This window comes from Polyodon spathula, chromosome 5, assembly GCF_017654505.1.
Source record: "Polyodon spathula isolate WHYD16114869_AA chromosome 5, ASM1765450v1, whole genome shotgun sequence".
Taxonomy (NCBI): domain Eukaryota; kingdom Metazoa; phylum Chordata; class Actinopteri; order Acipenseriformes; family Polyodontidae; genus Polyodon; species Polyodon spathula.
The window spans coordinates 40,201,134-40,345,312 of NC_054538.1; the positions used below are offsets into that span (position 1 = coordinate 40,201,134).

Here is a 144,179-nt window from a genome sequence, read left to right on the forward strand (position 1 = left end):
TTTGTTTTTCTTATTTCCGTGAGAGTGTCCATGACCACCACCGTGGGAATGCCCGTGTCCGCCCCCCGAGTGTCCATGAAACATACAGAGACCAAACAGGTTGACCAGGAGACCCCCAGCGCCTACCCAGATAACCATCAGCGGGTTCTCAATTTCTTGCGGCTCAGTGAAACGCTCGATAGCTTCCAGTATGATGGTGAAACAGAGAGCAGTCAGGAACACAGCGTTCACCAGGGCACCCATCACTTCGGCACGAATCCACCCGAAGGTGTTTTTGCTGGTAGACTGTGTTTTCTCAGCAAAACGAACAGCCACAAAAGCCACTACTAAAGCAATTACATCTGATAGCATATGAAAAGAGTCCGAAAGCATAGCCAAAGAAGAGGTTATACGACTGACCACAACCTCTACAATGAAAAACCCAAATGTCAATGACATCATACACAGCAGCCGTACCCGGTCAGGCTCAAAAGCCATTTTACCTGAATGTATATAAAGTATGCTATAAAAAAATACTATAGATCAGCAAATCAAACCTAGACGAGGACACATTACCAAGACAAACGAACTATAAATAAATGAGTACTACAGCCCCCCAACCGTATCAATCTTTTGTTTTGCATGTGTGAATAATAATAACAATAGCAAAAAAGATTCACTCAGGCGACTGTAATTCCAGTTTAAAATACGTATATTGTTACAGTAACAATAACGCGATATAATAATAACAGCAAATATACTCACAGACCAACAGAATCATTCAGAATCAAGCAAAATGCGGTGACTATCAATTGCCTGGGGCTACTTGGACTTATTGTACTCTATCTGTGTGGCTGCCTGCTCCTTTGAAATATTACAATGTGTCGCTGTAAATGTATAATGAGTTCTTCGGGAAAAAAACACTCCTTAGGTTGCCTTACTTCCGAATCCGCGATTTAAAGCACGGAAACAAAGGAGCTGAAAAAACAGGAAATTGAAACACGGGACCGCTTAGTCTTGAGCTCCGTTGTTTGCAGACGGTTTGAAACTTTGCACCCGAAACCGGTAAAGTTTTCACACGGAACAAGGAGATTTACAAAGGACCGCCTCGTCGCTTCGTTGGAGGACGTTCTTGAAGGCTTTTGTCTCTTTTTGGGCTCCAGGGTTATCAATCTTTGTATCATATAACCAACTGAAACAGTTTACCTTTTCTAACAGGGAGTCGCTTCTTGTCAAATTGTGTTTGGCCCAGCCCCACAGTTGTTCCGTTTGTAATACGCCGCGTTGAGCCGAAAGCTGACGCCACTAGTCTTGAGATTGAGATTGGATGTTTGAAACGTCAGTCAGTAACATACAATTGTCAGTAAAGAACGCCCCGTATTTCTTTTGTCATTCAGCACCACTGAGGGTTTGTTTTAGTTTTTCACACTGCACATATGTTGTTTTGAGAAGAGTCACGCTGACTCATCAGAAAAGGTGTACAGAGTTAGTGTGTGTGTGTGTGTGTAGGCAGTTTATTCATTTTTAAAATTATAGTATTATTTTTAAGAACGTCTTTTTGAGATATTGAAGTAAATCGCAATGCATCTATGCTCTTTTTAACCCCAGTCTTATGGTTGCAACTACATGTTTTCTTTATTTTTTGTTAACGAGTCTTATATTCTTTTTGCACTTATGGTATCAATATATTTATATTTTCTTGTTTAAAAATTAATTTAAAGTCCAACATTATTAGACAATAAATCCACAAGGTTAGTCTAAGACAGTTCTAGACAGTTTGGTTCCCTTTCAACTGGAACACGACCACCACAGCATTAGGTATGGGATATTCCTGCCCTTTGGGTAGGTATTGCTGAGCTCTCTATACCAGAGCTGCCAGCTCGAATGCAGCTGACATCTGTAAAATCAAGTTTTATTGAATTTACCTGATTCTTGTATATTTATTTGCCACTTGGTTAACATTGTCTGCCCCTTTTGAGTCCATATATTATTTGTTAAGCAGATGCCTTTATCCAATGCAACTTACAGAGATAAGGGTCTGTGAACTATGCATCAGCTGAACAGTCACTTACAACATCTTACCCAAAAGTCAGGGCACAAGGAGGTTAAGTGACTTGTTCAAGGTCACACAGTGATCAAGCCAGTATTTGAACTGGGGGCCTCATAGGTACAAGTTGTTTTCTTTAATCACCACACCACACAGCCACGTTAGTGAGATTATATATAATTCAACATTTATTCACATTTTTACTTTTTGTGTGTGGTATGGTTTCAAGGCTATATTGAGAAGAAAGACTCTAGGTATCAGTTCAACATTCAACACAGTAAGTCCTCTTTTATCATTTGTTGATATGGAGTCAAATGCACAGAACAACACAGGATTAATAGCTGCATTAATACACCACCAAATATATGTTACTTGTAACCTTTTAAATAACGTCCATTTGTTCCAACAGGATATAATTTTACAAAATGATCCCAAATAATATTACATTAATTATTAGACTGGCAATTGTATAATCCAGTTTATTTTGTATTTATTTTGGCAGTCAAGGTAAACTAAACATTTTGTAATTGAGAAATGTGTTGTTGACATACACGTTTTCCCATTTTATTTCAGTGTTAAAGTGATTATTGCTAACAAAATAATTCCATAAATCTTTTCTGTTGAGCAATTGTGTTCCTTTTATGTGTCCAGTTTTGAAAGAAACGTGTTATTGTAACACAACATTTTTATTTTAAAACATAATAACAAGGTTAGAGAAATCTTTGTTTGGTATCAGTGCTTTCAGATAGTGGTGTACTTTCTTGGTAATTTCACCAGGAGGATGAAATTGGCCCTACCCTCTTCAACTACTTCTTTCCTTTCATTAACTAACAAGCTGCTTCCCCTATTGACTTATTGCTTTCACCCAGTAACATGGTATGGCCCAGAAGACACTGCTGGGTTTAAATGACCCAGGAATTACAAGTGTAACAGATTTCTGGTGAAAAAGTTAATAACTTTTTTTAAACCTCAAGTAATAACAGATATTATGTTAAAAAAAAAAAGAAAAACTTCAAATTTGAAATGTACTTATGGAAATGCAAAATATGTAAGATTTATGGAATTATTTAGTTAGTGCCTTTGTTATGAGTTTAGGAGTTGCTCTTTAGTTCTAGTTTCTTGTCATAGACGATTTAAATCCTGGGTGCATGAAAGGCTAGCTCAGCAGAAGTGTTTTTATATTGGTAAAGCCCAGCACTATTTAATGCACAACAGGGTATTGCCAGCAAAACAGAAGGAAAAGGAAAAATGAGTGAGGTGCTTTAAAAGTGAGACAAACCTAATGGATATCCCTAAATAACAACCTCATTCAGTCCTTTAAAAAACAGGACAGATTTGAGGTTAATGAGGTTGGATTGAGGCACAGAAAATAAATAAGACTTGAATTAATGAAATGTTGAGTATGGTAATGCCTTAAAGCTGCTCTGTATTGGGGGAAAAACTCAGTGACCCCACTGCCTTGTGTACTTTACAACATATGGTTCTGTAACACTGTAGATCTGTTCTGCTGGAAGATGAGTCACTTCTGTTTTTATTTTTTATCATATAAGTGGTTCTAAAATAATAAAATAATTGTTTGAATAATTTACACAGACTAAATGTAATAAATGATCCATTGTTTTAAGAGTAAGTCCTGAAGGGGTTACTTAAGAATTTATGTAAAACTGTGATTAGAAATCTGTTTAAAAAAAAAAACAAAATCACATCCATACATCACAATACAACATCAACCATCACAATGATATTCTTCTCCTGACATTTACAGTCTTTGATGGTTTTATACAAGGTGCATTACACTGGGCGAGGCAATCCACACACAGACGGGGGACGGGTGCAAACCCAGGACGTCTCGCACTAAAGCATAGCGCCGATAGCACTGTATAAAAGAGCCTTATGTCTTTGTGTGTGATTACGTCAAATACCAGCCCTGCTACTGCCTACCCCCATGCATGCTACACTATATATATATATATATATATATATATATATATATATATATATATATATATATATATATATGCTGAGCATCAAAAGAAACTTATCACTATTATAACACATTTATTTTCGAAAAAAATAAGGTATATAAATGATGGACATTGACAGAATGTTTTTGGTTTCTTTTTAATCACTCGATCATTCCTCCTTGACCATGACACGCTTGAGTGACTATGACTGAAGCATATGCACTTAATCACCTAATTAGTGAGACAGTTGATTGGACATTGAGTATTGAGTAATTTCAGCTGTTGAGTTGCAAGCTTGAATAAACGCAATAAAGAAAAGAACAGAAAAAAAAAAAAAAAACAATATGCCACATCTGTCAAGAGAGCAACGCCTTCGTGGAATCAGCATGTTGGAGGCTGGACTAGGGCAGCGTACTGTAGCTTGCCGTCTTGGGTGCTCACAGCCAGCAATTTCAAACCTGACGAGACGGTATAACCAGACACACTTTGTCTAAGATAAGCCACGAACTGGGAGACCATGAGTCACAATATCGGCCCAAGATCAACAGATCATTTTGCAGCATCTTTGTGATGTCAGTTGTTAATGAGCACAGTAAAAAGTCACTGCACCTGCTGTAAAACAGTTCTGTCATTTATCAATCACATCTGGTGAATTTTATATATATATAAATCAGCTGGTGAATCAGAATGTGTTTTAAATTATGTGAATAAAATTGTGTAATACTATATGTATATACCGTATATATATATATATATATATATATATATATATATAATATATATATATATATATTACGCACACACACACACACACACACACACACACACACACACACACATATATATTATATATATATATATATATATATTCTATGTTACCATGGCAACAGATCCCTAAACTGGGAAAAAATAAAGCCTGGTATCAGTCATGTTCATACGTATGTACATGGCTGTTTTTATCAGACTTTTACCTACATCTTTACTGCCTGCAACGCTCGGGTTACTGTCAACAACAACCGCCATATTTATCACTAACAACAAGCACTGTAAAGAGCACAATGTCGTATTTTGGGTTCAGCGGGAGAAACAAGATTATTTCACTAGCTCTAAACTAACTGCAGACATATTATTGTGTGGTAATATATTCTGACCCATATATTATTCTCCATATATAAATTATTTAGTCTTAGAATATACACAATATTACAATATCACAATATTTATGTACCATTACCATAGTCATGCTCAAACAAGAAGTATATCAGTAGACAGAGGTTTCAATTTCAGAAAGCTACCAACATGTTGCTGTCAGTTTTCATTACACGGTAGTTTGCTGGGGATCTCGTTACATAGTTTGTATGCAGTGCAAATTTGTGTCACATAACAAGCACACATATTGTGTATTCTAATATATAAAAAAGACACAGCACATCAAACATGCTAAATTTAATTTATCCCCATACACATCACAAGCCTTTAACACAACTTTCAAACAAAAAATAAAGTTAAGTGAGTTTAAGTCAGAATTTATATATGTCCCTTTTGAAACTCTAAACAATGTGCTTGGAACAGTTTTTGACTAGTCACTTTCCAGTTATGTTTTTTTTAGCGGTGTGGCAGGACAGATACCATGCACATGTAAATATTTTAGTTGTGTTTTATTTGGCAGGGAGAGGGTTACAATTGAGCAAAAACCCTGTGAGAATGTGGTCAGGCTAAATTGGATAATTGATCTAGCCTGACCATATGTATACAGGAGAAGCTGGAAAACAATACCTAAGTTCAGCTTAGGGCTCAAGAGAGTTGGTTCATGCATGCTGTATTGGTCACAGTGACAGCTATATGCTTGAATGAAAATTGTAGACTCCCCGACGCTGTTTTTTTTGCTTTGTTTTTTTTGCTTTGTTTTTTTTGCTTTGTTTTTTTTTTTTTTTTTATTGAAAGAGCACTTCCTAGTACTTGAACCAAGTATCCTAAGTTTGCAATTTATGAATAATGGCACTGTTTGTTTTAATCCTGACCTGTTCAGGACACCCTCTGCCATTGGATCCTGGGCCTCTAACAAGAAGTGTTTCAACTGTGGCAAACTGTGGCCTAATAGTGAGATTTAATGGTTCTTGGATGACCGACAACCTCATTGGACAAGAGTTGGATTCAAACCCAAGCCCTCAGACAACAGTAGCTTAAGAATATTGTCTTAATGGTTTGAAACCCCAAAAAATTGAACAGGTAAAAATGTTCAACACCAAATTTAAAAAGTCTCCCATAGTAAAAGTGTAGTAAAGCATCGGTAAGCATGTAAAGCTCAGTGAGGTATGATAAAGCATATTGATAAACATGGCAAACCACAATAAACTATTGTAAATGCATAGTACAACCAAACAAAAAGCATGGGAAAACTGTAAAATTACCGTGCAAATTTACTGTGGTAAACTTATATCAGATTAGCTTTGAATCCCTGACAAAACTCAATGATCATTTAGCAATTTAATTTGTAAGTTTAAGCCTTGCACTTCAATTCCTGCTTTTTATATTACCAAAAACAAAGGCATTCAAGTATGCATAACCTTCTGCTATTTTCTTTTCAAAAGCATCATGCTTCACCTGACCACAATTAAGTTTTTAATCAGCCTTTCACGTCTTTATGACAGAATCTAAGTTGTTTATGAAATCTATACCATGCCCCTTGCATGTAAATACAGCTTTATCACACTCATCCATATATCTGTGGGTCACAAGAGGCACTGGACTGTTTCAATATGCAACTTTCTACTGGTTTCACTGATAGCCTTCACCCAGTGATGCCATTACATGCCATTGTTTGGAAATTGAGAGCAAATTTAAGGAGCTTCACTTTTTTTTTTTTTAACCTGTCCCTTGCATTTTATGATGTTTGCTTTTATGTTGAGTAATTCTGGATTCAATGTTGAGTTATTATCAATTTTCTCTGTATCTGACCTGTCAGTAAGATTGTTTAGAAAATTCTAACTGCCTAGGACTGAACAGCCTTCCTCATGTAACAACATGGTTTTCTAGTTTGACTGGTCCCACCTACTCACCCTATCTATATTTGTTTATATAGGAGAGTTGAACAGCAATGTCAGCATTGTTAAATGAAATAGGGGAAGTGTATTCAGTGTTAGATTTCTCTAGACAAGGTCAAAGCTAGGTGAAGACAGAGAACATTATAATAACCAAATCAGAGTATCCCACAACCGCTCTCAACAACAGCAAAAATGATAAAAACCCAAGGAAAAGGTGAAACAAATAAATCAAATAACATTGGAAGCTATTTCTCTTTAAGAGTATGATACATGTTAAAGGTGCAGTGTCCTAAGTTAAAAACATTATTTAAGGTTGTGTCCTAAAATATAATCTTGAAAGTGTTCCGCCTGGTATTGACTGTTGATCTACTAAAAAACGTTTTAAAAAATAGGAAGATATTGCATAGTTGGCAACCAGTTTGGGGTCATACAAGTACTAATATATTTGTGCACAGTTTTTGCAAAGGCTTTGTTGGGCACACAAACTGGTATTCTGAATAAGTTGTCTAGAAAGGCTAGTATTCCGATAGTATCCTAATACTAAGTGGGTATTCAGTATTATGTTTTTGGAGTACTGGTATCCAGAATACGGACAGATTCATTCGGAATACCCTGTTTACATGGCATGGAATAGCTATTCAAATTTCCCACTATTCCGAATACAACTGGAATCCTGATAGAGCAGGACAACTGGAACAGGTGCCTAGATAGCAATATGGGTGCAGTCAATTGCACCTGCCGGCAGGTGTGCAACCTCATAAAAGCCTTGCATTATTTCCTACTGTTTGCTGTAGTACTGGGGAATTTAATATGTTCCTCAGTACGTTGTAGCAACATGGTTACGAACCGGTCGAGGTGGCGGGACATGGCTGACTGGGTGATTGTATCACCTGCTATCTTCTGGTAGGTCCGTAGCCAGGATACACATACAGACAGACACTACCAATTGCTCAGATAAGGCATGACTGCGCAGGTTTGCTCTGGCCAGGTCATCATGCAGCATGTGACATAGATGAGTCGAGACGATACCTGGACACGATTTGCTCATTGCTGAGCTCCTCATATGTGTTCCGAAGCCAGTACATGCTACCCTTGCTCCGTGCTACCCACGTTTCCCATTGTTGCCTGTTTGTAGTCAGTGTTGGAATGGTAGTGTGCGCAGAGTTAACACAGTCCTTTTACAATCCTTATTCTGCGTGTCACAAACTTGGTTTTGTGTTTGGCGCATACCTTCGAATATACCAGGATCAAGCATATTCTCGGCCACTCCCCCCATATTGCGCGATGCATGCATTTTATTTCTGCACAGCGAAGAATAGATTGCCACGCGCAAAATGACGTTTCGAATATGGTAACTTAGCACAATTTCAGCACAACAGCCATTTGCGACGTGCATACCCCTCTGCGCGATGCGCAAACCTTTCGAAGATTGGGCCCCATGTCTTGGTTGAAACTAATGATGACCACAACATCTAGGATGTATTCTGGAGTTAAAGTCTGATTAAAATTTTGGGGATATGTCATTGAAAAATATATACTTTTGTAGTTACAGTGTTTCTCAATTTATATATACAGTATGTCATTTGAAATAAGTATATATACCTTTTGTAGTTACCGTGTTTCTCCTCCATATCACAATATAAGGATATATATATATATATATATACATATATATATATATATATATAGTTATAATATATATATATATATATATATATATATATATATATATATACATACACACACACACACACACACACACACACACACACACACATATATATATATATATATATATATATATATATATATATATATATATATATATATATTTACTGGTTGATTTATTGTATAAAATGGGACGCTACTGAATACATATTCAAATTGTAATCTTAAGTGAGAGTGTTTTTTATACCTAGGAGGCAAGACATTCTTTTTAAACCCTTGGGTTATTAAAGAAGATAGAGAGGGCCCTTTAAGAACAGTTCTACTGATGTATTCGCTGTGCTTGAAACTTCATAAACATCCATATTACCCCCTGGAGACTAAAACAGACATTCAGAATTCAAGTCACAATCTGTTAGGAGCCAATTGTTGGTTGCTATGAACAATTCCTACCCATGCCTTTTTGTGAAGGTAATTTGTGAGAAAAATCAGATGTTACACTTATAGTACAACCTATGGCTGATTGCACCTTGAAATAACGCAGAGCTCTTTTATTTAGGTGCAGATGAAATGTGGATGTTTAGTGACACCTTGAGTTACATGTGTGTTATTGTAGGCATAAACAAAACATAAAAGAGCTAGAACTTTTTAAAAATATCTTTGTTAAAGCTGACACGTGGTTGTTTCTTGGAATAACTTCTACAGTAAAGCAAATTTGTCTCCTCTTAGTTTTGCTGTAACCTTCTAAATTACAATTACCTTTAATTATTTTAAAATGCATTATAAAATTATTGCATTTCATTATATGATGTGGTTTTAATATATTTTTGTTTGATGTGTCAAGGAATGCACAACTAGAAATTAATGGTATTAAGCATACATGAATGCTGTAGATTTGCTTAATAAAAATACACAAATTGTACACAAGAGGATTAAAGGGATACTTTATATAATCTCCATTTTCTTATTATTTTCATGTTAAACTTTATTGTTTAATATCACATTTTGTGTTTTGATTAATTCTGTTTTTGCAGATAGATAATACACAACATGGGATATTAAAGTTAACAAACAAATATTAATATAGATAAGGAATCCCTTGCCTGCTTTGTGAAATACAGTAGGTTGAAAAAGGGTTTTCAACTTACTGTTTTGTTTTTAAATTAACAACTGCCATAAAATGTGTGTGTTTCCAAATTCCATGTAAACTACTAAAGCAATGTGACAGGAAACGGATTCTACCCCCTGCCACATGTATTTATCATTCCAAACATTCACACAAATAAAGTATATTAGTCAAGTTCAGTGTGCTATAATGATTTATAACTAAAATAATAAAACAAAAACAAAACAAAAAACACTTTTGGACATTGCTAAATCCTAGCACTTAAATGTAAAAACTGTTAAATCCAGCTTATCCAATTTAGTCATAATTCTGACCATAGAACAGTTTAATCAGAACTTACGACCTACCACATTACGCACGTGCGTATATATATATATATATTATATATATATAATATATATATATATATATATATAGATATATATATACACACACACACACACACACATATATATATATATATATATATATATATATATATATATATATATATATATATATATATATATATATACAATATCTATGTTACCATGGCAACAGATCCCTAAACTGGGAAAAAATAAAGCCTGGTATCAGTCATGTTCATACGTACGTACATGGCTGTTTTTATCAGACTTTTACCTACATCTTTAGTGCTTGCAACACTCGGGTTACTGTCAACAACAACCGCCATATTTATCACTAACAACAAGCACTGTAAAGAGCACAACGTCATGTTTTGGGTTCAGTTGGAGAAACAAGATTATTTCACCAGCTATGCACTCATGCATTACGGCTCTAAACTAACTCCAGACATATTATTGTGTGGTAATATATTCTGACCCATATATTATTCTCCATATATAAATTATTTAGTCTTTGAATATAATGAACATGAACTAAATGCGTCTGCATTTTTACCAAGCACTAACCTTACCTATTTTTAGAGATAGAATCATTCTTCGTTTTGTGCTTTGGTAGTTCACACTAAAAACAAAAACTGTGCATTGTGATTAAAAATAATAACTTACACATAAATAAATAAAACCATATAGAGTCACCATATTTACATTAAATACAAGATATTCACAATTGACGCATGCCTAGAACGTTATCTTTTGAGCTGGTAGTTTCTTTTCACTTCACATAATCTTTTCTTCAGGTCCTGACATTTTTCTTTATTAAGAAGCTCTTTCTCTTTAATTATGTCAGGCTTCTCATTTTCATTATCTACAGCAAAATGAACTTTCTTCTTTCCTGGAGAGGAGCCTTCATCCATGGATTCATCTGTAGGAAAGACAATAGTGAAAAATATTTATTATTGCAGTAATTATATCAAAGAGTGTGACAAAGATGGCTGTAATGGGGACGTCAGACCAGAAGAAACACACAGTACTGCGAGATGAAATGATAAATGGATGCGCTGCTGCGCGGTTTATTATTATAAAATAAAACAGTACAAATTAACAGGACATGGCACTGGCAGCCAAAACAAAGAGATAAACAAAAACGAATTACATAGACAAACACAGTGAACTGAAATTATCATTTACTTTACGTTATTGTTTTCTCACTGAACACACAACCCCGAGTGAGTGAAAACATGCTGCTTTTATGCAGCTGTACCGAGACTCGATTGCTAATCAATCATTCAATTGGAGTCTCGGTACAACTGCACGTGAATTAATAAGTGCAATTCCCCGTGCTCACATATGATTACATTTTACCTGCACGTGAAGTGCTGTGCAATTCTTGTGCCTAAATACAAACATACATTTTAAACATTCATGTTACACAGACCCATTGACTATACACCAACATCACACACTACATGTAACATACAACATAAATAGCCCAAGGGCGGGGCACTTTGCCACAAAGAGGCACATCTATTCAAGCTTTCGTTCATGGAAAAATGTATTTTAAAAATAAATTTAAAAAAGGGCCATGGGCAGGAGAAACAACATCAAAGAGCATGGATATAACAGAAGGGTAAATATTTATATACATACCCCCACTCACCAAATGCCATTATACTAGTGATTTTCTTGTAGTAAGCAGACAGATGTGTCTCCTAAATAATACTTAGTTATCAGCAACTAGTTAAGTTCTTTCCACTACTATGTTCTAGAATCGTTGCAAAGACATCTTTGCTTTGTCCATGTGAAGTGGATTAACCAGAAGCAGGAAGAATGCATGGGGAGATGTGTTTCTATTTTAGACCAGCCGTCTTTACTACTTCTGATAATAAGCACATTTTAGTTTGAGGTTGCTTGACTATCCGTTTACAGAAGTTTACTATGGACAAACACTTTATGGCAATAAATAAATAAAATGTTTCTTCCATAGCTATGTTAAAAAAACAAACTTATAGTGATACCCACACCATATTCTAGGACTCCATAAAGATCAATATTTATTTTATTAAAAGCACTTAAACCAGGGCTGGCCAAAGTTTACAGAGCAGAGAGCCGCACAGCAAGGCAGGACCATGGGCTGCAATGTGACCAAAATAAATGCAAATTACAAGTGCATTTATTTGTGTTGCTGGCCATTTCAATATTTCAGCTTAATAAATGACAAACTTAATAAATGTAAACTATTTCTTAGTAGTTACTCCCTCTGTCAATAACTTGTAAAAACATTAACCCCTGGATTTAGCATTTATTCCTGTTGCCAGTGACAATAACACTCAATTCAATAAATGAAAAGCATCAAATCATTTATTAATTTAATGCATTAAAAAACATTATTGGCATTCATTAACAATGCCAGTAACAGTAACATCCAATTCGATAAACGGTCAAATTAAATAATGATCATTTATTCATGTTCAGTGACAACAGCAAGCTATTCAATAAATGTGATGAATATCATTACCATCTGCACACACGGTATAACAAACTATGTTTAAGCATCTTTAATCTACAATTGATTACTATTGATTCAATGGGTAGTCTACATTTCCAGTCAAGTAAGTTGTCTCTGACTAGGGTTGAGTTATTGCAAATAAACAATGCTGTACCCATCACCTCAACAACAATCAATGTATCTTAAACTCAAAAGGAGAGCAGATTATGTCATTATTTTAGAAAAAAAAATATTGCTGCAGTGCTAATTCTTTGTAAAGACTCTCCACCACCCTTTTCCTCTACTCACCCACGTACTGAATCAGATGCTACGTGTTTTATTTTGTAGTGGCATTTCACATTATAGTCTTTCATGACTCCAATGGACTGTTTGCGCAGAAGGCAAAGAGGTTTGTCCTCCTCAATTACAAAATATACATATTTATCAGCTAGTTATGTCCATTGGTCTTGAAATGTTTTAAATTCTTCTTGCACTTTTTTTTTCCCCCGCTGCTGCCATTGCTTGTATAGCAGAATTCACTATCTCACAGCCTGTCATTAGTGTTCATGCATAGTACATGCAAAAGCATACTCCTATATTATGCAAGTTGCTACATAATCCTGCTCTCCTGCCTGCCTGCATGCTGCTTAATAACAACAAACCACTTTGGGCACCTCTGCGTATAGGCTATTGTGAACCAAGTGCTTGGCAGCTCCTCCATTCCTTGTGGGCAACTTATAAGGTTCAATTGGAGAGACGCTGGGCTTTGGGCACCCTTGACTTAAACAAAAGCATCTATGTAAAAAAAAAATAATATCATAAAATTGCACAAAATAGCTGTACATTCTTTCAAATTAACATGGCACTGAATACAATGCAGACAAATATCTGACAGATCAGATTAGTAGTTTCTTTGTATTATAGGCTTCCAGGGGCCTCATCCAGTGCATTGGAATACACAGTGGATATGACCTGCTGCTTCATATGGCTGTAGTTCTTCATTAAATTCTCAGTCCCAAAAGAAAAAGTATGCAGACAATTTTGGTAATGTCAGAGTGGAACAAATCAATAGCTTCTAAAAAGGGCTACAGTTAAGCCCCCCCCCCAGCATTTGTTATTTTAAATACCATACCCACATATACTATTTCAAAGTAGAGTTTAAACAAGCATAATTATCCATCTAACTTTTAACTGTAAATTACTGCAAGCTACAACTGTAAGTTACAATTTCTCATTTCAAACTACAATGGCCAGTTATCTTATGAATTTAAAACATTAAATAGGTCCGGGGGGGGGGGGGTGGGGGGGGGGGGGGGGGGGTTTGATTTTTGCTATACAGACTGTCACAAAACGTATTCTAAGATTCGGAAAATTTTTTAAATAACAAACAAACCCATTATAACGTGTTATTACTCTAAATGGGTCGATATTTTGTTTTTTTTTTTCACTATAGGATTTATTTTGATGATCAAAAAAGTGGTGGATCTTAATACTGCTATCCCGAGATATAAACATTATTTTCTAACCTAATTTCACTATATTTTATTGTATGCAGTAATGTTAACAAATTGATTAATAAATCACCCTTGGGGGAAACCCCCAGTAGGATTAATATGAAGTTTAAGAGCAACAGTATTTAGACCTGTCCGCCTGTGTAGCAGAACCGCAAAATTACTATGGTTCCATGTGATTCATCAAAGATGAAATTTGAAGAAGTAACTCATATAAATAGGTATTATATATGCAAATGCAGGATGCTTTGTTTTATGCTTGGTTTAACAGCCCTATATAAGTTTTGTAGGACCTGTAACAACCTCTCTACTTCCGGCACAGGCACAGTAGGCATCTATAGCACCACATACTGGCCCGTTAAGGAATTGCAAAACAACTGGACAATATGCAGCTATACAAGAGATGGCCAAACCGCAGCCTCGCGAGACGCATGTAGCTTTCGGGCAGTCCAAGTGCGGTTCGAATGAACTAAAGAACGAATAAACAAAAACAAAAGGAGAAAAGTATTAATTTGTGTTTATTATTCTCTCTCTCTCTCTCTCTCTCTCTCTCTCTCTCTCTCTCTCTCTCCCTCTCTCTCTGCGTATTCCCTGCTAGGACATTTCGTCACTTAATGACCTTTGACACTGCACCTTAGCGCATGCGTATTTTGATGACCTTGAGTCAAAGCCGAATGTTCAAAAAGTCTATTTCATAATTTTGAACGAAGTTCGTGTTTGCTTCATTGAGGCAATAGCATTGCGCAAACCCTCCACGAGTAATAAACGAAAGTATGAGCCTTTAAGCCACGAGAGGAATAGTTAGCCTTCACTGAAAACAGTGGCAAACCTCTGTGTCTCATCTGCAACAAATCGCACATAGTCTGACAAGGCGAGCAACCTCAAACATCTTTATGAAAAAAATCACAACACATTTTCATCTTAATATCCTCCTGGCTCGGACTTGAGAAACAAGCTGGCCTCTTTAAAAGCACGCTTCAGCAGATGCTCCTTCCTGCGTTTTTAACAATTGAAGCTGATTTAACAACTCGAGCGAGTTTTTTATGGCATGGAATATCGCTCTTGACAAACGTCCTTTTATTCAGATGAATACATTCTCATAAAATTGGAGTGTTGGAGCTAGATTATAGAAAGCAGTTTAAATGTTATATTGCAGGTTTAATATGTATTATATTTACATATCTTGCGTCTCATCGTGAACAGGTAGTATAATCCCTTTCAAAATACAGTGTACTTGTCATCCACAAAGCTTTCAAAATAATTTTATACACGCAGCAGTAATAAAAGAAAATCGAGCAGTCAGATCTTCAAAAGGAGCGTGTCAAAAAGAATCCTTACAAAAAAAATGTTTGGTGTTTTTCGTTAAATCGGCAGTTATCATATTTTGCTTCATAATAACTGAATATATTTTATTTAAAGTGCATAATGCACACATTATAAACAAAAATAATGGGAAAACACCAGTGTTACAGTTAAAGTTTAATATACTGTAGATCTACAGTACAATACAAAATTACACAGAAACTGTAAGGCTGCAATGTTCGCTCTTGTTCTTGTGTATTTTGCTGCCATCAAGATATAACTACTGTACTGCACAGAGTAAGTGGCAGATTCCGTTACAATGTTTGGGCGAATTAATGAATAAATAACAATGCTAGCGTAGTACGGCACCACGACTGATCAGGTGGTCGAGCCGAATACCCTGGGGCGCTATAAAATGAAGTTTGACTAAGCCAGTTCTATGATAAAAGCAACAGGACAATATGTACAATTTAGTTTAACCAACTTTCTTTGGTCACACATGTTCGAGGCATCCACAGAGGAGAACAGCAGCAGAACAAACCAGACAAGATCACCAGGAGAGTAATTAATTATGTTTATTCTAGGTACAGACAATGTTAAAAGAAATATGAATAATGATAAAGCACTCAAGCCACAATTTACTAAATGCAATTACACTTATATACAATTTAATAAGCCTGCTTATTGTACTATATGCAGTCAAGTAGTTTTTGAGTAGTAAAAAACATTGTACCGTAATAATGCAAATGTAGACTAACCCTCACCCTTAACATTAGAAAAAAGTGTTCACTTCGGGATTCCAACAAAACAAACCGTGGCAAAAGTACGGAAGAATAATCGGCAGACCTCCTGTTTGCATGCAGTACAATAAGCAGGGGATGCAGAATTTTATGGGATACAGAATATTACACAACCCTGGCTGTGGTTCCAATCTCCACTCCCCAATGAGACAATCAGTTTATTTGATCAAATTCACCTCACCCACAACAGGGGGAGCCATTCCGCCACCAAACCCAACCTACAACTACGGTGGTCTAGCGGGATGGTTTTCCACTGGTGTTACTGGTGCCTCACGCTGAGCAGTCTTCACCCAGGTAGCGTGTTCATTGCACACAGCACACTACCAATGGTCAGGCGCCGCCTCCAATACTGGGGTGATAGTTGTCCCTCACGGGCCCTCCAGCACTCCAACTCAGGGCAGAAAAGAATAGATAGTGCGATTAAAATCCTATTAACCACTTCCAATCACTCTCAATCCTTGTTCCAGTTCAGGAGGACTGTGTATTTTAATAGATACTAGATTAATTGTGTGTGTTCCTGGTGGAAACAAAACAACATAGCAAAAATCGTAATGTGTTCACATAAATCAAAATAAAGTGTTCTTAATCAATACGAACAGTGCAATAATAATAATAATACAAAAGGAAAACACAACACAATACACATACACACACACTCACACACACACACATAAGAAACAAAACACAAACCAGTCTTAGTCACCTGTAACACAAGTATTTAAAAGGTCTTGCTCTCAAACATTTCATGTTTGACAGTGTCTGTTTTGTGGCTCTTGGACATATGAAAGTTTTGGTATGCGGCTTGTAGGGTCACGAAGTTTGGCCACCCCTGTGTTATACCTTTTCTATCTATAGCCTAACCATGGGCTTTCGGTTGTAATATAATTTAGATTATAAAGGATAATAGTAGTTCTCACTTCTCATGTGATTTGTAGAAAAATAAATAAGTTAAAACGGATGAAGAGGTTGGGCATGGTGCATGCTTATTAATTACTGTCTGATACCTGCAAGAGTTAGACAATTCAATATACAAGGTGTCACAGGTAATGACACTGAATTAAGGAGGTTAACTAAACTGTTCATAATCCAGTTATAGAATTAATTTGATTTGTTACCTGAAGCCGTTAATTTTAGTATCATATAGACATTGTTATGATAATAGTCAAGTTCCCTGGGTCTTTAAAATTCGATTCTGGCACGGCAGACCCTAAAACTATAGCCTTGTGCCACATGTTGAATTAAGAACTGGTGGATAAGTAGGTGTAAATTACCGTTCAGAATCCAGAAACAAAAAAAAATAATTCATATATTAAATGCCTTAGTTATGGAATAGATACAGTGAGACATCTATTATTATATAAAATACATTGTGATATCCCCAATCAAGACATCTTCTGAAATAAAATCTAGCCTCTGTACCGTTAAGGAAATAATGCAGATCTGTAGCGTATTGAAAATACCAAAGATATCACAATAGGGTGGAGGAGCATTGCAAAAACCAAATAAGTTTACCAGAGGCCTGTTTATTGTTTTTTTTATTATTATTATTATTATTATTTTTCTCTTTTTTATTGAACTTTTAACTTTGTAATAGTACAACAATTAGAATTGATGTCAGTATACTGATTTATTTAAGTATTCATCATGTGTAATTGCAAAATCACAATGCTACAGCAATTCTAGACACGGTAAAGAAAATTTAAAAATATATATGTTTTTTGGCATTATACATTCTGACATTTTACAAACAATATATGTTTGAAGCATTATGATTTTCTAAGTAAAGTAGAGATAAGAATTTGGAACATTTGCAGAAACATTAATATGGAAACATTCCAAAAAGGTCAAAGATTCCTATGAAGTATTTATCCAAGATCTATAGATATGTAAAGAATGAGATGATAAATGAAAACATAAAATGAATCTGTGAATTAACAGTTATTATTTAAATGCAGCACAGGGATTTCATTGTTTCATCCCTTTCTTTTCTAAGCCCTAAGCATAAGAAAAATTACCTTTGACATTTTAGACCTGTGTGGCACAAAATACTCAAATATATTTCAAAATGCATATTTGTACATCTTGGCTGTCACCAAAATGCTGTCTGAATGTGTTCTTCTTTGAGTAACCATGAAGGTCAATTTAAATGCAGTTTCGGGCTTCACTGGCAATGCCAAAATCTCTTAACTTATTTAGAACGGAAAATATGATGTTTCATATTTCACAAAGGGAGCGCTTTTTTATGAGAGGTGACTAAACTTTTTAGTAAAATATAGAAATATAGAAGCCTCTTTTGCATGCCTTCTGACTGAGTATAGTAACAAAAGCATAGTAAGTTATTATTTTCACTATTGATTTTTAAAATATTAAATGAAATGGGAAGCATTTTGCCAACTTCACTTTCCCTTTTATTTTTTTAGTTTAACCTACTACCACATTGCCACCTAGTGGTTAGTCAGAAACATTATTACCTTTATTTTTATATTCTGGTCCCCAAAACATAACACATTCATTTATCTCTTATGCGAATAAAAGGCAAGTGGTAAGTCTATCCAAGAGGCCTTATTTTATCAAGAGATCAAGTTCATCATGTCTGTCCAGTGCAAAGGTTACAGTACTGTCTACCAAGCCATGCAGTATATGCAGCATATAATTCACAAACAGAAACTTTCTGGTGTGCTATCTGCAAGTTTGTTTTGCCAACGATCCAGCTTTTCACACCAAGCATGTGTCACTATGTACACTCTCCAAGCATGTGTCACTGTACACTCTCCAAGCATGTGTCACTGTGTACACTCTCTAAGCATGTGTCACTGTGTACACTCTCCAAGTATGTGTCACTGTACACTCTCCAAGCATGTGTCACTGTGTACACTCGCCAAGCTTGTGTCACTGTACACTGTCCAAGCATGTGTCACTGTGTACACTCTCCAAGCATGTGTCACTGTACACAATCCAAGCATGTGTCACTGTGTACACTCTCCAAGCTTGTGTCACTGTACACTGTCCAAGCATGTGTCACTGTGTACACTCTCCAAGCATGTGTCACTGTAAACAATCCAAGCATGTGTCACTGCACAATCTCCAAGCAGTTGGCAATAACTGACAGATGGCTCATCACATGTTTAGTTGTGTAAATGAGCAATGCCACAATATTTAGCATGGTCCGTTCTATTGGTGTGTGATTTTAAAAAGATAAATGTTATGCTGTGCGAGAACTGCATTAGGAAAGTGAAACCAAGTGCAATTTATTGTTATTGTATTACAGAATGTTGTTTAAATTATTTAAATATCCCTCTGGCAAAGTGGTAAGTTTTGCACAGGTGTAGTGCAGGTGCAATGCAGTGCAGGTGCAGTAATCCACAATGAAATGAGTTCTGTTTATTTATTATCCAATGGTCTGATGACCAAGCAGTAAATAAAGAGCTTGCAATGCACAAATGTGTCTTACACAGTAATAATAAAGGCTTGCAGTCCCGTAAATAATAAACACAGTATTAAACACAATTATACACAAACACAGTCACAAGTCCAAAGTGAGTGCTGTAATGTTTGTGGTGAAGTATATTTTATTATGTGCAACAACGGTGAACAAGTAGTGCAGTGTTGTTCGGGTTTAGTGCTGTCTGTGGGCGACAGCTCCGGATGGTGTTATCCATCTAGTCTAACAAACAAACAGTACTATCGGTCCATCCAGTCTAGGGTACTCTGTTCCCTCTACACAGCGCTCTCACAGGTTGGGAAGGAGCTCTAACACCAAGAATCATTCGATCTCTGTCACACCCTCTCATGTGCTTTGTATGTGCTATGCATAGGGCTGATATGACTAATGTTGTAACATTGTATATAGTCTGAAAAACAGACCTGGTGATTATAAGTGTCAAAGCCACACACCATGTGTGTTGTGGTGACGTTTTATCAAATCGTGGATGTGGCAGTTTGTAACAGTATTTGAAGGTTAAGTGCTGCAAAAGCACTACAAATACATGTATATTATCTGCTTTTGAGTTCAAATAGCTATATGTATGTTTATATTATATCTTCAACCTTGTTATTCTCAACCACAAAATATTTTCAGCAGAACAGAACACTTTCTAAATCTTGCCCACAATAGCTGCAACTTTTGAGTCAGGGAGCCTATGCAATTCCATTACATTTGGGTGGTTAGTTTGACATCAGAACCACTGAAAAGTGATTACAAACATCACAAAAAGGAAACAGGACAGTACAAAATTAATTTGAAATATGTCAGAGTAAGGCTCCAAATAATAAAGTGGTGTACTAAAGAACATACATAACTGTATTAAACTAGGAGGAAACTGTTCTGATTGATTTCCTACTAGATTTGTACTGTTATTTTATCCCATTCAGAAATGTGGCCTTTGCCTTTGTGCTTACTTCAAAATATGGTCTGATTTATTTCCTTTGATCAAAAGAACGGTATCTCCCTCATAATCCCAAATTCTGAATTGTAATTGGCTATATAATGCGGTGGCTCCAAGTATAATACCTTTTCACGGTTTCAAAATGAGTGTTAATTTTATAGGTGGTAAGAATAGTGTGCATAAGAGATCTTTAGTAACTGAGTTTAAGCAAATAGTCATTTACAATTTATGAATCAAATGTTAGATATGGGTACTACAATAAAACTTCTGAACACTGGCCTGTCTTATTGATATTTGGTTAACTACCTACATTGAATTTATTTAAATTCCTATATTGATAGTTTTGATGTATCTTCACCCTTTTCAAGTTGGCTCTGATACAAACATTCTTTACAATATGGATATTTAAGGGTATTAGTAATATTTTAAGAGAGTTTAATTGTTTAAGGGTCAATCTGTTGTTTTTCAGACTAAAGTGCTATTGAATTAAACCCTAAAATGACATAAGCTCAATGTCTCTTTTAATGCATTATTGACTGTAATCAGCATGGCTGTTTAGTCTATAATTACAGCCCCTCGGATGGCATGTTAAGCAGCTGGTACTACACTAGGGTTAAATAAATTTCTGTTTGCAAGTCATACTTTTAGACAGTCTTTCAATTCCTATCTGAAATGAATCCCTCCCCTCCACTGGCTTACTTCCTGTCAATAACCAATTAGCTGCTTCTCCTATAAAGACTGACATGCTTTCAGCCAATAACGTGCTTTGATCCATAAGACACTACTTAAGGTGAAATAACCAAGGAAGTAAAGGCAAAACATGCTAACTGAGTATTTTCTTTAACCTAGTGTAGTACCAGATGTCTGTTTTAAAATGGAAACACTTGTGTTTCTCAAATGTATGCACATTTGGGACCTAAGTAGCTAATGGAAGTGCAACATGTGGAAGATTTATGAATTTATTTTGTTGGCTACAGTTAGTTTAATGTATGTACATACATGTTCAGTGGCTACCTCTAATCATGTTGAGTATATATTTTTCAGGGTGTTACTCAAAGAGTAGAAGATAAATAAACTCTCAACGTGATTAGAGATAGCCAGCAAACACTCACTAATTAAGCAATAGTGCCCATCAATGAAGGCTCTACCGCATGGCAGTTGACCGCCACTGGGCCGAAGGGACTGATATCGGGTACCCTTCAGCTGAGAAGTTTTTAGACAATAGTCCCTAAAATAGATCACATACATAATTAGAGAAAAAACTCTTTTACTTGTCAGAACTGGTTATATTTTATCTGGAGAGTGCCAGATATCTCAATGGCTCAGTATTACTAAATTGTCCATGTTTCAACTTGTTAAAAAATGCTGTCAGAGCTCCATTTGAGCTGCCAGGCTGTGATTGGCTGACTCAACAGTTGCAGGTACAGGACTGGTTGCTTTCGTCTGTGCAAAGTATTGATTGACTGGTTTTGGTGTATAATAAAATACATTTGGACACTGTAGGCCTTCCATGCAGCCAGCCCAGAGCTACAGCATCGGAGGACAATGTAGCTCTGGGGAGCTTACAGGCAAGCCCACAGGCGCCTGGCCAGACTACAGGGGTCGCTAGCGTTGTGAGCTGAGGACACCCTGGCCTACTTAATAATTCTGTAGAACCTAGTAAAGGTATGGGGAGTAGCCCACATCACAGCATTGCAAATGTCCATGACAGATAAACCATAGAATAAAGCCCACGAAGTTGCCATGCCCCTGGTGGAATTGGCAGTGAGCTTTTCTTGAGGGGGCAAGTTGGTCACAGGGCTTGACCATGGGACTTTGCCCCATAGCAAACAAAAACTTGTTCGGACTGCCTCCAACTTTTTGTCCTGTCAACGTAGTACACCAGTGCCTGTTTTGGGCAGAGCGTATGGAGCAGCCACTCTCTGTCAGACTGGAAAGGAGGTGGATGGAAAGCCTCCAAATCTACAGCCTGGCCTCTGGTCCATTTGCTATTGCGAATGCCGGCATCTCCCTCATCCACTTTGCGAAAGTGATAGCGAACATAAAAGTCACTTTAAATTATAAAAAATTCAGCTCAGCTGAATGCATGGGCTTAAATGGAGGGTTCATGAGTGCATTAAGCACAACATTTAGCCTTCAGTAAGAAACAATGTCTTTTTTAGAAGCCGAAGCTGCAGAGCCCCTTTCAAAAATTGCCCTGCCAGGAAGTGAGCTCCTGAGGAGGCCGAGTCAATTTTGACATGGCAAGCTAAAATAGACCTTTAACCCTTAGCGGTCCATTTATTCATTGCCTGTCAGGGCATCAGGTCTAATTTATTTTCACATTTATTTTGCAAACGCTGTTTAAAAGTATTTTTTTCACAGTAAAATAGGTTTAAAGAGCACTGCATATCAACAGGACACTCAGTACTGCATCTTCAGCAAAGCCCCACCCCTTGTTCGCTGTATTTATCACATAGCTCTTCATAGTAGTTCATACTGATAAATCCTCTCCTGGTCACTCATTTTATCACCAAGCTCCTCAATAATGCGATCCAAGTCATTATTTTATTACTATAACATCTCAAAAAGCTCTGCAAATGTCTGTAATATTCTTTGAGCCCTGGATGCAGAAGCAGCTAACTTGTTTTTTTATGTCCATGTAAGGTCTGTGGTGCAGGGCCTCTGTATATTGTTCAGATTTTTTGGTTCTCTTGGCTCCTATCGGTCTGACTCGGTCATTGAAAGGTTTTCTCTGCTTTTTTCTGGAGAAAAAACAACTAGAGACCTGTGCTTGACGTCTTTTTGATGATGTAGGACAGGAAAGAGAAAATTGTAATGTCGGACCTGGTCCGACCTAGGACCACAAAGGGATAACATGGAGGAGGATTTCCCTTCGTCAAACAGGTCCTGCAAAAATTCCAGTATTACTGTCATGGGACAGGTCATGGGGTCAAACCCACAAGGCAGTCCCAGGTGGCTCAGTTGCAGCCGTTCATGGGTCGGGATGTCATAAGGTCCCCCATGCCTGACTGAGCAGGTCGCAGCTCTTGAGCAGTCTCCATGGCTGTGCGCTGCATCAGGGTTGAAAACAAGTCTCCTGGGGAATAAGGGGCTGCTAGAAGCACCTTAGCCCAGTCCTGTCTGATTTTCTCCAGACACAGCGGAAGCAGGGCGAGTAGTGGGAAGGCATATAACAGAAGCCTCGGCCACTGGTGTTCCAAGGCATCTATCGCCAGTGGGTCCCCATTTCTTATTATGGTGAACCAGAGGGGACAGTGGCTTGATTCCTGGGAGACAAAGAGGTCTATCTGTGCTCTTCTAAACCTCTCCCAGATGAGGCTTGATACCTCAGGGTGAAGCCTCCACTATGAACTGCTGGGAACTCCCCTTGAAAGGAGGTCCACCACCCAGTTTATCACTCTGAGCAGATGAAATGCCAGCAGTAAGAGGATGTTCTTGTGCGACCACAGCAAAATATTATGGACCATATGATGAAGACTGGGCGACCTGAGGCCACCCTGGTGGTTGATGTAAGCTACTGCTGTGTTGTCTATATGGACAAGCACATGTCTCCGTTGAACCTCCTGCAAAAAAAAAATTAGCAACACACTGTCTTCAAACACTGATGTGGAGACTCTGCCAAGGGGGGTTCCACACACCTTGCGCAACCCGGCCATTCCACACAGTGCCATCCATGGTGACGAAATGTCTTCTGGTGACACTGCCCAGCACTACGCCTAGGCGTAGATGGGCCGGTTATTTCCACCAAGAGAATGCCTTTAGACAGTGATGAGACACTGTCAATAGGCAGTCACGGTTCAATGTGGGCTGAAAAACGCTGCTGTTGACCCAAGCCTGCAGGGTGCACATGTGCAGGAGACCCAGTTGCAGGGTCTGGGAAGTTGCTGCCATCAGGCCCAGAAGTTTCTGGACCGTCACTATATTTAATGCTCTGCTGAGCTGGAAGAGCTGCAAGCAGGCGGCTATTCTGTGCACGCTGCTGTCCGACAGAGTGGACAGCATGGCCCTGGAGTCCAAGCACCCTTCTAGATAGGAGGCTGTTTGGGGATCGTTGAAGGTGTCTGGTGACAAGTTCCATGTGGGCCTGTGCTGGAGACTGGTCACAGATTAGCCAGTCGTCCAGATAATTGAGTACTCTGATGCCTTTGAGTCTCAGTGGGGCTTCAAGATAGCTTCCATGCACTTGGAAAAGACAAGTGGAGCTAGGGAGAGGCCAAATGGTAAGACGTAGAACTCGTACACTGTTCCCTGAAAGGCATACTGCAGGTACTTCTTGTGCACTAGTTTTATAATCGAGGAGGTTGCTGTTGAATTAATATTTTGAACCTCCTTCGGCTCAGATACAGGTTGACCTGTCTGAGGCTGAGGACTGGTCTGAGGCCACCATCCCGCTTTCACTAGGAAGTACCTGGAGTAGAACTCCTCCTCCCATTGGAGGGGGTCTATCATGTGAATAGCCCATTTTTGCAGCAGAGCTGCTATCTCCCGAGACACCACAGCGGCATCTTGTAGGTCTGTGACTGATGTTGTAGTCACACCTTGAAATGGAGGGGGACCGTGTTTGAACTGCAGAAAATAACCAGTCTGAACAGTAGTAAGTACCCAGATGTTCGTGGTGCACTGATGCCAATACTCCAGATGGTTTCCTGAAAAGGAGCCCTGGGCCTGTGGCAGCATATGTCTAGGGCTGCTGCTCGGCCTGTAGCTTGGCCTGCGCCTTCTGTCTCTGTGCAGCCATGGGCCAGTCCCGAACATCACCTATGGCAGCGGGAGGCTGGGATACAGGAGAGGGTAGGCTTATCATCGAAAATCGACTGCCTTGTTTTGCCTTCTGTAGGCCAGGGTGCTTGCAAAATCGCAGTGGCCCTCTTGCTCAGTAGTAGAACCTCTTCCGACAGGGAGAGCTTAACTGCAGGGGATGCGCTGTCAGACAGGAACTGTTTGCCCACCTCCTCAGAGGTGTTGATGGACAGTATGTCCTCCTGTGGCCAATCTCCGCTCGTAGCCCCTAGTGGTGCCAGGGGGACAAACGGGGCATGTGGAGACGAATGTTCCCGCAGTAATTCCGCGAGAAGTTACTTGGTGGGAAACAGCCGCCCAGCGCATTTCCATTTACTTGGAATCTGCCGATAGCTTGGAACGGCTAGTCTTCTTCTTGCTTGGGGAAGGGGAAGCAAAGGAGGATGAGGAAGACCGTGAGGACTGTTTCTGCCTGGGCTACTTTCCCATCTCTCTAACAGAGGGTGATGGGGAAGAGCACTGTGCAGGAGTGAGGGACGTAGAGCGCTCCATAGAGCTGCGGCATAAACGATTCTCAAGCGTGCTCTTGGAGAAAAGTACACAAAACTTGCAGAAGCTGTGATTAGACAATGCCTCCTTGGTATGCTCTGGCCCCAGGCAGGAAGAACATCTGCTGTGCTTGTCCTCAATAGGCAAACTGGTCTTGCATGTGTCGCAGGGATAAAACCCAGGCATGATGCAAGAAGCAAGCAATGCAGTGTACAGTATAAAGATGAACAGATGCTGCCTCAATCTGCTTATAGATATTAACCAGGTGGGTCAAGACCTGAGTGGGACCAATTTGGCACCGGACTGGTGACCTGAGCACCGGTCGGTAGCAGTCAGTTCAGTACAGGTCCACCGATTTGCAGTCACTGCGGGTGGCAATGTACAGGGGTGCCCGCCTATACAAGCCACTGGCAAAACTACTGAGTCTGTACCACACACAAGACTGAGGGAAGGCTGCTTGTTAGAATGGTACTAACAGCCTTCGCAATGGTGATCCTAAAAGCAGTCGCTAAAACGGCATCACAATACTGTGCATGAGATTGACAACCGAAGCGATTATCTTGGTCTTGCGCAGTGCTGTTGATTCCAGAAGCTGCTGTTGCTGCATGTGTGCTGAGTGTGTGTAGTCTCTGTAAAAAAACAAAAAAAACACAAGAGAAAAATCTTTCTCCACAAAAAACAGTAATATAACATAATAATATCAAACATCTCGTATTTGAGCTAAAACCAAAACAAGAACTAAAATAACTCCAGTCGGAGCTATGCAGCCTGGGGGAGAGCACGTAGTCAGTCGACTTATGTTGCTGGATCCCTGGGAAGGAGTGACTCAAGCTGCTGGCTTCATGCAGGGCAGAAGGCTGCAGCAGTACATAAAAAGCAACAGGCTGTAGTGCACAATATACATGTAATTAGTAAAACTATTACAGTGTTAATGTAGTATTGCATATATTTTGTGTAAAATACAATCATTTGCAAAAAAAACGATTACAGTCAGAAGTAACAAGTACTTATCTGAACCAGGCTCTCCAATTAGGTCAGTCTTGAGTGGACAAATGCCTCTCAGATCTGTAAGCGCAGTACTTATGTGCCCTCAGGGCGGGCCATGACTGCGTCACAGGCTCACTGAGCAGCTTTGGTATACAATATTCAGGTTTTGGGTCTTTAGGCTGTAAATACCCATACAGTAATGGTTACATTTTGTACTTGAAAGGGAATTACTGTACTCCTGTGTGGGTGGTAGTTGGAGTGGAGTGGACTAATGTAATGGGGGGAAAGCTTGTGAGTTTGATTAGTGATGAGGATGTACCCTACCCACACTGTCTTAATAATGCACGATCAACACACATTGAAACTACGTGACTACCAATCACTTCATTCATTATGTTTTCAAAATGTAATGATTGTGCATTACTTAGTGTGGAAAGGACATAAGTCTCTCTTTTATTAACAAGTAAACAATTTAATTACCTTTTTGTTACACAGTAATGACTGTTAATACATTATAACTAGGTTAAGGTTCAGAGAGAGAGAGACTAATAGAATGAAATAATGCAAAATTACCTGACAACATTGTATAGCAATAGTAATAACTCATACTACAGTATAAAGCGTTACACATGACAATAAAAAAAAAAAAAAAAATGAAATGAAGTTTGTTAAGTGTCAGATTTAAAATATAGGGTGGCTACATTAAGATCCGCCACTGTTTAAATCATGAAACAACAATGTAGTTTTCAACATACTTGATCATATTATAATAATCTAAACAATGAATCAATTAATAGATACAAAAACAGTTCTGTCCCTTGAAACAAAACAAAAAACCCCAAAAAAACAGCTGGACAACAATCTAAAAAGTATACCACCAAACTCATGCCCCGATCGTCAGTAAAATATATTGGATTCAAATATCTATTAGTGCTGATATATTTTCTTTGACAAAGATGTTTGCATGGAACATCACATCAAGCATTTATTCCAAGATAGATAATCACTGTATTCACATGACCCAACTAAAAGGCAACTTCAAAGTCTCCACAGCCTCTCTTTCTGGAATCATAGCACAAAGGGCTATGTGTCCAAGGATTTATAGCCAAGGAAATGTTGCAGGAAGCAACTCCAGTGATTCTAAGCCAGGCACCTTGCTCATCATAATGTGCTGCAGGCATCTGCTGGAAATAAGAGGGTGAATATGGCAGCGTGCTGTCCAGGACTATGAAAGAGTCACAAAGGGCAGGTCTTTGTCATCTGTCATTATTGCATGCCGTTATGTCATCTGACTCCCAGCAAAGTGCCATAAGAAACTGCAGGCTGAACAATCTGTTTCCACTTGCATTCAGCCTGTGAGTCACAATGACCTTTAAAAGTGGAGCCTGGCATGCTTTAGGTTAGCAGCGGCAGTGATTTGTGGCTCAGTGGGTTGGCAATGGGGTGGTTCACAGTGGCAGTCTCTAGGGACCACTAACGTGCGGTCCAGGTTTTTGATTCAATTTTTTATTAATCTATATTGTCATTTTTTAATTGATGTCTGATAGACACAGAATAACTACTGGACAGCTAAAGTCTAAAGAGACGATGAGTTCTATTTTATGTGCACTGGAAACCAGTACCGGTTTAAGATATATAAATCAATCAATATACATTTATTGCCAATTTTTTATTTTATTTTATGGCACATGCTTCAAGACTAGGACTCAAAGAATGTACAGATTTTATGAAAATATAACAAAAAATTAAATGTATTTTGAAATGCCTTTTGTGAACAAATGTCAAATATAGCTGCTAATGTCTGTGCCTGTTTGTTTGAACAGTCCCTTGTGGAGGTGTTCTATTAAAAGTCTGATTTATCATAATGTCAGAGCTACTTCAGTAGGCATTTTCTCCCTACATATTTTAGAAAAGTTTTTTTTGTTTTTTTTTAAGCAGGCATTGTAACTCTTCAGATACCTTCACATTTTGTTTATCACCTTTTTTTTTTCCACGGTCGCAAAGGGGTTAAGGGTGTGGTAGTGTGAGCTAATCCCCTCTCATTTAGATTAACTGCATGCTACATAAGGCAGTTTTTTGTAGGAGACATTCAGCTCGTGAGTCACAATGACCTTTAAAAGTGGTGCCTGGCATGCGTCATTCAAACTGTTGTTCAGATTTCAAGGGTCAATCTGTCTCACAAGTGCTGTGGTACCCTGAACATGATCCTGTGAGAAACAAAGGGTGAGCTTGCCACATGCAGGACAGTCTTCACTTATCTTTTGTGCAAAAGGAACATGACTCCACACAAGCACAGGTAGGTTTTCAACAGGGCAGGTCTGTATGTTTACTTTAAACTCCAACACAAAAATAAACAAAACCAAAATCCTAACTCCTTCCAGGAGTGCTAACTAAAGAGATCTACAAACAATACCTTTTCACTCTGATTCCAGCTCCCTGGTAGCCTCTCCTAATGGAGCCCTGAGCTATCCTTTTATAGGATGTTCCTGCTCCCAATTATCAGTAATAATTCAATTAAGGAGCAGCCACATTCTCATTCTGTTTTTGGCAGGGGCAGGGATTAACTTCAGATCTATTAAAATGTTTTGCATATTTTTAAAGAGGAGATTATTATTTATTCAGAGATACCAAGATATTTAGGGAGTAAGTAGCCCAACTGACACAGTCCCCATCCTCAGTTGTTCTGTTTTCCTAGGAGTAGGAGAACATTCCAGGGAACCATTACACTTGTGAGATGGCTTGCTCATTAAAACAGAGGAATCAATGATCTATTCAAGCATACCAAGACATGTTCTATGTAAGAGGCCAGAGTTTTTTTTTTTTTTTTAAAAAAAAGGGCAATACAATCTCCACCTTCCATTCTGTGAATCATTTGTTTTATCCACAATTTGTGTTGGTACTGTGTGTGTGGTGTGTGTGTGTGTGTGTGTGTGTGTGTGTATATATATATATATATATATATATATATATATATATATATATATATAAGATAATATTCAAAAAGGTATAAGCCTGTAATCAGACATTAGTTTTTTTTATGATGACTACAATATCAAATAGTTGCAATTATGTTACAGTGGTCACCATTTTGACACTTCTGCTTTTTGTTCTTGATGAACTATATATATAGATATATATATTATATATATATATATAATATATATATTATATATATATATATTAGTCTATATCACAAATCAGCGCCTTGCAAAAGTATTCAGACCCCTGACCAATTCTCTCATTTTACTGAATTACAAATGGTACATTGAAATTTCGTTCTGTTTGATATTTTATTTTAAAACACTTAAACTCAAACTCAGTTATTGTAAGTGACATTGGTTTTATGTTGGGAAATATTTTTAAGAAAAATAAAAAACTGACATATTGTGCTTGCATAAGTATTCAACCCCCACACATTAATATTTGGTAGAGCCACCTTTCACTGCAATAACAGCTTTAAGTCTTTTGGGGTACGTATGTACCAGCTTGCACACAGTGTCGGAGTGATTTTGGCCCATTCTTCTTGGCAGATGTGCTCCAGGTTGTTTAGGTTGTTGGACGACACTTGTGTCCCGCAATTTTCAAATAGTGCCACAGTTTCTCAATGCGATTGAGATCAAGACTTTGAGTGGGCCACTATAGGACATTCACCTTTTTGTTCTTAAGTCACTCCAGTGTTGCTTTGGCCTTGTGCTTTGGATCATTGTCCTGCTGAAAGGTGAATTTCTTCCCAAGCTCCAGTTTTTTAGTGGACTGGAGCAGTTTCTCTTGCAGTATTTTCCTGTATTTTGCTCCATCCATTCTTGCTGCCACCACCATACTTCACTGTAGGGATGGTGTGTCTTGAGGCATGGGCAGTGTTAGGTTTGTGCCACACATAGTGCTTTGAGTTTTGGCCAGAAAGCTCAATCTTGGTCTCATCTGACCACAAAACCTTTTCCCACATCGCAGCTGGGTCACTCTCACGTTTTCTGGCAAACTCCAGACGTGCTTTCAGATGGTACTTTTTGAGTAACGGCATCTTTCTTGCCACTCTCCCAACAGGCCAGTGTTATGCAGAGCTCTTGATATGGTTGATTGGTGCACCATTACTCCATTCCAAGCCACTGAACTCTGTATCTCCTTCAAAGTGATTGTTGGCCTCTCTGTGGCTTCTCTCACAAGTCTCCTTCTTGTTTGAGCGCTGAGTTTTGAGGGACAGCCTTTTCTTGGCAGTGCCTGGGTGGTGTGATGCAGCTTCCACTTCCTGATTATTGATCCAACTGTGCTCACTGGGATATCCAAACACTTGGATATTATTTTGTACCCTTTCCCTAATCTATGCATTTGTATTACTCTATATTTATTATAATATAATATTATCTCTAACTTCTGTAGAATGTTCTTTGGTCTTCATTTTCCTTCAGATTCACACCCTTACCAATGATCCTTCAACAGTGGGGTTTTTATCCAGAAAATGTGACAGCAACTTTAATGGTTCACAGGTGGAGGCCAATGGTAAGGTAATTGTGTCCTCGTTAGGGCAATTTCTTTCATCAGTGCAAACTGGTAGCTTCCACAGCACAGGGGTTGAATACTTATGCAAGCAAGATATTTCAGTTTTTTTATTTTTCTTAAAAGTATTTCCCAACATAAAACCAATGTCACCTTACAATAATTGATTCTGAGTTTCAGTGTTTTAAAATAAAATATCAAACAGAACGAAATTTCAATGTACAATTTGTAATTCATTAATATGAGAGAATTGGTAAGAGGTCTGAATACTTTTGCAAGGCACTGTATATATATGCATCAGAATTTAGCAGGGCTTTGTTTAAAGTCATTCTCCTCCTTGGAGGAGACCCAGAAGAGAAGTTCCTCAGGGGTAGGGTACACCAGGGCGAATACACTCTTGCTGAGCTTAGTAACCGCCAGATTATCTTTAAAAGCCTACATAGCAACTGCTACAAAGATGGCCAGAGTGTCGGGATGTCAGAACAGAACACGAACCAGGAAATATACGACAGAGAGAGGTGGAGTTTGGTGGAGCTGAGAGAATGGTTTCGCTCAGCATTTAATGAGTGAACAGAACAGTAAATAAAAAGGTTGTAACAAAAGCAGCACACGGCATGTGAGCCCAAAATAAACAGACAAACAAAACGGACTAACACTTACACAAACAGTGGACTAACAGACAAACAAGGTGAGTGAAAACAATGGTTATATACGGTACTGTGCAAAAGTTTTAGGCAGGTGTGAAAAAATGCTGTAAAGTAAGAATGCTTTCAAAAATAGACATGTTAATAGATTATATTTATCAATTCACTAAATGCTATGTGAGTGAACAGAAGAAAAATCTAAATCAAATCCATATTTGGTGTGACCACCCTTTGCCTTCAAAACAGCATCAATTCTTCTATCTACACTTGCACACAGTTTTTGAAGGAACTCGGCAGGTAGGTTGGCCCAAACATCTTGGAGAAATAGCCACAGTTCTTCTGTGGATTTAAGCAGCCTCAGTTGCTTCTCTCTCTTCATGTAATCCCAGACAGACTCGATGATGTTGAGATCAGGGCTCTGTGGGGGTCATACCGTCACTTCCAGGACTCCTTCTTGTTCTTTACGCTGAAGATAGTTCTTAATGACTATCACTGTATGTTTGGGGTCGTTGTCATGCTGCAGAATAAATTTGGGACCAATCAGATGCCTCCCTGATGGTATTGCATGATGGATAAATATCTGCCTGTACTTATCAGCATTGAGGAGACCATTAATTCTGACCAAATCCCCAACTCCATTTGCAGAAATGCAGCCCCAAACTTACAAGGAACCTCCACCATGCTTCACTGTTGCCTGCAGACACTCATTCATGTACTGCTCACCAGCCTTTCGGCGAACAAACTGCCTTGTGCTACAGCCAAATATTTCAAATTTTGACATCAGTACAGAGCACTTGCTGCCATTTTTCTGCACCCCTGTTCCTGTGTTTTCATGCATAGTTGAGTCTCTTGGCCTTGTTTCCATGTCGGAGGTATGGCATTTTGGCCGCAAGTCTTCCATGAAAGCCACTTCTGACCAGACTTCACCAGACAGTAGATGAGTGTACCAGGGTCCCACTGTTTTCTGCCAATTCTGAGCTGATGGCACTGCTGGACATCTTCCAATTGTGAAGGGAAGTAAGCATGATGTGTCTTTCATCTGCTGCAGTAAGTTTCCTTGGCCGACCACTGCTTCTACAGTCCTCAACGTTGCCCGTTTCTTTGTGCTTGTTCAAAAGAGCTTGGACAGCACATCTGGAAACCCCTGTCTGCCTTGAAATTTCTGCCTGGGAAAGACCTTGCTGATGCAGTATAACTACCTTGTGTTAGTTATACTTTTTTTTTACTTTTGACAGTAAACTAGCTTCAGCAACCTCACCTTGTTAGCTGAGTTTGGCTGTGCATCACCCAGTTTTATTCCTCCTACACATCTGTTTCTGTTTCAGTTAATGATTGTGTTTCAACCTACATATTGAATTTATGATCATTAGCATCTGTTTGGTATAATTGTTTAATCATACACCTGACTATATGCCTACAAAATCCCTGACTTTGTGCAAGTGTACCTAGAAGAATTGAATGAGTTTTGAAGGCAAAGGGTGGTCACACCAAATATGGATTTGATTTAGATTTTTCTTCTGTTCACTCACTTTGCATTTAGTTAATTGATAAATATAATCTATTAACATGTCTATTTTTGAAAGCATTCTTACTTTACATCATTTTTTCACACCTGCCTAAAACTTTTGCACAGTACTTCGTTTTCTCGTTCTTAATTCTGTCCTCTCCACACCCGTTCTCCACTCACTGAACACACAACCCCAAGTGGGTGAAAACATGTAGTTTTTATGCAGCCGTACCGAGACTCGATTGCGAATCAATCATTCAATTGGAGTCGCGGTACAACTGCACGTGAATTAATAAAGTGCAATTACCCGTGCTCACATATTATTAGATTTCACTTGCACGTGAAGTGCTGTGCAATCCTCATGACAAAATACAAATATACATTTTAAACACTCGTGTTACACAGACCTGATTATATCCTGTGTACCAATGACTATGCACCAACATTAACACACAACATACAACAGAAAATACACACTTTGCCACAGCAATACACAAAACCTGGATTTTATTTAGCATCTAAATCAGATAGGTAACCAGCTGTCAAAATAGACTAAAACGAGTAACAATTTGATATTTCCCCAGAAAATGGTAAATTAGTTTCTAACTGTGAAATTACATTATACTGACAAAACTTTAAGGTACACTACAGTTTATAATTATCCATGCAAATGTCTTTGTTTTTTATGTTATTTCATTTTTATTAGGAGTACGGTAACAGGCAAACCACATATTGTATTATGTAAGTATTGTCAGATCATTAGACACTTTGTGGCATGAGCCTTAGAATGTAAGTATGAAAACACTATTTCTAACCTTATTAAGGTAAGGGACTATGACATTGAACTCATGACCTGAGTCTAATTTGAACTAAGGCTCAGAAACCACCCTTTATGTCTGGGGGAAACAGCAGGAGTCTTAAAGCAGTTCGCAAACAAATATTTTCAGTCACTATCCACCCAGGCAAAAAAATAAACTGACAAGCCAAATCAAATGTTCAGTACTCCAGGTCCACTGTATTTCCAAGCTGATTGATCATAATGATTATTACTATAATAATGACTGAGCGGCTTGCGTGTCTTTCTCCTGTGTAAAATGATACCTCCAGTAATTTTAAGCCAAGGCAACATTAACATTTGCAGGTCTGACATTTATCTGATTTCCTGCAGGTGTCCTTCTATTTATGTGTGTAGCTCCCAGGTCTCATTGTCCAGAGATTCCACAACTTAATATTTCAACAACACCACCACAAAGTACAACTGGAGCTCAGTCCTGAGAGGTACAAATGTATTGATATATTCTACTAGATCAGCATGTTACGATATAGCTACACCTGTTCATACTTCTGTTTTATTAAATTGTTTCCCCTTAATAGACATAACACTCTTTCCCAAAAAATACATTTCTTTGCTAATGTACATTATTGGAAAAGAAAACACACACAAAAAAGAAAATCCCATTATTCACAGTGAATTGAAAACAATTACTCACTATAAACACAACAGGTATGGCTGGTCAGAATAGATCATTTTTGAAAAAATGTGGAAGTCTTACTTATTCAATTAGAAAACAATGTTACATACACAGTGCCAGGGCAAAAGCCCTGATTGTGTAAGTAGCATGTGTGGGACTCTAAGGTTGGCGGTGATGGGGTTAATTCTGTCCCTGCCAACAATCACAGGTTTGACCATTCTCCAATTTGGTAATTAAGTACTAATTAGAGAATGGTCACCTATATAAAAGTAGGGAGAAATCCTTTCAGAGTGTGTGAAATTTTGTAGTGAAGGCAAATGCTCAGCCTATGTTTGTGTATTTTGTACAAACCTTTTATTTTGGCCCTTGTGCCTATGTTTCTGTTGTCAATAAATGTGTTCAACAGCGCTTCACTGCAGCTTCTGTCTCTGAGTCTACAATTCCTGCTGGTAAGCAACCTAGGCCATGCCGCTACCCTGTCGCACACACAGTAAACACAGTGACACGACCACAAAGAGTTTCCGTACTGCACTGAGGCGCCGGATTTAATTCTCATACAGAAATAATTGTATTTTTTCCATTTCTGTACCATCTCCAGTGACTCCCTCCCTCCCACTAGGCAACCCCAGAACAATGGCAATGAAAGAAAAAGACCAGGGGATGGGGGTGTGTAAGGATCTGCTCCTGTTCCACATCTTCCAGCAGCTGTCACTAGCACCAGGGTTTAGAATAATGATTAATATCGTTGATGAGAACATACAATCAACTAAAGCAACATAGTTCTGCAAAAGGTCAACAGTGCTTGTGGTAATTTTGCTTACTAGTGGTGCAAAAATTCAAGATTTACTACCAAAGTTGTTTTACCTTTAATTAACCTACCATAGAGTATATTAGCAAAAACACACATGGACAAAACAAAAATGTGGCAAGAAGTCCTGTAGGATGTAATAAGCAGAGTACTGCAAATAATGCATCAAGTTCAAATTGGCAAATAGACCCTACTGTAGTTCCAAGGTGAAACATCTAGTAAATATATACATGGTGGTTTGTATAAACTTAAAATTCTAGCAGACAAAAGTTTTGCCATTTTCTTCATCCACCTCCCTTCATATAGTTTCTTAGTCTGGCTTTTCACGCCACCAGACTCTTACCAGCCAAGTAGGATTATTTTATTTTTTTTTTTGTTACATTGTGCAAAGTAGTTAGGCACACAATTACAAGTTTTGTAACTTTATTAATAGTGATTTGCTCCACATAAATTAACAAGCTTTGATATAAGCACACTGAAGAAGGTACTCACCAACTTCTTCATTTTACTTGCAACCAACCTAACTAAATGTAGTTGAGTTATCTGCAAGATACACAATACAAACTGCAGGTATATACATGCATCTGTTATGTTTAATTCTTTATTTTTCATAATGCGTAGGAACTTCAACTACTGCTCAGTAGAATACACACACACAGTATATATTTTGGGAGCCTGATGGTTTTTTCTCGCTGTTGACTTTTTGTGTGCTTGCATCTTTTGTGGGTTTGGTTCTAACCATAATCAATCAAATCCTGTTAATATTGAACTGTAGTCCATTCAGCAATAATCATAAAAACACAGCTGGTCTACAGCCACGTATTTGAGTGTGTCAGATCACTGTTCCATTACATGCCTCAAAATTTAAAGGATCAGGCTGGGGCTGTAATTTCTGACCAGCCCTTTGCACAATCAGATACAGTCACCACAATCTGTAGTTTTCAATCAGTAACATTCAAACATACATCATCCTAGCATACAGAACACGCAAATAAACACACGGAAGAAAATGATTAATCTAAATGGGGTTTTTTTGTTTGTCTTTTTTTGTACAGTAAACAATGTGGCAGAAAAACTAAAAGCACAGTATAAATTTAGACACAGCTCGTAATCTGTTTTAATAAAAATAACAAATGCAGACATTGAAAGACAAGTTGCACTGTGCAAATTGTATTGAGAATACAGCAGTTATGAGTGTGTCCTATCCTGGGATGAAAATCGGAGGGGAAGGAAACTGGGAAATCTGGATATAAATGGAATTAAATTTTATTCTTGAACTACACATCAGTTAACTAAAACAATGCAGAATCCCCTTTTCACTTACATACTGCCAGAGAAGTAAACTACAAAGGATTCTTTCTTATGTGCATTAAATTAGATTACATATAAGGTGGGACACACTGTCAAATTAAACTGGAGCGAGACAAGGTTAAAAATCTAATTGTGCTATTTTTGTTCTCAGGAAGGTAATTCCATGAAAATAAAAATATATTTTTTACCCATACCATTCAACCATAATTCCGAACACTCCCCCCAACCTCCCTCAAAAAAGGTAAATAACATGCATTTTGATTTAAAGCTCTTCCTTTAGATGAGGTCTATTGGAAGAATGACTTTGCCGAGAAGCTACCATCTATGCTAATCCAGTAGTACCTATTGTGCTTTAGCTCCTACCATAAACAGATGTGCAGAAATCATGCTTTATTAACTTTTTCTTTCTGGTTCAATTATATTTTGTTTTATGGTGGCTGTTCATCACCACAAAGACGTGCAGAAAATGTTGAAACCAATACACCTTTGTCAAAGGGGATTTGAGCACGTTTGTAATGTCCAGAAAAATTGTGGGTAGTACAACCATCCAGTGTTAAAGGGGAATTCTTAACTGTGGAACTTCAGCCACGAAGGCAGATATGTGATGAAGAAATTGACACAAAGTAGACACAGACCTGTGGAATCTTTTTTTAATACATGAACTTAAATCAATTTAACAGTTTCTTAAAAAACAGTAAAAAGTACCAAAATTACAAATAAATGACCTACTGTATTTTTTAAAAGCATAATCTGTGCCCATTTATTTATTTGTAGGTACTGGATTAGCATAGAATTACTGTTTTCATAGTTTTACTAAATTGAAAAAAATACAATAGAAAAAGGATAGTCATTATCATTGCTCAGCACATCACCACCTCACCTTTTGCTTGTAAGTCAACCTTGCTATGTTAATGCCTCAGTGACCTGGAGCATATATTGCTCTGCAGGTAAGATGTATTATGGCAATATACTAAACGGAATCCCCTGATTGTAAGTTGGAATAGTACATCATCAATTCAATTCAGGGGAAGGAAATAAAAGAGCCACCAAACTCATTCTGATCCAAACTGAGGATTTACAGTAAGTGTTCTCCACCCCACAGCTGCAGATGCAACTACTCAAAAAACCACCTGTTACACAAAGCCATGGAATTCTGTAATTTACTGCAGCACTAGGGCCAGGAGAGAAAAAAGTGGTCTGTGCTACCTGCTATGCGGAGCCCTCAAAAAAACCTGACACCCACAGTTCCACAATACATACTAAAAGACAAGGAAAGGGTTCTGCAACCATTCAACCTCCACTGAAATGTTTGCTTTGTGTTTGAGTGTTACATCAGAAAAGATAAGACAGGTTGTCTTAGTAAAGAATTTCAGTTAACAGATAGACCGCTAGGAATTTCATCTATGTATCATGCAGAGGCGAGCTACAAACACATTAGTCCCTGCATTATTTTATATATGTACATATTGTTTAGCGTGCCAGAAAGGTTTGCATTAAAACAGTACCATCTAGCACACTGACTTTTTTTTTTTTTTTTTTTTTTTTTTTAAACATTAATACGTTTTACTAACAAGGTTCTCTGTCCTGCAGCGGCTATTTAAAAAAAAAAAAAAAAAAAAAAAAAAAAAAAAAAAAAGATTTAGTTACTGTTAATGTCGTCTCATTACAGACTTTCGAATACTGATCATCCTGTGACTTCTGTGCGACATTGTTGCAAATAATATTTAAACTAATGAGACTGTGTTTGGATATGCAGCACACAGGAGGCAATTTTGTGTGAGGGTTGCTGCCCATCTTATCCAGTACCACAAGATCAAATCTGCAAACATCCCAGTCAAGGCGATGTTTGCAGATTTAGGGGAACTAGTCCCATCTCTTCCAGCCAATTATGTCAAAAGCACATTCTGCCAAGATACGGGAATGAATGAAACAGGCCTACACTGGCCTTAGTATTTCAACTATCAGTTTAAAACCTGGACTCCTTCATAAGCTTCTGATTACAAATATAATACTAGCCTCAACAGTCCGACTTACCTCCCACGGGATTATTTTACCAAGATGGCTGGGCCGCTCTAGAACTTCTATTTCGACCACAAGCATTAACGACATCCTCACTTTATTTGAAATCTTTAACTGGAAAACCGTTTAATGTTTACAAAGCAGACCAACACAGTGCTTATTAACTACCCTAGTTTTTCTGTCAGCTTTTACTCAGTGCAAATAAACAAACAGACATCAGAGATCCAGTTTATTCATTTTCTGTTGTTCATCCATTACCTACAATATGATCTGTTTAAGGGTCAGTCGAAAGCCAACTGCCTCTAAAAGGACTTTGGCATATATGTAAACAGGATACTTCAGCCAACACCAGTTTATCACTTGCACTAGTGCATGTACATTGATTATCCATGCCATTCAGAAAAATTGGAAGGGAAATGAAGTGAACTGAATGAATTCAAGTGCTTTTGCGTATTCTTATGTAAACCAGATCATTTTAAAATGTTGCACTTACTAAACTACCCTGCAATACTAGTGAATTATTAGTCTTCTATATGTATTTGTTGGTACTACTCTGTTTACATTTCCCAAGCATGTTTTCTTAGTTACCAAGATAGAAAGGTTCAGGGTATACTATAACTGCAGAGGTTCAAAATTATTGGCTACCTTGGCATGCATAGTTTTTGTCTTGTTGTATATCTAGTAATGTAGATCATAGACAACAAACTAACTTTCCTACAGGCTTCCCTCAAGCTGCACAAGTGCCGAGTCCACAGTTCCATAACCCACAAGCAAATTAAGTTAAAATACTTACAGAACCAATCAAAACAAAACAAAAAAAAAACATTTGTTACAACTTCAAAGCAGTCCACTGTAATATGATTTGCATTCTCAAGTTAGGACCCATGATTGTATGTCATACACAATTAACCCTAGCACATCCCAGGTTCGTTTAAACCAAGTCCCCCCTCAAAACAATGGAACCGAATCCTGGGTTCTGCTTGGGTTAAGTAGTTAAACATTCGATTGAATATACTAAAAAGAAGAAGCAGGAACATCACCAAAAAGATAGAGGGGGAAAAAAGAATAACATGGATGACTAAATGGCAACATTTCAAATAAAACCAACAATTTCACAAATATATCGAAATTCTACAAATTTAATAGCTTTATATACCCTATATATATATATATATATATATATATATATATATATATATATATATATATATATATATATATATATATATATGCATGTCTAAAATGACAGAGACTCAATTGTGAATATACTTAAAAGAGAAGAAACACACAAACACACACACACACACACACAGGTGGGTTGTGTTGTCCAGGTAGTAACACCTATGTATAGGTCCTGCTGCTATTGATTTGTGAGTGCTGCAAAAATTGGTTACTTCACGATTATGGTTGAACGTAGCATTTTGGTAGTTTGTTAATCAAAAACATTTTGTACATTTCTTCCCCACACTTAGCATATGGCTTAAATATCAGAACTATGCACTGACACAGACAGGAACTCTAGGTGATGACGCAAGATTTCATGACCCTGTGGCACTTGAACTCGGAATGTTGGGTGCTCGTGTGCTGTGGCCTTTTCTTCAGAGACACCTCGTTTCCACTTGCACTTCTAACTCAGATACTGCCGGTCTACTGCAAACAAACTCTTACACCTCAATGCAACAGACCTGGAGTTTCCGATAGAAAAGGATGCTAGTGAACCTTTCAGTTTGCTTGCCACTGTTTAGGCAACGTTTCTGTAACCACACTTCAGATTCACTCCTTTGATTTGGATTGGCATAACTTCTAAAATGAATAAAATAAAAAGTCAAAACTTTCAGAAGATGGAGACAGGCAAAACTGGAGTTCATCTCAAGTTGGGTGCCTAGTGTAAACAAGGTGAAGTAGCATCCAAAATGAATTCCCAAGTTGGCACTGCAGGTACCACAGAGACGGGTGGCAGCTCGTGTGCCACCTCAAGGGCTGGTGGCTCATATATTTGTAGTGCAAGAAGGGACACTAAAAGGAGAAGGTAACTTCAACCCAACAACCAAACCACGGCTGCAGTGGCTTTCTCCCGACTCCCATCAGATTAAGGTTTAGAAGACAGAGAGCTTCTCCCTGAGTGAACCTCATGGTTGTCTCAAAGGACAACAGACAGTGTACTAATAGAACAATCTGAAGGAAAGGTCTTCTCCAGGAGAAAGAGCAACATTCTGCCAAGAAGGCCCTCACCCTCCCACTCAGCGAGGTTCAGGGGCCTCCGAGAGAGAGAGAGAGAGAGAGAGAGAGAGAGAGAGAGAGAGAGAGAGAGAGAGAGAGAGAGAGAGAGAGAGATGGGGGCAGGATTTTACCATCTACAAGGTCACTACATCTACATTATCTCTGAATCCTTTTCACGGTTTTAGTTGCAAGTTGTTGTTTTTTTCTTGTAGGTTTTTTTTTAAATTAGATTTCAAAAGAAGGTGAACAATTGTCCATTAATCCATCTATGTCTTCCAACAGCGTAAATTGGCATTCACACGAACAACATGATGTTTGTGCCCTAGTTCAACAGTTGAGGTCCGAATAGTATTTTGTCATTTATTTATTTTTTCTGTTTTAAAAAAAAACATAATAAAAATACTGGAGGACGTTGTACCACATGTAGCCAGATGCAAAGGCAAATGACTGTACAAGAAAAAGCCATACAGGGTCAAGGGTCATCTCCTTGGAAACGGCTTCTTTTTGGCCTTCGGGAGGTGGGAAAGCACCTAGAACAAGCAAAATACAAATGGTTACAACATGAGAAGACAGAAACGTTCACAGGTGGTAGTACATAGAAACATAGAAAGGCAAACATATGTTTCAAAACCAATGAATGTGGTAACCCATCTAGCTACCTGGATTTGGAGCAATTTTAAGCATATTAACATCCTGCCCTACCCCCCACCGTGGCCAATACAATAGCTTCCTCAATTGCAAACTCTCATTTGCCTGTAACAGGTACTTTCTTCACAGTTTGGATTGTCTACCAAAAAGTCACCAGATAACTGAGGTACTAATTCAAAACTGGCCACCACTGATTTGAATTCTATTGTAAGCCACCAGAGAAACATTCCACACAAACTGCCAAATAAAAACTCCTCCACAGCACAGCAATTTAGTAAGTGTGTACAACTTAAAGAGGAAGTAGCAGGGTTCCAAAAAAATCTAGTGTTACACGTCCCCTGTGTTGCTACAACTGTTTAAATAACGTACCTGTACTTTTTCTTTTTATTGACAACATCCTGACAATTTTTTATACTTATAACTTTAAAGTCAATTTCAAAATGTCCGCTCTAGTGCACTGATAAGGATTATTGCCCACATTGTCAAACAGGTAACACAGCAACAACAATCCATGGTGTGGTACGGAACAGAAGCATTGTGTTGCAAGAGCTTTGAAACAGACTTTAAAGTTATAAGTGTAAAAATCTGTCAGGATGTTAACAATGAAAAGAAAAATTACAGGTACATTACTTAAACAGCTGTAGTAACACGTGGGGACGTATAACGCTAAATATTTCGGAACCCTGCTGCTTACCCTTTAACACCATCTAAAACTTCAGTAAGAACTGATTGGGTCACCCAACATTTGGATACCCATGATACAGGCACATGGTTTGGTTCCCCATTAAAAACTATTTTACAATGTGCTTTATGTAACAAAGTTTCTCCAGTAAAACCTGATTGCAGTGTTCTTAAAATAACACGATTCAGAAGTGCTCTGCATCATTGTTTTAAAATGGAACATTCACTGCTGGGTCACTATTGCCATAAATTTCTGACTACAGATATTCAGTTTTGCTTGCCACCTAAACTGATGTTTTATATAAAAATACATTTGAAAATAAATTTAGTTCTAGCTATAGAAAACATAGCCTACTGATGTAACCCTCATTATTTCAACAAGCACAAAGTTTCTGAAAAATTCTGAAACTGACGGGGTTAACTGCCCCCATGTATCCCCCAGTGAATTGGTTACCCTACAGCAGGGCTTCTCAAACTCGGTCCTGGGGACCCCCTGTGGCTGCTGGTTTTCATTCCAACCGAGCTCCCAATTACTTAACTATATCCTTAATTGAACTGATAATTTGCTTAATTAGACCTTTTTACTTGTTCTCAGCTCTGAACGGTTGCCTATTTCAAGTTAACTATAAGATTTGATAAGTAACTTGAACAAGTAAAAAGGTCTAATTAAGCAAATTATCAGTTCAATTAAGGGTCTAGTTAACTAATTGAGAGCTCGGTTGGAACAAAAACCAGCAGACACAGGTGGTCCCCAGGAACGAGTTTGAGAAGCCCTGTCCTACAGGAAGTCTGCCTTGGATTATGCACTGAACAAAAATCTGATCTAATTATGGCCTTTTCAGGGTGACTGTCTTGGAGTTCAGTGCAGTTTAAGACCTAATTGACAAAACTTTAACTCTTGACTTATTTTACAAAGTTAAAGTTTCTAAATAGGGTCCATTGTTTCCATTTCAGCACTGCTCATCTTGTTCAGTTATTTGGTGTTGGCTGCTGTTGCTAACAGCAGGATGTCCACATAAACAGCTGGGGAGAAACATGACTCATAATAAATTGGCATTAAGGGCTTCCCATAATTGGGGATTTGTGATGTTCTTACAGCATCACAACTGATGCAAAAAAGTACCAGAAAAAGTCAGGGTACAGACCTGTTTCATAAAAATGGGCAAGAAGTTCTTCCTTCTCTACAAACCGCTGGTAAAGCCAGTTTGTGAGGGGCTCCGTCTCTACGGGAACGTCTTTAATGGGGTAAATCCTGTTAGGGGGTAAGAAAAAATGAGCAGTCAGTGATGTGCCAGTGTTACTTATTCATGAAAACATCTTCCTTTGTTACTGCAGGCTTCTGCACAGAAAAGACTGCAAACACAGATCACAATCTGCAGTGTTTAACTAGGAAACGGGAAGTGAAGCAGTGAGACTGCTCCTCAAAAGAAGCTGTGTCTGGTACTATTTGGAAACAGTGGGAGAGTTATGACCAGTAAAGGACAACAGAAGAGTCTCAAAGCCTTCAGAAGTTAAACAGGACCCAATGAGCAGATCTGTCAACAAGACAGGATTTAACCATTTTTATTTGTCAATGGATTTCTGTAGTTTAAGCAATATAACTCTGTAATTAAAAGTTATCTGTTATTTGATAAGTATAATGTATGTAGGCACCTTAATCTGAAGGGGATTCACTGTAAGGAAAGATTCTATAAAAACAAATACTGTATGTGCTCAGTGCCTTTAATGATATTAGGAGGTTCAACATTTGCTATACTGCCATTGTATCTATGTATCTTTTCACTTTGCTTATTTACCCAAACCTTTCTTTTAATTCGAGACTCACAAATAGTGGTGAGAGTGTAGAGTGTGGTCATGGAGAGAAATGTTGTTATACAATGAATTATGAGTGCAATATCAAAAAAAGGAAAGTTGGATCCATGTGGATTCAAGAAACCAAAAAAATGGATAACCAGAAGATTCACATTTCAAAGACTGTTTCAAACAGGGCTGAAGTCAGTAAATAGGAAATGCAATAATTGCAGGCAAACTTTTAAGAAACGGTATAGTTTCTGAACCAGGAGCTCCAGTTATACTGGTAGTTGCTATGGTTAAACCTCAAAACTGCTTATCTAGCCTCTGCCAGATGGTGTCACTGTTAGGCAGCTGTGGACCAAGTCTATTTTTTATGTAAAACAGGTTCCTGTTCACTGCTGCACATGTAGGTAAACCTGCACCACCCATTTATAGTGACTGCAGCGATGAAACCTTGTACATTTAGCATATTATATCACCTGGAAAATCATACCACATATCTGTCTCTTGAGTCAAACAAGCTGGGCAGTAATTGGAACTAATTTGAACGCAAATAACTTTGTGGAATTAACTTTACAATCAAAACAAGCTGAGGGATGTTCAACCAAAATTCAAATTCATTAAAAAAATGAACAAAAAATACAAAATAACTATTATTTTACCCTCTATATCCAGGTATCTGCATACATTTTTCAGAAATCATTCGGCATAAAGAACACTGGTTTCCTTTTTTTATATTTAAAAATTAATGTCCCCGTTCACTGGTAGTTTGAAGCATATCTTCTGCTCACCTCTGATAATCAAAGGCTAGCGATCAATAACAGAATACACAATCATGCAGACCTTAAGACTTCATTAAGTGCTAGCCAATCTAAAGAGCAAGCATAACTCTCAACCTCCTTACCAGCTAATGAAGAGCGTGGTTTAAGACTGAACAAAATGGGGACGCTTCATTAGACTGTGACTGCTTATAGTAGCTTGTGAATGTATTGTTTATGATACAGAAATGTAACTCCCTTGTGTAGCCTATTCTGTTGTTTAAAAACTGCATTAGTGGATATTTATAACATGCATTTTTGTAGCAATATCCAGGGCAGAATGTATATATTGATAAAGATTTCTCAAGCAATGACCCTTTGAAAAGAATATGCACTGGGCACAATAAGTGGAAGTTTAAAAAGACTGTTAAAGATAGCGATTCTGGAAAGAACAGACAGAAAGACAAAACCAGTGCATTCACATACAAAAGTTCCATAAAATATCTGTAGAAAATCTAAATATGATTACAGAAAAAAGCCATCTAAAAACAGCCGTATGATAGCGTCTGGTAAGCTTACATTTGGTGAAGGTGTCAAAATCAAGGGCGCTATCTTCTTCAACATGTAGCTTGTGACACAAGGAGGGAAGAACTGACAAAATCAGAACATAACGATCTGTGATAAGGGGTGTGACAGGCCAACCTAGTTTGTTGAATACCCAGTGTGAAACTTCTGGGCGGATTTGCCATTTGCCACTTTGCTCAGCAGATCTGTGAGGCTGTTGTCGAATCTGGGTAGGTAGGTTGTCTGAATAGTGATGTCCTGTATCCTGCACCAGTTCCAGATTCTTATGGTTAGAAAGCACAGTTCCCACGACTTTGTGCCCCCTTGGTGGTTTATATATTTTACAGCCATGGTGTTGGCAAGAACTAGTACCTCCTTTTAGAGGCATCTGTATACAAGTCAGAGTGTCGGAGGAAACATTGACGTGGCAGAAATCTGGAATGGTCGGATTACAGGAAAAAAGGAGACATCTGTTAAAAAAACTGTACTGTTGGACTGGCTCCTATGTTGAAGTGACGAAGGTGGTCACCCTCTCCTCCGTGAGATACACTCTTCCTGATATCGTGTTGAATTGGCTCCCATGAAGACTAACAACTGTTTCCCTTTTTAACAATAGGCCCAGGTCCTGGAAAAGGTGCTCTGTGTTCCAAAGCCTTTGCTGTGGATGGAGCCCATACTAACCAATCGTCTATGTAAGGGTAAATGTGGATGCCCATACTCCGGATATATGCTGCCACTTCACCTTGGTGAACACCCTGGGGGCTATGGAGATCCCGAAAAGAAGCACACTGAACTGACACTGACAGTCCCTAATGGCAAATTGTAGGTATTTCCTGAAAATCCTTGTGTATGGGGATATGGAAGTAGACATCCTTCAAGTGTACAAAAACCAGCCAGTCCCCTGGTTGAACTGCTTTGATGATGATGATGATGGCCAGTGATACCATCTTGAACTTTTCTGACAGAATGTATTTGTTCAGACCCCTGAGGTCTAGAATGAGTCTGAACTTCCCGTTCTTTTTGTGAATTAAGAAATACTTGGAGTAGTGGCCCTGCCCTTGAGATGAGGGGACAAGTTCTATGATTAGTGAGATGAGCATGGATTGTATTTCTTCCTGTAGAAAGACCCCAAAGGATGATTTGGTTGGTTAATGTCTGAAAGACATTTGCCTGTTAAAATATCCCCTATTAAAGGATGCAGCTCTCCCAACTGTTAAGCAGGATCTGATGGCCTGTCTTGCCTAGTTCATCTGTGCCAGGGAATCTTTGAGACCATTTCCAAATAGTAAGTCCCCCTGAAACGGTAACTTCAGGATTTTTAACTGTGTATCTCAGGCTAAAGAGGATGTTTTCATCTGCAGATACCGCCTTGCAGAGACGGCATTTGCCATCGCCCTAGCATTGGTGTCAATGCTGTTGCATCCTGCCTTCAGCTGGATCTTTGCCCAAGCTGCATGGCCAGTTCTAGTGCTGTAACGAAGGATACATTTTGACCTTCGAAGGTTCGGAACACATTACCGAACAAAGGTTGGAACCTTCAACTGTACTAACTTGCGTAACTTACTGGCGACATCACCATAGCTACTAGTTTATATCTGATTGAAAATCCTATGATCTCACAGCTAATCCATATAAGTGGAACAAAACATTCACATGTACTGTAGTTTAAAAATATGTTATATAGAACAGCAATCATGTTTTTATAATTTCAATTTTAAAAATCTAAGTTGTGTATCGATGTTGCTTGCGATACATACAGTAAGCTTGCACTGCAGCAGCACTTTATTGCAGGCAATTAAAAGAACTGCAGCTGACAGGCAAAACAAAGCTTTATTTAACAGTCACCATGCCAAGCAGGTTATTAGTCACAGTCACATTTTACAACTTTAATACTACTACCTATAAAAAATAAAAATAATAGCAATAGCTTACAATATAGAATGCTTTACTGTCGATATGGCGAATGAAGAAATTAAAGTTCTGCCTCTGGATAACACGAGCTGGAGGGAGGGAGTGAGGAGGGGCCGGTTCTCAGTTTTTGAAATTAAAATGATTAGTGTTGGTGTATATTTTGTAAGTTTCATACTTATTCTACCATAGCACTTATCTTACAATATCTTGTACACTCGGTATTCAGTATCTATTTTACTGAAGCAACACAACCACTATGGACTGGGAGTTCACTTGGTGTGTGGAGTTCATCATACAATGTATAAAACAATCATTTCTCATGTGCAGGGACTCAGCCCTGCTAGAGTCCCTATTATTTTTAATGATTGTCCAAAAAAAGAGACACATTTACAGTAAGACTGACTAAAAACAGGTTTTAACTAAAGGGTTACTTCACTTAATTTTTTATTTTTTTTTTTAAAACATCCCCCCCCCACCCATCATGTAACATCCATTTTCATGTCATGCTTCTGGTCACCTGTTTCAACATAACCTACACAAAAGAGGGTTTACAAGAAACTAGAATTTCAAAATGTGGTCTTTACAATTTACAAATAAATCAGCCTGGTTTCTTCCCCCCTCACATATTTATAAAATTTCTTCACCGCAGCTATTCCCCACACATAAAGCTTCACTGAGCATCCTCCAATCCCACGGCCAAGCCAATTTACTCTTTTGCACCCAGGAACTTCACAGTGGACGTCAACGAGCTGCAGGTGTCCAGCAGAGCTTACCAGGTGCCTGGCCAGTAGGGTCAGCTGTAGCGCGATGAATAGAAACAGTCCCTGCCAGTTTTGCCTCCCTAACCCATGAGAGTGCCAGAGCCAACGGTCACACCCCTAACCCTGGATCTTTTAACACATTAAAAAATTGTCCAATCAGCTAAAACAACAATACATTTTAAGGAATTCAATTGGGTTGCACATTAATTTACTGTAGACAGTAACATTAGAATAAATTAGCTATCTAGTCATTGCTTGTGGTTAAGTTTTACATTTTTCTCAGTTGGAACGTGTGATGGGCATTTGAAAAAGTGTAAATAAATACAAATAACATGTTGTGTCTTACATGGATAGAAAGCTTAGGATTTAATGTATTGTCATATTCCCAGCTCTTCACATAAAAACAGTTGGTGGTCAAATATTCCAACAGTATCATTTACAGAAGAATCAGAATGGGAATCGACTCCAGACTTGAGTGACGACAGCAACTCCAGCACAAAAGGGCAGATTGTGGCATTTGGAAAGTGTTAATAGAAATCTGCATTGAAAGCAAATAATTGAGCCTCTGGTGTTTAACAGCTTATTCTTTATCTGGCAATTATCTTCACAGGTCTCCAGAATTTATAATTATAAAACCATTATAATTTCAATGCACAATAAAATGTTCCTAATAGTCAACACCCCTACAAATGCTGAATTGCAGCTAGAACACAGTAGATGTGTTCATAAAATGTACTTTTTATGCTCATTAACAGTGGTTTAGGTATGTAGCAAATTAATTACAGTGGATTAGGATGGAGTTTGCTTTAAACCATGCCATCTTATGACCATTTCAAAATAAAGACATGCATATAAATACATTTTTAAAAATGTGATTGCAGCCAGTCAGATAAATGTGGCTTGTTATTTTTATCTAGTGTGCACGGAAATTGATTTTGCATATTTTCATCACCACTAAAATAACAGGTCTTGTTATGACCATATCGTCTCATCTGTACTTTGGTTCCCTTTCAATTCGAAGACTACCACCAACCAATACTTTTGGGATATGCCTGCCTTAGGTAGGTATTCGCTGAGCATTTTATGTCAGAGCTGCCGACAGGCCCCTCCATGGAATGACGTCCTCGGTCCCGCCTGCTGAGGGAATAAGTAGTTGTTCCAAGGAGCTCACTTCCTCTTTTGCCTCTCACCTATGGTAAGGTATGCTTCTGTGCCACTAAACAAAGTGTGCTTTTCTAAAAGAGCTCTTCTGAGTCGACTGTAATTCCCTTGCATTCGTGCTGAGGGCCGGCTTGCCGCTCTCGTGGAATCAGCGGTTCCATTTTGAGTGTCTTTTTCCTTCTTACAGTCTGCTTCGCTTGTGTCGTAGGCCAACTTTTCTTGGCTGTCCGTCATATGAATGTGACTGCCTGTGCAGTATTGGTGTATGCGTGTGTTGTCTTTCAGCCTACGCCTTCTGGGAGAACACCGTTCCTCCACCGGACCGCCCCGTTGTTGAGTGACTGCCAGCTGTCGTTCGCACAGCTTGAACAAAAAATAAAAAATAAACAAACAAAAAATAAAAAATAAACAAACAAACAAAGTCGGTCGGCTCTGTGTTCCTCCATCGGGGCTGTGCTTAGCCTGCCCTGCTGTTGAGTAGACCTTGCCGGCTATCTCGGCTCACCCACCTTGGTGCTTTGGGACTTCAAAAAACAAAGCGTGTTCTCCCTTCTGCTCTGTTCTTTTTCGACTAAATGAGCTCTTGCCCGCTGAAGCTTCGGCCTGTGTGTCTCCCCTGGTGCATGCTGTGCGCACTGATCAGGTGGCTGGCTACACATGGTTAGGGTAGATATCACTGCATTAGCAGCCCCCCGGTGCTTTGGTACCTCGGTGCACGCTCAAGCCTTGGTAATTCGGTGCCTCAGTGCACGCAGTGAGCACGGAATTTCGGTGCCTCATTGAGCATAGCGCCTCAGTGCTCAGTGCACTCTGTGCCTCTGTGCTCGGTGCCTCAGTGCTCGTTATACACAGTGCACTCGCTGCACGCGGTGCTTGGTGCACGCGCTGTGCGGAGTACTGGGTGCGCACAATGCTGTGGTGCCTCGGCGCGCATAGCACCTTGGTGCACGGTGCACGTGATGCTCACTGCACTCGGTGCACACAATAATCCACCTGGCACAATAACCCAGACGGTCCCAATTCCCACTGCTCCACTGGGTGACCCGAGGCACCGCCTGCAAGCCACCGTGGCAGCAGGCAAATCGGACTCTTCCCCAAGGAAGAGGAAATGCAGGACATGATCATCCAACGCAGCAGCACTCCAATAAAACGGTTCCAGTCACCCCAGGCAGCTGCTCCACCCCGGCCTCAGCAGCCCCAGCAGGGGCCCTGAAGGCTTGCAGCATCAGGCCCAATCGTTTACGCAAAATCAGCTGCAATACTGCCACAACTGCACCTCGGACTCCTGGGTGCTCACCACCATGCATACCGGTTACACACTACAGTTCCGCACGGGACCGCCTCCTTTTCAAAGGATTATGGTTACATCAGTGAACAACCCTCTCCAGGCTTTGGCACTCAGGCAATGAGTAGAGAAACTGCTTCTCACTCAAGCCAACTACCTCGTAGAACAAGCATCTCAAAGAGAGGGGTTCTACTCGAGATACTTTCTGGTGCCAAAAAAGGAGATGGGTTTCACCCTATCCTAGACCTGAGACACCTCAATGGGTTCTTGAGGGACAGGATGTTCCAGATGGTCACGCATCGCCACATCCTCCAACCTAAGGCAGGCATATCGCAAAAGTATTTGTTGGTGGTCATCTTCTCTTTCAGGGAACCAGGGTTATGGTAGGTAACCTAACGTTTTGCATAAGCACATGCTGTAGACACCTATTTTTGTTGGGGGCGGGGGTGGTCAGAGGCCAGAATGTCTTGGCTGTACATGGGGAAAAAACACGCATGTCCTTTTCAAACATGCATTGGAATACGACCAGTCCATTGAGTGTAATTTAATAGGTTTAATATCTATAAAGCGCCTTTGGCAACAAGTCAAAGGAAAAACTAAAATAAAGGGTATGATTAGCATTAAACTGCTAATTCCAATGGACGGCCTTATTCTCTTGGTTCCAGAACAGACTCATCAAAACAAAATAATATACAAAGCCTCTGGCTATAGAATGATGTGCCGTACATCTTAATTAAAAAGAAATGGCTTATGTATGCCTATCAACCTTATTTAACAATTGACTGAAGTAAAATTATACAATACAGCAATCCAAACTGTCAGCCACTTTTTACTATTAATTTTTCACCTTTTCAATTGTTCTTTCACAAAAGTTTATTTGCCATTTTCTTTGTAGAAATACCTTTGTTATATGCTGGATATTAAAAGTTAAGGTGTCTGCAGCACTTTGCTATGCAAGGAGAGTAATATAAAGCTATCATGCAGAATAGCAGCAAAAGATTTTTTGGAACGCAAAAACCGAAGGCTGATTTAAAAATCGTACAGTTTTCTATTGGCAGTCATAATCATGTTTTTCAGAATCAATGACTTACTGTAATTAGAGAAAGCGCCTACTCTAGATGGAAAGAGAACATAATTGCCTTTGGCTGGGGGTCTGTATGATTATACATCCAGACTGCCATAAAGGACAAGACTGTTTCAGTGTGCATTCAAATTAGGAAAATTAGAGGTTGTTTGAACTTAAGATTACCGCTTGTCCAATCACACATAATTAAGGGGTAATTAGCGTTTCTGCAACGATAACAAGGAAATATTATTAGTTACACACAAAAGTAGCTTGTTATTTACCAGTGTGTTGTACCAGCCACAGCCATTAGCAAAGGAAAGAAAAGGAGGGTTATGTCACCTACATTTTTCTGACAAACAAAATAAAATTATCAACTTCTGCTTTTGTTACGTTTACAGCAAAACTAAATAAAATCATAAAAGTGTGTAATTAAGTAAAGAAGCATCAATAAAATGTTAGATGTTGCCAAACCGTGGCTCCCGGGCACTTCAAGTGCAGCTCCTGGTGAAATGTGGGATGACGCATGCTTTCTCTTATTCCGTTATAATGTTTGAGGGGGTCAAGAAGAGCTACTTCCTTGTATTGACTCCTGGGCAACGTCTCTGATGGCTAAAAGCTCTTCAAATCGAACTTACCATGCAATGCTTAAGCAAAGCAATGTTGGGCTTGGTTAGTACTAGGATGGGAGACCACCTGGAATATTGAGTGCTGTAGGCCACATGTTATTAGCTATATTATATATATATCTCGTTATATAAATATATATATATATATATATATATATATATATATATATCGTATATATATATATATATATAATGTATTATAATTAAAAGAATTAAAACAAATGTTTAAAACAATGCTAGTATTTAAAATGTCTAGCTCACAAACATTTCACGTTTTACAGTATGTGTCTTGCGGCTCTCGGCCACGTGAACATTTTGGTATGCAGCTTGGAGGGTCAGCAAGTTTGACCACCCCTGCTATTTAGCCTTACTTTGTCAGTGCATTCCATCATAATGAAATGATGCAGAATACACGTATTGTGAGATACACAGTACATATTACCCTAGTGAAGTTAAATTGTCACCATGACGACAAAAAAAAATCCAGGATCAGTATGTGAATTTTGGGTACAAGTACAAGAAATTAGATTCTGTGATACAAATTAAACTGCATGGCAGGTACTTATTACCCTAATGTTGTTCCTTTTAACAAAATGGGAATGGTCCCCTTGTGAACCATTCAGAGTAATTCAGTCTATTGCTGATTCATTCGAAGCAAAATCCCCAACTTTCAGTTGCACCTGGCTGGGTTGGACTGTGATGCAGAGGACACCTGCTGTGATTTCGAGAGAGTATGGGGAAGGCCTGTTCATATTCCTTGTGTGACTTACCATTCTTTAATAAGGAATCCCCCTCCCTGGAGAATCCCTAAATGTTTTGCTGCTGAAAATCACAGAATAAAACATGGCAGTGAAGGACTGTTTTAAATTAAAAATTTTCGGTTGACTACCGGGGTGGCTTCAGGGAGGCCCTCACAGTACAAAGGAACAATGAAATAAACCCCAGTGTGGCACAGGATTATCCTAAGCTATTTTCAAAATAGTGGGCACACTCACAATGACAACAATCACTTATTAATGACAACTATACCAAATGACACGAGCATGTGCCTCAACTGTGCAATAGCTGGACCTCGATTGCTCTCAATATGCACACAGCTTGTATCAAGAAAGAGCAACTGAAAATTAGCAGGTGCAGCCACCTGGAACCCATACTTCCTCTTAATAAGAACAACAAAATACTTTAGTGTTCACTCTCTGGAAACTCACCTGGCTGCTCACAGTTCACTTCTGTATTTATGTACTTTGTGTGTGTGTAATTTATATATATATATATATGTGTGTGTGTGTGTGTGTGTGTGTGTGTGTCAGCTGTGACGAGCAAATGTACACCAGTATTAAACAAACAAAGCAATGAAAAAACACAACTAGCTTTAATGGCTGGTGTTTACAATGCAATTATTATTAATGTGAGAGAAACAGGGTTGGGTCATTACCATCCAGAAAGCAAAACATCAAATAGGTCAAAGTGAAGGGTGCCATTAGATTGTGCCTGAGTTTCCAGAACACGGGAAATATAAAAGTTGCATCTTGAAATGTTTTATGAAATATCAGCAGCTGTAGAAGCAGCAACAGTGGGTTTGAAGAGTTATTCAAGCTGCCCTCACAGGGATGTTTATTTAGGAATGGAAGTTGGGACAGTAGGTTTCATAAGGAGAGAATACTGTGACCACCATTCGTAACTACTGTACAGTCACTTCATTTTCAGAGACGGTAAACACAATGAGGACTTTGAATTATACATCCCACTGAAAAACTCAAGAGTTCACCTCTTTACATACATATTTCTGGCAATGGTTAAACACTTTCTTGTAACATCTCAAGGCTGAAATTGCAATTGTTTTCTATTTCTTTATGGACAGAATTTTATTATTATTATTATTATTTTTTTTTTTTTTTTTTTTTAAGAAAAAAAACTGGAGGGATGTGAAACAGACAGTGGAAGGCTGTTTTCCTGAGCTGCACATCCCATAAACCAGTGCTTGAAATGGGGCGGTACTCACCGGTACAGAGTACCGCCACTTCTCAATTAAACATTTCAGTACAACTTATCACTGACTAGCTGCCCATTTTCTTTCCCAAACTGTCAGCTGCATTTATATGACTTTCTAGTTGGTACCATTTTCTTTATGACTGTAACAATACAGGTCTTGTCGTCGTACGTTCTAAAGCAGCTGCAAGATGCGTATTACGTCATCCAGAGCGTTAGGGTCTGCAAGTGATGTTTTACAAAACGTGGATGAGGGTCTCACGAGTGATGGTTTGTGACCTGAACTTTGAGGAAGTGCACTACAAAATGTTTTGTTGACGTGGAGTGTCTAACGGAATGACAGAGTGTTAACGTTGAGAGCTGGGGAATTGTTCTGACCCAGGTAAGTCGCGATTTACACAGTACTGATCGAGATGAGGCGGATAGGGAGAGAGGGCAAGAAAGACAGCTGGACAGGATCCCCGTTCTGAGAGAGAGAGCTGTACAGGGAGGCAGACTAGAGATGGAAAGGGTATCTCTACCTTTCCCTTTGTCTCTCTTTCTCGACCTGTCTGAGACTCTCATGACTGCCACTTTTTTAAATTTCAAGCACTGCCATAAATTGTCGAAAGAGCTTTCTCCACGGAACGTAAAAGGGTTTCCACAGCCAACAGTCAAGAAAATTTAAAAAGGACAGTGCTCAATTCAATGTACACACACCTGTGGAAAATCCCATATTCCTTTGACTGCCCGATTTTACATCATGCAAGATTACATTTCAGTAACTGATCTGGATGTAGTATTGGCTATCCCAGCCTTCACTTCATTATCACAATTACTATCTACTAACTGCTGGACAAAAGCCCTTCTATCAAGCCTGCCAAGTCTTCCTATTAGCAGCAGGTCATTTCTAATCCCTGCATCTCATTTTCAGCTTCCCTCCTCAGTCCGTCTCCAAGTGGCTATTCTATCACATGGCTTCCCTTACCTGTCACCTCTTGCAAGGTGTCGGGCATTGTCATTTATGCATCTTAACCAGATTCTGGTTTGCTCCTGTATCCAGTACCTATATTTCTACTTTGTTAATTTGATGGCACATCTTCCCATATTTTTAGAGCAAGTAACAGTCATTTCACATTTTGTTAAACATTACAATGACATATCAAAATAATAAAATATAATTCATATAAGTATATACAGTAGGCATTAGTCAGTACTCATTATCTGACCCTTCCCATCACAGATTCCCCTGATAAATGAGTGACAGCTTTATGAAACATCCACTAGATTACAATGCTGAACCAGAAAAACAAACATCTAAAACCATTATATCAAAATGAATCACTGAAAGCACATATTTTTTTGTATACAAATGTAATTTCCAAAGAAGATTACCTTTATGATAGCAGACAAAGAGTTTATACTGCAATTTAGGTTTTAGTACTGGAAACAAGTCACAATACTGTTCTGTACTCTGCTGTATTTTAACTGTCTTTCAATGAGTGCAAAACACATTGAAAGAAAAACAGTAAACCTACAGCTTTCAACACTGGAACCTACAGTAATAAAAAGAAACATAAAAAAGACTTAAAATATAAAGTGTGAGTGCACTCATGATAGGAGCAGCACTGTTGGCAAGCACTTGCTTTTACTTTACCAAATGCTAGATCGACATTGATACAGTACTGCAACTTTTAACTTGTTCAGTTAGTTAACAAATAAAAAATAAAAATTCAGAATGACTTTTCAACTGGTAAAACCTACATAATAAAACCAAAAATACCAGTAAGATTTTGACACAGTTTAGTAGTTACTGACGTGTGCATTCCCGCCACTTCCTAACTGATTTTAACCCAGGCGCATGTCTTGGGAGGGATAAATGAGAGTCAGGAAATGTGTGGTTACATGTAGTATTTTATAATAGAACCAATTTGTGTTACAGAGCTGACCGAGTTGGATAAATGGCTGCTGACTGCACTGCAAATGCCAATGACCAGGGATATTAAATCTACTCATCCCCTGCAAAACAGAAATAATCTGTCAGCTTTCATAGCTTTACTTTTTATTTCATCAGAACTGTAATTTTATTCCAATAAAGTATTTGGTGCGGACCAGCTGTCTGCACTGGGCTGTCTTGTCAGGACTACGAGGTCATAATGGGTTAATAATGCAAGATACTCTAAAATGTTGGACAGGGTCCAACTCTTGGTAACACGCATTTTCAGAAAACAAACTCCTATCTGATGTGCTGGAAGCGAGCCATGCAGCCAAAATGAGTTTTCAACCTAACCCACTTGGCAGAGGAGGAGATGTAAACTCAAAACCTTCTGGTCACACAGGCAGCAGACAAGGGCTCTAATTTCTTCAGTCAAAACCTTGGCAAACAATTAGACTCCTCTGTGGAGATTTCATCTGGACAGTTTGAATTTCACACAAACACACACCAGAAGACACATCAGATGTACCTTTTGTGTGAAGAAAAATTAATACATTTAAAAAAAACCAAAAAAAAAAACAACAACCAACAGCAATAGGTGTACAATTTTGAAAACCAAATCAACTACGCTTTCGTAGACCTTAGGGTTTTTGCCAGTTATGCTTTCTTGGTTTAATTTATTCAGTTTACAATCTCTGCCAGTCCTACCTACTTTGTCTATACTAATGTAGAGTAGATGGGAGTAGAAGAACTGAAAGATCACATTGTCACGATTTGAACATAATGAGAAAGGCTGTTCAGTGCTGTCAGCTCTCTAGACAAGCTCAAAGACACATAAATGCAGATTTAGAGAAAAATGCTAAACACAATACTGGAGCAACAGAACCCAAAACCACTCATTTCAAACACCATAAAATAGTAAGGGGATATAAAGAAATAAATTTTAAAAAAAAAACATGAAATTTGAAGCTATTTACTCTTCACTAGACCTATATATTATTGTCAAATTGTTTCAGAGACTTCTAGTTTTCTGTTTAAATGGCGTGGAATTTGATTTTCTGCAGTTTCAGTTCAAAGGGGTCGTGACCATTTTGTTTGTGTGCAGTTTATATAACTTTATTAGCATTGAACCCTTGCCATTTTTGGATGCTAACAAAACATCTGTTTTGTTTTCTTGTCCGAGTGGCCTCATTCAACTGGTAAAGCTAACAAAAACAGCACATTGCTTGATATAGTTTACTCAGTTGAAAATCTCCAGGCTGACCAAACAGCCTGCCCCTACGTTCATCCCTATCACCCTCACCCTCACTTTTGAAAACCTCAAACACAAAAATAAAAAAAGGTATAATTTATCTATTTTACAGCTTTGCCATTGTTCTAAAATTAAACATCCAGGCAGAGAAAATAGATCTTTCTATTGCATTTGAAGTGCACTGCCTACGTCTAAAAAATCCAGACCCCAAACTGCAAGTTTTGATCTGTTTTGAAAGGTTTTAACCCTTAGCGGTCCATTTATTCAGTGCTTGTCAGGCACGTCAGGTCCTATTTATTTTCAGACGCGCCGTTTATTTTACACACATTGTTTAAAATATATTTTATATTTCAGCGTATAACAGGTTTAAAAGGCACTGCATAGCGAAAGGACACTCAGTACTGCATCTCCAGCCATCCCCACCCCTTGTTCACTGTATTTTTTCACATACCTCTTCATAGTCGTGCATACTGATAAATCCTCTCCTGATCACTCGTTTTATCACAAACTCCTCAGTAATGCGATCAAAGTCATTATTTTATTACTGTAAGATCTCAAAAAGCTCTGCAAATGCCCATGATATTCTTTGAGTGCTGGATGCGGAAGCAACTATCTTCTTTGTTTGTGTCCTTGTTATCTCTGTGGTGCAGGGGCTATGTGTATTGCTCAGATTTTGACTTCATTTGGCTCCTGTCAGTCTTACTTGGCCATTGAAAGGTTTTCTCTGTTTTTTCCAGAGAAAAAACGACTAGAGACCTATGCTTGACGTCTTTTTGATGATGTTGGACTGGACACGGAAAATTGCAATGCCGGACCTGGTACAACATAGGACCGCAAAGGGTTAAATGTTACTGATTGAATACTCTCCAGTCTGATTTTGTGGTTGGCGTAGGTGTGTTCCCTCTGATCAGGAAGTTTTCAACTTTCTAAATAAATAAATACATACAAGATGGAAAGGGCTAAAACAGGATGTTTGCTAATGAAAAAAATAACATTTGCTTCTGAAAACCCTAGCACTAGCTGTTACAACATACTGTAGACAGACACTGGCAGACTAGAGTCAGAAAATCACAAGACATATAGTAGTTCAATAAGCTTTTATACCGGGTTGATCCTCCACACGCGCACACACACACACACTGCGTTGTCCTGGCATTAAAATCGGCAATGGAAACCCTTTTATTGCAATACTACGACAGTCTTTCTATGGTTATATAGAAAAAGAGTGCATTTAGTACAATACAGTGTTCCTTCACAGGGAAGGAGAGGCTGCCAAGGCAGGGGCAACAGGGCCACACAACAGATTTGTTCCTCTGCGGTCAATGCTATTACGCAATGGGTGGAAGGTGAAGAGAGGAAGACAAAAAACAGCTTGAAAGGAACGAATTTACACAAATACAAAAGATGAAGACACACAAAGCCTTCAAGCAGCATAATCTGTACACAGCAACTTCAAATTTCCTAACCAGCACTATGTTTAATATATATTCTATAGAAAATAGTAATACTGTAGTAATGTGGAATAATCACGATTCAAACTGCAAAAGCACCATCACGATAAAGTCATCCCAGCTCTGTTTAAAACATGATTCATTTTCATAAAAATCATATACAAGCAGTAAGCTTCCAGATTATCTGTAGAGGCAATAGGGTCAACATTGTTTTATGGCTAGTCAGAAAATTAACAGAAAGTTGACTGCAAGAAGTTCTGCTGATCTGCATTTCCAATTACCTGCAAAACAACTGCAGTCAAATAGCAGTTTATTTTTCTCATACGATAGCAAAATACTCAGAGGCTCAGCAAGAACGTAACTTTTCAGAAATGCCAGGTGGATGTTTCTTTCTTTTTTTGCTTAACCTGAACAGTGGAAAAGCAACAGAATGACGTGGAAGCACAAAGTCCACAACTGAAAAACAGAAACTTTACTTTACTGTAAGAGGAAGCCAGTTTTCGTAAGTAATAAACCAATCACATTAATCATTAAACAACTACGGATGGCATCTTTACATTGATCAAAAAACAGTTTGAAGGGAACGAATTTACACAAATACAAAAGATGAAGAAACACAAAGACTTCAAGCAGCATAACCTGTACACAGCAACTTCAAATTCCCTAACCAGCAGCTTTGTGTTTGAAATGCTCTGCTGATATTGTGTGTGGCATGATTCCCAGATCCTGATCTCACCACACAGGATCAGGCTCTTTGGTATTTAGGTGAGCAGGTTGACCTCTATTTGTATCCTTCGTTGCCAAACACATACGCATGCCTCATTATATTTAAACTCTTGAAGCTCTGACTAAAGCAGAGACTTGAGGTAGCCTACTGAAACCGTGAATGCAGGGGAGCAGGCAGCAGTGTAACTGCTGAACGGAGGAGAGTCTGGGCCTCCCTATTTGCTGGAATAAATGTTACTTAGCAACCTGGGGGCACATGTTACCATGGATGGCAGGGAAGTCAAGTGGCTGCGGAAAAGAGATTTTCAAGATACCACATCCGGTATACACAGATCAGATTGCAAAATACACAAGGTGACAAACAAAAAAAAAATCAAACACATCCTCACAAAATGGTGTTATGCCCTGCCACTGGTGTACAGTAAATGAAAGCCATCAGTATAATGAAAAAGTAGATCAACATGACCAACATCCATACTCTCAACCTGCTTCTCACCTTTAAAAGAGAACACATTCAACCTTAATCAACGTCCATTGCAATGTACAGACTATCCACAATGTCCTACTTTTTTTTTTCCCTACTATGAATTTTTATTTTTTGTTACAGGCAAGTCTGACAAGCTGTCAGAGATACATTTGGCCTTGTCACGCCATTCATGTTATTGAACATGGTGACGGATCATTATCTGCCATGAAAATGATGGTGCTCACACCAATCCTCTGGACATATAAATACAGTTAAATACTTGTACTCAGTGCAATGATATTTCATTCACCTTTTGCCTACACCTTGGAATTGAAAACATATAAAGAGTTTAATATATATTCTATAGAAAATAGCAAATATACTGTAGTATGGTGGAATAATCAGGATTCAAATTGCAAAAGCACCATCACGATAAAGTCATCCCAGCTCTGTTTAAAACATGATTCATTTTCATAAGAATCATATACAAGCAGTAAGCTTCCAGATTATCTGTAGAGGCAATAGGGTCAACATTGTTTTACGTCTACTAAGAAAATTAACAGAAAGTTGACTGCAAGAAGTTCTGCTGATCTGCATTTCCAATTACCTGCAAAACAACTGCAGTCAAATAGCAGTTTATTTTTCTCATACGATAGCAAAATACTCAGAGGCTCAGCAAGAATGTAACTTTTCAGAAATGCCAGGTGGATGTTTCTTTCTTTTTTTGCTTAACCTGAACAGCGGAGAAGAAACAGAATGACGTGGAAGCACAAAGTCCACAACTGAAAAACAGAAACTTATCAAACTTTACTGTAAGAGGAGGCCAGTTTTCATATGTAATAAACCAATCACATTAATCATTAAACAACTATGGATGGCATCTTTACATTGATCTGATGCAAGCCCCATAACTGTTTACCATTGACAAGGTGACACTGTGGCACTGGGGCAGGTCATGTTTGCTGCTGTCTTATTTACACCTTGTATCAGTTTGATGTTGCTGGCAAGGAAAAAAAGAATAACCCTTGGTTTAATGAGAACATGTGATCACAATCAAATGCATTTGTTTAATGCAGTTCTCTGGCTGTTGCTATGGGTGAACTGGGCTTGCTTGCCTAGCAACCAGGTAAGCACACCGTAGAAGAAAGCTTGATCTTCAGCACCTTTGGGGAGGAGGATTTATGATTAAACTTAAAACATATTTCATCGTTATAAAAGGCAATTAAAAAAATAAATAAAAAGTGAATAATTACGCTTTTTTTTAATTACTAACTAACAAGCTTGCAATATGCATATACTTGTATATCCTTCTATTTTATGTAAAACCAATTGCTGTGCAAACCTCCTCAGTTACTGTATACAGGTTCATTATAAATCACGTATGAGAAAATCAATCAATCACTGTTTGTCAAAATTCAAGTACATCTTATCCTGTGTATAGATGCCACACAAAAAGGCATACGTTTAATAGCAGTTCATGAGCACAATCCTTTTTTGTGATTTATAATACGTTAATATGCAGAAATAAGTCCTCTTATAACAATGAGAGCCAGCCTACACAAAACATATTACCTTATAAAATACAGATGGGGTAGGAAACTGCATTGCCTAATCAGAGGATAAGTATAACCCTTATAAAATACATGTTTTCTCTTAAATGATCTCAATAGTTGGATAAAATTAGCTTGCAAAATTCTTTAACAAATATAATTACCAATGTTATCACTGAACAACAGGAGCACCAACATTCTACTCACTTGGCAGGAAGGTTTAAAAAATAAATGTTTTTTATTCAAAACATATAAAGTTTGCGTCTGAATACATAAACAAAATCAAGAAGTGACATAAGCACACATGAATGGTATGCTGGAAATGGCATCCTAGTTTGACCTAATGTCTTTAAAGAATTGAAAGTGTGAGAGAAATATAGCTTATGGTGTAAAACGTAAAATATTAGCATGTGGTTGAAAATTATAATTGTTTCAGCCAAGTAGAGACAGACATTAAAGCTCAAAAGACCATTTCATTCCTATTTGGTCTTCTGTCTTTCTTGGGATTATAGACCCTTATCAGAAATGAAGAGGCCATTACCTATAAACTCTAAATCCAATTATTACATTAGATGGCAGTAATATCCATTATTTATTGAGTAATACAACAACAAAAAAAAAACTGTTTATTATCCGTGTATACCTCAGTGGTTGAAGTTCTAGGCTGCAAAGCCGAAGACAGTTGGTTCTAACAGAGCACTCTGCCCAACCAAGAATGGGTTCCTAGCCTTTTTTTTAATATCACGTTAAGTTTGATCAGCTAAAAGCATGATTGCAATTCCATATCCTAAAGTGAAACTAAGCAAACTGAAGAAGAATATGGACATCCTCAAAAAATAAACTTTCTTTTATTTCTTTTTGATGCACAGTACAGTTCTTAGTCCTCAGGGAAAACAACAACTCCTCTTATTATTAAGATCTGTTATTATTAAGAGTCAAACATACGGTTTCATTGCATATTATTACAGAAATTAAATACCATCTGATTTTTCTCCTACCTGACTTCACGAGGAGAAGTGTTTAAAGTGGATTGTTGTGACAGAGAGCAAATTAATCCTAGTCAACAAACTCTATCCCAACTTGTGAGGGCGCTGTATAACAGGAACAGTGTGTCCCGGACCGGATGGTTTGGCACTTCATTCCGGGGTCAGTAGGAAGTTGGCCATCCAGAAAGGGGGCGGAGTCACAATACCAGAAGTCATCGCCTTAATGTGGTAGGCAATGTGTCAGTCATGGATTGGAAGATATGTGATTGGACTCGCTACCGAAGGGGGCGTGACTGAAGGTACATCGGGGGATGCGGCCAAACAATCTGTTCCTCTGTTATGGTTACGAAAAAAGCAGGAAGAATAAAAAGAAACAGTGTTTAGTGTTGCCTTGTCTGTCTGTTTAACTGTTATTTTTCATTGTAGATGGCTAAAAATCCACGTCTCTGATAAGCCAGCATCAAACCCGTACTGCACTGCACCACTGTTAGCACTGTTTCGTGTATTCACAACACCACTTGCACCGGAAGCACTCACTCTTAGACTGGGGAACATGTACGTGTTTTAAAGTATGTGTTGGTATTATTATTTCGGAACTGAACCCTGTGGTTTTGAATGGCTTTACACATCACTGGGTGTAGCCAGTATTATTATTTAAGCAAATAATAAAGCTTAGTTTTTCACCATTGAACTGTGGTTCAGTTGCTATTACTGAGCACTGCATCACCTCTACACCTGTACATTGCAAACCACTTTGCCACTTTGTCTATTTGTCTTACTAAGCCAGCACTTCAATTTCATAATGCAAATTCCAGGGGTGCTTTTTCTGTGCACGAGCATACATCTTGGCAAAAATTAAAGTCTCAATGTGATCCTGATGACAAAAGGAAATAATCCTGAATTGCGTTGTTCCATAAGCAGTATAAACGCTGACAGTAATTTGCTCTTCAGCCCTTAAAAAGCAATGTCTATGCACAGTTTCACCAACATATTAAAACTGGGTCACGGATAACCTAGTATACTGGATGACAATGCAAGGTAGTCTCAGACTGCTACAGTTACAAGAATGCAAATTTTAGCTTGTGGATCCACTGGATAGAGTGAAAAACACACATTGTAAAAAGCAACCGTTAGGAAAATAAACCAGATATGGGAGCAAAATCTAATCTTGAAAGCTCTTTTGTTAAAACAGGAAGTCAATTTTCTCAGACAAGGCTCCTAAATAGAAAGTGTTCCTAATGCAGTATTTTTGCATTACATTTTCTTGCTGTGCTCTGCTACAATGCTTGCAATTTCAAAGGGCTTATAAACAGCACAGCACACCACAGCATTACCACAGTGAAATCAGCTAAAGGATACAGCCCCGAGATGAATCCTGCACTCATCTACTGTAAACTACTTCCCTCACTCCTCTGCTATAGAGATGAGAGTGAGAATGTCAAGCAGGTAGTTGAAATTATACCACTTCATCTATTCGATTTGATTATATATCATCCTCCAATTGTTTGCCTGGTAGATGTTACAAAAAAAAAAAAAAAAAAAAGAGAGAATGTCAATTGAGAATCTCTTCACGAGACCAATGGATTAAATAGTTAATAACCACAGTTCACAAAGACATGGCAATGGCAACTTAATAACCAAGCCAAAAAGATTCAAATTTAAAACCTTACTTAGAAACTACATGTGTGCTATATTCTAATATTTATAATGTATGTGTCACTGTACTGCAGTTTAAAAAGTGGCTATAAATTAAATATAGGGTTGATTCAACACATCTGACTCTACATGTGATATTTGAACTTGTATACAATGTGTGCATTTGGTCCTTGTAGCTTCATATTCTAACTCCAATGAAGAGGTTTTCAATAACAGTGTTGCTTTTCTCAAATGGTACACAGCAAAGAAGGGTTTTGCACATAAAAAGTGAGGTGGCGCTAATCGAAGATGGTCGCGTAGACACTGAGCTCTCACACTCATGCCTATTTTTCAACTTTTTCTCAATCTGTATTATTTTAAAAACGCATTATAAGCAACATTTCTTTCTCTTTTTTTCTATTGGAAACCCCTGTCAAACAAGTGGTAGATACGATAGATGCAAATATCTCTTCTCCGTCGAACCAAACTAGGGGAAAGAAACTCACAGTGGAGGACATACATCCTGCTATACAGGATATTTCTTCTCTACAGTCCTCTCTGGCTGAACTTGAGGACCGAAACAGGGGATCTAATCTCCGCTTGATTATGCTTTCTGAAGGGGCAGAGAAAGATGATGCAACTTCATTTCTTCAAGCTAACCTTTCAAAATGGCTCCCTGCTTTAGCCACACAGAGCCCTATAGAAACAGAGAGGGTGCATCACTGTGACAAAGACGGCTGTAGTGGGGATCAGAAGAAACACACAGTACTGCGAGAGGAAATGATAAATGGATGCGCTGCTGCACGGTTTATTATTATAAAATAAAACAGGGCAAAAAACACGACACGGCACTGGCAGCCAAAACAAAGAGACAAACAAAAACGAACTACATAGACAAACACGGTCAGCTGAATTTATGATTTCCTTCACGTTATTATTTTCTCCTCTCCACACCCGTTCTCCACTCACCGAACACACAACCCCGAGTGAGTGAAAACATGCTGCTTTTATGCAGCTGTACCGAGACTCGAGTGCTAATCAATCATTCAACTGGAGTCGCGGTACAACTGCATGTGAATAATAAAGTGCAATTCCCTGTGCTCACATATTATTACATTTTACCTGCACATGAAGTGCTGTGCAATCCTCGTGCCTAAATACAAATATACATTTGAAACACTCGTGTTACACAGACTCGTTTATATTCCGTGTACCAATGACTATACTCCAACATTAACACACAACATACAAGCACAAAATACACACAGGTGCAAGGCACTCTGCCACAATCACCCATACAGCAGTTCCAAGAGAGAGGGAGGGACCTCGTCCCCTCATCTTAATTTCATGTCTGTGGGTATTGCCCCTCCCCTCACCCCCCCCCCCCCCAGGGGTAGTGGAGGAATCTGGGAATGGGGGGTGCAATGAGGACCTCTCTAAGATTATTACTGTATTGCCTTGCTGCATCCTAGGGATGGTTGCAATAAGGTCTCCTGTACCAATTTCGACATGTCATGCTTACTTACATGTTCATGATTCTAGAATTTATTTTTGACTCCCACGACTAATCTTTTGATATTATCTTGGAATGTGCGAGGTTTAAATTCCCCTAATAAATACCTCCCTTGCCTAAGGAAAAAAAAGATTATGATTCAGGGATCTGTATTGCCTTGCTGCATCCTAGGGATGGTTGCAATAAGGTCTCCTGTACCAATTTCGACATGTCATGCTTACTTACATGTTCATGATTCTAGAATTTATTTTTGACTCCCACGACTAATCTTTTGATATTATCTTGGAATGTGCGAGGTTTAAATTCCCCTAATAAATACCTCCCTTGCCTAGATTTACTACATAGGAAAAAAAAGATGTTTCCATGATTCAGGGATCTCCTCTTAAACAACAAGGCATACCCAGACTACCAGTAAATACTACTATGTGGCTGCTTCCTCCTCTGCAGAAAACAAAACAAAAGGCGCTCTGACTGTATTGCGCCAAAATATCCAGCTAACTATTCTGGGTACAGAAGGAGATCGAGATGGGAGAGTGGCTTGTCTTAAAACTTATTTCAGATAAAAAAAGTTGCCTTTTTATCAATGTATGCCTCAACTGTATTTGATCTGGAATTCTTTAATTTATTGACCAAAATATTATTAGACCTATCGGATTTTAAATTAATTCTTGGTGCTGACATGAACACATTGATAAATACTACTTTAGACAGGTCGGGCGCTGGGGAGAGGACTGTGCAGGCCTGGAGATCGGCTGCAGACTCCATTGGATCTTTGATTAATCCTTCTTCAGTTTTATCTGACTGACATTAGTTAGGGAGGTCCTTTGTGGGGGGTGGTTTTTGTGGAGGGTGGTTTGGGTGGGGGGTTGAAAATGTAAAATTTGGGGAATTATTATATAGTATTTAAAATGGATATGTTTTTGTATTCTCCCCAATAAACATTTGATCACAAAAAATTGGGATGGACATTAATTAGTGGACAAAAGCCTAGTGAATTTTTCTACCTAAATTCTTTGAAGCATTTATGACAAATGCAGCAGCCGATGTGCAATTTTGGTTCTAGTTTCAAACCTGTGCCATTTGTTACAATGGCCATTTCTATGATGTCTATAGTGAGACAGCCAAGAACATCACATGGAATTGACTCAGTCCCCTGGCTAAGTTTCAATCCAAGAGCCTGAAATAAAGCAGGCAAAATTCCCATCTTATAGACCCTTGTGCTTTGTATGTGCACTTGTCTATTGCCACATTCTTATTTTTTACAGTGCTTTTAATGTGGGCTCCATCTTTAAACAATTACATTTTAATATTTACCACATCTCACAAACACACTTACGACCAAAGTTGCCTACAGATGGTGCTCACATTAAATAATGGACGCAAAGTTAGACAAATGTATAAAATTGCACAAACGTGCATTCCTAGGATTCAATGCACACGGAAAAAATAAGAATGTGGCAACAGACAAGTGTATATCTGCAGCTGCACGTTAAAAGGTGGAACAACTTCCATCGTAAATATTATATTTTGGTCACTTGAAGGCAAAATTGCCTTCTTAAGACTATTGTCCTTTTCTCTAATCTGTGTTGTATCCAATATTAAAAAAGCAGATTAAATGGCTGACTTTAATTCACCTCTCCAAGGGATGTCCATGTTGGCAATTAGCCTGTAAAGAAATCTAACAGAACTGCATTGTATAGCTTAGGGGGCATGTTGTCAATTCAGACCACAAATAGATGGCAATTTCAAATTATCCCCATCTTCTGACATGAGAGGTTGCCCCACAGCTGTGAATTTTACTAAACATTAATAACTACTGTAACACGAAGTCCTTGCACAGTCTTATTAGGCCCTGTGAGAATGATTCTGGGTGATAAATACCTCTCCTGACCTGTGAGGGCGCAATGTAAAGGGAACAGAGTGCCCTGGACTGGATGGTCAGACAATTCATTCCCAGGGTTAGAAGGAAGTCTTTTCATCTAGAAAGGGGGCAGAGCTACAATAAAATAAATCATTGACCAGGAAGGGAAACGACTTGGCAGCTGCTAGAGGAGCGGTTGCAGTAGTTAACCAAGGGGTCAAAAGGGGCATAGCGAAGTGATCTGTCGCTTTGTATGGTTAAAGCTGAACTGGAAGGAGATTGTGTATTGTAATCGTGAGTGTTTTGTCTTGTTGTGTCTAAAGCACCACTTGCTTGTTGTTATTAAATGGCTGAACACGAACTGGAGCTGTCGCCAAAGGCCAGCACTTACCCGGACATCACTGCACATTGTTTCACAAATAACTGGATTGAGATCATGAACACTTTAGCACTCACTGTGGACTTGTGTTTGTGTTTTGTGCGTGCTTAGGAACGGGACTACTATTATTATGGGACCAATCCGGGGATTAACAACAGAAAAATACACACCGCTGTACTGCCTGTTCTCATTGTTATTGTTTATTGATGTTTGTCATCAGACTTTGGATTGTACAAATAAAATATCATTGCACCTGGATTATCGTTGACTGTCTGTTCATTGATCACTACTGCATTCCTGCACCTGCACACTGTTGTTAACTCTGCCACTGGCCACTACTGGAATAAAACCAAATATTTATTCAGTATTTCACAATGCAAGGGTTTCTAACTGTGGAGTAATTATAAACAACGGAGAATGGCGCTAATAGTTTTGTGTATTTGCTTTTCTTAAACAAGAATGTGCCGCTACTATATGTTGCCATTATAAAGTGCAACCCTATAAAGAATATTGGCTTACATATTAACAGCTACATACTTGTTTATTTATTTTTACATTAAAAGAACATTAAAAATAATTTTAATTTTGGGTGTGTCAATTTTCCAGGAGGACCATATTGTAAATGTGCTTTTTTATATTAACCTGCTGTCCAAGTTCTCCGATTTGAATTTACAGGATATGGAGGGTTCAAATACATTTGTTGAGGAACCGATTCAGCCCTGTGAACAACACATCTGATTTAGTGTGCTGGTTAGATTACATATCAGAGAGCTGAGTTGGTCACCAGAAAGCTCACCTTACTATCATTTCCAGCTGTCTTCTTCCCCAATCACTACACTCCTTAACGTGGGTAAACATCTTCTGGGGCATTTCTTATTCCTTAAAGTAACGTGATGCAACTTCCAAATGAGGCAAAAGGAGGTGAAGCAAATTTAGGAGGTTCATGAAGTAACTTGGAGCCTGATCAGAGGAGACCATGAGTGCCAACTCATTTACACTACACACTGCAAGTCCCCACAGCACAAATTAGTGCCAGGGCTCGCAAAATCGCTAGCCTGACGTTCCGGGACAACCCAAAAAATCTGTCGGACAACATATATTTTTTTGGCTGTTTGCCCGACAGGCAATCCGATTTTTTTACTCTATAACATGATAAAGTTGTGTGCTTTAATCAAACAGCGGTTTCTCAATCAAAATTCTGCTCACAGATCATCCCGGTAAAACACGTTTAGAGGGATCGATGTGTTTCATTGGTAATGCTTGAGTGATTTCCGGGGTGACGTACACTTAAACATTGCTTGTGACCAAATCCCGCGAGGATTGCCCTGTGTAACACCCCTGACAACTCAAGCAATCATATCTAGTCAGTGCACTGGTGGTACATGTCACATGACTGTCTGCTCCAATGAAACAAAGGGTAAGACGGACACTACGACAGCCAAAGTATATACGTTTATATTGAAGGCTATGATTTTTTTAAACAAAGTTACAGACTGGAATTCCAAGATACAGTACTCTGCTCACCAAGATTCACATTTTGTTATGTTGTTGTTACCTTTATTAAATCGTTAACGTTATTTCCCAACCCAGGAAAAAAGAAAAAAAAAAAAAATCGAATACGAGTTATTATCACTGTCTCCTTGCTGGTCTCCCTGCTTCGGCTATCTGCTTCCTTCAGCTACAAATATCGCAAGCAGCATCAATTACATGCACATAAATAACATGCATTTTTATTTAAATTATGAAAACATGATTACTGTTCTATATAACGTATTCCTTAGCTATATGTGAATTTGAATGGATTACCTGAATCACATATAAAACGAGTAGCTATGGCGACAGTCACCATAAATTATGCAAATTAGTACTATCAAAATGTGTTTTGAACATTCTAATTATTAAGTAATTTAACAATTAGTATTCATTACAGTATATAAATCCTTTGTGATTTCATCCTCTGAAAATAACATCAGATTTATATGCTATAATAAATAGTAGGCTATCACTCTTGACTCAAGTTCCACCCTAAGACTGATAAATAAGCAAGTTTAAACAATAATGATTTAGTCATACCTGACAAAACAAACCATAATAGCATTTGTGTAATTAGTCTGAACAACTTCTACAGTATTTAAATATAAGAGATTCTCTCAAAATCACTTCACAATAACTACTTTAAAGTTACACGCAATTACATTAGGGACTCTTGGTTTCCCATAAACAAAACATTAAGTTGTGGTTCTTACATGGCATTAATTCATTCATGAAATATTTGATTCCGTATCCAAGATATTTTTATTTTGTAGCCCCCCCTCCCCCCCAATATTTATACGGTATGACACACATAGCATTTATATCATGGGTCACCTTTCCTTTTATGTAGCCTTATTAAACAGGCACCATAAGTAATACTTGTGTGGTTTCTGTGTGTAGTTAGTCTCCTCTTAGGTAAAAGCATCAAGGACTTCATTAAAAGCAACAAGACTGGGTTCCTTCTGATCCTGACAGCTGAAGACTGTGGTGCAACAAGCACACGCTTTTCAGCTGTTTCTGAAGACAAATTAAGAAGGCTGGAATTTACAGGCGTATGATTTTGAACAAAGGGGCCTAGAAGTCGTCTTTGGTTGGCTAGTTCATATCAGAGTTGGCACTTCCTGGAGCGGAGGTGTTAAGCATCATCTCCTTTGTGTCTATGAATTGAAGAATGATCTTATATAATTTCAATTTCCCATCTCACATCTACTTTATACTAGGTGTTATTTATAGCTTCCTATCAAATTCCAAAGGCAATATGGCCTGCAATACTTTCCAGTATGGTTAAACGCCGAACCAACATGCTATTTCAACAAGTGTTAGAAAATGAATCATGTCTCCAGTAATGTTTCTGGAACTTCTACTGTAGATCACAGACAATGTCCAAAATTCACAAGAACCACAGACACCCAAGTAAAAGAAACAGGAAATAGACAAAGTATTCAGCCTTCAGCTTTTTAAATTAGTACTCAGGGCAAGTCGCTCAGTCATTTAGCGCAAGACAAAAATTACAAAAAAATAAAAATAAAAAAAACCTACAGCCTCAACAAAAATCAGCTATTCATAAAAAAAAAAAAAAACATTGAATATTATTTTTCAATTGTACAGTATCTGAATTGTGGTTGGACATAAGATACCTACTTAGCTATTTATAAGAAAGAAAGAAAAATAAACATTCATACATTTCATGCAGTATATGATGTAAAAATCACTGTAGAGTCAAACTATTCTGAAGACCAATATTCCAAACTTTCTTGAAATAATGCATTGTCCTTTATTAAAGAGTCAACCATCAAATATGTTTTGAAGCTCAATCACTTTAAAAACAACCTTAAGTACAACAACACAAACTCAGTCCTACCTGTAATGTACATGTGTGACTGCAGGTGGTCTGTAGGCAAGGATCCAGGTCTGAATGTCCATTGGTCTTGCTTTTGTATAAGCAATGGTGATGTCAACGACCCACTGCAAACCTTTGGATTTGCTTGCTGTGACAGAGAGAAGAACAAACACAGGCATCAACACCAGTGATATAAGCAGGATGTGAACTGGTTTTGCTGCCTTTGAAGGAGGGAGAACATCAATCCTACTTCAACAACAGCAGCTGGAAAGGGTTACTGGCTAAGGGGTTACTGGCTAAGCAGCAAAAACCAATGCCAATCAAGTAATTGCATGATCTCTGAGCTGGCAGTAACTGTCTAAAACCATAAGCAAGAAAAGAGAAATGTTCTTTATAAAATGCACCATCACTGAAGGTCAACAATAGTCAGTCTTCAGGCAGATCAGGGAACCAGTGACTTACAAAACCGGAGATATTCAAATATTTATTTACATTTTTAATTAGGTGAAAAATAAAAGTATAACATATTCCACCATATGAACCCGGTACTGTATCTCATCAAATTAACTACTAAATAAAATAAACAGTTCTACATGCCACTTATGCATTAGTTTCCTTTACGTAATACTTTTTTGATAGTCATTTATAAATTCTGTGACAAATACAAACATAGCACCTGATTTTTTTCTGTATGACTCACCCTGCACAACAATCTTTATTGTGTTTTGTAGTGGCTCTGGGGTGTGATTATTACACTGCAGGGATCGGAATTAACAGCAGCCATGCAGCAATTGGCATGGGTGCCCTTCTCAAGTGCCGCAATGCCCCTTACAATCTATTCTCGGCAATTGTGGCCGCAGTGCCCTTTCAGCTACAACAACAAAAGCAGCCTGTATTAGGAAATGTTTGGATCCAAACAACAACATGATTACGCAACTTGTCTAGTTAAGTCCCAATCAGCAGGGAAAAAAACACAACAAACAACAACGAACACTACCCTTTCAAGCACATAGACTTCTACTGTGTGTAATGTGCAAAACTTGATTTTTTTCAGGTCACTAGCTTAGAAATGTTCACCATACAGGGATCCTAAGTGGCTCATCTGGTACAAGCGCAGTCACATGGTGCGCAGGGCGAGTCATACAGTGCAGGTTCGCGGCCTAGCCTAGCGGAGTAGGCCGGTCTTCGCTGGGGACTCAAGGGAGCGCCATTTTGGCCCAGGCACTCCCATAGGTTACTGATTTTATGGTTAGCAGTGGTGTAGTTCACCTTAATGATAACATGGGCAGCTTTTTTTTTTATTATTTGTGTTTTGCTGTGTCTGGTCTGTCATGTATACCTCTTGTAGGTTTACAGTTCTGTATAAAAACACTTACCATGAACTGTGTTATGCCTGTATTATAGTATTAATGCAGTAGTTTGAAAATACCCTTCCTGTTTAAATGTCTCACTGAATTAATTCCTGTCTTTTTTATTATCCCAGCTATGTCCAAAAACAACGTATGTCTGCCCTCCACGTTAGTTGGTGAACTGGATGTCATGAGCCAGCATGTTCGCCCAAAACAGCGCAACAACATCCAACAAGTTGTTGATGCTCTCCCAGAACTGACCAAATAAAATTGCAAATGAACGTATTGACTGTGTTTTATTTGTTTACATCATTAATATTTGACACACAGTAAATCCAACACAACTTAAAAAGAAAGGAGAGAATCTTTGACAGCACGAGACTTCTCAGATCGCTCCTGATTGAAAATGGAGACTGAGGTAACCTTCACAGTTGCCAAGTCTGCTTAGAATAAGCAGAATTGCTCTTGTTTTTGAGAGTCTCTGGTTGGAACTTGCATAAACACCTATACTCTAACATGGGTTCGCAGTGTCGCTTTTTTTTTTTCTCATGAGACTTGGCAATTATGGGAACGAACTAATGCTCCACTTCGTTTCACCAGTATCCGCCACTTCCCGTTCAAGTGCCCACTACCCGTATTTGCCCAAGCGTGGTGTTGAATGCTTCTAAAGCAGCTGTCAGCCGTCTGGACAGGTAGGGTTTCTAAGTCAGGGTAGTATACGCAGCATCACCTGATCCCCTATATGCTGTGCTGCCTGAATGAAAGGGGGATATATATATATATATATATATATATATATATATATATATATATATATATATATATATAAAAAACGTCTCTGCTGGTTTTCAGGTATGGAGAGCTGCAATACCGGTTGGTCAGTTTAATTTTATACCTCCGAGTTTATTTTTAATTAATGAGTCATAAGATACATTAGTTAAAACAGTATTCACTACTAATGACATCTGAAAAACAATCTGGGCAAGAGGAGTAAAACACAGTATTAAACAGCCAGAGACAATGTATTTTGCTTTATTTCAGCAGCTTAGATTCACTCGTGTACCATTTCTCCCTGAATGGAAACCACATTTTCACAAAAGTTCATTAGTAATCTACAAAAATAGCACGAGTACTTTACGCATAGCTCATTTACATATCAACCCCCACCTTTCCCATTCATTTGCATGATGTCGGAAGCCTGGTTTACTTGAGTAAAACAGATTAATTATTGATCAATCCCGTGTAAAACGTGCTTCCTCTAAACTTCAGCTGCTTTTTCAAACAATATCATTCTGTAATATATGTGGGAAGATAAATTTATACTAGAAAAGACCATTTTTAGTCTATAAAGACCCAGCAGAAGTGAATTTGAGGCTTCAGGCAGCAGAGCTGTCAGCAAGAGTTCAGAGTTCCGCCTCCTCTGGCTTTTCCCCAGACCCAGCTGGTATGTTGAATGTCGAAATTTCAAGTTTTAAAGGCGAAATTTCATTCTCGCATGGCCCTAGGGCTCTTACGTAATTATTCTATTACACGTAATAAAACAATTTCACAAACCATAAACCGTTGGCTTTCTCTGTCTTTAACTATGTAACTGTACTTTGTACAGTTGTACAAAGTCTTTCCTTCTGATCAATTGTTCAGTGACACATTCACCGTGAGTCAATTTTTCCATTCGACCTACGGATCAGGGATAAGCAATGCAAGCAGGAAGAGTGATGCCACTCCCCTCTGAGACCAATTTAAAAAAGAAAAAGTACAAGTTTTTAAATAAGCCAAACCTATTTAATACGGTAACATAATTGATATTTTGTTACCCCAATTAATTAATTTAATGACGTAAACAACATGGTGCTTGCATAAAGTGGCAGAGGAGGTTATTGATCAAACTGACTTCCTCTGTAAAACATGTTATTGCATGTAAGGATGGGTCGCTATACCAGCTTTCCGGTTTACCGTGGTATTGATAGCATTCCTTCATTCTACACCGCAATTATCGTAATTCCTTTATACAACGGTTAACGCATTTTTTTCAACTGCAAACACGCTTCTTCTAAATTAAGCCATGGTACTTGCAGCCTTAGCAAAGTGTCTGAGGAAGATCTTTTTGTGAACTGATACTGTATTTTGATAATGGTTGAAGGATAGTGTCATTGACACAGAATACACAGAATATCGGTTTAATGTAATTGACTAACATTAACTTGATTGTAAAATTATACATCACTTATCACAGATTTCATACATTACGTTTATTTAAATAATTGATTTATTTACTATAGCTTTGACAAGGCTGTTCAGGAATTCATTGTATAATGATAAAATGTTGTTCGCCTCCGCTGACAAGGTGGCAGCAGTAGTTTTAGTGGTTATTTTCATTACAATTATCAGGTCACTCGTGATCTTTGCATCGTCCCTTTGGTTCACAGCCGCAGCCAGCCTACCGCAGTAACATTTCAAAGCTGCGCTGGGCTGTGCAGAATCTGCACAGATTTCTGTGGGTGCTGAGTGACATCTACAGCGCACCTCCAAGATTCTGTGCAGCACTGCGGAAATCTGCGCTATAAAAACATGACCGATGTCTCAAACAAAACTAGCACAGACCCACAACTGCAGCAGGATAGCCTACTTATTATCAACGTAGTTTTGTTTAAACAAGTTATAACAGTATTCCAATTTTTCATAGGTAAGTGAAGAAATCTTAAAAAATAAACAACTCATCTCGCTCTTAAATAATAACCTGTAGGGGTACATGTTTGTGTTTTAAGCAATAAGACCGATCATTTCCCAATTCTATTTACCATCAGCTAAACAATTATTTATTTAACTTTATACATTAAAATGTTTTTCTAACAAACTACAACACCACGTCATTTTGAGCAAATAGCTCTTAATACTGTTGTAGTATAACATTGAGAGTATACAACTTTAGTTATTTTTTTTTTTTTTTTAATTGATTGTCTTTATATAAAAAAAAAACATACCAAGTTATTTGGCATAGTAAAATACTAAATACCAAATGTTTAAATCATTTCATGAAAGGAAGTATGGGATTTGTTGGTTTAAATTTTGTGAATTACAGTAATTTAAGTGATTTACATTAGTCTTTCTTCATTTAAGCCTTTATTTTATAACTTGCATGATGTACTGTATACCGTGATATTAAGGTTACCACAGTATTTTTTTTTAATGGTTATCATACCGTGCAAATGTTATACTGTCCCACCGCTAGCAGCGTGTATCTCGGGGAATGGCAATTACATTAAACAATATCAGAGACTCAGAACAATTGTTTGTGGGTAACAAATGATAGTTATTGTTAATTAGAATTAGAGAAACTAGAGTAGCAAATGTCCTCTTATGACCAAACAATTAAAATGCTAACAAAAACTACAAGTTTGGAATTTCAAATCCAATAATCTTAAAGGCTGCTTAGCATCTCCTGGAGGCAAGAATCTTCTAGAAACCATCGTCAAGGCTACAGTACATGTGTTAATGCGCTCTCCTTCCAAGGCAGCTTAATCTCAAGTGAATTGTTATTTTTAAAAAAAGCCAAGAGTAAAGAACAGGCAGAGCTGCAGAGTTACACCAGAGAAGTGCTTAAACACTGGTAGCTGGTAAATGTACAGCTATGGCCAAAGGTTTTGCACCACCCTATAGAATTAACACATTTTGCTTCATAAAATCGAATGATACCTGCAGAATAATGTTACGTTAAAATAAAGAATTACATACTGCTTTGTAGTTTTCCATATACTTAAAAATGTGACATTCTGAAATTTAACTTAAAATACTGTATTGCTATAATGGCTTTCGGTAGACTTTTGCGATACCATTTTGTATTACCAGTGTCTTTGATTACATGATATTAAATAAAAGATCTAAATCATATATAGTTATTTTATTTTTTAATTATGTCTCAATCCTAAAATTCTAGGTGATGCAAAACTTTTGGTCATTGCTGTAGTTTGGTGAACATATAGCAGAACGTGCTGAGACCATTCTTCTGATATTTAAAAACTAACATTCCCAGTAAGTACGACTAAGTATGTATGTAAGTAAGAAGGTGCATTATTTGAAGCATTCGACAAAAACTAGAATTAGTTTAGGGGGTTTTAAATATCAGCAACGTATACGGAAGGTGTGTGTCGGTACAGAAGGTTCCTGCAGTGAAACCTCGCTTCTAGTGGGGGCAGCGAATTGACCGGTTGTTTGGCAACTTATTTTGTTTTGTATTTATTTTTATTTACACCGTTGTTTGTGAATTCAAGCTTGTACACTATACCACTGTTGATACAGTCACATGGTTCCATGTGTTTGACCCCGTCCTAGGAGTTATCTGCAATAAAACCCAGGTGCCTGTGCGGTGCTGCAACGTCAATAACTGTGGGCCTCTCCATTTGTCCACGAATAACATTACCCCCTTTCACATAGGCTAGTTATATTTGAGCCATTGGTCAAGTCTACAGTTTTACGTTGATGCACTGCCATCCTTTTTGCTGTGTCAAACCAGAAGTCAAACCCTGCAGTTGGAAAAAGTTGCTGCAGGATTTTACTGTTTTACCAATCGTCTCTCAGATGAGAGTTAGTGTTTGTGAGAAGCTGGTAAACTATTGAAAGACAGTGGTGTCATGGTTGATTGAGTAGCATGAGTCAGAATCATATTTATTTATGCGGATCTGTACAGAGAAATACAAGATGACTGACAGCTGGACAATTTGGGGGAAAAAAAAAGGCATTGTACAGATTTCCATGTGTGTACTTTTACATACTAACTGCAGCATGACAATTTCAAATTAATAAACAAGGTGCCAAAGAATTTCTCTAGCTTGCTGAACTAACTCCAAATTACAAATCGCGATGTGATAGGCGACTCTCCTCTTATTGTATAATCAGCTGGACAAAATCACACGCATGATAGTAAACTAATAAAAATGTAGAACACATAATAGCTTTTCAGAATACTTATTTTAGTAAAAGGTAAACAAATCATACACATGCAGTTCCCTAGAAATGGACTACAAGATATTCTCCCTCATTGCTGTGTCTATCATTTTTGTGTCATTTATTGTACAGCTCTGGGCAATCTGATACTGTAAGAATTATCTTTTCTACCGCCATTGTTTACTGAAGGCCACAAGTGAAGCTGTTCCTCATTGGTCAGTTCCCCAGCTGCCATGTAACATAATCTCAAAAAAAGACACCAATCCTATTTTTTTCACATCGCTTCAGTATCGCCCCTCACATTGCAGGCAGTGTGAATGGCTAATATCAAAAGAACATGTTTTATTTTTTTTGTCGGATTATGTCCGGTAGTGTTCCATGGTATATTGATAACTACGGTATATCATGATACCAAAATCCTACGATACCTAATAATCTGGGTAAAATTAAAATATCAAAGTATAGCGGTTTTTCAATATCTTTTTGTGTGTGTGTGTGTGCTTTAAAAACTATATGAACTAAGCTTACTCATTTCCGCTTAGCAGAAGTGACCAGTTACCCTGTGCATTCTGGGAAATTTTAATTACTGCAGCAGTCATGGTGAATGCCAGAGAGAGAAGCTTGGTGGAACTCTTTTGGATTTCAGCCAGATGGCAACAGCAATATGGTTGAAGACGGACAGTCAAAATGTCAAAAGTGTTTGAAAAGTAGTGAAAAACAAAAAGGAGGAAATGCCACCAATTTACTGAAACATCTTTCAGATCGCCACCCCGATCTCTTTGCTAAAGTTCACTTTTACTGTAGTCTCTTCAGTCTTTTAGTTTAGGTGAGTGAAGTAACTTACAAAAAATGATGGTGATTAAGTAGATTCAAGAAAATGCACAGAGTCCTTTTCTTCAGTCAGTTGCCAGGTTTATTGAAATATGCGGGGAGTCTGGTCCCAGGTACAGGACAAACAGAATACTCATCATTACAATGTTTGCATGACATTAAATACCCTTCTGTATAGATGGTCCACCTCCTCTTTCTCTGACACTTAACCAATAGCAAAGGTACTTTAATGTATTGTGTGTGTGTGTGTGTGTGTGTGTGTGTGTGTGTGTGTGTGTGTGTGTGTAGTCTAGTGTGACAACCTCTGAACTCAGTGCATTCTTCACACTCCTGGAGACAAAAGGTCAATAAATCTACCTTTTGTTATCTTCTTGAGACCTCTTTGATCCCAGTGGCATTATCTCTTTTGATCTCTCTGAAGTCTTTAGAGCCTGTGCTAATTGTAGTCCACAGCATTGTTATCTTGTTGTTAATGCTGGGCAAGAAACTTGCAGACACAAGATCTCTATCAACTGTTAGCAGTACATGCAATTTGAACCAAACAGTCTGCTATCTGCAATATTAGTCTCTTTTCAGAAAAGAACACCAGTATAGCTCTGCCAGTCCACATGCGTAGCAAACTGCTAATCAATTCATGATCCATGTTTTCCAACAGTAAGTGAATCTCAGTACATATTACTAAAAACGTCACAGCAAAGATAACAAATGAAACAGGAATGCGATACAAGCTCATCAAAAGGGAGTTCATTGATGCTTGTTTATTCCATTATTACAGTGCATTTGGTAGAAGCTACAAAAATATAATTTGCTGACGTGTCATTTAAACTGTACCGCATGTCAAAAATGTTAGCAATGTTTTTATATTCTTTGGATTTTGTGTTAATCCGTATTTTATGTGCATGTAATGTGATAGTTGTGAAAATCCTGTATTTTGAATTGATGAGCATGAGCGGTGGAAAGACCAGAATGAATACAGACTTCATTGCCAGCATATCAGTTTCCTAACAGGATCAATGTGATGCTTCACCTGCAGAGGAAAGCACAGGACCTATAAAGCTTACGAGTTATACTGCAAAAGTCGGCCAATGCAAATGGCTACAGGTTCAGAATGAAAGCAATACAAAGTACTTACAGTTGTCTTTTGTCGAATTTACTTTCTTTGCAAGATTTTGAACAGCCAAAACAGCATGATGGACCAATGGCCTCCTCTCGCTAGTAAAATGTCTTCTGTTCTTATTTAATGTGCACTGGGGCGTTGTTTTGACTGAGACATTTGGCTTGAATACGATCAAACAGAATTTTGGCACGTAAGAGGAAGGCATCTACATTAGTGGCCTGTTTGTATTAGAAATGCAGTATTAAATATAATGCTTAACTTTGAATTTTTCGCTACTGAATTGCATATGTTAGCAGTGTTTTTAATAAAACAGTTCACCAGAAATACGTTGTTTTTTGGGGTTTTTTTATTATGTTTTGTTTTGAATCCGCTGAACACATTTTATTAAGTTATTTGGAAGTGCTAATTTTCAAAATGTCTAACACTATAAAACTGTAAAATGAACTCACATTTGTGTATATCCCCTAATGTAACACATTACTGTGTTCATTTCAAAAAAATATTTTTCAGGCTAGTCTAGTTTAGCATTATACTCCTGTGTTTACTTCTGTTACTTTCTAAAAGATTTGAACAGTATAGATTCATGGTGGTGTTATGTTGTATGTGACTTTAAGAATATAAGAAATGTTACAAACAAGGAGGTCCATTTGGCCCATCTTTCTCATTTGGTTGTTTATTGATCCAAGCAAGAACCTAATCAAGCCATTTCTTGAAGTAACTGTGTGAATCGGCTTCCACAACAGTGCTTCATGTTTTCATTCCTTGCGCACATTTTTATCCCTGTATGTAAAACATCTGGCCTAGTTATAAAAAAAAAGTTATTTTGTTATATATAAGAATTAAGAGATTCCTTGTAACTGGAGTATTTGAAGCTGGTTGAAATACCAGAGTTCTCTTTTTATATGTTAGAAATAAAGAAAATGGAACACTTGCGTCCGGTGTGTAGAGGCCTTAAGTCTGCTCACGGGCCAAACATTAAGAGGACCTTTAGTTATTACCACATGTCAACTGACTAGTGGTATTTAACAGAAATGCATCACACAACCACTATGAATCTGATAAGCAGGTCCTACAAAAGGTTCAGACCGGTTAAAAACGGAAGCCACCAAGTTTAAATCTTATTGCAGAAGTGTTACACAACTCAGCCCTTCCTGCTAAAATGGGACTCTGTTCAAAAGAGTATCTTCTTTGAACTGTAGCATAGAATGAAGTGCATGGACAAAGCACTGTGGCCAAATTTACATAAAGTCTACTCTTGTTGTACCCAAGTAGCCAGTGCGATTTGACCATCAACTTCCACAAGAATTACTATATATATATATATATATATATATATATATATATATATATATATATATATATATATATATATATATATATATATATATATATATTCTTCCCATATAGTATGCCACGGTAGGACTTACAAAGCACCATACAAGGTCTGTTATTCCACTCAAATATAAACCACTGTATGACTCTGTATATTTTATTCTCTATAACAAATGTAGTAAATTTGCAGAGCTCAATCATTTCCGACTAGTAAGCTACGACAACTGGTTGTAGACCAGTGGCCTTCACACATTCTAAATTATTACAACTAAAGGGGTAGCACACCCGCCTTTAAAAATATATTATTAAAGGGGTAGCACACCCCGCCTTTTAAAAAATATATATTATATATGTATATATATATGTAGATATATATATATATATATATATATATATATATATATATATATATATATATATATACTCTATATGTGAACGTAACTTAATACAAAAATATATATATATAATATTATATATCTATCTATATAGATGATATATGATAGAATATATTTCGTGCACCGATATCCGAGCCACCAAGCCTATATATATATATAGCTAGAATAGTTTCGTGATTCAATGCATGTTCTATAGATTAGCGAGGTCAGAGCAAAACCATGACATTACTGCTTCCCTGTAATATGTCTGTGTCGAGAAAGAGATGTTTGTGGCTCGGAGGAGCAGTCTGGTTATACAGTTGTAGTTAAAAGTTTACATACCGTAATGGAAATTTATCATTTCTCCAACTTTCTCGAAAACAAAGAATTTGAGGAAAAATATTTTGTAGCAAAAGTTTTGCTTTTGTGGATGAGGAAAAAAAAAAGTTACAAGAAATTAAGATTTATTTAGATCAAAATCGACTTCAGAGAATGGTTAAAGGAGAATAAAATCAAGGTTCTGGAATGGCCTAGTCAAAGTTCTGGTCTAAATCCGATTGAGAATCTTTGGTATGAGGCTGCGCACAAGAGAAGTCCTCAGAATCTGAATGAACTGGAACAATTTTGCGTTGAAGAATGGTTAAGAAAAAAAAAAAAATCACTCAAGAATCATGCCAAAAGCTCACTGATAATCATTTAAAAAGAGGTTACTGTTGCAGTTGTGTCTGTAAAAAGATAATAAAATAAATCTCCCTTGTTTAGCTCAAAGTTCTGCCTTTTGCTAATGAAAACCAATGTTAAAAGCAAGGTTGCTTTGTCAAGTTTCATGTACATTGCAATAGAAAATATCTGCAGAAAAGAAACAGTCATTTCTGTGAAAGGCATATTCAATTAGGAATCAGGAAATGCTTTCTAACAGTAGCAACAACAGTTAGCCCAATAACAGCCAAATGAATTGAGTTGATAATATCAGTATGCAAGTTCGGTCATCTTGCTGGATTCAAAGACACTATCATGGTGTAAATGTGTAGATTTGTCACCTAAATCCCACAGGAAAGAAGATGGTAAAATAATTAACATAGACATTTCTCAAAACTATTTACACCAAATCGTACTTAAAATTCTAAAATAAATAAGAACTGTGCAGATGGAATAAAAATAATAGCGAAACACAAAACAAAGCATTCCCTCATTTGCACTTGTCTCCTATCTATTTTTTGGTCAGACACAGCTCTGCTTTAATGCTGCAGTTATCAGTCAAACAAAGAATCTGTTTCCCAGGGGAGAGGACGACTGCACAGCAGAAAACTAATCTAAGGGTAGAGAACCACCACTTGCAAATGCCTTGAAAAACATTAAACCTTTTTAAATCATGTCAACACTTATTTTAGCAACTCCATGGCGATTCTAAACAATTACACCATTAGCAATGCTTTTACGGACAAAAAGGTTAAGAAAACAATGACGTCAGCCGTTTAGCTAACAAGGCATCGTAACTGATGATCATGTGTTAAAAAGGCAGGTCACTTAAAGGGCATCTTTACACTCATGTAACAAATGTAGCAATACCAAGTGTTAGTGCTAAATGGAATTAATAATGTTCTATTAAAATTATTAGATTAAAAAGAATTAGTGAGAAAGTGAACCCCACGTGTCAAGTACCTGATCTTGTAGCGTCTCCTGCCCCCAGGCTCCCATTCTCTTGCTGGGGGCCGAGCGATTTCAGGATGACCTTCGTGGCACCCATCCTGGGCAGGGTGACGTGTTTCAGAAATGGCAGGTTGTACTTCTTTGAGAAAGCCTGGCTGGTTTCTCTCCGTTTCCTCAGAAAGCCCCCTTCGGGGAACAGAACTATCCACTTTCGGTCCCGGCTGTGGTAGTACTTGTCTAAATGATCTTTTAACAAGAACAGCTGTTTGTCACGATGTGCTTTTCCCTGCAAAGACAATTTAACAAAAGCAGAGAGCTTGAAAAATGATTTTGTATTTTTTTACATATTTGATGGAGATTAGTTTAAAGGAAAATTGGCAAGGATTGTTTTTCACCATAAATAAGGGGTTCCAATAGAATGAAATGCTTAGTATAGAGCAGGGCTGTCAAATTTTTATCAAGGGCCATATCTTAATTTAACGTTTGATTCGCAGCCCACAAAATGCATACCTTTTACATATACAAAAGCATTTTAATAAGTGATACAGAAAAGGCATGTTTATATTCACAGTTTTTAACACAAACACATGTATATTATATATGACTTATTAATTTAAAGCACATGTTACCTTACCTATTTGCTACCCTGCGCGTTCTCATTTACTAAAGAAACCTGTCACCTTTTTTGTGAGACAAGAAAACTGCTCAGCCGAACTGAATCAAACTTAGCCTTTAGTGCGCTATTGCACTGCAATTCAATTATTTCCCAACGGAATGTCTTCTGGTGCAGTTTCCACATCTACGCCAAATGGACTTCTGAAATCTGAAAAACGGCGCTCAAATTCCACACACAATGCAAATGCACTACCTGGAAAAGTAAAATTTGCCATCGAATCAGGTACAGCTTGGCATGTTGGGAACTGGGAAAGGTTTCCTTGCTGCATGTGCTTTTCCCACAAACGTAACTTTAGCTGAAATGCCTCTACACCATCATACACCTCTGTTATATCTTGTTTACAGCTTTGCAGTTTCACGTTTAAATTGTTGTGCTGTTTGGTTATAATCGCAGAGAAATCCCAAATCACCCAACCACTTCTGAAAGTTCTCCAATTTCTTTCGCTTTATTGTGCATCAAAAGTTTTTTTTTCTCGATGCAATTCAATGAAACTTTGAAGTACTGCACAGCGGTTAAGCCAGCGAGCTTCTGTGTGGTACAGCAAATCCCCATATTAAGCACTGAGCTCGTCAAGCAACTTTTAGAATTGCTGGTGATTCAAACCTTTACAATTCACCTCCTGTAGTTTTTTGTGCACCAAAGCAACAAGCCCATTTTTTTCACCACACATGGCATGCACACCATCTGTTGTCAATCCAACTCATTTCTCCCACTGTAATTTCATGTTGTGCACACACTTCAAGTTGCTGGAAGATATAATTTGCTGTGGTAGTGCATAGCTTCAACATCCAAAAGCCCTTTGATAGTGAAGTCTCAATCAACACTCCGGATAAAAACAGATTTTCAAAAGTGAGCGGTATCAGTAGTATCTGTGCTCTCGTCAACAGCAGAGAAAATGCCACAAAAACGCTTGCTTTTTCAGTGAGCTGATCTTGAAGATCGGCAGCCAGGTCATTGAAAGACTGACATTGGAAAGCACGCTTTTTCTCAGGACAGACTATTTCTGTGACTTTAAGCATGTAACATTTTACAAAAGCACCCTCAGAAAAAGGTTTTGACAACTTTGCGATTAGCTCCAATACAAGGTAACTTGCCTTTACTGCCACATCAAATTTTTGTAGTATGTTTGTGGGGATAAGGTACCTCCGCAGGCCATAAATCCAAACCCTGGTGGTCTGAACTGAGTTTTAATCTGCACCGTGAAATGCTATCTGATTTTATTGGTGAAATATTACTAAATCAGAAATAAAACTAGACAAACCAAGCCATTTTTAGTGCAGATTACAATCGTTCTCTGAACAAATTAATAGTCTGAACAATCCCAACTGGTTCAAATTAGTGCCTACTGTAAATGAATAAATTAATGAATTAATTCATTGATAAAAGTGGGGCACGAGCAGTAAAAATACTCACAGATTGAAATCTTTACCTTGAAAAAAATAATAAAGTGATAAAATAAGTCTACTCAATCTGTTGTGGCTGTAATGGAAGGAAAGAGCTCTGATAGATAACAGAATTCAGCTCTTTGAACATGAACAGAGGTCATGTAGGAGAGCAGGAGAGGAATGCAGTGTATCCAAAGACAGCAAGTCAGGAATGCATGTGTGTGAAGTGCAGAACAGATACACATCAGCAGTCCTTGTTCTGCTGCTCATTTTAACCAGAAACTACCCCTTCATCCTTAGCCCGCTTTTCTATTGTCTCCATGCCACGGATTCTGTAAAGTAGAAAGCGTCTAGCTGGTGTTTTTAACCAGCCTCCTACACAGAGTTATCTCTACTTTCCAGGGCAAACAGCCCTCTAAACTAAGATGATTAAAGAAGCCTTACCTGTCTGATAAAGAAATCCCCATGGATTAACGATACAAGGCCAAAATTTGTGTATTTGAATACGTGATCCATTAGCCACATCATCTTACGGACCACCTAAGAGAAAAAGAAAGAAATTATTCAGGACATAGAAGTTTCATAAAATCCAAAACTCTTTGGCTGGTTCATTGCCTTCCCTCTACAATTATGTAACAAAAACAAGTGCTGCATGAGAGTTTAGGCAAAATCCACAACAAGTTAAGCAATTAAAAGTGCCACTGCAAGATACAGTTACAGGATTATTTGAGATTGGGTGGGAGGGGTTTAGCTGGATAAAAAATAAAATATCCGAAAACCTGTAGAGACAATATCACACCAACAATTACTGCATTTAACAAATAATACATTAACATTAAATGAGAAATGTTAAAACCCACAACAAACATATTTGATTGCTAGTCTAAAGACCGGCAAAACACGAGAGTCTGAACTATTAGATTCATGTAGAACCAATTCCCCTGCAAGGAAACAGACACACCCTTATGAGCTTCCTTTTTGTAGCCAGCACATTCTGCCAGGTAATTTACAAATTATTTGAATCAAGTGTGTTTTTTTTTTTTTTAATTATTATTTTACTTTTTTAAATAAATAACTAAAGGACATTATTTATCTGTAAATAGTTCTCCTTTAGGATGGACACAACATACTTATTTCTGTGTGGAGTTCTTTCAAGATAGAGAATACATTATTATAGTTCTGTAGCTAAATGAATACAGTCCTATGAGCTATATTGATCAAGAAAAAGCAAGGGGATTGTCAGATGGTTATTAGTACAAGTTTTACCCATCCAGTTCATTCTCAGAGTAAAACAAATGCAATCGTCTCAGACTGTACAGTAATTACCCAATTCTAATGATTCTGGTAATAGGCATGAAACAGAACTGAACACACGATCAACAATGAGGGCTCACCAGTATAATACAGAGACCGTGGTTGGCAATATTTATAATTACACTGTGCAAACAGTGCAATATTCCCTTGACATCACAGGCTTTACGAGATAATTCATATAATGATGAGGTATCCACCCCCACATTGTGGCATGTTGTGGGTTTATGGTACTAAGTAACTCAATCAAAACCTCCTCCTTTTTGAACCAATCCCCACTATCAGCAACAAAGAATGTATAGTGTCCCAAATTTAGTTTTTTTTTTTTCTTTTTTCTTCTATATAATTGTTAACAGTGCAAACAAAAAAGTAGACATTAAATACCATCAACTAATTAATATATATTCAGTAGTGGCAAGATGTATGAATGTAGGTTACCAATCTGACAAGCCAGCCACTTTACGTATTTTAAAATGGTTCTCAATGCTAAAAGTACTGGCTGGAGAGTACAAAAAGTGTGGCAGATTTATTTATTGCAAATTATATACATGGAATTTGAATTAGCAAAATAGTAGTAACCATACATGATGTTAAAAATGGGTTACACCCTACAACATACTGCCATTGCCAATTTTACCTTTGACTTCACTTGTGTAATTTAAATTTAAAACTGAAATAAAAACTACCATATTGCCACAACGTCAAACTTCAGGCAGTACTGTTGGGGGGGAAAGAAAAAAATAGTGTCTTGCTATAGGTCAAATTTATTAAAATATACAAACATAGGCTGAAGTGTATTCATTAGCAAAAATGAGTACATAAAATCCTTAGTATATCAATAATATATCTTCATTTAATTATTTATATATATATATATATATATATATATATATATATATATATATATATATATATATATATATATATATATATATATATATATATATATATATACACACACACACACACACACACACACTGATGGCTAGATACAGTGGCTTGAGAAAGTATTAACCCCCCTTGGCATTTTTCCTATTTTGTTGCCTTACAACCTGGAATTAAAATGGATTTTTTGGGGGTTTGTATCATTTGATTTACACAACATGCCTACCACTTTGAAGATGCAAAATATTTTATTGTGAAACAAACAAGAAATAAGACAAAAAAAACAGAAAACTTGAGCGTGCATAAGTATTCACCCCCCCAAAGTCAATACTTTGTAGAGCCACCTTTTGCAGCAATTACAGCTGCAAGTCTCTTGGGGTATGTATCTATAAGCTTGGCACATCTAGCCACTGGGATTTTTGCCCATTCTTCAAGGCAAAACTGCTCCAGCTCCTTCAAGTTGGATGGGTTCCGCTGGTGTAAAGCAATCTTTAAGTCATACCACAGATTCTCAATTGGATTGAGGTCTGGGCTTTGACTAGGCCATTCCAAGACATTTAAATGTTTCCCCTTAAACCACTCGAGTGTTGCTTTAGCAGTATGCTTAGGGTCATTGTCCTGCTGGAAGGTGAACCTCCGTCCCAGTCTCAAATCTCTGGAAGACTGAAACAGGTTTCCCTCAAGAATTTCCCTGTATTTAGCGCCATCCATCATTCCTTCAATTCTGACCAGTTTCCCAGTCCCTGCCGATGAAAAACATCCCCACAGCATGATGCTTCCACCACCATGCTTCACTGTGGGGATGGTGTTCTCGGGGTGATGAGAGGTGTTGGGTTTGCGCCAGACATAGCGTTTTCCTTGATGGCCAAAAAGCTCAATTTTAGTCTCATCTGACCAGAGTACCTTCTTCCATATGTTTGGGGAGTCTCCCACATGCCTTTTGGCAAACACCAAACATGTTTGCTTATTTTTTTCTTTAAGCAATGGCTTTTTTCTGGCCACTCTTCTGTAAAGCCCAGCTCTGTGGAGTGTATGGCTTAAAGTGGTCCTATGGACAGATACTCCAATCTCCGCTGTGGAGCTTTGCAGCTCCTTCAGGGTTATCTTTGGTCTCTTTGTTGCCTCTCTGATTAATGCCCTCCTTGCCTGGTCCGTGAGTTTTGGTGGGCGGCCCTCTCTTGCCAGGTTTGTTGTGGTGCCATATTCTTTCCATTTTTTAATAATGGCTTTAATGGTGCTTCGTGGGATGTTCAAAGTTTCTGATATTTTTTTATAACCCAACCCTGATCTGTACTTCTCCACAACTTTGTCCCTGACCTGTTTGGAGAGCTCCTTGGTCTTCATGGTGCCGCTTGCTTGGCGGTGCCCCTTGCTTAGTGGTGTTGCAGACTCTGGGGCCTTTCAGAACAGGTGTATATATACTGAGATCATGTGACAGATCATGTGACTCTTAGATTGCACATAGGTGGACTTTATTTAACTAATTATGTGACTTCTGAAGGTAATTGGTTGCACCAGATCTTATTTAGAGGCTTAATAGCAAAGGGGGTGAACACATATGCACACACCACTTTTCCGTTATTTATTTTTTAGAATTTTTTTAAACAAGTTATTTTTTTCATTTCACTTCACCAATTTGGACTATTTTGTGTATGTCCATTACATGAAATCCAAATAAAAATCAATTTTAATTCCAGGTTGTAAGGCAACAAAATAGGAAAAATGCCAAGGGGGGTCAATACTTTCGCAAGCCACTGTAGATAGATAGATACATAGATAGATAGATAGATAGATAGATAGAGACAGACAGAACAGTGCTACCCTATTATAATGTGACCTGTTATAGTGCGGAATCTGTTATAACACAGTGAGGTCTGGCTCCCATTTCCCCCATAATGCAATTTGACTTGCAAACATTGGGTGAACATTCCAGATACTTTGAGTCAGGGCTTTCAAACCCTGTCCTGGCTAACCCCTGTGTCTGCTGGTTTTCATTCAAACTGAGCTCTCAGTTACTTAACTAGACCTTTAACTGAACTGATAAATGAACTTAATTTGACCTTTTTACTTGTTTTCAGCTCTAAACAGTTGCAGATTTCAAGTTAGCTATAACATGTTATTCGTAACTTGGACTCTGCAACCGTTTCAAAACAAGTAAAAAGGTCTAATTAAGCAAATTATCACTTCAATTTAGGGTATAGTTAAGTAATTGAGAGCTCAGTTGGAATGAAAACCAGCAGACACAGGGGTCCCAAGGACAGGGTTTGAGAACCCCTGCTTTAAGTGAACCTGGTGATGTTATCGTGTATTATGCTAGGATAAACTGTAATAAAAAACAACAAAAAAAAAACACATGTTGTAGGTTTATTGTTGTTTTTACATTACCGTATTTAAAATGCATTTAAGTTGAAGTTGGGACATATAGTACTTGCACTGTATTTTTTTTTTCTAAAAGTAAAAACAAAAAATGTATGTTAATGTTACATAACAAGTACAAAACAATACAAAATAAGAGTGTAAAAACATCCTTGGAATCTGTGTTATTTATTTACAGTTAACTGGTGGAATAGCAGTTTCTATTATACTACATAAATTGTAACAACCCGAGATTTATATTGTTGCAGGACTGGTCTGCTGGTACTACTATCAATCAATCTGGGGGCAAAATTTAAGATAGTAACTCCTGAAAAAATGACGTGGGGACATCCTCACTTTGTAAATCGTTTTTAAGAACTAACTATGGCTTTAAAAAATACAATAAAAGTGCCAAACTATTTAGTTTGTTGTCGACTTTCACTCTGTGTTGAGTTTTGTCTGCCTGGAGTTAGAACTAGTAAATAAAAATATAGTGAGTCAATGAGAAGTCCCCACAAATATAGGAATGCAAACATGTGTCTACGGACCCTGTTGTTTGTGTGTCTGTGTGTGTGTGTGTTAGCAGGGAAGCGGTAAGCTTGCCTCAGCCGGGATTGGTGGGTGACGTCCGGGGAGGTGGGAGCATAAAAACATATAGGGGGTGCCCACATAAGCATGGCCAGAGACGAGTAAGACAAGCTGCTGTGTGAATGTGCTGCAGCGACAGAGCAAGACTGTTTGTTGTTTTTGGTTTGACCTAAGCTAACTGGGGCAGGGAATAATCGTCCCAATAAACCGTGGATTTGAGTACCTGCAAACTGTGTGCATCTCCTTCCATATGTTCCACTACAATATTAATTTGGCTGTGGGCATTGTAAATCATTTCAGGAACAAAAATGCCAATAATCGTTATATGGTGAAACACAAACAATGCAGTCACCTAATTATGCCTGAAAATCACATTATAGCAGGGTAGCATTGTGTGTATACACACATATATATAATGTGTGTATACACACATTCTACTATCCGCATTAAATATATATAGATTTGTTTCTATACATACTGTAAGCAAGTAGTGGCAGCAATGTCATTGTAGCCCTTGCAAAGTCATTCCACAAAAATGTTTCTTCTTGAGTAAAGCTTAATAAATGAAGGGAAGCGTGGCTGGTCACAGTAGATAACATACCGTCCCCTTGTCTTGTAGGCACATCATTAGTGTGCAGACGTCTCCCGTCGCCTGATGGTTCGCAATTACCACAGCTGCTTCTTCTGAAATAGGCCGGACGTCGTCTCCCCATTCCATTACTGAAAAACAAAAAACAATACTGCAAAGGTGAGCAACTTGTCTGGCTACTTGTCAAAAGTTCTGCTAGAAACTCCTCAGATCCAGCATTTAGAGCACAGGTGTCAAACCGGGAACCCTAGTAGGTCACTTCAGTTAATGTTTATGTTCCTACAAGCACCTACATTTTTTGTCTTTGCAAATGTAGCATGGTGTGCACAGAATAGTAACTACAGACATTCAGAAGCTGCAGGCCTTTGTGTGTAATTAAAAGTAATGCAAGACTGCACTACAGAATAGTGCACTATATATTTGAGCTTGACATCACTGACCTACAGAAGTTTATATTAAATTTATATTAAAAATTTAAAAAGTGGATTTTCTTAATTCTCTACGTTGCATTGATTCAGTAAAAGTGGTTCTTAACTACGGTCTTCACTGGCTGTTAGCAAAGCAATATTTTGCATTCAGTAGTAATGTTAAACAAGTCAGGTATAGGTAAACACAAGTTACATGTTTACATTCACAAAAAGTACAGCAACACACTTCAAACCAGCTTGCTACGATAGTATGTATGCCTGTGAAACAGGAAATGTCTATTAATTTTCAACATGGACCTACGGGATTACTACCTAAAATACAGTGCTTATGAAAACTATGCTTTAAACTGTACAAGACTCCGCACTTTATACACAATTTGTAATCTGTTTTATCTTATCCATAAGACAGTACTTACACCAATTTATTAAATTTATTATAAACAGCCTTCAAGCTTTTGTGAGCAATTAAAAGTCCTATTCAGTCCTTTATGATACTATTTATTGGCAGCATGTACATTTTCTATAAGAAAGGGCATATTTTCGAAGGAGTTTATATATATATATATTTGGCATGTCTTATACATGAGTACTACCAAGGATGTAATTGAGTTCACAAATGCTAGTCCAATTACAGGCACTCTAAAACTCAGTGCGATTGATTTTCCTTTTGTAAATACGCTTGCAAATGTAACAGGCTGTAATACATTTAAATACTCAAAACACATTCTAAAGGTCAATAAACTAAGTAAGGCAAAGGTTGAAATGTAGTGTGGGGGAACGATTGACATGCTGAACTCTCATCTCAATACTGCTGCTTCTTCTGAAAGCATACAGTACCCACCCTTTCTTGCAGTAGCACGTGCATTCCATGTATGTGATTTCAATTCCCCCTACAATATACTTGTAATGTAATTGCACTCTGTACAGTTTATTGATTAAGCACGGTCATTATTCAGAATACCTACTGTAACCATTTTAAGCAAATATGTTCTGTTTTAAATTATACTGGAGTGACATTAGCCAGCTGGGTTTACAACAGTCTCCGTTTGGTTCATAAAAGCGCAAGGAATAAGCCATCTAAGTCAACTTGCTGGTACTTGATTTTAAGTAAGCAATGCTTTATACTAGCAAATCTGTGTCTGGTAACTGAAAGATCAGCTGCTACTTGGTTAAGGACCATTAGAAGTGCCTCCAGTAATACAGTACTGAATTTACTGGATCATCTGGCTAGGAGTGCATCTCTGCACAATCACTGCAAATGACAACATGTTTGTTAAATGCTCCTTGTTGTTTGCGTACTTATGCTCTATTGTTCCATCCCAGGAGCTTGACCTGCCACAAGAACCATCATGCAAACAACACTAATTAGCAATGGTACAGTACAGTAACTTCAAATGTGTGATCCCTGGACAGAGTTATCACTGTCTGAAGCACATCATACAAAACTGTACCTAACAAGCAAAACACATGAAAATATCAGTTTCAAAAGGGGTTTCTTATACAATGTTGTCACCAGCATTTCAGAAAAAGGTTTTGGTCATTGTGTAATTCACTCTCCAGTTTAGACACTGTGTGAGTAAAATGTATTTTGGGTGAGTAAAATGCAACATTACCTTGTACTAATGTGTACTTTCTATAAATATTGTACATACTTTAATGTTAACATATGGGGTATGTATTAACTACAGCCTTACATTTTAACTGTAATGTTACTTTAAACTACTGTACAAAAACTTGGGGTCTCACAATAAAAACGTCCCTTTCCTTATTTTCCACCTGAAAGAAAAAAAAAAAAAATCAATGTTTTTTTTCACAGCATTTAATCCTGCCTTGATAGTCGGGAAGTTGGTACTCTCAATGTAGTTAGCTACCTTACTGCATTCACTGAGTTTCTTCTGACTAGTACCAACATTATAGTAGTTTTTACAGTTCTGTAACTCTTCCTTTCTCATGCTCTAGTGTTCTCCCTTTCCAAGTCAGACACACTCCCTAAAAATGTTAAAAAAAAATATATATATTTTTATAAAAACGTTGCCGATACTGAACTAATGCAAATAAAGAAATGATAATACGGTACTCCTAATTGACAGCCTTGCTATAACAAACAACTATAACTATAATAAAAGCATCCTAACTCTCTCCAAACACAGAATATTGTTTTGCCTTCCAAAAACTTGGATAGCAATTTATTTTATTATTTTTTAGAAGTTTTAGATCATAAATACTGTATAGAAACATTCATGAGTGCCTAGCTCAATAACAGTGTTTGAAACTGACATCATTAAGCAGCGATAGAGAAAAATGTACTTTGTGAACTTGGATGACAGCCACAGCATCTGTTTATTTGTAATGTCATGTACCGTAGAGTAACAAGCAGCCATTCAGTGTGTTAAATCTTTTTCAACAGGGTTAACGTTCAGCCAGCTCCCAATGCTCACAGGCTGCAGTGCAAGTACCATAAACTGAAATATTTAAGCACACTTGCCAAACACAGCCAACACTTATGATAAGAATTACTACACCGTACACGGAGGCAAGCAAAGGTTGTGGCAGTTTTTTTTTTTTTTTTTACCTTATTAGGAAACAAACTGCACACTTCCCCATTACACCCAATGTTTGTTTTAAAATCAGCCAGTTACTATCTGTACTGTTTCACAAGCAACAGGGCCTTACCTTCGAACTCAGGAATTTCAGCTTAATGCATCATTTCAAAGAAACATGCTTTCTTTAGTGCATTCAAAAACTGCTACCTCTTTACAAAGCAAGGGATAGTAGTCTTGTAGTTACTCAAGCCACTTTTAATGGCAGGCACAAGTCTCTATGTTGCCGTGTAAATACATAGGTCATATAATAGGGTTCTAATTGATATTTAAAATGAATATAATCAATGCTCCTGCTATAGAGTATTACAAAAAAGGAAAATATCCATACCGTACATAACAAAAAAATAACTTGAGAAAATGTATACATATTCCAATGATCTACAATATACGTTACATTGACTTGGTTGTACCTGTCAGTTTGTTTATGCATTTATTTATTTATTTGCTAAACAAATAATTGCATTTCTGCTATTTTATTATAATATAAGTTAAGTTGCTACATAGTAGAGAATGGGTCCCCTGTTTCCTGGCACATCTTTTTTTTTTTTAATCTTTCTTTTATTGACCATAATCAAATAATTGCCCTCTTGCGGAAACCAAAAAAAGAACACTGTTCTAAACCAGGACGGTCACACAAGACACATCAACAAAAACTGCTGGAGTGACCAGGTCTTTAAAACTGTTTACGGAGGGCGAGAGTCTGATAGGCGGTGTTACATCAGAAATCTGATTTACTTAAATCCGTCTAATTATTGAAAAATAATAAAATGGTATCCAAAATCCTGGTAAATTGGACTTTGAATCAGTATACTGGAACATGGACATCACTGTCACAAATCGCTCATACTCATAAACAGATATGAACTATTGTATTGAGGTAGATTGCCCACATTTTTTAATCTATGAAAGAGGCCAGGAGAAAACATCAAAACTTGTGCTGGTAAAGGCATGTTTCTCAACAAAGTGAAGAGTCAGCAATCTACCTTTACTCCCAACTTACATAGTAGAATATAAAAGCCTCCAAAGGATGCAAGATCACCTAAAAAGCATATTCTACTGTAACTTCTTGTCACTAAAAAAACATGTAACGCTTAATGCTATTTGTGCAGACAGTTTGCATATGACTAAACAAGCACAGGCCAGAACTTGATCATGACACCCACAAAGCTTGACAGGAATGTGTGTACAGTACCAATCTGCATCACACTAACCCTCCCAACCAAAAATGATTTACAGTAGGAAAGACTCAAATTACATCATTTTAAAGCTGTTCAAACAGTGGACACTTTTCATGGAAAGAACAGTGTATTTTCCTGAACTTCGTTTCAGTATTACAGTACAGCACAGGATATGTTTCTCATCAAGGCATGAGGGTTTGACAAATGGCAAAAAAAGACCACATAAGGAAACCATACAATACAGACACACTGCGTTACATACATGCTTATAAATATTGTGTCTCTTTTCATATGGTGTGTATATGAACAAAAAGCTTGGCAAGCTACCCCTGTGTACATCACTGCCACAGTTTATCTCACGCTAACAGACACAGTGCTAAGCTGTGAAGGCAGTGTCCAGTGTCAGCAACCACTGAAGGGAGAAGGCCAGATGCAATGCTGGCGTTTACCTTCCTTGTCTTTGTTGGAATTTTCATTACATGTGGTTATTTGTGTGCTTGTAACAATTATTCATTTAAATCTTAGTCTACTGTAGGGCCAAGGACAAGAAAAAAACAAACAAACAAATCCTTCAAAAATGTGTAACTGAAAATCCCAAAACCCATTTGGTTGGCCATCGTAATGATTCACTTTGGGGTTCAAGTTACCACTAATTGTGAGACAGTGATGCCTGAGAGAGTACTGTAGGACTCTTACATCCAAAATAAGTAAAATCATACAATAATAACAAAAATCTTGTGCCAACTGCAGCTTTAACTTTGGCAAAACTACATTAGCATGGAGCAGTACACATTTAGATAGCCGTCAATTAATTCTGATTAGAAAACGATTGAGTGCGAACAGCCAATCAGCTTCCAGATCTAGCGGGCTTCTATTTTTCACAGATGCCCATTGGACTGTTGAAGTGCTTAACTGTGAATTACATTTTTTAAATCAATCTGCGCATAAATACTGGCTTTTCCCCTTAACATTCTAACCTACAACTAATCTGATAGCATAAGGCAGCATAACGAAGCTGAATTCACAGCTACTGGACAGGGAAGACACAAATGGTCCACAATTCTGTCATTGGCTGGATCCACACCCTCACCCTCCCTCAAATCCAGCCAGCCAGTCAGGGGGAATTCACACTTGGCTGATATTGTTTTCCAGTACTGTTCGTTTGAGTTCAGAACGTTTGCCCTTAAGTGTGAAAGCTCCAAACGTTCCCGGGAATGATTAAAAATGAACCGTCCTGAGACCACATGAAGGAGGTAACCTTGCTACGGTTGCAATTGAAGATGAAGATGTCACTTCATGGAGACAAAGAAAAGAATTCCGTTGCCTCTTCTGCTGCTGTAGAAGTATTGTACTTTAGCTAACTGTGATATCAGATGGTAAATTTTAAAAGTTATTTTTTTTTTAATTTTAAAAAAAAAAAAAAAAAAAAACGACATTTAAAACAATCGAGAATTAAGAATATTAGTCAGGCCTATATAATAAACAAATGATAACTTGAGATTTGTTTTCGTAGTAGTGCCAGTAGCTGAGAGACTACAAAATCCGGGTGAGATTTGGTGCAAACAGCAGATCCCACAAGATAATAGTCTGAACAAAAAGTTATAATAATAATAAAGCTATAATAATAATAATAATACAGGGTTTTATTAGATTCACGCTTCTCTCATGCGCTGGTTTCATTTGAATGGTAGTTTTACTTTAATTTGGAAATTCTGTGACGTGAATACATTTTAATTAAGATGAGTATTTGTCCCAGTGCCAAAGAAAACAACCGTGTTGTTGGTTTATCCAAGATCGTAATATTGCTACTGCATCATATAGTTCAGCTGCATAAGGACCTTTCTACCACAGAACAGAATATGTTAAAAAAAAAAAAAAAAACGCATGAGATAAGTGGCTTATGAACAGTAAGTGCAAAACGTTTTATTATTATTATATTAAATTAAGGCTGCCAAATGTTAAATTCATATGTTTTTACGTATCATGTATCAGACTGTACCGAGTTTTGTTTTATTTGCTATTTATTAGCTATTAGCTGTTTTTTTGTGTTCTCGGTACAATTGTAGATTTGCATCGTGAAAGGGAAGTGTTCTCGGTACAATTGAAAAGATGGAAGTGAACTCAGCACACATCCAGTCTGAAAGAGAAACGATCCGAGGAGGTTTCCACTGAAAAGCGTAGACCACACTTGGTAAGTGTACCACACTCGGTACACGTACAAGTATTCCCAGTGTGAAAAGGGGGTCAAACTCCCAACCCTGTTTCAGTTCTTTCCGCACCAGCCAATCCACTCCCTGCCTGCTTGAATGACGTCCCGCCTCCAACAACAAGTTTCAAGTCCAATTCAATACTACACGGACCATTCAACAATTCTACATGTCCTGATAAATTATAAGAAAGAGTAAGACCGCAATAAATAAATGTTAGCAATAATAATAATAATAATAATAATAATAATAATAATAATAATAATAATAATAATAATAATAATGTTCTCTCTAGATGCACGTGTTTTTCTATTCCAATTATGTTACACTATTTTGATCAGCGGAGTCGTTACAATGGTGGTTTTAAAGTTTTTTTTTTTTTTTTTTTTTTTTTTTTTTTTAAAGAGAAAATAAAGAAATCACTCATTTTCTAATAGAGATAGAGCAAACTCGATGCGGGCTCTACCGTGTGGTAGATGGCCTTGACTCGTTAGCGCCCTCGTCTATGGCTTGGGACACATAACTTCAGTCGCGGTCATCTAATCACACGGTAGATCCCACATTGACAGGCTCTATCGCTTAAATAGCTTGTGTTAGCACCAGCTAGTTCAGCACTAGGAAAAACCACACAGACTTAGCAGTATTCCAGATCCCCCTTCAAAGATGAGCAAAAGAATTAGAAAATGTGTTAAAAGTCCTAGTCAATGATTTCTTAGCATTTACTAAACATTACACGAGGGGCTACAATTACATCAACCAAAGAAGATATGGCAAAACCTGTATTTACTGCAGCCTGAACCATGCCATCTCCTGCCCCTACTGTACATGCAATAACCAATTCTTGTGAGTGAGGTAACATCAGTCAGCAGCCACAAGTGTTCACTTCCACTGGTAAGAGCTTAATTAGGGGTTTACTGTTTATTAGCCTGTTTCAGCAAAATGTATTTCTTGCTTAATATACAACCAATCAAGCACTGAGCTGCAGTAAGATAAATCATCAAAAGGTGCCTCTGTTCATTGGAGCAAACCCTTGCTAAGATGAGATCGCCGGTTACATATTACTTAAAGATAAGGGAGAGCTGAACAGAGTCCACTGAATCGAATGACTTTTCATATAGAATGACACCTCAAAGTGACTGGAAACAGCCAAGAATGAATACAGGGAATCACCTTTAGTGGTGTCTATTACAGTACTTATTGTTTACAGTATGTGTGAATTGAACTGTTTATTACATTTTGGGGGGTTTGAATTTACACACTGAATGACAGTGTCAAATTATTAAAAAAAAAAAAAATACTACCATGAACACAAATATGGCTTTAAGGATTTGATGGCATCCTACACCGTTGTAATTTGTGGGGAGGTGAAGTATTACATTATTTGCATTTATATATTGTATAGTGGCAAATGCAAATAATAATTTTTATACGTAGTCAACAAAGGGGCATCATGAGAACAAGTGAGAATATTGTCACATCTCCCTTTCTCTTAGTTTGGGTTCATCGGGGAAGGAGCTTCCTCAAAATCAGAGAAATTGGGCTGGAATGAATTCTCTTAGCACAGATTTGAAACATGTACTGCAAGAGTCCAGTTCAGAACATGCAGCTAAATCTCTCTGCTGCAAATGGACATGAACACGATTGATTACAATTGTTTTCAACACATTCCCAGCAGCAGATGGATTGTTAGCCATTTTTAAACAACTGTCTTTATATGTCTTTATCAGAGTCTTCATGTATAATGAGGATTACAACAGAAACTAGTAAACCACCACCTTAGACCCTGGCAAATAACAATATATATATATATATATATATATATATATATATATATATATATATATATATATATATATATATATATATATAGTAGAATTTTTTTTTTTTTTTTTTGAAGTGTCTAAAATGGTTCCAAGCATTAATGACTAGTGGAGTCATGTTACAAAATGTAAATAAATAAATTAAATAATAATAATAATTTTAATAGATTTAACTATGTGTTTCTTTTTGAGAAATTAGCTTTTGAAAAAGGCAGTCCCATAAATTGCTTTTAAACTTACATATTTAAAAGGTGGTCTGTAAGCTCATGTTGAAAGTATCAACCTACAGGGCTCGAAATTAACAGCGGCCATGCGACAGTTGCCATGGGTGCCCTTCTCAATTGCTGCATAATTTGCAAAAACGTTTTTTTTTTTTTTTTCAGGTCAGTAGTTTAGAAATACTTTGCTACATTGTATTAGCGTTCATTATTAATTGTCCATTATAATTTTATATTTTTTCAGTTCATCCATAAATTCAACAAAGCGCCTTTGAATTTTGTGTGAGTTTAGCTTCTGTTAAAATGTGTTGAATATAAGCCATTCAAATTGAACAAAATGGTCCCATGGTGTAGTGGTAAAAGCCAGTGCTTTCAGCCGGGCCGGTGGGGAGGTTTAATTTTCTGGTCAGGGAACTCGCTGCCTCTAGGTGCATGGCTACATCCTGTCTACCAAGCGCTAAATTGCTCTCTGTCCGGCATCGGTGATGAAATCTGTGTTCCTCCGAGCAGTGAAATTGTCATCGGAAGAGACTGTGCAGAAAGATTAAAAAAAAAAAAAAAGTGGCTGCTACAGAGGAGGAGGGGCAGAGGAACTGGTTATTATAATACACTTATTGAACAGTACATCTTACATATAACACTTTTTGTAACATTGCTGGTTAAAACAAAACACTCTTTTTATGACTCATTCTTGCATTATTCTCTAGCTTTAAAAATGACTTTATTTCTGAAGCCTTGCTTGATCTTTGTGTTTTCATCAGGATGGGAACAAATACAAAACTCATGCCAGCCCTCATGCCAGCCAGCCTGAAGGCACTCGGGTCACAATGTCATGCAATAAAACATGTACAGCTTTTGAACAACCTCTTTTGTGACTCCTAAGTACAACACTCTACAGTTTGGCACTGACTTAAGTCTAATGGCCTTGGTGCCCTCAACAAATTTACTGAAGTGAAGGCTGATTTAGCCTTGCCCCGTTTTTTTTGTTTTTTTTGCAAATTTAGAGCCTTGAACCTTTACAAGTGTTTCCTGCAATATGCCATCTGTATAACAAACACCATTTTGAACTACATTTTAAAACACATACTGCTTCAGCCAGCAGGTTTTAGCAGGAATACACTATATAGTAGTTTGAGAAATACCTTATATAAAAAAAGGAGTATTAACCCAGGCATGGTAAGCATTGCCATCACTGATCCTCCTTTTCATGGCCATTTTGTTCATTATTTTTTTTTTTTTTTTTATTACTTTAAAAATCAGGAATATGCACTGTGATGCATTACAGCCCAGATGGTATTTACAGGAAAAGAGACTCAGACACAGAAAGCTGCAAGTTTTAATGTACTAATATGCAGTTTTAAAAAATAACAGACAAAACTCAACAAAACAAATGGCACAAGAGCCAAAACAAAAGGTTTTATAAAACCTCACAAATATAAACAAAACAGGACAGCACAAAACGGAACACAAACATGGCCCTCCACCTCTAGCGCCAACATTAATACCACTCATTTTCAACTAACACCCGTGAATACCTATTTCATACCAATATGGCTGAGCCTAACTAATCATTTATTCAATTGTCGGCTCCATCCACTTTCCCACGTGTTTTGACGGGAAGAACTTTAACCCCCTGTCTGCCAACCCAATATTCCCCACACAAACACACACTGGCAGGGCTTCCACTATGCCACACTGTCACATACCTCCACCCTTGTGCGCAGCACACATGGCCGCCTTTGGCCACCTCGACCCCTAAAACACCAACTACCTCTCCCCATGTCCACCACCCCCCATGGATTCTTGTGGATACCCTGGTAGAGGCAACACTGGCAACAGCGGGGTATACTCTGGCAACAAAAATGCTACCAGTGGCAACACTGGCAGTGGAAAATGCTGACAGCGGTGCGGGGCTCTCAAGCAGTCACAGTGGCAGTAGCAACACCAACCCCCTCCCTTCCCCCCATGTCCACGTTCATATCAAGTAGTACAATGGACACATCAATAGATGTTAAGTTTTGTTCATGCTAGCTATGGGTCATTCTTCGAGGCAATGCCAATAGAAACTATAAACAGATTGTGTCAGCCAATCAGGTTTTGAGCAGAGGTCCTTGGTAAACTCCTACTGCAGGTCAATATTTATATTTCCATACAGGAAGGTGCACACTTTGAATGATTTGAATGTAACTTTCTAAATTACAAAACTTCCTTCGCTATGGGTTAACTGAAATTAAATCCAAATGAGGTTAATCAAACCTTTGGTGAAACTGGAGAGCTGCCCTGAGGTCAATCATCTGCACCACCCTAGGTCAATGCACTGGCTGAATCAGTCATGCAACTATCCAAACACTTTAGTAACAAAACAAAAAGGTGGTACCAGGGGCAAATAAAAAATAAATCAGACAGCATTTCAGATCGCTCTGACCTCATCAAGGGCAACTTCATATCACACAGAAAACTATAAGCAGTCACTCTATATTTTGTAAAGAATTGTTTTCATAGGCTAAAGAGCTGGCTGAACACAGCGACCTGGAGCTGAACCAACTCACCCCCAGTGTTACACACAGCCAGTCGATTCCTGAAGTAGGATTCACAATGTGTTCTTCTACAGCCTCTCCCATACCCTGCACTGTGTACTGCATAGTGAAGAGTGCCAGCGCTGATACTGCCCACACGTCTGTTGTCATTTTGACAGAATCTGTCACCGAGTTCACAAACATGTACATATGAGTGATTCCTAGATCAATAAAATACTGCTGACAAGTTGATATGTCATCGTACTTCCATTGTTGATCTGAACACTTCCATTTGTGGAGAATTAGGTTTTGAGTGATTGAGTAATTTACTCTCCAATTTAGACACTATGGAGGAAAATGTATTTTGCATGAGTAAAATGCAACACTACCTTGAAGTCATGAGTACTTTCAATAAATACTGTACATATTTAATGCTAACTTATGGTACATGCATTACAGCCTTACACTAACTGTAAAGTTACTTTACTGTACAAAACATGGCCTTGCAATAAAACAAAAATAACAACTATTCTTATTTTCTTTATTGAAAACAAACAATATGGGTGTGAAGCAAATAAACACTTCACTATTATTAAACCTTTATTTTACTAGGAAATCACATTGAGATTAAAATCTCTTTTTGCAACCTAAATCACCCAGATGGAATGTGCTTAACAAAAGCCTGCATGCACACACAGTACAATATATTTGCAGTGATTTAAACTAAAACCTGAAAATGCATTCCAAAAAGTACTGTAATTGTGCCCTGAGGACAAGTATGTTTTTATTTTTAAATTTGAATCATCAGGTTTCCCCTTTTTGGGAAATGCTATAGTCAATTCCAGTTCCCTTCCCAACACCCCACCCCTGTGCGTATTTTGTATTTGTGTTGGATTATTATTATTTATATGTATAGTTTGGTGTTTAAAAACACGGTTTTGTGATATTATTGTTTTATCGCATGGATGGGGTTAAAATTCCCCATCCAGCTAAAACCTGTGCGTAGCATGGCCACCTCCCAAATTAATCAAGTAATTACTAAGTGGGAGATGGCCACGTACAGTACCAGTCAAAAGTTTGAGTGCGCCTGCTCGAAACCAGGTTCTTCATGATTATCTATGCTTTTAACTGTATAAACTTGTCTATACACACTTAATATTTCATTATATGATATGTGTACTTATATAAGCTGATAATCATAAGTGAATTGCATTCAAAAATTTAATTTTTAAATGAAAATGTAAATCTTGTCAATTTCAATGAAATGGTCACCCAAACTGGGCCAAGAAACACAGAAACTAGACGTTTGAGGAGTGGAAGTCGGTCTTTATGGACCGACGAGTCAAAATTTGAAATATCTGGGTCCAACCGCAGTGTATTTGTAAGGGGGTGAGTGCATGAGTTGTGCATGTGTGGCTCCCACTGTCACTCAAGTAGGAGGCAGTGTCATGGTCTGGGGTTGCTTTGCTGGTGACAGAGTTGGTGATCTTTACCAAGTCCATGGCAAGCTCAACCAGCATGGCTATCATAGCATACTTCATAGGCATGCCATTCCATCAGGATTATGGCTAGTTGGGCAGTCCTTCATTCTTCAGCAAGATAATGACCCGAAACACACCTCTAAGTTCTGCAAGAACTATCTGGTGAAGAAGGAAAGTGAAGGACAACTCAATCTAATGACCTGGTCTGCCCAGTCTCCAGACCTCAATCCCATAGAACTTGTATGGAATGAACTGGACAGAAGAATCAAAGCAAAGATACCCACAAGTGCTCTGGGAATTGCTGCAGAAGAGCTGGGAAGACATGTCAGCGATTTCCTGCTGAAACTTGTTAACTGAATGCCTCGTGTTTGTGAGGCTGTTATTAAGGCAAACAGTAGCTATTTTGAGGAATCCAAGATTTAGAGACAATTTTCAATTTTCTTGAACATTGCTTTGATACTCCTCATGTTTTGTTTTGTACATTGTAACATTTGTTTTCATTTTCAAGTATTTACAGAAACGTATACAATGTAAAACATTGTCAATTATGAAAAAAAGTAGTTTCCAGCAAGTGTACTCAAACTTTTACTGGTACAGTATATAAAAGTAAAGCAGTGGCTCATAAAGGGTTGATAAGAGTTGGAGTTTGGATAAAAGAGATGGAGTGGCAGAAAGATCTTTAAAATAACAACTGCTAATCGTGCTGGCTTTACACTAGCACAATACTTGTTTGTTTGTTGCTGTATTATACCTGTTTGTTTTGGCCATCGTTCCGTTTTCTTTTTGATCCTGTTTTTGTTTAAACTGTTTTTTGTATTTAATAAATACGCAGTAGTGTCTGTCTCTTCCTGGTCTGACATCACCCACAAGCCATCCATGTGATATATGGTGTCAGAAAAATGGGATAACAGCAACTCCATGGACTCAGGCCAGGAAAAGTACTGCGGGTGAATTTTTTTTAAAGAACTTTTTTTTTTTGGATGTGTGGTTTTGTTGGAAGAACAAATACGGCCAGAATACCTCGCACCCCTGCCAACTACATGGCAGACGTGCCACTGGGAAGCCTACCTCCGTCTTCTCAAGATGCGGGGGGAGTAGGCACTTCCTGGCCAACTGCCCCTACCTATGAATGGAAGATAAACCACTGCCGTAGGATACTGTAGTTTCACAGTCATTGACAGATTTCGTTAACTGAAGCAGCGCTAGAATGCACTCTCATTCGTTTAAAAGGCTGTCAATCATCAAGACCTGCACCAACTGTGCACTTTCATTTGCCAGCTATAGCACTTGTCATTCAAAGCGCCTACTTTGTATACGGTGACAGTTACTAATTTGATTTGAAAATGGGGCGCAAAAGGAAAACATTTAATAAGTATTGTGCACAATACCCTATCCAACGGCAGACATCTCCGTGGCAAGACGAAGCAGACCCGTCTGCCTTGCCTTCCACTGACTCGAGTCAAGTTGTGCTGAAGCAGGAGAGGGGCGGAGCTCAGACTCCAAATACAGTAATAAGGGCAAGTTAGTTCTGTTCAACTATCTATTGTTTTGTTCTGTGCATATTATTTTTACTCGTAAATTTATGCTATAGAAGTCTGTAATACATTTTTATATGCCGTGTTACAATTTTTTATTTGTGTTGTAATCTTTATCTTTACAAGGCATAGCTCCGCTGTGACCAAACGTTATTTAAATTGGAATGTTGGTAACCATGGTTTTGTGGCATGTTGACTATGATAAAGGGGTTACTCAATGGCATAAAAAGTCTGTTTTTTTGGGAGTTTTTTTATGAATCAAGGTCGATTCGACACTTTCTCTGCTTGGAATGAAAAATTAAAATAAAATAAAACAGTAAATAAACGTCGATATTGATTGGCAAATTGGCAAAAAAACAAAAAATCGAATAGTAGCAAGCCTAATTAGTTTGAACTGTATTGGAGTTTGCTGACTTTTGGTTAGTTTAACCTGTGCTTTCATGTAAATCTTAGAAAACCGCTGAAACATGTTATCCCTGGGACTGTATCACTAGCCAAAGTGTTTGTCTGCTTCACTTAGTTTATTATAAGTATTACTTTGTAACTAAAGTTTTGATAAAACCAAGGGAATTCAATCCAAACCTAACACAGAGTTTCGAGAGACAGTTAGCTTTAATAAGAGAAACAGTGCAATCTAAAAACATCTTAACATTGAGAAAAGTGCAAATGTCCTGTTATAAAAGATAAAAGTGATAAAAATACAGTATTGGTAATCTCCTGTAACCTTAAGAACAGACCTGGTTTACTGTAGAATCATTATACCGCCCAGCCACCTAACCCCCTACATGTATGTTAAGCTAAACAAGCTACTAATTAATTAGGATGTCAGCAGAACAAGAAAGCGGAGTTTACAGCATGCTTTAAAAGCCTAAACATCCAGTAACATGATCTGGGCAATAAAAACACAATACTAAGGAATAAAGTTCTTGACAGAAAACAAATGGAAACTGAACACATTACTAACTGTGCACATACTGTCACTTTGTTTTTTGGTATGACTTAACTGCACAATCTTTGGACCATAATAACAATAACCATTAAATATATGATCATTTTAATTCTGTTAAGTCTGATCTTATTAAATTAAATAAGTTTCAATGATCCTCCGCCAAAGACTTATTCCAACCAAGAGCTACGGTGTAACTAAACAACCATTGTTTTGTTACAAATTAAAAAGTCCCATTTAAAAAACACCGGAACTCAAGTACCACATCTCTCTAAATAAAGGGCAGATCAGGCATATTAAATATGAGCAATAATGCAAGACATTAAAGTAGTCGAGGACCACAGTGTGGACTATTGTAAATCAAACTTTTGTGGTCATAGGTCAAAACTTTCAAATGCGATAAACAGCCAGCCTTCTTACCTGTATATCCCGCAGCCCAGCCCCACGAGGACACCATTGCCAACAGCCATTTAAACATCACTCCTTCAATGTGCCAAAAAGTGCGACTGTCCATCAGCCGGAGAGGCTGCAGTACTATCAAATATAAAACATACGAAGGGATGGCAACAAGATTATTGATGGCCATGAAGGAGAAGCGGAGGACGGCTTTCAGCAGAATCCAGCCCAGCCTCCGGGCTCGTTCTACCATCAGAGCCATTCTCCTTCTCCTCGCTGTTGCTTCGCCTAGTGGAAATAACGACACACAAATGAATACGAGCTTATACTGCGAACGAAAATTAATATACTATAGCCGGGACAAAACATTGCATACCAGAGAAGTAGTAAACAATATTTCAATAAACTAACCGTTTTCTTATTTCTCTTCAGAATTACAATAAATCACACCTTAAAAAAAAAAAAAAAAAACTTGCCTCCGCCCACTCGAGTCTTTTTATTACCACCAAGACAAATTAAACAACTATAATAATAATAATAATAATAATAATAATAATGGGAGGTTGTTCATTCAAATCCATGTAACACTTCCTGCAACTGCAACCTACAATATATTATGAATTGGGGTGGAAATGTGTGCCAGCAAGTCATAACTGTTAAGTCAAAAGAACGAAACACCAAATTCCCTTCATCTTAACAATGAAACTAAAAAGCCAATAACGTAAACAAAGTGTGAAATTTACGTTATATCAACATACAGTCCAGAACTAATCGTTAAAACTGAAACGAACGCTGCACGTAGCTTACCTTACAATGTTGCCTTTTCGTGTTGTTAAAATAGCGAACAGCAGAGCCAGATGCCGATGGGTTAACAATCAAATCTGTTTCAATTCTTGCGTTAGCATGAGTAGAGTGGAGGTCATGGACACGCCGTCTCTGGACTCAGCACTAAGACTATCAGACAGGACGTGTATTTATGATCTGGTGGAAGTCGGGGGTGGGAGGCAGGGTGATGATAAACGTACGAACATAAAAGGATACAGGAAAAAAAAAAAACAGCAATAACGTTGTGATAAGCAAAGCCTCTGTAAATAACCCAGTATAATTTCTCTCATTTACATATCGGACTGTATCCATTTATATTTTCATTGTTGTATTACACGCTGTATTACAATTTTGATCGACCTGAGCTAATAAAAATGGTTTTGTAAAAAAAAATAAAAAAATAAAAAAAATACTGTACCACACTTTGTGTGGTAAAATAGCGCTATCGCGATAGTCTCTTGATAGATATGGATAATATCTCAGATCTACGGAGGACATATGTCTTTCTTAGGCTTTCGTTTTCTCCATTGCCTGATTGATGATGAAGTCCCTTCAGTCGCTACAGAATGGATCACCTCTCCCTGTAACTACCAGTGAAGGACCGATTTGCTCTGTGAATACAAATGAATACAGTCCCAGGGATGAAATCTCTCACGTTAGGATTAACATTAAAAATCCTACTCACACTCCTGCTGCCACTGTGCAATGCCAGATGATCAAAAAAGAATGATGCCTACATATAGTCACATGTAGTTCCTTTTAGATTCATCAATATAACCAGATGTCTTAGTCTTTGGCAGTCTGACCACATCCCGCAAATTTAAAATCAAATGATTATTTTAGTGCGTGCTAGCCGATTTATAAATGGATTCTCCAGCACAGTGCAGAAGATGGTCTGTGCATTTAAACAAAACCCTCAAGAGTTAACAGTCCTGTGCGTCTGTCTACCTTCAGCTGTTATTCAGGAGGATCCGCGTGTAATTATGCAATCCTTGCGCGACCATGTCAGTTTCTTATTTGATTAGAAAGGCGATCCAGATAAAGTGCAGCCTGCTGTAGTAATTCATTTCCTATATTCTTACTAGCACTACTCTCTTCTCGTGCAGCCACCCTGGGGCTCTCTTTGTGACGTAAACTCTGACAGCACACGTCGCTCTGCGTACGCACACGGTCAAATTGCAAAGCAAGCTGGGCACAGAGACCAAAGAGATACAATGATGCGGAGAAGGTTTATTTATTTATTTATTTATTTTTTAAATGAAACAGAAATCTTGGCGGATCGCAAGTGGCTCCCTCTCTGGCTCAGAATCAGATTGTGTTGTTTGTTTGACAGTCCACATGCAAAGCTGTCAAGGTCAGCAGGACTCGAGCTAGACTTGAGATTGTGTTTGTAAAATGTTTTGTAGTACCGTATTTTTAAGGAGTGATGTTGTCCAACACTACACTGTACATCAATTTAAAGAACCACACTTAGACCGTACCACTTTTCAGAGGTTGTCCATGCTTTTAAAATTAATACTTTTAAACACAGAAGGGGGGTGTTTTGTGTGTGTGTGTGATCCTTCAGGAAGAGAAGTTTTCTTTAAATTATTTCTGTATAGTAATTATTTCTGTAAAGTAATTTTACAGAAATATTTTATATTTTGATAGATGAAATGGTAACCTGTATTCAGAGATGGTAGACACTGTGTGTGTGTGTGTGTGTGTGTGTGTGTGTGTGTGTGTGTGTGTGTGTGTGTGTGTGTGTGTGTATATATATATATATATATATATATATATACAGTTGTAGAAGGATGAGGGAAAAGTTACAAGATATAGATTTTTTTCAGCAGTCGTAAATTAAATTTATTTATTTATTTATTTATTTATTTGTAAAACTCCAAAAATGCTAATTAAAAAATATTCATACCCTGACAAAGAAAATTAAATTAATAGCTAGTTGAGGCACCTTTAGCAATAGTAACCTCTTTTAAACTATTAGGATATTTGTCAATGAGCTTTTGGCATGATTCTTTAATGATTTTTTACCATTCTTCAACACAAAATTGTGCCAGGTCATTCAAATTCCGAGGACTTCTCCTGTGCACAATTCTTCAATTCCAAAGATTACCAAAGATTCTCAATCAGATTTAGATTGAGACTTTGACAAGACCATTCCAGAACCTTGATTTTATTCTTCTTTAGCCATTCTGAAGTAGATTTTGATGTGTGCTTTGGATTGTTGTTGTGTTGGAATGTCCAGTTGCGCTATAAGTCAAGTTCTGTAGTGAAGGGCTTCAGATGATTGGCCAAAATGTTTTGGTATGCTATAGAATCCATTTGACCATGTATTGCAACTAAATTTCCTGTGCCATTAGAGGAAAAATAGCCCCATAGAAGGATATTACCGCCTCCATTCATAATCATATAGCTCAGTTTTTGTTTCATCACTCCACAATACCTTTGACCAGAACTCATATCCATCATTCAAATGCCGTTTGTGCAAACTTTAAATGATTGTCAATTGTGTGATGTTTTCCTAAGAGTGGCTTTTTCCTAGGCCTGCGACCATTGAGAGCTTCACCATGCAATACTTGACCCATAGTTGACATGGAAACCCCAGTCCCATTGCAGACAATTCACTTTGAATATCTTTGACAGTCAATCTCGGATTGTTATTAACCTTCCTCACCATTCTTCTACTTGTTCTTGGTGAAAGAACCTTCTTTCTTCCAGACAGAGGGAGCGTTGTGACAGTACCATGAGTCTTGTACTTCTTGATAATAGAAACAATAGTTGAAATTGGTATACTCAAATACTTGGAAATCATCTTGTATCCTTCTCCAGCTTTATGACAATAAATAATTTTCAACCTAAGGTCTTCCGATAGCTCTTTACTTTTTCCCATATTGACTTATTGGTAATGACAGCAATTATCCTATGCCAAATCCTTTTATACTCTACAATCTACAATCCAGCATTGTCTAGACTTTTGCAAAATTATGTTCCCCATTAACATATTGAAATTTCTAGCACCTTGTAGACAATACTATCATAGCTTCAAAGGGTATGAACACTTTTGAATTAGCATTTTTGAAGTTTTGCCAAAAGAATTACTGAAATAAATAAATAATTGTAGACATCATCCACAAAAGCAAAACTTTTGCTACAAAAGGTGCTTAGTGTACGTATGTACTGTATATGCGGGTTCGCGGCGTTGTCCTCTACGCCAATTTAATCGGTCACAGTGACCAAAAAATAAAATAAAACAGCTCGGGCCTAGCGCCCCTCTCAATTCTCTGGCTTTCCTAGCAAGGCTGGCACCAACATTGGCACCGACAGCGCTCGCCTCGACACCGATCCCAGCACCGACTGACTCGGCACTGGTGAATAATTTTAAAAACACGTCTGCAGGCTGCTCTTTGAGTGCATCAGTTTAAAAAAAAAAAAAAAAAAAAACAACTGCAAACATGTTGGTGCAGTCAACTGGGTCTTCAGCTGGCTTCCACCAGTGTGACCGGTGCTCAGCTAAGCTGTCCAGGCAGGATGAACACTGATCCTGTGCCAGGTGCCTAGGGCCAGAACACGCGGCCAAGGCACTGGCAGGTGAGCTGGACTGCTCTCCATGTCGGAAGTTCTCGAGGAGAACTAAGTGACGGAGAGCAGCCCTATCCCCAGCAGAGTCTTTCTCCTCCAACCAGGGGAGAATGAGATCAGTGGTCCAAGAACCTCCTCAGAGATCATCCGGGACACATCCCCCCTACCACCGGGCAGCTCCAGCCCCTACAGTCTCGTTCCCCATCCTCTCTGCCTAGACCCCCTAGCCCAGACGAGCTTTCCTTGTCCGCGTCCAGATCAGATGTCTTGGACCCAGCCACCTCCATCAGGTAGGCCACAGTGGGAGGCTCCTTAACGCCCTTGCCACACTTGTCACAGAGGGAAGAGTTCTGGGCCCTATTGCAGCGTGCAGCTACAGCCACGGACGTTCCCTGGTTGGCAGAACAAGAGGGAAAGGGGAACCGCTTCCAGAACTACAGATGCGATGCTCAACACATTGGCAGCACTGTCGGTTCAAGCAGCAGATGCCATGGCCATAGTTGTGCTCTACCAGAATCAGTTGGCAGAGAGGCTGCAGGTCCACTCATTGCTCCCTATGGTTCTCATGGAGAGAGACGGGGGCCCCCTGGCAGTAGATGTGCTAGCTCACCCCTGGCCACAGGGGCTATTGTATGCATTCCCTCTGCTACCATTATTACCCCTGACACTAGAGAGGATCAGGGTGGAGAGAGAGAGAGCACAGGTTTTTCTGGTTGCACCCAGATGGTCGAGACGCCCCTGGTTTGCTCTCCTCTCTGACATGTTGTCGGATCAGCTGTGGCAGCTCCCGCTGCACAAGAACCTCCTGAGCCAAGCAAAGGGGCTATTATGGCAACCGAACCCAGCCCAGCTCCAACTCTGGGTCTGGCCATTGAACGGAGCCGTCTATTTAGACGAGGTTTGCCAGATGCAGTAGTAGAGACATTACAGTCTGCTAAGGCACCAAGCACTAGAGCCCAGTACTCACATAAATGTAAAGTTTTGCAAGACTGATGCAGTGCCGAAGGTCACGATCCTGTGACCTGCCCTATTGAGACAATATTAACCTTCTTACAACACGTGTTTGATGCAGGAAAATCAGCGTCCACTTTGAAGGTATACCTGGCAGCAATATCAGTGTGCAAGGACAAAATTGACTCGGTGTCCCCTGGGGCACATTTCCTAGCAGTGCAATTTCTTAAAGGGGTTCGGAGGCTTCGTCCTTCCATGAAAAGTATGGTCCCCAAGTGGGATCTAGAACTGGTACTGCGGGCCCTTATGGGTCCCCCATTTGAGCCCACGGTGTCAGCAGAACTGCGCCCTGTTTCATTGAAAGTGACATTTTTAATAGCCATTACGTCTGCCAGATGAGTAAGTGAGCTTCATGCACTGTCCATCGATGACACATGTATGGCTTTCCCTGGGAATGACTCGCGGGTAACATTAAGAACAAATCCATCCTTTTTGCCAAAGGTGGTCTCATCATTCCATATTAACCAATCAATGGTTTTGGAAACTTTCAGACTTCCCCGTACGAGTCAGAGGAGGGCCGTAGACAGCACATGCTATGCTCATTTCGGGCTCTGCACTGTTACTTGGATAGGATGGCGTCCTGGTGACCCCAGTCCAACCAGCTGTTTGTCTGCTATGGGTCCCGCTCTAGAGGTCAGGCCCTATTGAAGCAACGTCTAGCACACTGGGTGGCAGATGTGATACACTTTGCGTATGAGCAGACGGACTCCCCCTTACCGGGGGACATTACGGCCCATTCTACCAGGGTCTAGGCAACTTTGTGGGCTTTCCTTCATGGCGCCTCCTTAGATGAGTTATACAATGCTGCTACATGGACAGGTAGTCAGACATTTGCGCGTGTTTACCGCCTTGATGTTGCAAATTGAGCGAGACCCTCTCTGGGCTCTAGGGTGTTGCAGGTGGCATGCCCTTTGGCGTCTTGTGGGCTCTGTTGCTATTGCCGTGGGGCTGTACTATCGGTAATCTGGAGCCACAACAGCTTTGGTACAGCTTTCCCATTCGATAATGGTTGTCATTCGAATTGAAAGGGAACGTTAGGTTATTACCATAACCCTGGTTCCCTGAAAAGAGAATGACAACCATTACCCTTTGAGGTCATGTCCTCAGCTGACGTTTTCGAAAGAAAATGGTGATGTGCTCCTGTGAGGACGTCCCTCTTCAACAGGAGGTGGGAGGGACTTCCCCCCTAACAGCAGGGCCCTGACAGGTCAGCTTTTGTATATGTTCTCAGAGATTGACGGTCAGAAAGGGTCTTCCCATTCGGTAATGGAGTGGACTATACAAAGATCTGATAGTCTGACAAAGCAGCTAGACCATCAGTGGGCAATCAAGGCGTTGAAGCAGTTTGTAGACTCCCAGGTGGAGTTGCATGTGGCCGCACTAGATGCAGAGAGGAAGGTGGGTGGACCACACAGGGAGTGGACAGTAGTCCAACGGGAAAAAGGAAAAGGGGGAATAAGGTAGAATAGAGTTTAGCAGCATGCTGGTGTAGAGTCCAGAATCTGCAAACAGGATAGCGACCAAGGGAAGGAAAGCAAAGAGTTGCAGCAGCCTACAGAACAGGTCAGTAATACAGTGGAGGATAGTTTTGGTACTATTAGCAAGCTTGCTGATCAAAAGAGCAGGCAGAGTCAGAGGCAGACAATCGGTGGGGGATTCAGTTATAAGGTATGTATACAGGAAGTTTTGCAGAAGGGATCCAGTAAACACAAGTGTTATCTGTTTCCCTTGTGCCAGAGTTGAAGGTGACCGACAGAGTAGATCAGGTTACAAACAGGTCAGGTACAGAATCAACAGTGATTGTCTATGTAGGGGCAAATAACACATGTGAGATGAGGTCAGAAGTACTAAAAGAGAGGTTCACTGAATTCGCTGCCAGGTTCAAAGAGAAAAAGTCAATTAATCTTCTCTGGGGTGCTTCTATTTCTGAGAGCAGGGAAGGAAAGGCTTTGCAGAATAATTGGTTTAAATATATTGCTAGATAATAAATGCAGAAAGGAGGGTTTTGGATTCATAGATAACTTGAGCACCTTTTTGGGGACAAAGCGAGCTTTACAAGCATGATGGCTTACACCTAATTGATAGGGTAGCAGATATTCTGGCATGGAGAACAGTAAGAACCCTTAGGAAGACTTGACAGGATTTAAACTAGACAAGGGGGTGGGTGGGAACCAAAAGCAGGTTCTTACTGCCAGTAATGCTAAACATAATCCTAGAAAATCCTTTCGTTATTATTAAAGTAAAAGAACTGTGAAAGAGCAGGTTAAGGTATTCAGGGATGAATATGATAACTAGGTTTATGAGGACTGCAAAATATCTGATGCTTTAATCAAATATTTTTTTTATGTTTTTACCAGAGATGATACAAATAATATGCCTCCAGTGTCACTCGTTTGCACACACAGGTTTTGAAGATTCAGCATCAGTGAAGTAGAGGTATTAAATAAAGCTAAAGCAAAAGAAAAATAACAAATCACTGTACCTAGATATGATTTATCCAAGGGTTCTTAAGGAAACATGGGTAGAAATAAGTAGAGCACTGGCTACTATCATGAATAGTTCTATAGAAACAGGTGAGGTCGTTGAAGACTGGAAGCTTTCAAATGTTGTGCCATTATTTACAAGGTGGACAAGACAGGCCAGGGATTTATAGACCTAGTAGTTAACTTCCGTAACTTGCAAAATGATGGAAGTAATATTAAGAGGTAAGCTTGAAGACTATTTACACAGCAACAATATTATAGGGGACAGCCAGCGTGGGTTCAGAAGAGGGAGGTCATCATGCTTGACTAACCTGCTTGACTTTTTTGAGGATATTACAGCTAATGTAGATGATGGCAAAGTCCCACATGAAAGACTTATAACAGGAACACAGGGGAGGACATGTAATTGGAGACAGCTGTATTTCGACCATAAACGACTTGGATCAAGATACACACTGCAAGATTGTCAAATTTGCAATTAATACCAAACTTGGGGGAGTAGTGGACTCTGAATCCGCAGCCCAGCTAGTTCAAATTTGAACCTTCTCTGTAACTGGGCAAACTTGTGGCAAATTCTTTTTAATGTTAAGAAATGTGAAGTAATAAATATTGGGCAAAAAAAATCCATGTTACAAGTGTAAGATGAATGGAATGGAAATAGGAACGAGGACTGTGAATAGGATGGTTGTAGGAGTGATGTCAGACCAGGAAATGAAACCACAACACAGGCAATTTTAAATGATTTAAACAATTTAAACAAACAAAATAAACGGAACATGGGCCAAAATAAATAAATAAACATGGAACACAATTAGTAACAAGTAGTATGCTGGTTCCAAAACCAGCATATGAGGCAATTGTTATATCCTGTAGGAATAGTTTTAGAATAGAATACTGTGTGCTGTTTTGGTCATCTTACTACATTACATCCGTGAAGATACAAAGAAGGGAAACTAGGCTGATCCCAGGACCTAATGACATGAGCTATGAAGACAAGTTACAATAATGAAATCTCTTCAACCACGAAAAAAGAAGGTAAAGAGGGGACTTGATTGAAATCATAAATGGTATAGATAACGTTAACCAAAGATGCTACTTCAAAATGAATACAGAGAGAAGAACAAGAGGGCATACGTGGAAGTTGAGTAAAAGTAAGTTTAGAATAGAAGGTAGGAAGCACTTTTTTACACAGAGAGTTAAATGCACGAAATAGCCAACCAAGTGATGCAGATAGACCTAAAACACTGGGAACAGTTAAAAAAAGAGTAGATTCTGTGCTTTTAAATTAGTTCCCCCCAGGAAGGGGAAAATGAGGTGCTGACAAGTGACAAGCCTTAATGGGACTAAAGAATACAAAATAATTCAAAAGAGGGGAAAGCCTCCAACAGCTGGTCAGTAAATTCAATGTACTGAGATTCTTCTCACTGAATGAAAACGAGCACTATCAGCTTGTATAACGAAAAATTGTGTTTGTTCAAGAGCTGGTAGTTTTTTCAACAGGCATTGCTAGTTCAAGAGACTATGGTGTTTCCATTAACCTTAATTCTTAACTGTAGCATTTTAAACTCCAATTCTTGTTGTATACACTCCTAAATTAATATACCAGATGTCCCATCAGTCAGGGATCACAAATTTAATTGTTAATAAGTGTCGACTCCTCGTTTCTTTCAGGAGGAATGAATTCAGATCGATTTGATATGGGGTGCAGACAATCAACAGGATGTGCTGCCCATAATATAATATGGTCCAATAACACTATCGTTTCTTATACTATACTATAGTACTGTAGTACAATATGTACTGTAAAGCATGTAACTGGCATTTTATATTGCCTGTGATGAAGCCTGACTGATGGGACACCTTGTAGTTTCTAAAAATCTGTGCTGGGGTTTCAAATACCACTTGGGCATCCAATATGGAACCAGCAGTTGCTGGAAATGTACCTAAGTTTACAGTATATGAACAATGGACCATGTCTCTTGTAACACAATCTTCTCACTTACTCATAACTTGGCTCACATCATAAGAACAGAGGATCAAAGTAATGTAAAAGTATTTCTGCAAATATAATTAATAAATAAAGCACAACCTTTAAATACAAGCAGACAATGTGGTCCTTGTCCCCACAGACAGTTTTTCCAGCCCATATATACTTAGAACATGGGTTTTTACACTCAATATGTAACACTTCACATTTTTTAACATTCAAATTAATTTGCCAGATGTTTGCCCAGCTTCAGAGACGGTCCAAATCACTTTCAGTTAACTGGGCTCTGGATTATTTGGGCATGAGAATACCATGTTCTGCTACAGCCATATAAAAAGTTACTCTGTGCCAAATAGTTAATGACTTTGAGTATGTTTCCCCCTAGTGTCTGACTGAGTTAATTCTATCGTAAATATAGAGTTACCACAACTGCACAACTATTGTTATTTAATCCAGATCTAGCAATACTAATTAACACATGTTGCCATTTAATATCCTGCTCAGAAACAGACATTATTGTCTAACTAGTTTGTTCACATCACATAATATAATTTTAGCTAGAGGCTTTCTCCCTCTGTCATCTAAATATTCATCTGACTAAAAGTCAATTTTCTTTTTCCTTTTTTATTTATTTGTATTGATTATTGATAACATTTTACATATTTTCTATTTATTTGTATTGATTATTGATCACATTTTACATCAGCTAATGTTTTCAATATGTTTCTTAAATATTTACACCATATGGGACATCGAACCTTTAAGATAAGGAGGTTGCTGTCTATTTTTTTTTTTAAAGTTAGTAATTCATGCATTATCAGTGCACTACTTTGGCTAAATGTAGACCTGTACGCACAGCTATGGCCAAAAGTTTTGGATTATAATTTTAGAATTGACTCAATTGAGACATAATACAAAAGAAATAACTATATGAACATAATGTAGATATTTTATTTAACATCACGTAATCAAGAAACTACAAAACGATATCGCCAAAGTCTACTGGAAGCCATAATAGTAGTACAGTATTTCATTAGATTTTGAAATGTCACATTTTTCAATTTATGTCAGTTTTTCGTTAAGTATGTAATTCAGTTGGTTAACGTGACTTTATGAAGCACATGAGTTAATTCTATAGGGTGATGCAAAACTCTTGACCACAGCTGAAGAGTATTTATTTATTTATTTATAAATATTTATTTATCTGCGACAAAGCTGTTCCAAGCTGCTTTCTCCTTACTAGTGAGCTTCTTGGGGAATTCATTGCACTCCAGAATCTTCTTTATCTGTGGTCAGACGAAGACATCGGCTTTGATCTTTGCCTCAGACAGCTTAGGGAAGAAGTCTTGAAGGTACTTGAAGGCTGCCGACTCCTTATCTAGAGCTCTGACAAATTGTTTCATAAGGCCCAATTTGATGTGCAGTGGTGGCATCAGCACCTTCCGGGGGTCCACCAGTGGCTCCCACTTGACGTTGTTCCTCCCCACAGAGAACTTGGTCCACTGTGGCCAATCCCGTCTGTGGTAGTCCGCCTTGGTGTCCCTGCTTTCCCAAAGGCAAAGATAGCAGGGAAACTTGGTAAAACCGCCTTGGAGACCCATCAGGAATGCCACCATTTTGAAGTCTCCTATGACCTCCCAGCCGTACTCATCATACTTCAAGGCGTCCAGCAAGGTCTTGATGCTGTTGTAATCCTCTTTGAGGTGCACCAAGTGAGCCAGGGGAAGAGACGGGTACTTGTTACCATTATGGAGCAGCACAGCTTTGAAGCTCCTGGATGAGCTGTCAATGAAGAGGCGCCAGTCATTCTGGTTACAGGCGATTCCGATTGCCTCGAACAGACTGGTCACATTGTGGCAGAAGCAGAGCCCATCTTGACGGGTGAAGAAGCTGGAAAAAGGTTGGTGACGCTTCCTCTGATCCACTGCTTGAGCCTAGACGTCAAAAGCTCGGCATTGGACTTGGTGAGACCAAGATCTCTAATCAAGTCGTTGAGGTCTTTTTGGTTGGGGGTAGTATGGGTTTCTCTCCTCAGCTCCACCTCTGAAATTGTCATCTGGATTTACAACGTCTTCCTCGCTCTCTGACTTGCTGCTCTCTTCTAAAGACGGCTGTTCTCTCTCCGGAGGAGTGGGTACGGGGAGCTCATGGCAGTGTTGCACCGGGGCAATGGATGAAGGAAGGTCCGGGTATGTGATAGCAGGTGCATTCTTGCCAGTCCGACATTTGGAAGGGTCCACCATGCAGAAGTAGCAGTTGTTTGAGTGGTCAGTGGGTTCCCGTCAAATTCTTGGGATACCGAACTTCATGGCTCTCTTTTCCCCTCTGTACCATCCTACAAAAATACATTTATTTCATCCATGACTAATGTGTAAGAGATTCTCGCAAGATTTTTCATATATGATATATTTTTTCAATAACATTGAAAATTGTAAAACATTTTAAAATTAAAAACTTTTCAATTTAAAAAATTTTAACAAATTTTATAACATAAAATTCCGAGCAACAATTGTCCATCTTACCTTCCAGAGTTTTTCTGCAGTGCTCGCAGGTGAAATGAGGTGCCCAGGGTTTGTCTTGATCCCTGACAGGCATGCCGAAATACGCCTTGTAGGCCTCACACATCTTAGCAGATGCTTCCACGGAGTACTTTTTCGCTCTTGTCTTGATAAATTGGCCGCAGACATAGCAAAATGCATCTGCCGGATGCTTGCAGCCTCTTGATGCCATCTCAGAAAAATGCAGATATGTATCCACTTAGGCAGCTGGAACTAAACTGAACTGGTGGGCTTAAGGCCCCTGTATTTATACTACTATTTATATTACTGGAACGTTCTAGAAAGTTCTAGAAGTTACTCCAAGTTTACTCAGCACTGAATCTATCTGGAATGTTCTAGAAAATAGGTAAATTTCAAAATATCACTGTCCTGGTCACAAAAGCAAAGTTTTTTGGGAATAATAGCCATTTTCTATACTTTTGAGGCATAAGCAATTAGGAAATAACACTTACTACCCAGGAACCAAAAAAAAAAAAAAAAAAAAAAAAAGAAATGTGTTACACGGTGTTATCAGTGCTTAATTTGTGCCGGGGCACAGCCCCGTGCGTGCAGCGTCATATACCTCTACTTAAAAATCTCATACAATGCTTACTTTTTAAATCCTCAACACAGTTGTATCGAGTCTGTAAGTTCTTGCCTGCGCGTAGAGACAGTCCGCCGCCACGTTTGTAGCCTACTTTGTCTTTAAATTACTTTACGATTTCAGCTTGAGTGCTTAAGTAAGATAACACTGGCTGCAACTCCATGGTCGTTTTTTTTTTTTTATATACACAAATAAGCTTACTTGATCTGATAAACGTCATAAACGATACAAGCAATTTCTTACACTGCTTGGTTTGATTAAATGAGTAGTACACAACAAAATATGAAAGCTAAATATTAATTTCAACAAAGAACGACAACTTTTGAATGAAAAAATATATAATGTAGCCTACTTCAGCCTGCTATTTTATATTAAACCAAAACAATTGTAAAATAAATAAATAACGATCTGGTTCTCTTTTGCCTTTTTCAATGAATATAATTAAATTAATAGAGAATAAAAACACACTAGGATAACAGCTAGTTTAAATTTAATTAATCGTTTTTGTAATTTTTTTTTTTGTTTGTTTTTTAAACCATTTATTATTTGCCATGCGATTGCCTTTAATAAATTTTTCTGCATGTAGGCTAGGACTACTTTGTATATGATGTAGAACACGTGAATGTTAACATCTACTACTAGTGCCCAGTAGTGCACATGTTAAAAGTTCAAATAATTAGCTTTGTATTTCCTTTTTTGGTTTTTAATCAGAAGTGTTCTAAACTCTCTCTCTCTCTCTCTCTCTCTCTCTCTCTCTCTCTCTCTCTCTCTCTCTCTCTCTCTATATATATATATATATATATACACACACATACATATACACACACACACACATATATATATATATATATATATATATATATATATAATATATATATTGTATATAATATAGTAGTATTGTTTTGTTTAACTAATGTTGTCACATAAACCAATATTCTAGATTAATAAAAATAATGTTATAAAACACGAACATCAATTTTTTCTAGAAAATAAAACGTCAATGCACGAATAAGAAATCAGGTTGCCAATTGCACCACTGTGATTACTCACCTTAAAAAAATTACCACTGCTGCCAAGGTTTATTATTTAAAAATATAAATATATATTTTTATGTTTTTCATAAGCTGGTAGAGAACATGTAAGTGCAGTTTATTTCAAACTTTCAAACCTTAATAACATAACCAAAGAGTGTCAGTCAGCGAAAATATGTGCTAAAACTGAGTGTATTTGATGTAGCCCTGTACAATGGTAAAAAGACAGCTACATTTGGAGTTTTTCTACAACAAAAAAGATAAACCACCAACGGCAGAGACAGCATCAGAAACCGAACCTGACTCTTCTGTAGTTCAGAATGTTATTAACAGCACAAGAGTGTGACGATACTTCCATTTCAAATGCTCAGGTTAGTGCAGGTGCAGCTGTCGATAAGACCCTTGCCTGTAAAGTGTTGTTTGTAGCTCTCTTGATTGTGACAGTGTTGTGTAGAACTGTTTGTGATGAAAGATTAGGTAATGTTAGAAAGATTGTGTTTTTTGTTTTGTTTTGTTTTTTTTTGGGGGGGGGGGGGGGGGTGGACTGCTGTGCCCCACCAGTTTTTCAAGCCACGAGTCACCACTGTCTTGAAATAAACGTGTTATGATTTTGAATGTGCAGTTCTTAAGGACAGTATCATTGTCATTGCTTGTGCCCGGCACCTCTTTCTTTACAAATGAAGCACTGCCTATTATAATAAATACAAATAAATAAAACCTGTGACTTGCTTGTGTACAACGAGGTACTTTGTTACTTTTTTCTGCTTGTTTTTTTTGGCCACATGGATGTTGGGGCAAAACGCTTTTATTCATCCTCTCACAGCCCCTTGAGCCCCACACTGGTTGTGCCCCAGTTTGTATAGCATGTAACACATACCACTGCCTTAAATAATATATTTAACTAGCAGTATGCGCATAATACAAAAGCTGCAATTTTAAACTTATATTAAAACCCACAAAGATAAGAAAGCCATTTTATAAAAGTGCGTTTTTAGTCTCGACTTGAAAACTGTAACCGTCCCAGCTTCCATGACAAACTAAGGCAGAGCATTTTAAAATATTTAATACATATTTAAGAAAACCTTACCTCCTGTGTTGCTTTTGTTGACCCTAGGAATAAGCAGCAGCTCTGTATCTTGTGATCTCAGAGTGCGGTTTGAAAGATACGGCGTCATGCAAATAATTAGGTGCTAATCCATTCAGGGCCTTGTAAGTTAACAGCAAAATCTTAAAATCAATTCTACACTGCACAGGGAGTCAGTGTAAAGAGGTCAAAAAATATTCTTACATTTCCTTTCAGTTGGTTCTGTGAGCCCACTAGCATAACCTTTGTTTTATCTGAATTCAACTTTAGAATATTCAGTGACATCCAGCACTTGATGTTAGGCAAGTAACTAAAAAGACCCAGGCTGAAGAAATTCCTAGCTTTAGGGACAAATATAGCTGGGTATCATCAGTATAGCAATGGAAGTTCACTCAGTGTCTGCGGGTAATGTCACCTAACGTTAGCATGTATAATGAAAAAAACAAGGGACCTAGAATGGAGCCCTATGGGACACTGCTGACAACTTCCAATAATGCCAATCTTACCTCCTCAATAGAGACAAACTGAAACCTATCAAAGATACAATTTGAACCAGGATAGGACAAGGTCAGACAGTCCTACTGTGCTTTCAAGACGATTCAGTAGGATGGAATAATCTACAGCATCAAAGGCAGCACTTAGATCTTGAAGAATTAAAACTGATGGAACACAATTCTGACAAGGGCCGTTTCGGTGCTATGTGCAGCACGTAAACCACACTGAAACTTCTCAAATATACTATTAAGAGTTAGAAATTTATGTAATTGAATTGCAACAACTCTCTCTAGAACCTTATCTAAGAATGGTAGGTTGGAGATTGGCCAATAGTTATTGAGGACTTTAGGGTCCAAATTGTGTTTCTTAAGCATAGACTTTACCACAGATAGCTTAAGAGCTGAGGTAACTATACCAGAGGAGAGTGAAGTATTTATACATTTTTAAATGTGGATATTAATAACACCAAGAACATATTTTAATAATTTTGTAGAAATAGGATCAAGAGAGCGTGTAGTAGTTCTCATATGTTGAACTAGCTCTGTCAGTTCCTGTAAGGTATTCAAAGAAAAAGCCCCCATAGTAGTTAATAGGTGTAGTTGGTAAAATTGCGTTGCTGTCCTCCTTAATAGAAGGAGTCAGTGGAATCTCATTTCTGATGTCAAGTATTTTATTTTTAAAGAAATGTAAGAAGTCATTGCAGCTGTGAGAGAAGCCGATGTTAAGGGTGAACTATTAGGGGATTAAGGATTAATCAATTTATCTAGGGTTGCAAAAAGAAATCTAGGATTCATTTTATTTGTTTCAATTAAATTTGAATAATATAATGATCTAGCCAATGCCAGAGCCTTCCTATATTTAACCAGGTGGCCCTTCCAGCGATGTAATGAACGTGCAGTTTAGATTTCCGCCATCTTCTAGTTTACGACCCTCATATTTCATCTTACGAGTTGTATCAGCTTTTTTTTTAATTGATTGGCGCTACAGTATCTAAGATACCAGTCAAAGTGGTGTTGTAGGTATTAACAGCTCATCTACTGATAAGGACTCAGGTAATGAGCTCAATGCATCAGAAAGCTTAACAGCAGTTGAATAATTAATTACCCAGGATTTTAATGAATGGTCCACAGTCTTTGTAGATTCACCCAAAAAAGAATGGCAAGATGATCAGAAATAGTAAGATCTAGGGTTATGACATTCTTAACTGCTAAACCACGAAAAATGACCAGATCTAAAGTATGGCCACAATTATGCGTAGGACATTTGACAGCCCAGAATCAGAATCAATGTCAACATGAAGGATAAATCCAGTCAGAAATAGCAGGTTTGACTTAGGTGGCAGACAAATAATTACAATATGAACAGGTAATGGACTGGTTAATGTCATGGTTAAAACGATGAATAAGCTTCAATGGTTAACCATCTAAATTCACTACAGAAAACAATAGCAAGTCCACCTCCCTGGCCAGTAGAGCAAGCTTTCTGGAAAAAAATAATAGTTAGGTGGAGAAGCCTCAATCAAGGAAACATTGCCAAGCCAAGTTTCAGTTAAAAAGAGAATATCAATGTTGTAATCCAGCTGGAGGTGCGTCAGCTGGCGTTCTGTTATTGGCTGGGGGGTGAAGCCCTGTGGGATTGATGGCCAAACAAATATTCACTGTTCTGTATCCTTGTCTTCTGATGCAGGAAGTGCATTGACAGCAGGGTGCCCAGAGGATTGCTGAAATCTGACAGTGTGTGGCGGAGTTTTGCAAGCTTTGACACAGCAATTCGGACCGACAGATAAGAGGTAATTTTATGAGCTGAAGAAAAAATGTCCTCGTGGAGGAAGAAATAAGTTGTTTTACAGAAATAAAAGTTGTTTTGACAGAAATAAAAGTTGTTTTGACGTGGACTCTGCACAGTACTGTCCAACAGTCAACAGGCTTTAAGTAGTAAGGGAACTGAGCCGTCTCACAGTGAGTTAGACAAAGATATGGAACAGTGTCAAGTATTCGGGGCTTCCAGCGGTAGTTTAATTTTCTCTTTTACTTTCACATTTTGTTTTGTACTTTATTTTCCAGCACCTGTGTGTGCTGAAAGAACTGTATGTATTTTTACTATTGCTGGTAAACACTGGGACTACATCAAAGTTACCATTGCTAATATTCAAGCCACGGCACAAGCACACCCCCTTGTGCATTTAATAAATCAGTGCGCTGAAGTGGCTTTTCAAAGAAACTTCTTGTCTCCTCAGTGAATCACCCTCACGTGGTGTGAGAGTGGGATTCACTGGCCCTGATAAAACATGGCATCGCGATCCAGCAGGAACAGAGTGGATGCCACACAGTTGGCAGCTATGATGGACCTCCTATGCCAAACTTTGGCTGCTGCCCCTGACAGCGAGAACTCTGTCCTCAGCGGCCATGGACTACCCCACACTTAAGGCCGCCATCTGAAATCTGGTGGGGACTACTCAGTAGGGCTTCCAGAAAACATTTTGAGAGTAAGTCTTCCCCAACATTGAACATTCCGGGCCATTGCTCATTGCCTCCAGGATTACACAATGGTCTGGCTGAACCCAGATGTGACCACCAAAGCCAGGCTGGTGGAGGTTATTGTGATCAAGCACTTTCTGGAATGCCTGGCTCAGGGACCTCATCTGTGGGTTTGACGCCAAGAACCAGAAACTCCTGGACGGGCAGTTCAGTTGGCTGAACGGTACAGGGTAGTGGAACCAGCACCCACCAAGCTGCCTGAAAAACCTGGTACTCCAGTATTCCCCCCGTGAGTTGCCCAAGGGAGGGCGAAGGGACTGAGGAAGAAGGGAAACGAGGTATTTGCACAGAGTGTAGCGGCGGGAGCTCCTGGTCCGAGTAATGGGGCAGGGTGGGGTTACCGTCAAGCCCCCTTGGTGGCTCATGCGTTCAGACCTCAGCTAGAAGTTTCAGTGTGAGAAGCGGGTCCACTGAAGTGTTGGACATGCCAGGAGATGGTCCACATTGCTCGGGATTGCCCAACAATTGAATGTGGCCTCATTCGTCCAGGTAAGAATGTTGAATTACCTCAGTCACTCCAACATATAGGTTTTGTCCTTCCTGTGACAGTGGATGGTACACAAACCCAGGCTCTCTTGGATTCAGGGTGTGGTCAGTCCTTAATACAAGAAGGGTTAGTCTCACCGGGGCGTTAAGAATTAACGGGATGGATTAATATTAAATGTATTTATGGAGATATGCATACCTATTCTCAAGTCTCAGTAAGGCAGGAAGTGACGCAAGTAGAGGTGGGTTTGTGTTCTCGATTTCCAGTGCCCGTCATTCTGGGGTGGGACTGTGAGCAGTTCAAAGATTGGTTGGCTGCTGTGACTCCCCCACCCCCTCCATTGGCTAAGAAGGAGGAGAAATCTTCTTCTGTGACCCGGCTTGGTTTTGCCATAGGTTCAAGCCCAAAAAATAAAAAACAAGAGCATCGGGCTGCTAAGAATGAGGGCTGTCAATGGAAAATTCATGTGGGGGCGGTTGGTGAAGGTTCTGGGAGGGGACTTCCGTGACTTCCAACTCGAGCTAGGGCGTGACGATGTGCTGGGCATGCTCTTTGACCAAGCAGCTATGGTTAATGGTCGGGTGGTCAAGCCCAGACGTGTCACCACAACCTCACTTTGAAATTGATCATGATCTACTGTACTGGGTTGACAAATTACACCAGACTGTGGAAATGTGTTGTCAGTTGTTCATTCCTAAGCCTTTTAGGGACAAGTTGTTGCATTTGGCTCACGCCATTCCCCTGTCTGGTCATTTGGGCCGGGACAAAACTAAAGCATGGCTTGTGACATGGTTCTGTTGGCTAGGGCTTGATGGGGATGTGCAGCATTTTTTTGCGAACACTGCCGGAGCTGACAACTTGCCAGCCCTAGAGCAGTCCCACTGGCCATACTGGTGCCATTGCCACTGGTGGAAGCTCCGTTTGAGCATAATTGGGTAGACATAGTATCACCGCTGGAGAAGAGTGCGGGGGGATACACACACCTATTGGTCATTCTAGATTATGCTTCGCATTATCCAGAAGCCATATCACTCCGCTCCGCATCTGCTAAATCCATTGCCAACTAGCTTGTTATGGTTTTCTCCCGAAAATATATACCATAAGGTATTCCCCGGGAAATGCTGACCGACCAAGGTGCCAAATTTATGTCACAGCTGGTCAGTGAAACATGTAACCTTTTAGGGATTAAGGCCATCAGGACATCAGGCTACTACCCTCTGGTGGACTGGTGGAGTGGTTTAGTAAAACCCTAAATAACATGTTAACCAAGGGACCCATTTGCATACGTTACAGCTGGGAGATAAAGTACTTCTATTGTTACCCAGCAGTGAATCTAAACTCCTGGCAAAGTGGAAAGGACCCTTGAGGTTACACATTGGGTTGGGACGGTGGATTATGAGATCTGCCAGCTGGGGTGGCGGAGAGAAAAACACATTTATCATGTAAACCTCCTGAAGCCCTGGTTGCAACAGCAGGCATTGTTAGTGGCACAATCTGATGACGTCACAGACTTGGGACCTGATCTTTCTCTTTGGCAAGACCAGGGATGGTGCAGATTGGAGACAATATGACACCAAAACAGAAACCTCAGGCTCAGGACGTGGTGGCGGCTTTTCCTGACATGTTCTCTCCAGTCCCAGGGCAGATGAGTAGCCCACCACCACATTGAAATTGAGCTGGAGGCGCAAGTTTGCCAAAGGCCTTACCATATACCTGAACATAAAAGACAGGTAGTGAAAACGGAGATTGATGAGATGCTTAAGCTGGGGGTAATAGAAGAGTCCCAGAATGACTGCAATAGTCCAATTGTTTTAGTGTAAGGCTTCTCAAACTCGGTCCTGGGCACCCCCTGTGGCTGCCGGTTTTTGTTCCAACCCAGCTCTCAATTACTTAATTATATCCTTAATTGAACTGACAATTTGCTTAATTAGACCTTTTAATTTGTTTTCAGCTCTTGAACCGTTCCCTATTTCAAGTTAGCTATAACATTTGATAAGTAACTTGAACTCTGCAACTGCTTAAGAGCTGAAAACAAGTAAAAAGGTCTAATTAAGCAAATAATCAGTTCAATTAAGGGTCTAGCTAAGTAATTGAGAGCTTGGTTGGAATGAAACCCAGCAGCCACAGGGGGTCCCCAGGACCGAGTTTGAGAAACCCTGTTTTAGTTGATAAGCTAGATGGATCAACTTGGTTTTGTATTGACTTTAGGAAAGTCAATGAAAAATTGAAGTTCTATGCTTTTCCCATGCCCTGGGTAGATTAATTGATGGAGCATTTAGGCATGGCTCACTTTATGACAACACTGGATTTAACAAAGGGGTACTGGCGGTAAAGTGGGCGGTCAAGGCACTCCGATACTACCTACTTCAACCTGATTAAAGATCATGCCCCGCTAGCATGGCTCCACCGAATGAAGGGTGAAAACACCTGTATCACACGGTGGTACTTGACTATGCAGCCGTCCACCGAGCTGGAAAACTGCATCAAAATGCAATTGTTTTTTTTTCTCTCTCTTGGGAAGACATGGGGGTGTAGAATTTTTAAGTGGACCATAGGTGCCATTTTGAGGGGGAGGATATGGGTATGTGATTCACCTTCGTCTTTTGTTTTGTACTTTATTTCCAAGCAAATGTACGTGCTGAAAGAACTGTATGTATTTTTACCATTACTGGTAAACACTGGGACTCGGTGCTTAATTTGTAAAGAAAGAGGTGCCAGGGCGCAAACAATGACAATAATGTCGTTCTTATGAACCACACATTCAAAATCATAACAAGTTTATTTGAAAGAGCATGTATTTTATAATCACATATTCTACATCATATACAAAGTAGTAGTATGTGCAGAAAGATAAATTAAGGGGGGGGGAGTGGGGGTTGACGACAAAAATAGCAAAAGCATATTTTCACTATAGTGAAGTAGGCTACAATTTTTTTCATTAAAAACTTGTTCTTTATTGAAATTATTGAAGCTTGTTGTGTGTTACTCATTCAATCAAGCCAAGTATTGTAAGAATCTGCTTGCATCGTTCAAGACGTTTTTCAAAGCAAGTAAGCTTATTTGTGTATAAAAAACAACAATAGAGTCGCAGTCCTTCTTTCGCAGCCAGTGTCATCTTTATGGGACGAAGCTGAAATTGTAAAGTAATTAAATGTCCCTACAAGAGGACTGCGTTGATAATTTTAAGAAAACGCATTTGCGACAAAACATTTTAAGGTATTCAAGCCACGGCACAAGAACGCCCCCTTGTGTATTGAATAAATCAGTGCGCTGAAGTGGCATTTCAAAGAAACTTCTTGACTCCTGCATTTCAGTGTGAATCACCCATACCCTCCCACTCTTCCATTTAAAATAAAAAAACAGCTGTATTTATAAAATATGACCTCAATTTGAATATACTAGCTAATAAATACATTTGGAATTATTCTAAAAATCCCAACAATAGTATTAATGATTTTGTTTCTTATCCTAATGTTTTTCATGAGACTTCAATCATAAATACATTACTAAATAGGCTTTAATTAAGCATTCTAAGCTAATACAGCAACTAATTGAATGACCTTTGTGTGGAATATTTATTTGCTGTTTGTAAAGTGATACATCTCTCTTGAAAATAGTCATCAATGTCAAATATAATTTCATTAAACACAAACACGTTTTAAAAACTGTCTTAAAACAAAAAATAAAAACCTGAGTGGAAGTAGAAGAATAGGTTATACTATTTTAATACTGTACTTCTATTATAATACATTTAACCTGAATAAATACAAGTCCTCAAACAGGAAGCATGCATTTGGAACTGACTCAAAAAACAGTATGAACTATGAAATTGGAAAAAGTAGAGCAGCTGAGAAAACAGAGCCCTCACAGACAAATTGATCATTGGTTTTAATTTAAATGCTTTGCCTGAAGTCAGTGTCAAAAGTATATATTAAAGGTGGTCCAAAAATCTGAAACCCATAAACAAAGCAGGGGGAACAAATCATTTTAACAACAAATTAACTTTCCTAAGCTTCATTGTCTGTTCTGAAATAGCTCTGAAAGCACAGCACCCTGCCCTCTATTCTCTGAGTTAGTGCAAAGACATATTCTAACAGGTATTGATTTGCTTCCTTTCAGAGGCACCATTAAACACTTGTTGGCTACAATCAGCTTTTAACCTTCACAGCTCTGTGAGAGCACCTCAGTGAACCTATTCAGTTCTGGGCTGGGCTCCCAGTTATATCAAATGTTCTGGTTGTTTTGTGATGAGTAGTTATGTGTTCACTTTGGAGACCTCCAAAGCTATTTCAGTTTTGGCTTGACCCAGATGCAGGTTTTAAAATTCATTTTCATACCTCTTTTTAGCACTAGCAACATTATCAGTATCCCCTTTTTCTTCAAGTCTGTTGGTTCTTTGGAATGGATGTATATATTTCAAAGACAAAACTGAATGTAGCTGCTGCATCCTGGTACCATAGCATATCATGTAGTTCAAACACAAAAGCTCAGCTCAGTAAAGACAATCCGTTATTATGTATGTACTTTTAAAACCTTGATTAGCACTTATTTCGTTAGCCTGCTATGCCAGCTCACCCCTTAATACTAGTCACATTAAAATGAGAGCCGCTTACATTATTATCGATTGTTAATGCACTGATTTGAGACTAACTAATAAATCAATCCTTTGCCTCCCCATCTTTTCCTCATTGTGTATTCATGAGTTAAATGTAAATTGTTTCAAGATTTATTTTGCCCTCAAGCAATAATTCAGGTTTTTGGCTTTTAAATAATTGAAAGCTTATATATACATTGAGTGTACAAAACATTAGGAACACCTGCTCTTTCCATGAAATAGACTGATGAGGTGAATCCAGGTGAAAACTATGATCCCTTATTGATGTAACCTGTTAAATCCACTTCAATCAGTGTAGATGAAGGGGAGACAGGTTAAAGAAGGATTTTTAAGCCTTGACACATTTGAGACATGGATTGTGTATGTGTGCCATTCAGAGAGTAAATGGGCAAGACAAATGATTTAAGTGCCTTTGAATGGGGTATGGTAGTAGGTGCCAGGCACTCCGGTTTCAGTGTGTCAGGAATTGCAACGCTGCTGGGTTTTTCACGCTCAGCAGTTTCCTATGTGTATCAAGGATGGTCCACCACCCAAAGGACATCCAGCCAACGGCAGGCCAGTGGTCGAAAATGGCTCATTGATGAAAGAGGCCAAAGGAGGCTGACACGAATTGTGCAGAGCAACAGACGGGCTATAGTTATTCAACTGACAGTCCAGTACAACATTGGTGCCAAAAGACCCATAAAATAATGCACAACTCGCCGTACCTTGACACGAATGGGGTATGGCAGCCGACGACCTAACAGAGTTCCACTTCTTTCAGCAAAGCACAAGAAACTGCGGTTGCAGTGGGCTAAGAAACGAAAACACTGGACACTGGAGGATTAGAAAAACATTGCCTGGTCTGGAGAAAACCTCATGAGTACATGCATCCATCATGCCACGTGTCAACATTGCAGGCTGGTGGTGGTGGTGTTATGGTGTGGGGTGTGTTTTCGTGGCACACATTGGGGCCCTTGATAAAAGTGGAGCAACGTTTGAATGCCACAGGATATTTGAACATCATTGCCAATCAGGTGCATCCCTTCATGGCAGCAGTGTATCCATTTTTTCAGCAGGATAATGCCCCATGCCACAAGGCTAGGATTGTCCAGGAATGGTTCCACGAACATGACAGTGAATTCAGCTTACTGCAGTGGCCTGCCCAGTCACCAGATCTCAATCCAATTGAGCATTTGTGGGATGAGATTGAGTGAGCTATTCGGAGTAGACATCCACTACCAGCCAGTTTGACACAACTGTGGGAAGCATTGGAGTCAACATGGGCCAGCATCCCTGTGGAATGCTTTCGACACCTTGTAGAGTCCATGCCCTGACGAATTGAGGCTGTTCTGAGGGCAAAAGGGGGTGCAACTCAATATTAGGAAGGTGTTCCTAATGTTTTGTACACTCAGTGTGTGTGTGTGTGTGTGTGTGTGTGTGTGTGTGTGTGTGTGTGTGTGTGTGTGTGTGTATATATATATATATAAATTACCTTTGGTATAACATTAATCTCAGATGTGGAATTAAGTTTGTGTTGTTCACTGTGCACTGCAGTTTTATCTTCTATTAACTAAATAGTGTGCCAGCAGGTGTAAGTTATTGGGGTTCTACTGGACTTCACAGGCCTCCCAAGCAAGATGAAAAGCATTCGCTTGCCTCATACACGCCATTATTTAGTCTCATAAAAAAACTAAAAAAATAATATTTAGTCTCCTCTTGAACACTTGAAAAGATATTTGTGTAAATACTGTGTGCCATTCTGGTTTACTGGGTTTTTTAATGATAAGTAGTTTTGAATGTAATTTTTAATTAATTTCCACCCCAGTTAGGTAATTGAATGCTCTTTATGGAGTTGTCCCCTGTATATATGTTGAAGATTATCATTTGTTTGATAGAAGAGAGTTAGGTGAGTGTATCTGTGTTTTGTTTGCAGCTTAGTAGTGAAGGTGAATGCCCATCCTAAGTTTACTTGTTTTGTTTAAATCTTTATTTTGGCCCTTGTGCCCAGCTTGTTTTTTCCCTGTGTTTTGTACTTTGTTAATAAATATGTGCAACAGCACTAAACTACGGCTTCTGTTTCTGAGTCTAATTCTCAGCCACAGCACTATCTTGTCACAGGTGGTGTTAAAGTGGGATAGCACCCCCCTAGAAACTCCGAGCAGGACTGCAGCTGAAAAAAGAAAACGGGCATAATGGCCAAAATAAAGATTCATACAAAACAAGAATAGAATGGGCATTCGCCTTCACTACAAAGCTGCAAACAAACCAAAATACAACACAACAATCATTTAACTCCCTTCTGCCAAAGAAAGCATTTTCTTCCCCTTATATACAGGTGGCCATTCCCCAATTAGCGCTCACTTACCTAATTAGAGAATGGCCACACCTGTGATTGTTGGCAGGGACACAATTAACCCTATCCTTGCCAACCTTACATTCCCACATCCACTATTTGCACAAACAGGTCTTTTGCCCTGCCATGCCTGCAAACAGTTTACATGACGTAAGAGAGTTAAGGTTCATGAGGTTCACAAGACTGGAGGATGAGTGAATATAAAGTCGATGTTAACTAACATCAAATGAACTGCAGAACCTCAACCAACATACTGTATGTCTGCGCCTTGCAGAAGGAACTTTAAATCCATCGTGCAACTGCTGTGTTTTAGAATCATGTGAAAAACTGTATAACATTTGTCACACCGAGGTGTCAAATCCTTAACTTTTGGACTAACTGTGTCTTTATACAAATAAATTCATTTAAATATATTTTCTTTATGTTATTTAAATAGTTAGTCAAAGGAGAAACTCCCAATTTAGGGATTGTCAATATTCTATATCATGCATTTTCATTCTCCACCTCAATTTCAGCATTCCCCATCTGTGACAGGATAGCCAAATTGAATAGACTCAGAGACTGAAAGTGCAGCAAATAAAATACTTTTAATAAACATAACAAACACAAAACACTGTTAACAATAAATTATAAACACAAAATACACTCTCTCACTCTCACGCACACACACACACACACGTCTTCTCACTCTTACAAACACTCACCAACACTCCCAACCACTCCCTTTTATACAGGTGCTGCAGCTAATTTGGCAATTCGCATCTCATCAGCTGCAGCACCTTTCATACATTCCTCACACAAACTCATTCATTCAGATCCACACAGCAGACTCACATCCACTATAAACACCACAAAACACAAAGACAGGCTGCACCCTGTCACACCATCTCACCCAGTTTTTAAATCATGAAAACATTTACTTCTATAGAGTCACCAAGAAACCTGTAAAACATTTAGGCTCAAATAAAATTGTAATCTATTCCAATCTTTCTAATACAACTCTACATCAATGAAATGTGTGCTTCCTGGTACCTAATCACTTCCATTGCTGCAGGCTGCATGATCTGATTGCAGCCAAAGCATCTACAGTGCCTTGAAAAAAGTATTCAGCCCCCATCCATTTTTTCACATTTTAAGAGTCTCAGATTCAGAATTCGAAATAGATTAAATTAGGATTTTCCCACTGATCTACAAAGCCTTGAGCACCATGTCAAATCAAAAGAAAAATTCCAAAAGCTTTCAACAATTGACTAAAAATGAAAAATTATCAGATTAAAAAAGTATTCATACCTTTTGTAATTGCAAGCCTAAATTTGATAAGATGCAATATATTACCTCAACAAGTCACACAATGTGTTGATGGACTCCACCTGTGTAAGAAATTAGTGGATCACCTGCTTTAAATTAGTCTGTGAGGATAAATACCGCTCTCTCTGTATGGTCCCACAGTATGGTAGAGACTTTCAAAAGAAAGAATCAAAATGAAGACGAAAGAGCATTCTAAGCAAGTCAGGGACATGATTATATAGAAGCACCAATCTGGGAAAGGGTACAAAACCATTTCAAAGGCATTGAACATCCCTCAGAGCTCAATGCAGTCCATCGTACAGAAGTGGGAAAAATACGAAACTACCACCACACTGCCTAGATCAGGCCGTCCCTCTAAACTTAGTTGACAAAAAGGGCACTTCTTAGGGAAGCTACTGTGCAGCCAACTGTGACTCTGAATGAGTTACAGAAGTCAATGGCTGCGGTGGACGATGATGTTCATGTATCAACAATTTCCAAGGCATTCCACAAAAATGGCCTTTTATGGGAGAGTGGCAAGAAAGAAGCCCTGGCTGAAAAAAAAAACATATCCTTGCCAGCAAAGAGTTCGCAAAACGTCACCTAGAAAATACTGCGGTTATGTGGCAGAACGTCTTGTGGTCTGATGAGACTAAAGTGGAACTTTTTGGCCTGAACACTAAGCGGTATGTGAGGCGCAAATCAAACACTGCACACCAGCCAGGTAACACCACCATAAAGTATGGCGGTGGTAGCATCATGTTATGGGGATGCTTTTCAACACCAGGGACTGGCAATATTGTCAGGATATGAGAGGATGAATGGCTCACAATACAGATAAATCCTGGATAAAAACCTGCACCCCTCTGCCAAAAAATTCAAACTGCGGAAGAAGTTTGTCTTTCAACAGAACAATGATCCAAAGCACACTGCCAGAGCAACACTGGAGTGGCTTAAAATGAAGAAGATAGATGTCCTTGAGTGGCCCAGTCAGAGTCCTGACATTAATCCCATCGAAAATCTGTGGCAAGACCTCAAAATTGCTGTCCATCACCGTTCCCCAACTAACTTGACACAGCTTGAGCAATTTTGCAAGGAGGAATGGGCAAATATTGCTCTATCACGGTGTGCAAAGTTAATAAAGACTACTGGCTATAATAGCTGCCAGAGGTGGTTCAACCAAGTATTGAGGGGGATGAATACTTAAAAAATGATAACATTTCAGTTTTTTAATTGTTATTATTTTATTGTTTCTAATGCATCAAAATCCCAAGCTGTGAGACTCTTAAATGTGAAAAAAGGGATGAAGGCTGAATACTTTTTCAAGGCACTGTGAATAATCTGGTGCAAGTCAGCCACAAAAGCAACTTATTATTCAACTACTCTAAATATGACATGGTTAACTGGTATTGATGAGAAACAATCATTCTTTATTGAAAGAATGAAAAAAAAAAAGTAAATGTCAACTCAGAACAACATAAATGGAGTGGAAGTGGACAAACTCAAAATCTTTTCTTGTCTAGCAATCCTCACCTTACATAGCTGAATATAGCCACTTCTCCACCATGCTGTTAAATGGTGGTGTGCAGCATTTAATTGGAGACGTTCCAAATTGATGTGCATGATCATGATTTGAATTGGTTCAATTTCTACAGGCTCAGTAATAACAAATGTAATACTGACAGTATATCTGCACAGCCAAATTATGAAAAAAAACTAAATTTCTTCAACATATGAAAGGACAGTACATGTGAAAGGACATGTTATTAGTGCTAACACATAGATTTTAAAGCCGTTGTTATAAACATTTACTTTTATTTTAAGAAAACCATTAAAACATTTTAAAAATCCTGAATTTTTAAGACAGAAACACAGAAGAGACCAACATGTTCAATTTTCATAACCTTAGTACACAGACGTTTTCATTTTCTAAACAGTATTTATATCTATTTCAAGAAGGCAATCCTTTAGATGTTTTAAAATGTTGTTCTGGCTCTAGAAGTACACAAAAGCAAACCTGAAATTATGAAGTCAGATCACAGGTACAGCTCTGTATTACTCAGAGCTTGCAGACTGCATGACGCAAGAGATGTGAGGCATGGTGAAAGCAAGAATTACAATTTTTCAATCAAAGTTTGCATTGGCTGAAGCTTAAGGACCCAGTACTGAGTGCTAATGAAGGATTTAAGCAGTGTACGCCTCTGAAACTGTGACATCTGGTATTTACAATTTTACTATCTGTAATGTACTTTTAATAATCATTTAATTGTCTATCTTTTGCCGATAACTGAATTAGTTCAATGCATGTAATGGTTGCTAGAAATGTGTGAAAGTGCTATTCAATAGGAGTCATCCTTGTGTGTGTATGTGTGTGTGTATCTGCCTGTCTCTCTCTCTCTCTGTATCTATTTATCTTTCCCTTCCCCTCTCTCTTTCTCTCTCCAGTCTCATTAGAGGAGTTGACATATGTTCTTCATTAAGTGAGGAGTGGCTGATAAGGAGAGGGGGTCAAGGAATGTGTGGGCTGGGGTGGGGGTTAGAGAGACTTTACATGTGTGCCTTATGTGAAAATCAGCACAGTTGGAAAATGGAGGAGAGCAGCCGACATCGTACCAACTGTGCAGAGCTAAATAGCCATGCATTTTTACTTTCTGTTACTCTATCAGGGCTAATTCATAAACTCTAGACGTATTGAATTTCTCTGTATAATTTTACATGTATGTTAACAATAAAATCTGATTACTGTGATTTGAAATTGTTTGTTGTGTCTGGTAATTTTTTCTCCTTGGTCTCAATAGATATTAAGAAAATATTAGGCCTTGTTTTATTACAAACCATTTCTCAAGACGATGTCTATGAATAGCAATTATCAGACATCCATTATCTTCACACATCTGCTTTAATAACAGCAATACAGAATATTGTGGATTATAAAATATACTTACAACTGACTGTTACTGATACATGTAGGACGTCACCAACCAGATGGCAGCCTAAGGACATTGCTCTCCTAGTCTTTCAATTTAAAATCCCAAATTAATGAGAAAAAAAAAAAGATTTTGAATACTGGGGCAATAATGGAAACCAAAAGCAAGGGTCGAAAAACAACAAACAAGTTAACAAATTAAGATGTACCGGTGAGATAGGCCGAATGAAGAGGCAGCAACTCTCCACGCACTCAACAAGAGAGAACAGCCAAACTCAAAATATGGAAAAACACAGCTTTCCAGTGAGTCTGGAGAAAATCTATGCTGTATTGTTGGATTTCAAAGGAGATATAAACAGAAAACTAATAGATTTTACAGAAGAATTGTACTAATAAAAGAATAGAAGAATCTGAAGCACGAGGCCAGAAAACAGAGGAAGTGGTTTTGCGTTAACTAAAGCAACAGAAGCAGCTAGAAGCTAAAATTACCGACCACGAAGGCAAGCTAAGAAGGAAGAATATCAGGTTGTATGGCATCCCCGAAGATTCAGAGAGATCCTCGATGTTTGAGTTCATCGAAGGACTGCTTAAGAAAGAACTCGACCTGCCTGCTGACAAAGACTTGCAGATTGAACTGGCCCACAGAGCATTAGTCCCCAAACTGAATTCCAGGGCAAAACCCAGATCTAGTGGAATTAAATTATTCAGATACAAAAGAAGAAATACTTCAGAAAGCTTAGCAAAATAAATAAATATTCTGGGAAAAGAAGAGAATATACCTAGACGATTATGCTCGAGAAGTTTTGAAGAAACGTAAAGAATACTCAGAAACCAAAAAAAAATGGAGAGGAAACAACAAAGAGAAGAGAACCCTCCAAAAGAACATTATAAAACACTATTCCAGGCTTTCCATGTTGAACCTCTTCCCAAGACTACAGTGAGTTTGGCTGTCTGTATTAATCGCCCCGAAAATGTTGACTAATTGAGTAAATTAGCTGATAATATATTAGTTAAGGAAAACTATTAAAAGCAAAACAATAAAAATGTTGAAAATCACATAATAATCCCTAGCTGAACAAGGAAAGTATTTAGTTAAATATAGACCAGGAAGTGGTTAAATGGAAAGACCCATAGCAACACCTTACTCCCTTTTATTTTATTTTATTTTTTTATTCTGCCATTTAGGGCCATCTTCTCCCTCTTGGAGTATGAGGCAGTCCCTAAAGAATTAATTATTCAGGGTCATAAAGGGTCCAGAAAGGAGTGTACCTCCAATATGGAAGCAGTAGTGTTGAGACAAATATGTTGCTTGTTACTGCTAAACACATTCTGTTATCAGTGCCTATCACATAATATAATAAGAATAGGAGATTGTACAGTAAAACAGGTACAGTGAGGTTGTATAAAGAGTGAGGGGAGGAGTAATTAATTAATATGAATTCTTATGCAACATGACTGATCAAGATTTTAAAGCAATGTCAAAACAAAGTAAAATTGTAATAAAAATTTAAAGAGATAAGGCACACGTAAAACTAAAATGAATGGGAATTCAAAATGCATTTTATCCTCTTATAAGTCTTAATATCTAATAGGGTTAATTTTGAATGTTTACCTGAAACTAAAGGTAGAGGGAAGATCTATTTTGGTGACATGGAGAATTCAGGATACTCAAATAATCTTGTTCAATATATATGCCCCTCCAGGTAGTGACCATCAGTTTTTTTTTTTAAAAGATGTTTGATATGATGGCTCTGGAAACGCAAGGTGTCCTGATATGTGGGGGTGACCTAAATGTACATTTGAATAAAACACTTGATACTTAAAGTAACTCTTTGAAAATTCCAAAACCCTTGAATAAACTAATAAACAGAGGGGATGGGATTAATAGATATCGAGAGGGAAGTGTTCCCTTCAGGACGTGACTATACACATTTTTCTGCTCCTCATTGTGTGTATTTAAGAATATATTCAACAGACTATTTTCTTATGTACAGTGGTTCTCAAAAGTATTCACCCCCCTTGGACTTTTCCACATTTTATTGTGCTACAACATGGAATCATAATGGATTTAATTAGGAATTTTTGCCACTGACCAACACAAAAAAGTCCATAATGTCAAAGTGAAAAATAAAATGTAAAAAATGTTCTGAATTAATTACAAATATAAAACAGAAAATAATTGATTGCATAAGTATTCACCCCCTTTGCTATGACACACCTAAATAAGCTCTGGTGCAAACAATTGTCTTTAGAAGTCACATAATTACTTGAATGGACTCCACCTGTGTGCAATTAAGGTGTTTCACATGATTTCAGGTTAAATACACCTGTCTCTGGGAGGTCCCACAGTTGGTTAGTACATTTCCTAACAAAAACTACATCATGAAGACGAAGGAACATTCAAAGCAAATCCGGAATAAGGTTCTTCAAAAGTACAAATCAGGGGTAGGATATAAGAACATTTCACATCATCCGCACATCATCCCGAGAACACCATCCCTACCATGAAGCATGGGTGTGGTCTGGAAAGCTTGTGAAGATTGAAGGCAAAATGGATGCAGCAAAGTACAAAGAAATCCTGCAGGAAAACCTGCTGAAGTCTGCAAGAGACCTGGGAGAAGATTTATCTTCCAGCAGGACAATGACTCCAAACATACAGCCAAAGCCACACTGGAGTGGTTTAAAAACAAAATGGTCAATGTCCTGGAGTCGCCCAGTCAAAGCCCAGACCTCAATCCAATTGAGAATATGTGGAAAGAGTTGAAAATTGCTGTTCACCAAAGGTCCCCATCCAATTTGACGGAACTTGAGCAATTTTGCAAAGAAGAATGGACAAAAATTGCAGTGTCCAGATGTGCAAAACTGGTAGAGACTTATTCAAATAGACTCATGGCTGTATTTTCTGCCAAAGGTGCCTCTACCAAATATTGACTCAAGGGGGTTAACACTTATGCAATCAATTATTTTCTGTTTTGTATTTGTAATTAATTTACAACAATTTGTAGATTTTATTTTTCACTTTGACATTATGGACTTTTTTGTGTTGATCAGTGGCAAAAACTAAATCCATTTAGATTAAATGTTGTAGCACAATAAAATGTGGAAAAGTCCAAGGTGGAGTGAATACTTTTGAGAGCCACTGTATAATAGGGAGAGATATAGACTTAAAGACTGCAGTAGTGGAGTAATAGATCTATCAGATCATGTGCCTATTTATTTGACCTTACTTAAATTTGAATAGGATAAGTACTTTAAAAGATCAGCAAATTAAAAAAACTGATTAAACAGGAAATAGATTTATATCTACAAAATAACGATAAAGGAGAGACACCCCTGGCAATTGTCTGGGACGCAGCAAAACGTTAGGCTTCTTACCATTCCCTGAAAGAGAAGATGACCATCAACCAATAATTTTGGGATATGTCTGCCTTAGGTAGGTATTTACTGAGCATTTTATGTCAGAGCTTCCGATAGGCCCCTCCATGGAGTGAAGTCCTTGGTCCCGCCTACTGAGGGAATAAATAGTCGCTCCGCGGAGCTCACTTCCTTTAAGCATCGAACCCACGAATGCAATTGATGCGACCTCGCAAGGTTTGGTGGTCATTTTCTCTTTTAGGGAACCAGGGTTATGGTAAGTAACCTAACGTTCCCTTTCAATTAAAAGATGACCGCCAACCAATACTTTTGGGAAGGTGAGAACCTGCCCAGCTCTAGCAGATCTTACAGAAACTGTAAAATAATTGCTATGGTGCTGTTGTGACCATTTCTGAAAATACCTCCATTTGTAAGCATATAATGCTTTTGTGGAGGAAGCCCTAGAGTTCTGCAGTGTACTAATTATCGCATCTGAGAGCCCCAAGGTGGACAGACAGTCCCGTTCAGGGGCCAGACCCACAGTTGGCATCTGCATGGTTCTGGGTGCCAGAGGGTGCTTTGCACCTGAAGGAGGAGATCCATGCTAAGCGGGATCTCCAAGGGCTGGCCCTGCAGCAGTTGGCAAAGGTTCAAAAACCAGATTCTCCTGTGCCATCTGGGGGCCACCAGGAGAACTGTCGCTTCTCAGACAGGCATATCCTAAAAGTAATGGTTGGTGGTCATCTTTGACTTGCAAGGGAAGCTTTCTTTCATATAGAAAGAAATTAAAACAGACAAAAAAATAACTGATTTGCAAGCAAAATTTAAAATATTCGAACAAAATCAGAAGTCACTTAAATAAAAAGTGAGATAAATTTATTAAGAACAGAAGAAGTAGAAAAAAAAGGTAACATTTACAAAACAAATATTATTGATCAGGCTCCAAATCAATAAAATTATCAGCAAGAAGATTGCAAAAACAACAAGCAGATGGTACTATTTATAAAATAAGACCCAAAAACAAACAAAAAAAAAACACATTAGAAAAGCTTTTTCAGCATCCAGTGTAATCAAGGCCGCTCTCTTTTTTTTTTTTTTTTTTGCTTGAATATGGTTCATAATATGCAAGGAACATTTAACATTTGAGGAGTATCATTAAAAAAATAAATAAATAATTACATGCGCAGCCCCATAATGAAAATGATCAATTATGACAGGGCTAAAAGTCCTGCACATGAAAAGGGGCTTGTATAAAACCCTTAAACAGTTGGCTCCACAATTGCTCTCTACTTGCAATTGGATACTACAGAAAGGAATACATCCTCCCTAATGGAAAGAGGCTATTATTTCAGTTATACCGAAGGAGGAGAAGGACAAAGCTGAACGTGATTATAATCATCCAGTCTCGACCGTTAACATAGATTACAAAATATATACTTCAATTATAGCAAAGAGTATAGAGAAAGTATTACCCCAATTAATTAATTTAGACCAAACGGGATTTATACTAAACAGACAAACTCAATAAAATATTAGACGTTCCTTGCATATTATGAACCATATTCAAGCAAAAAAAAAAAAAAAAAAAAGAGAGCGGCCTTGATTACATTGGATGCTGAAAAGGCTTTTGACTGTAACCTGTCATTTTTTATATCAAGTTCTAGATAGACTTGGCTTTGAAGATAAAATTATAAAAGGTGTGAAAGCACTGTACACGGAACTGTCGGCAATTAATGGCCTCCTCTCAAACTCTTTTCTTTTAAAGAGGTACAAGACAGGGATGCCCTTTATCCCCGCTTTTGTTTGCTTTTTACATTAAACCTCTTGCTGGTTAGATAAGAGAAATAAAAATTAATACAAATTAGAGAAGAACACAAAATTAGATGTCTTGTTATACCTGGAAGAGCCTACAGTCTCTTGAACTCATGAGATTTCTGGAGGAATTTGAAGGGGTGACAGGCTATAAATTAAATGTAGAATAAAACTCAAATCATGATATACAATTACAGTCCACCTGATCAATTGAAGGATAAATATACATTTAAGAGGCATTCAACCTCTTATTAATTACTTAGGGTTTTATTTACCAAAATAATTATCAGGACTGTATAAAATAAATTACAATCTTTTAAAATAAAAGAAGATATAGAAAGGTGAAATTTGGTACCCCTGGATTTAAGCTCCAGAATAGAGTCTATTAAAATGAATATTATACCAAGACTACTATACCTATTGCAGACTTTACCAGTAGAAATACTGATAAAACAATTTAATAACAGAGGTTTCTCAAGATTTATTTGGAATGGGGAAAAAAGCCACGAATCAGATTTAAAACTCTACAATTAACAAAGGAAGCAGGTAGCATGGCTTTACCTTGTTTATAGGATTACTATTATGCTGCCCAACTGAGCCCACTGATATGCTGGTGCAATTCAGGTTATAAGGCTAGATTCCCATTACAAGAAGTTACAGCAGATAAAATGCAAGCTAAATAATTATTTGACATTGAGAATCACTGGGTTTCCCTACCAGTGAGACGGTAGTATTAAAATGGTGTGCTTTTGACTCTGGGTTTGCACCAGCTATATTAGACCATTGACTTAATAATAGATACCTTCAGATGCGCCATTACTCTTGTAAACCGATAAGACCAGACAGTAAGAAATTAATTGCTAATGAAAATTCAAGTGATCATTTCTGCATTTAAAAGGGAAAGAATCTAGAAAAATGGTATCCAAATATAATAATAGTATTTTATCATCTAAATCAGACTCAACAAAACATATATGATATAAATGGGAAAAAGAAAACAATCTCTTAATCTCAGATGAACAATAGGGGAATATTTGTAGTTTCCACTAGCTCACGAGGTTGGAGGGAATTCTGCTGGAAGAATTTGATTTGCTTCTTTATTACCCCGAAACTAAAGCTGAAACAAACCAGAGGCACTGTGCTGGAGACAATGTGGGAACCAGGAAGCAAACCATCCTCAGATTTTCTGGTCTTACCCGAACCTACAGGGGTACTGGCAGTGCATAAGTAATATACTTAGGAAATCTCACTTTCGAATCAATAGAAAACAAAGTGTAACAGGGAGAGATCTGTGCTGACTCTGCTGGCGTGTTCACGGGCTGCAGGAAGAGGGCTGCAGGAAGAGGGCTGCAGGAAGAGGGCGGCAGTCGTCCAACAACCGCCTGAGTCATGGCAGTGACACGGGGAGGTGGGAAAGTGGGTGTGTGGACATTCCCCCTCTCTGAATGGCTGAGAGGCGCGTCTTGGGAGATGGTTAGCCCTATAAATTAACGCTCTGTTGTTTCCTCAGCTCTGCCCACTTAGACGCGCCAAGAGTGCGGAAGCTCTGATCCAGGACCGGGAATCAGGCAAAGCAAAGAGTTTCATAGCTAGACAGAGAGAGCGGGGAACCCTTTGGCTGACCCCGGCATATTGTAAAAGAGCAGGCTAGTTAGCCTACAGAGTAGGATGGTGATCCGGGTCGTGTGGGTAGCGGCGACCGGGATAACGCTGCCGAGTGCAGCACCTTTTATTTGTAGTTTTATTACTGTTTTATTTTCCATTGTTCTTTTCGCCTTCTGTTTTCATTATTATTTCTTTGAGCACCTGCGAGTGCACTTGCTGTTCACGTACCAGCTGTGGTATTTCCGTGGTGCTGTCTATCATTGTTGATAGGCAGCCCACAGTCAACAGCGCCCTCTGCCAGAAAAAGCAAGAACTGTTCGCAAATAAAACTGGGCACCTGGGTGGTGTTTTCAATTACACCTGTCTGTCTCCTAGTCAGTGAATTAACCACACCCCTTCCACACAAAGATTGATATATGATGGAAATATTTTGCAGCAAGTAAGAAAGCTATAACAAGGAAATGGTTCTTACAGGAAACTCAGGTACTTGATGATTGATATTGTAAACATGAAATATACTGTGGAAAAATTGACTTTCAGGTTACAAATGGAAATTGACAGAATTTTGGGCAAAACGGTATTTCTAACTTCGTACCTAGAAACATGCAGGACCATAAAACATGCAGGATTTGGTTGTGGTTTATTAACAGTAACCCCTGTACTGTATGTATTTGTATTTCCCCAAGGAGGCAATCAATTTGTAAATAGTTGTTACAGAATTGTTAAAGGAAAACAAAAACAAGGAATGGTCGACAATAAAAACTACAGGAACAAAAATTGTAAAAAAGTGGTAGGATGTATGTATCAACACCTTTTCTGTTTAAATATATATATATATATATATATATATATATATATATATATATATATATATACACACACACAGTGCCTTGCAAAAGTATTCAGACCCCTGACCAATTCTCTCATATTACCGAATTACAAATGGTACATTGAAATTTTGTTCTGTTTGATATTTTATTTTTAAACACTGAAACTCAGAATAATTTATTGTAAGGTGACATTGGTTTTATGTTGGGAAATATTTTTAAGAAAAATAAAAAACTGAAATATCTTGCTTGCATAAGTATTCAACCCCCACACATTAATATTTGGTAGAGCC

General features: G+C 38.3%; 2 protein-coding genes across 4 annotated transcripts in view; both read right to left on the reverse strand.

Annotated features, from left to right (window-relative positions):
• The window catches only part of LOC121315954 (zinc transporter 1-like), a 9,553-nt gene extending 8,303 nt beyond the window's left edge, over positions 1-1,250 (reverse strand). The window contains exon 1 of the mRNA XM_041250588.1: positions 1-1,250. This exon is cut by the window's left edge and continues 124 nt beyond it. Within this exon, the coding sequence (XP_041106522.1) occupies positions 1-477 (477 nt within the window). The 5' untranslated portion in view covers positions 478-1,250.
• A 39,177-nt stretch (positions 1,251-40,427) lies between these two features.
• On the reverse strand, positions 40,428-108,424 carry LOC121315955 (acyl-CoA:lysophosphatidylglycerol acyltransferase 1-like). 3 transcript variants are annotated; one of them, XM_041250590.1, is made up of 9 exons: positions 108,242-108,424; positions 107,276-107,449; positions 106,493-106,756; positions 91,153-91,271; positions 85,857-85,952; positions 83,364-83,637; positions 71,779-71,905; positions 43,881-43,987; positions 40,428-41,936 (listed from the first exon to the last, which is right to left on the reverse strand). In XM_041250590.1, the coding sequence occupies exons 3-9, from the start codon at positions 106,728-106,730 to the stop codon at positions 41,785-41,787; spliced, it is 1,113 nt and encodes a 370-aa protein (XP_041106524.1). In that variant the 5' UTR covers positions 106,731-106,756; positions 107,276-107,449; positions 108,242-108,424; the 3' UTR covers positions 40,428-41,784. The 3 variants fall into 3 exon arrangements, with proteins under 3 accessions (XP_041106524.1, XP_041106523.1, XP_041106525.1); XM_041250589.1 differs by having other exon boundaries at positions 107,979-108,424; XM_041250591.1 differs by lacking the exons at positions 40,428-41,936; positions 43,881-43,987; positions 108,242-108,424 and adding an exon at positions 63,006-63,330 and having other exon boundaries at positions 107,276-107,703.
• Positions 108,425-144,179: the final 35,755 nt, after the last annotated feature.

Coding starts and splice junctions, on each gene's coding strand:
- LOC121315955 (XM_041250590.1), bottom strand. CDS start 106,730: ATGGCTCTGATGGTAGAACGAGCCCGGAGGCTGGGCTGGATTCTGCTG. Junction 43,988..71,778: donor GTCACACATGTACATTACAG/GTAGGACTGAGT, acceptor ACCCCCTAACAG/GATTTACCCCATTAAAGACG. Junction 41,937..43,880: donor TGCCCATTTTTATGAAACAG/GTCTGTACCCTG, acceptor TGCTTGTTCTAG/GTGCTTTCCCACCTCCCGAA.